The sequence below is a fragment of the Diceros bicornis genome, chromosome 1 (assembly GCF_020826845.1).
Source record: "Diceros bicornis minor isolate mBicDic1 chromosome 1, mDicBic1.mat.cur, whole genome shotgun sequence".
Taxonomy (NCBI): Eukaryota; Metazoa; Chordata; class Mammalia; order Perissodactyla; family Rhinocerotidae; genus Diceros; species Diceros bicornis.
Window position 1 is genome coordinate 67438843 of NC_080740.1, and position 129617 is coordinate 67568459.

The following is a 129617-nucleotide window of genomic DNA, read 5'->3' on the forward strand; positions in this document are numbered from 1 at the left end:
TGACCTACCTATTTCCTCCTGTGGCCCGGAGTTTGATGTGGAGGGCAGTGATTCCCAGCTCCTTGCACCTCTGGGCCACATCCTGGGCAGCCAACATGGCAGCATATGGAGAGGATTCATCTCGGTCAGCCTTCACCTTCATCCCACCAGTCACACGGCAGATGGTTTCCCTGGGACAAAAGCACACGGTCATTTCTCATCCAATAAGGATTCTTCTTTTTTTTTTTTTTGTGAGGAAGATCAGCCCTGAGCTAACATCTATTGCCAATCCTCCTTTTTTTCCCCCCAAAGCCCCAGTAAATAGTTGTATGTCATAATTGCACATCTTTCTAGTTGCTGTATGTGGGACGTGGCTTCAGCATGGCCGGAGAAGCGGTGCGTCGGTGCGCGCCCGGGATCTGAACCCGGGCCGCCAGTAGCAGAGCGCGCGCACTTAACCGCTAAGCCACAGGGCCGGCCCCAATAAGGATTCTGAGTGCTTATCATACCCTAATGAGGCCACAAGGGCACAGAATGTGTCTCCTTCTCTCTCCTAACTCCAGGGCTGGGAAATCACAGTATATGTGGACTAAACAACCAAGCACATTTCCTTATCTGAACGTTGTTTTTAACTCTTTTAAAAGAACCCCTCAAACTGCCACCCAGTTCCAGGGTCACTTCCTCCCCCAGCCCCTTGGTATTCTGCCTCTCCACCCAGGTACTCACTTGCCAGAAAGATCGGTGACATGGACAAAAGTGTCATTGAAGGATGCAAAGATGTGGCAGACGCCAAATACATTTTCTCCTTCAGCCACCTGAGGTCCGAGGCTGATGACCTGTTCTTCCTTCTTTTCCTTTCCCTTGCGAGGTGCCATTTCTGAAAGGAAGGAAAAGAATACCCAACACTAACAACAGACACAGGTTTCCAGAACCCCTCTTCCCTGGCTATTAAAGGAAACCCCAAGTCTTGCTCCCCTGTGTCCCCATCTCCCTCCACCCAGAACTGTGCTACACTCTCATCTCTGCCTCACTAACTCATTTCCCCCTGCACATGGGGGATTTTAATTGGTGGCTAAAAAGTAAAGTACCTTGAGAGGTAATCCTTCTCCTGAACCTACCAAAGCACAGCTCACAGCACCTAGAGGATAGAAGCTGAGGGTTCTAACAGCACACCACAAGCATTCATCAAATTTTTACCCAGTGGACCTCAAAAATATGAGAAACACACTGGCTTAGATCTCTGGAGACCTGCAAGTTCAACTGACAGCTCTGCAGCCCTGGGCAAATCAATTCTCTCCGGGCCTTACAGTCCCCAATACATAAGCTGAGAAATTTTGGAAGATATGTTTAGGGTGACGCAGTAAGTCAATGAGAACCGGGTTAGGGGATTGTCAGTCTACACCTCAAGAAACTTCCAATTCCAGGAGTGCTTCTGGGTTTCCTGGCCCCCAAACACCATCTACAGGTCAGGCTCATAAAAGCCTGAAAAACCACATCCCCAAAATCCAGTATTAGGCCAAGGCCAAAAACCTACACATGTATTGGTGAGAGCTGAAGACCCTTTGAGGGGTGGGGAGCCCACTGCCTGCTGAATTCGGCACCAACTCCTCAGCCTAGAACTCAAGGCTCCCTTACTGACACACCCCTCTAGCTTCATCTCTTACTATTTTTGGTGCTCCACCAGATCCCTCCAAAAGTCAGTTTAAATGCTATCTCCCATCTTCTGGCAACTCATCTCCTGCCACCTTCCACGACTGTTTAAAACCAAATCCTTAAACTTTTACAAGAACTAAGTACTAAAGGCAGTAAAACATGCCTCTCAGAAGGTTAATGGAAGACCTATCCTAGAAATTCAACGTGTGTGTGAAACCAAATAATTCCCATCAGACATAGCCTGTAATTTAAGCGCAATTGTACTGTCACAGAACCTAGAGGAGGGAGGTAGTGACAGGAGGAAAGCAGGTGAGGACCAGAATGTGGAGGGCTGGGAGAGGACTGCTTTCTGCCCAAAGCCTCAGGCCTTCCAACCCTCCTGAGACTTAAGAATCAGAACAATTTCCTAACACCTTCAGAAGACACTAAAACTAAGAAGGGCTCAGAAGAAACCAGGCTGTGCCCTTCCAGATGGAGAAGACAGATGGGAGGACCTCGCCTGCGTCCATAAGACAGTGGCAAAACCAAACCTAAAACCCAAGTGTCCTGACTCCCAGTCCAGCACTCTTTACCCTGGGCCAAGACGCCTCTACTCTATAATTAACCACCACCCCAAACGCGAAAAAGTCCAGGTCTCACGTGTTCCTGGGTCTCCCCCGTGCCTTCTTTATATATTTAGCCAGCGTCTGATCACAGCAAGCACTAAAAGTGTAGCCTCGGGTATACAAAGTTCACTGTTCCTACCCTCAAATGAGATCCAAGGGGTAGGAACAGAGGAGAAGCTTTAAGTTCTGCCTGGAGGAGCCAGAAAGGCTCCAGCAGATCTGAAGTAAGGGAGCATGAGTATCAGTTCCCGCATGGTGTCCACTCAACGAATGCCGATTTGCAGTCTCCCGTGTCACCCCGAGAGAGAGAGGAGAACGGTCGTTCAGTTAACTCGGACGCGCAGTCTCTCCCCCAATTTCTGGCTCCGAGAAGCCTGCCCCGAGCGCCCAGAACTTGTAACGTGCCAGACTCAGCAAGCACCCAACACAGGGCCGTAGCTCCTGCATTCCCCCACGAATCCTCACTACAACCCATGGGATCAGCGACAATTATTCCTATTTCCCAGACGAGGAACTAACTAAACTGGAAAATAGGCACCGGACCTGCAACCGCCCAAGAAGATGCTGGCAGAATAGAGGTGGCCGCCCACATCAGACTAGCATCGTCGCTCCTTCCCAACCACGCCGTGCGGCCGCTTAAACGTAGCGGCCGTCGTACCGCGGGGCCAGGGCCCCCGAGACTAGACCCGCGCTCACCCCCACTTCATAGGCTCCTCCCTGAAGCAAGACCGCCGCCTTCCGAGACAAGGCGCAAACTTGGGCCTGGGTCGGCCGGCGGCGCCCCTCTCGCCCAGCCACTGGCTCGCCTTCTGCCGAAAGACCACATTACCGCGCCCCCGGCCCCGCTAAGGCCCCTTGACGCAAGATGCCACCGGATTATCTTCTCCGAGGCCTCCTACCTGCACGTCTTCTCCAAATTCCGCCACCGGAAAGAGAGAGTAGAAGAGGGCGGGGCGATGGGTCACGTCCGTGTCCCCGGAAGTGTATTTCTGAGGGCACGGGCCGAGGCTGGCTCCCGGAAGATGCCGCCTTTAGCGTTTCCAAGGAGATTAAGACTCGTCTTCCAGAAAGATGGTTTACTTAAACAAGCGCCAAAGGAGGCAAGGGGCCGGGTGGCGCTGCGAGCAGGTCTGCCTCTGAGACTGCACAAAGCAACTCTATCTGGGGGGTGAGGCGGGCCTGTGTTCTAAGATGGCGGCGGCCGCGGCTAGACGGACTTCCGCCATCCTGACCCCGGACCTGGTTAGCCTGAAGGCGGCAGCGCACCTCGTGGCGCGGAGGGGAATAACAACAACAAAACCACAGTAATCACAGACTTTCGCCTACTATGTAGTGGGCAAAATAAGAATACATTATTCGATACTTATTATTATATACCAGCCTGGGCTAAGCGACTTATATGCATTGCTTCATGTAATCCTCACAACATTATCAAATAGATGCTGTTTTGATTTCCCTTTTACAGACAAGGGATGCTGAGATTACACCTTTTTTTTTTAACGTGAGGTATAGTTGACATATAACATTATATTAGTTTCAGGTGTACAGCATTATGATTCAATGTTTTTATATGTTGCGAAATGATCACCACAATAAGTCTAGTTAGCATCCATCACCATACGTAGTTACAAAAAAATTTTTTTTCTTATGGTGAGGACTTTTAATATCTACTGTAGATCTCACATTTGTGACTGATTTGGAATTCTGACTTCAAAGCCTATTATGTTTAATAGCTACTTCCATATATTCCTCTAATAACAACATTGAAGGATTGAGAGAATGTATAGATAGAGATATGAGAAAGGGCCAAGAAGTAGGTCATATATATATGTGTGTGTATATATGTATACGTGTGTGTATACATGTGTATGCATATGTACATATATATAAACCCCATGTAATGGATTATATATATTGCATATATACATATAATTTTTTGGACAAAATAAGCAATTATGTAGAATAGCATGTAGCCCTTTCCGCACTGGTATTGATGCCACTGAAAAACTTCAGCTCAATTTAGGGAAGAACTTTTTTAAAAAAATGTAGTGCCCTCTGTCCACTTTACAAAACTAATTAATTATGAAAACCCCATAAAATAGAAACATGTGGAAACACCTTGGTGTATGGCCTTTCCAGACATCATCTATGCATAAACAGACAGAAGAGGCACTTCCTTTTTTAAGAAAAGAAAATAACCTTCAAATGTTTTTCCTTGATGGTTAAAAAGAATCCATGCTCATTATAAACAATCCACACAATACAGAAAAGTATATAGAAAAATGTGAAAATCATCTCTCAATTCTTCCTCTAGAGATACCACCATTATTAAATTGGAGCATCATTCCAGAAATAACTTTCTGTACCTATATATATACCTATATCTTTATAATATAATAAACAATCTTATGTAAATGGAATTGTATTCTGTATGGAATTTGGTAACTTTGTTTTCACTCAACATTGTGGACATCTTCCCCTAACAACTAAGAGAGATCTACAACATTTTTAAACAAATATTTTAAATATTCTGTTTTTTTTAATTTTTATACAAATACATTTCTTTATTGCAATGGCTTTGCACGCATGTTAAGGCACAGAGCAGTCAGCTGGACTACACTAAAGTAAAATTTAAAGAAATATAAATACCTAGGCAACAAGCACCTTTATAACCAATCTATTTGTAAGTGCTATTTATCCCAGCCCCAGTTTTCCTTTATGTATTAATTTGTTTGTTTATTGCAGTAACATTGGTTTATATTATTCGTTATTTTGAATATTAAATACATCCACAAAAATAAAAAAATTACAGTTACTAAAAGAAAGCCCTCCTCCCCTCCTCTCTGTCCCCAGCAACCCAATCCTCTTCCTTGCAAGCAACCAGGGATACCTGTACTGCATCATTTTTAGGTACTAGATGATATTCTTTTGTAGAGCTGTACTGTTGTTTATTTAACTGGTTCTCTGTCGTTGGACGTTTAGGTTATTTCCACAATTGGCAAATAGAAACAAAACTGTCAAGAAGACCTTGTGCTGTTCTTTCCTCCGGGTAAATTGCCACAAGTCAGAAGGAATATGTGTTTTACATTTTGATATATGTTGCTAAACTGCCCTCCAGAAAGTTCATATCAATTTTTATTTCTGCTAAACTGAGAAACTAAATATATCTCCTTGTTGTATTGTATTTCTTCCATGATTAGTAAAGTCAGACATCTCTTTATGGACTGTTTTGAGCATTGGCATCTCTTCTGTGAATGGTCTCTTTATATTCTTTGAAAGAGAGGGCTTTTTTGTTCTTGAGTAGTGAGTTCCCCAATAGAGGAGGTATGCTAGCAGAGACTGGAGTATTGTGGAGTGAGTTCCTGCTTTGGGTAAGAGTTGCATTAAACAAACAGACCTCTAAACCTCAGGGAGGGAAGGCTTCGTGAAGGGAGCAGGGCTTGATCTTAAGCTGAAGGCAGCCCTCACAATCACCACAGGACAAGTTTTTCCACAGGAAACTCTTATCTTCATCTCAGAAACCATCAACGTCACTGCTTTCAAACTCTGCTTTGATTATTTAATCAACGTGTTTGTTATTTCAACAAATAGTTATTAGTTGTGGGTTCTTGGGCAAAAATTGTAACCTCTCTGGACTCTAGTTTTTTCACCTGTAAAATGAGATAATAACAGCACTTTTTTTTTTATTGATGTTTTAATGGTTTCTAACATTGTGAAATTTTGGGTTGTACATTTTTGTTTGTCCATCACCCCATATATGACTCCCTTCACCCCTTGTGCCCACCCCCCACCCCCACTGCCCGGGTAACCACAGTCCAGTTTTCTCTGTCCATGTGTTGGTTTATATTCCACATATGAGTGAGATCATATAGAATAACAGCACTTTTAAAAATAGATATTGAAACGTATGTCCTTTTTGGACACTTACTGAGTGCCCAGCTCTGAAATATAATAATAATGGCATTTATCTAAGACTTGAAAATAGAGTGGCAATTAGTTATATGAAGGTGAGAAGAATAGTCTGGGCAGGGAGAACAGTATATGCAAAGGTCCTGAGATAGGAAGGCACTTGGAGAGTTCAAGGAATTAAAAACATGGCCAGTATAGCTGGGATGTTGTGTGTGAGGGAAGAGGGATGGAGAATCAGGCTCTTACTTGATGGCAGGAGCCACTTTCTGCAGGCTCTTACCTCCCTGTTCCCTTGTCTATTTTCCCCATGTCACCTCACCCCATGCACTGTCAACACTCAGAGCACAGGGAGTGTGTTTACCATCACCTCTCATCGTTTATTCATTCATTCAATACTTATTGAGAACCTACTGTGTGTCTTGCACTGTTCTAGATACTTGGGATACATTGGTGACCAAGACAGACAATGATCACTACTCTCTTGGGGTTTACATTCTGGCAAGAAGAGCGGACATAATATCTAAGTAGACTGTCGGTTATGTTAGAAGGTGGTCAGTACTATGGAAAGAAGAACAGTCGATTAGGGTACAGGGTGTTGGGAGTCTGAGGAAAGGGGCAGGACAGGTGGCGGAATTGAGTAGAGAGGGCAGGGTAGCCTTTTTTTTTTTTTTCGTGAGGAAGATCAGCCCTGTGCTTACATCTGCCAATCCTCCTCTTTTTTTGCTGAGGAAGATTGGCGCTGGGCTAACGTCCATGCCCATCTTTCTCCACTTTATATGGGACGCCACCACAGCGTGGCTTGCCAAGCGGTGTGTCAGTGCGCGCCTGGGATCCGAACAGGCGAACCCTTGGGCCACCGAAGCGGAGCGCGCGCACTTAACCACTTGCACCGCCGGGCTGGCCCCAGGGGAGGGTAGCCTTGTTGAGGAGAGATTTGAGCAGAGATGTGAGGGAGGAGAGGGAGCAAGCTTTGCCAGTCTCTAAGGGAAGATTATTACAGGCAGAGGGAATAGCATGTGCAAAGGCCCAAAGGCACTTTCTAGGAGCAGCAAGGAGGCCAGTGTGGCTGGAGTGGAGTGAGTGAGGGGAGATGGGTGGGTGACGAGGAGATGTAACCATCAGAGGTAATGGGTGGTGGGGGCAGATCGTTAGCCTTTTAGGTCATTGTAAGGACTTGGGCTTTTACTCTGAGTGGGGCCATTGGAGGGTTTTGAACAGAGGAGTCAGACTGAATCTGACTTATTTTCAAAGGATCACTGAGGATGCTCTGTGGAGAACAGACTGTCGGTGGGGGTGGGGGGAGGGGCTGAAGTAGAAGCAGGGCTCCTGGTTAAGAGGAGAAAGATATTGGTAGCTGAGATCAAGGTGGCATCAGTGGGGGTAGAAAGAAGTGGTCCAAATTTGATTGCATTTTGGAAGTACCTCCAACAAGATTTCCTGATAGATAAGACATGGGGCGTGAGAGAAAGAGAGTTGTCAAAGATGATTCCAGGGCTGGCCCCGTGGCTTAGTGGTTAAGTGCGCCCGCTCCGCTGCTGGCGGCCCGGGTTCGGATCCCTGGCGCGCACCGACGCACCGCTTGTCCGGCCATGCTGAGGCCGCGTCCCACATACAGCAACTAGAAGGATGTGCAGCTATGACATACAACTATCTACTGGGACTTTGGTGGAAAAATAAATAAATAAATAAAATTATAATAAATAAATAAAACCAAAATACATTAAAAAAAAAAAGATGATTCCAGCCTTTGTGGTTGGAGTAACTGGAAGGATGGCGTTGCCATCAGCTGGGATAGGGAAGGCTCAGGGTGGAGGAGGTTTTGGGGGGAAGATCACATGCTCAGTCTTAGGCCTGAGATATTTATTACATGTCCAAGTGGAGATGTCGAGGAGAATTTTGGGATAGATGAGTCTGAAATTGAGGAGAGGATCTGGGCTGGAGGTGTCAATTTGGGAGTCTTCAGCATCTAGATGGTATTTAAAATCATGCGACTGCTTGTGACCACCAAGGGGTGAGTGTAAATAGGGATGAGCTCCAAGGACTGTACATCATTGTGGGGATCAGAGCAGGAGATAGCCAAGGGAAAAGAAGAGGGAGCAGTGAGATGGGAGGAAAACTGAGAGGGGAATCCAGGAAGCCAAGTGAAGAAAGGGAAGCAAAGCGAAGGGAGTGGGCAGCTGTGTCAATATGCTGAGAGGCCAAGTAAGGTGAGGGCTGAGAATGACCACTGATGTAGCAACACAGAGGGCACTGGGGGCCTTGCCAAGAGCAGTTTCAGTGTGTGTGTGGTGGGGGGAGGGAGTGCAAAAGCTTGAATGGAGTAGATTTAAGAGAGGGAGGGAGGTGTGGACAGCTCTTGAGTGTTGCTGTGAAGGTGTGCAAAGGGGCAGAAGAAGAATGAGGAAGTGGGATCAAGAAATTGTTTTTTTCCTCTCTTTTTTAAGATTGCATCAATAACAGATAAGTGTACACTGATGGGAATGGTCTAGCAGAGAGTGAAAAATTGATGATGGAGCTGTGTCCTCGAGTCGGAGAGAGGTGACCGGCTCTAGTGCACAGGTGGAGGAATCAGCTGTAGATAGGGGCATGGATAGTACATCCGGGCACAGGGAGAGGGAAGATGCTGGAGGGCGAGCATACGTGGGAGCAGGAGCTTGAGAATGTTCTCAGCAGGGAAGTGGGAAGCGAGCAGCTGTGAGGTGGTGGGGGCGGGGGGGGACATTGAAGATTGGAGGTGAGGGAAAGTTTGAAACAGTCACCGGGGTCTGGGGGAATCGAGGATGATGCGGGGCAGCATTAAGGGTCCGCTTGAGGTTAGGGGTTGGGTCTTTCCTCCAGCCATGCTCAGCTGCCTGGAGTAGGCAGTGTTGGATTTAACCAGGGTTGTGGTTTTGCTGAGGAGATAACTTGAGAGAGGCCGGGGGAATCAAGGGTGAGGGGGAATCAAGGGTGAGCGCACAGGAACGATTATCAGGACTGAGCATGGCATTGACTCTTGATAACTGGGGAAGTGAGAGCATCAGGGGGCAAGGGACAGCATGAAGGCAGTGGGAACAATGGATTTGAGGTTCCAAAGGGGCAAGGGACGCTGCAGTCGAGGTACCGCTGGTACTTTGAGCTGATAGTCAGGACTGGGGCATGAGATTGAGGTGATGGTTTGGGGAGGAGTTGTAGGTGCTGGTAACCAGCATGGGAGTGAGTGGCTGAGATGGGCTGGGGGCCAAGATCACTACATAGGAGCAGGTCAAGGGACCAGAGACCAGGGTAATGGCAGCGTCTGTGTGAATATTGAAGTGCCCAGGAACTGAAACAGGGACAAACTGATTGAGAGTGATGTCGAGTCCAAGGTAGAGCCTCAAGGATGGGAGGGTGTGACCCAGGGGTTGGAAGGTCTGCCCTGAGGTGGAGTGTGGGTGCCTGGGTGCGGAGACAAGATTCAAAACTGGCGTCTTTTAGGGAGGGGAGAGGGAGAATGGCCTGGAAGGGACGATGAGCAGCGGGGAGGACAACATGCTCACATCCAGTGGTTTCTCCCTCCCTCTCCCCACCTTCTGTCACTTCCATGGGCCATGGATGACAAGGCAGAAGCAGGGGAATACAGCGGCCTCGGGGAGAGCCAGGTTTCCTAGGACAAGATGGGAATATTCAGAGAAAAGACTGAGTTAGAGGAGATTCCGCTGCAGATGTTCTGGAATTCCTGAGGGCAGCAGAAGGCTTTGAGGCGTTGAGGAGGAATCCGAGGGGTACTGAGGAGCAGCCGCCCGGGGCCCTGCGGGGACCAGAGCACCAGAGACAAGGGAGGCCCTGGTGCGGCGTGGGTGGATTAAGCCAGCGTGAGATTAGAGACTGAACCCTGTAGTTGCTCGATGAATAACGGTAGCAACGATAGTCCTTCAGTTGAACACTTACAACGTGGCAGACCCTGTACTACGTGAGTTGCATGTATCTCATTGAATCCTCTCAATGACCCCATGAGGTGGATATTTTTGTTCCCCCCATTTTACAGCTGAGGAAACAAGTCAGCGGTCAACAGCCATAGTGGTGGTGCCGGGATCTGAGCCCAGGTGACCTGACTCCAGAGCCCCAATACTTTTCATCTCGGATCCTGGCGTTCTCTAAATATCTGTCGAGGGGATGAATGAAGAGTAGGGACTTGGCCTTGAGAAAGCAGAACCCAAGCCCTTTCCTGGACCCTCAAGCCCAGAATGGAATGCCTCATACTTCCCATTCTTAACAACAGTTCGTACTTTAATTTGCCCATGGGCTCCATCTTCTCCTCCCCTTGAGGGGAAGTTTTGCAAAAGGAAGCAAGGGCAGGATGGGGAGAAGCAACTGTGGCCCAGAGAGGGTGAGTTAGTTCACCACAGACACACAGCCAGGAGTCAGAGACTAACTGCAGCCCGGTGGGCCCTGGGGCTTGGAAGTGGGGCCCAGCCTGAAGCAGCACCCTGCATCCTTCCTGGAAACCCCCAGCGTTCATCCTCCACAGGCTGTGACCCGCCTGCTTCTGATTTTCACAGGACTTACCTGCAGTCTGAGTGTATGGGCCCTGGACCCTCTTAGCACCTAGCATGCAGAGGGGGCTTTGCAGGGCCTGCTGTCAAGGTCTTTGTCTAACAGGGAATACGGGCAAGGAATATGGAGCATGTGGAGCAGGAACAGGGGTGAGGGGGCCTGTGGGGCAATGGAGGGCAGCTCTAACCTGGTCAGGGGCCTCTGGGGAGGTGCCATTTAAGTAGAGGCCCAGAGTGGGAGTAGGGTCAGCCAGGACAGGGAGAAGAGGATGGGGGAGAATGCCTGGGCTGAGAACACAGCCTGTGGGAAGGTCTTGAGTCAAAGGAAAACTTGGATCATTCAGGCTCTCTCATGGAGAAGTTCTGTGTGGCTGGAGGGGAGGGAATGGTGGGGGTAAGCTCAAAGATTGGCGGGTGGGCCTGTGGGGGTTCAGGGTTGGGACTTTATGCTGGTGGGTGAGAGGCTAAACCTGATGGGCAGCCCCTCGGTTTGCTCCTGAGCCCAGCTCTGCCCAGCGAGGATGGTCGGGGAGGAGTCTCAGGGAGCTGCCCCACCCACCCTGAGTGGAACAGAGGGGCTGGAATGCCTGCTCTCACGTAGGTGTCCACTAGATGGCATTTGATCTCCACGCTGCTGGGGGAAGGACAGGCCTTGGCTGAGGCTGGTACACAGCGGTGCCGGGTGAGGGCTGGTTCGGGAGGGGCTTTGAAGTTTCGGAGCCCAGACGTTGGCTGGGGAGTGTGAGTGTGTGTAAATCTGCGCTTTAGTCAGGACATCCACCTGGGACATGGTTGGGATGTGGCTTTGGTGTCCATTCTCCCTTGGTCTTCATCACAACCTCAGGAGCTCAGATATTATCCTCATTTCCCAGAGTGGGAAGCTGAGGCAGGAGAAGGTCAGGGATGTGCCCAAGGTCACTCAGCTGGTTTGGAGTAGAGTAAGTAGACAGAGATTGCTGCCAGGCCTCTCAGATCCAGACCCAGGCCTCTGTGCACTTTGCCACACCGCAGGACCGACTTGCAAAGGACCTGCTCTGAGTCACCTCAAAGGAAAGAACAGGACCCAGTGGGTTGGTGGTACAGGATGCAGATTCTGGGTCATTTATCATTTATTCAGCACATTTGTTGAGTACCTACTATGTGCCAGCCCCTTTGCTAGGCACTGGTGAGTGATAAAGTGATGGATAGCATGGATATGAGGGCACAATCTAGTGGAGGGGACAGCCAGACGTTATATAAGTAACCCGGCCAACAACTTTATCGATACAGGTTGTGGTAAGTGCCGGGAAGGAAACAGGCAGACCCGAGAAGATGTAACCTGTAAGGGGTGGGCTCACTCTCTTAGAGGGGGCGGGGATGGGACTCAGAGGAAGAAACCTGAAGGATGAGAAGGTGCAGCCACGAGGAGGGCTGGAGAAACAGCGTTTGGGCAGAGGGAACAGCTTGTGCGGAAGCTGCCAAGGCAGAGAGGAGCCTGAGGGACCGCACAGAGGTGGGGGTGGGCGAGGAGAGGGGACAGAGGTGAGGTCATCCAGGAGGCCAGGGGCCCGGTGCGCGCTGGCGAGGAGTGTGTTATATTCTACATCCCAGGGGCGGGCAGTGAAGAGCTTTAAGCAGGAAGCGGCATGTTCTGATTTGTGTATTTCAAAGTCCACTCTGGCTTCGTTTGGAGAATCAGGTGAAGGTGGTCATGCAGGTGAGAGATGGTGGCTCAGAGCACGATGGCAGCTGTGAAGATGGAGGACAATCTCCAGATTTGAGGGGTACTTCGGAAGTAGAATCTGTAGGATTTTCAGATGGACTGGATGCAGGGGTGAGGATGATTCCGGGTTCTAGGATTGAGCAATGGGTGGACGGTGGGGCATGTACCACAGTGGAGAAGCCTGGAACCAAGGTGGAGGAGGTCATGACTTGAGTAGAGGGTGGGGATCAAGCTTAGGCCCTGTTATTTTTGGAGCCACCCGTGTGATATCCTGGTAGAAAGATGGAGCAGGCAGTTGGGGCTCACTGGAAAGGTCAGGGTTGCTGGCATAACTTCAGGAGCCTCTCGATTGTTCTTAATGTCGAGAGAGTGGAGGAGATCACACAGCCCACGGTCCAGGCGGCTCAATAACGGGAGGTGGCGAGGGCTCCCTCACTGCAGGTGTGGGGGGGGGCCTGGCTGATGTCAGTCACGGCTGCCAGAGGGGCAGGCCTCCTTGAGGGAGGTGGGACAAAATGTCCTCTGAGGATGCCGGAGACAGAGACCAGGACTCCGGGTGGCCCTGGGGCTGTGTGGAGGAGCTGCACATGCTGACTTGTCTCTTTGTCTGGTTAGATCCTCCTTCCCAGTGGCACTTCTCTCCCTGCCATCTGGCAGGGCCCAGAGACACAGACCCGGGGTGGAGTTAGGGAGGCCAGCCTCAGGGATGGGGCTGTGATTTCAGCTGGGGGCAGGGCTCCTGGGTTTCAGTGCCACCTGGTGTGAGGTTCTTCTTTCTGGTACCTCCCCCATAACTATCTCTGCTGACAGCCCCACCCCCCCAACTGCAGCTACTCAGCATCTCTCGGAGGAGCACCAGGCCCAGGGAGCAACTAGCTGCCATGTTCCCACGTGGAAAGGCATCGAGTCAGGTGGCACAGCATGGGAGGTGGGGCGGGGGGTGGGGCAGCGGGGGCTGCCAAGTTTAATTAGTGGTTGTGAAGCCCTGGAACCTGCATCTGAGAGGCCCCCCAGACTTTCATCTTCAAAACTTCCCCACCAGCCTGGATGAAAGGGCCAGGGAGGGGCCGGGTATTAATGGTAATTATTAGTTTCACTAATAAAGAGAAGAAACGGGATTATCACCAAGCCCAGCTTGTTCTCCCCTCTTTATCTACCTCTTCTCTCCTTCCTCCAGCTCTGTCTCCTTTTTCTTTGCTCTTTTCCTCCTCCTCTCTCTTTCTCATCCTCTTTTTCTCTGAGCCTTGGCACTTCCGTTTCTCCTTGTCTCGAGGCCTCAGGACCTGCCTGCCCCTCTGGATATTGTCAGCTCTCTGTACTGGGATGTCTGGGGCATCCCAGACATGGATGTACGGGAACCCTCTGCTCATCTGGATTGTAGAGGGAGGGTGGGAGGAGATGTGGGGGGTAGGGTGTGTGTTTTGGGGTGTCTGTGTCCATTCATTCACTTGTTCACTGTTTCACAGATAGTTATTGAACACCTGCCATGTGCCAAGCACTGAGTTGGGCTCTGGGGATTCAGTGCTGAACAGGACAGACACAGGCCCTGCCCTTGGGGGACATTCAGGCGGGAAGAGGGACAATAGACAGTAAACCAACCAGTACACGTGAGTTGTACTAGTGTGCATCACGGCTTGTGATGCGCACTAGGAAGGGATAAATGGCAGATATGATGGAGAGCTAGGTGGGGGGCCACGTTAGGCTGGAGCACAAGGGAGGCCTCCCTGAGGAGGCATTTGGGCTGAGACCTGAATGGTGAGAAGGACCCAGGTATGAGAGAGGATTGGGAAAGGGGTCCATGGCAGGGAGAACAGCCTTTGCAAAAGCCTTGAGGCAGGAAAGAGCTTGGAATGTGCGAGGATGTGAAAGGAGGATAAGGTGGCAGGAGGGGAGAACTAGAGGGGGAAGGGGCGAACTGAGCTGGGGCAGGCAGCGCATGGGCGTGCCACCTGTGCCCTCGCACCGGGCCCCGCATGCTTGAATGCTCTGCTGTCACTGTCTTGAAATTCTTCTTCTTTTTTTTTTTTTTTGTGAGGAGATCAGCCCTGTGCTAACATCCGCCAGTCCTCCTCTTTTTTTGCCAAGGAAGACGGCCCTGGGCTAACATCCGTGCCCATCCTCCTCCACTTTATATGGGACGCCGCCACAGCATGGCTTGCCAAAGCAGTGCGTTGGTGCGCACCCGGGATCCGAACCAGCGAACCCCGGGCCTCCGCAGCGGAGCGCGCGCACCCAACCGCTTGCGCCACTGGGCCGGCCCCTTGAAATTCTTCATTTTTGAACAAGGGGTTCTGCATTTTCATTTTGCACTGGGCCCCGTAAATTATGTAGCTACCCCTGGTTGGGGAGGTCGGCAAAAGAAGTGAATGTCTGTGTGTAGAAGTATGAGGGCCTGTAGAAGTATGAATGTCTGTGTGTAGAAGTATGAGGGCTTGGCGAGTGTCTGGTGAATGAATGAATGAGGGAAGGAAGGAAGGAATCTCTGTGCACACGTGTGAGCTCGTCTGTAAGGCTGTCACGGGGCCACATTGCCCAGACCAGGGGCTGCTGCTATGTGTAGGGCTCACACACAGACGTGGCCCCAACATGCCCCGAGTCCTGCAGCACCTGCCACATTTCCCAGGGCCTGTTGCCTGAGGGGCTCCCGGGAGCCGTGTGCACAGGCCTGAAGCAGCACCAGGAACAGGGGGTGAGGCCAGGCTCATCCCAGGCCTGGCTTTGGGACACAGGGTGACTTCTCCACCCCAGGTAGAGGTGGCCATGTGCCTGTAAGACCTGAAACTGGGGTCAGACAGACTTGCGTTCAAATCTGACTTTGACAGTCTGACTAGTGGATGTGAATAACTGGACTTTGGGCAGGTGGTTTGCTTCTCTGAGCCTCAGTTTCCTCATCTATAAAATGGGGGGTCATTGCTCCTTAGAATTGTTGAGAGGGTTAAATGAGGTAATGAGAGGAAAGCTCTTGGCAGAGTTAGAGCTTGGTAAATATTTGCAATAATAATAGTTATTTTTATCACACAATCTCTGGAGACTTGGGTAAACATTTGCTTCTGCCTCTAAATGTCTGCATAATCATAAACAAGTGACTTAATCTTCCTGGGCCTCAGTTTCCTCTTCTGTTAAAGTGGGGTGATAGCACTCTGACCCGTCCCTAACCAGGGTAGTCGGGACGATCCCACACGCTCAGTGTGGAGCTGCTCTGTAAACTGAGGTGCCCGTGTGGGTTGTTGGCACACTCCCGACTCCCATCTCCCCCACCTGGGGCAGGTTTTCTCCAAATCTACCCACCCAGAGAGAAAAGTGCCGCTGAGTTCTTGGCAGCACATGGAAGGCAGGCTGGATTTCCAGTCCTGAGTTGTTGCCCTTGCACTAAAAAGTCTGCCTGGGCAGGAACCTCAAGTTCAAGGTCCATGGTTGGGTAAGGAAGAGGAAGATCCAGAAGTCGGGGCAGGGAAGGGGGAGGATGAGCTGAGGGAGGGCAGAGGAGCTGGAACCCAGATCCCCGGTGGCCTTGCTTCCTGCTTCCCTCTGGGCAGGAAGCGGCGGAAAGCTGTGAGAATTAGTCTCTGACAAAGGTCCCCTGGCGACAGTCTCGGAGTGGGCAGAGCCCCCACTTCATCTCCCACAAACATCCCCAAAAGCTGATTTGCAGGAGCCTCCAAAACTGGTAGGAAGCCCTGAGAGCACCAGCACTGGCCTGGGAAGGGGAGCCCATCCCCCACAGAAGTCCTGGCCAGAGGAACCTGGAAGGGAGAGCTAAAAGGGCCCTTGGCCATCCTGGGCCATCCTTGAGTGAAGACCATGAGCTCTGGTGGCAGGGTGGCTGGGTGACTGTGGGGCTACCTAGCCTCTTGTGCCTCAGTTTCCTCATCTAGAACACGAGGACAATAGTCACACCTTCTCAGAATGCTGCTGGGAGAATAAATGCTCTAAGGTTCTTAGCAAAGCCTGACACATAGTGAGTGCTTTAGAAAGGTTAATTATTATATTCTTTAAAAAATGAGGCCGCCCAGGGAGTTGTGACATCTGTCAGATCTCCTGATAGACTAGTTCAAAGCCTTCCTCTACATTTTGCTGTATTTTTGGCTGGCAACAATCATTCATTCGTTTATTCAATAAATATTTATTGAGCATATTTATGGCAGCAAAGGATGGCAGATGGGGGGCCCCAGGACTGATTGGTTCCTGGAAGGGCATTTGAGCAAGAACTAACATTTATTCAGCACTAACTATGGGCTTAGTTTATGTACACTCAGAGTCCCGCTCCGCTGGAGAAGGGTATTAGCCGGTTAAGAGAGGAGGGAGCCCAGGTGAAGTCACCGACACAAGAGCACACTGCTACCAAGTAGCAGCACTGGGACGCTGAACCCAGGCCTGCCTCACTCCAAAGTTCATGCTTTTCCAAATCTAGATTCCAGGTCTATATTCCTGCTGCCCACCGCGCGGCACCCCCCCCCCCCCCAATTTGGCAGAGCCAGATCCCTAGAGGCCAAAGGCCAGGCTGTTTTCTGTTGCCCTCTGTAGCAGGATCTTGGTCATTTCCTCCCTGGTTCTCCTGACCATGCGAAACAACCTGGGGGCTTTCCCCGGAGGGGAAACCCAGCTTGGAAGCAGCCCAGCCTGGAAAATGTGTCTGCGGGTGACTCCTGATGTCTGTCTGCTCGGCTGCAGAGCATCTGGCTTCCTGGGAGCAGAGCAAGGTGGGGGCTCCCTGGATGGGTGCTGAACCAATGATTCCCCCGGGGCCTAGACCCAGCCTCCCTCTGGCTCTGTGGCCTGAGTCAGGCCATAGGCCGGCTCTGGGCCTCAGTTTCCCCATCTGTCAAAAGTGGAACAGGAACATAGCTCCAGCACCAGGCCCTCTGCTGGCACTTGTGCTGGAGTTTATGTGCTGAGGGCAAGTCCTCCTTCCCACCTTTCCTCTTGGGCTCTTGTGAGGATAAAATGGGACTGTGGCTACAGGAGACTTGGAAATGGAATACAGAGCTGGATAACAGCAGATGCAGAAGTTGATCATTGTTGACTGAGACCCTCCTCGTCCAGCTCCTGCCTGACACAGACTCCTGCCTGTGCCCAAGCCCCCATTCCCCAGACCCTCTATAGTGCCTGTGGGCCTGGGGCAAGGAGGAGCCTAGAACCAGGAGGTCTCTGGGCCTGGCACGAGCATGCCAAAGCCAAGAAGTCACCCACCTGCATACAACACCTGTGGGGCCTCCCGCAGCCTCCCTGATATCCTGCCGTGCTGGGTTTGCGCCTTGACTTTCCCAGCAGGCAGAGGTGGGAGAGGGAGTTTGGGAGTAGGAAGAGGAGACCCCTGGCTAACCAGGAGCCGTCCTTCTGGCAGAGCACAACACTCGCCTTTTGCCTAGGTTGGGAAACCCCTTTCTGCTCTAGGGCCTCAGTTTCCCCATCTGCACCGTTCAAAGCATACATCACATGACCTCAAAGAGCCCTTTTGGCTCTCCCAGCCCCAGATGGTGGGTCTCTGACTTTTGCCCTCCTCAGGCCTCCAGGCTCCAGCTTTGAGCAAATGGAGACCAGTTCCACCCTCCGGGGATTCCGTCTGGGGTTTTAACCACAATCCTCCCCTCCATATGCTGCAGCCACCCCCAGATGCTCTCCAGAGTGGACAGAAACCAAGGGAGGGCGGCAGGGGCACGCCCTCTCCCCAGGAGGACTCAAAGGCAGGAGTCTTACTTCCAGGCTTGTGCGCTTGGGTGGAGAGATGATGAGCTGGAGGGATGGCAGACGAGGCAGCTCCACATGGAGAGGCCAGTGCCCTAGGCACGTGGGCACGCCCACCCCCCTTCCACGGGCTGCGCCAGATGGTGGGGCAGCTGAGGGGAGGGCTCCTTGCTCCCTCACCTCCCGGGGTCTCTGCAGGGGCCTGGATTTCTTTCCACACAAAAGATGTGGGGAGAAGCCTTAGCCACAGGCAGACTTGAGGCAGACTTGGGGAAACATTTTAATCTGGTGGAATCACAGTTGTAGCTTTACAACCTTGGTATGCTGCAGAATTCTAGAATCTCAGAGGCACAGCATCCTAGAATTTTAGAAAAATGAGTCATAGATGTTACGTTTCTAAACTGTGCTGTCCACCACTGTAGCCACTAGCCACGTGTGGCTACTGAGCACTTGAAATGTGACTTCTGAATTGAGATGTGCTCTAAGTATAAAAACCACAGTGGATTTTGAAGATTTAGTACAAGAGAAAGAATTTAAAACATCTCACCAATAATTTCTTTATATTAATTACATGTCAAAATGATAATATTTTGGGTATACTGGGTTAAATACAATATATTACCAAAAATTAATTTCTTTTTTTTTTTAATTTTATTTATTTATTTATTTTTCCCCCAAAGCCCCAGTAGATAGTTGTATGTCATAGTTACACATCCTTCTAGTTGCTGTATGTGGGACTTGGCCTCAGCATGGCCGGAGAAGCGGTGCGTCGGTGCGTGCCCGGGATCCGAACCCGGGCCGCCAGCAGCCTAGCGCGTGCACTTAACAACTAAGCCACGGGGCCGGCCCACTAAAAATTAATTTCACCTGTTCCTTTTTACTTTTTTAAACGTGGCTACTCGAAAATTTAAAATTGTGTGTGTGGCTTGCATTTTATTTCTAATGGACAGAGCTATTCTAGCTCTAAGCATCATCATATTTTAAAATCTCAGAATCATGAAGTTATGGCCTTTCAGAACCTTAAAGTGACAGAATTTTAGAATCAGATTTTCAGACCTTTACATCGCTGACTTTGAATCTTAGGCGCTGATTCTTAGAGCCTGGAAGGATCTGAGAAGAATCCTGGTCCTTCTCCCACCTAAAGTAGGGATCCTTCTATCGCACCCTGACCAGTGCTGACCAGCCTCTGCCTGCCTCTTCCCTTCACCCAGTGGAGAGCTCACCACTGCCAAGGCTGCTGCGCCTTTTGAATGGTGTGAGTTTCCCCATGTTGGGTGGTGTCTGCTCCCTGCAGCTTCTTCCACCCTCCCCGTTGGTTCCCAGAGCACCTTCCAGGGTCTCCCAGAACAAGTCTGCATCCTCCTCCCCATGAAAGGTGGGGAGCCTGGTCCCGTCTCTCTCCCTCCCAGGCCACTGTCCTACAGGCTGCAGGGCCTGTCTCGACACCCGTTCCTACAGGTGGGCTTCAGGGACCCCCCAGCAGGGACCCTCAGCTCCAGATGGCCCTCTCTGCTTCCCCACCCCTGAGCAGAACTGTTCCTGGGACCCCAGTAATGGAGTGGGTCCCATTCCAGCCTCTCCCAGTTTGTAGATTATCCTGTCTGTCCATCTGGGTAACTGGCCTGCACCTTGTCATCTCTAGGCTCTGTCCTGTTCCCAGTTCCAGGAAGATATGTGATGGGCAACTGCAGGTGCGAGGACATAGGGTGACACAAGAATCAGAAAGTCGATTTAGATTGCCCCAAATCTGGCTGAACAAATGCTTTTTCCAATTTTAAGAGACTCTAAGGAGGAAGAAGGAAGAAGCTTTCTCACCAACAGAGTCAGGAGTTCCAAGGCGTTACCGAGTGGCAATGACTCACTCAGAGGGCCTCAGCAATTCAGAGGAAGAAGACCAGAGGTCAGTCAGGGAAGGCTTCCTGGAGGAGGTGGGACTGGAGCTGGGACTTGAAGGAAAGGGGAGGTTGGAGTCGTGAAGAGGTGGAGGTGAGGGCCTTCTGGGCAGAAGGGATGCTGGGCACACATGGTCCATACCAGGCCTTGAGGGTCCCAGGCTGCCTGGAGTAGAGGGCTCAGAGGGTGGTAGGGCTGTAAGGGTGGGTCAGCTGGCTGAGGGGAGCCTGGGGATTAGCCTCTGGGGTGTGTATGTGTATAATAGAGAGAGGAGGAACCCCATGAGCTATAGGGGAGTGTTGGATAAAATAATAGTAACAATTAGAGCTATGCCAGGCATGGTGCCAAGTGGTTTCCTAATACCTCAGTTAATCTTCTCAACAACCCTGTGAGGTAAGTACTGTTATCCCCATTCTACAAATTAACAGTTGAAGCCACGTTAAGTGACAGTAAGTGAGGGCTGACCTTGGATTCCAGCACAGGACAATCTGGCTCCAGAGCTCTTAAGCACCAGAGGGAGGGCGGGTTAGGGGAGAAGGGTGGGGGGAGGGGTGCATGGTGTGCACAGCGTATGAGTCAATGAGTGGACTGTGCTGGGGTTGGGGGAGGGTGTCCCTGCCATTCCCCACCCCAACCCCACTCCATCTCGGGACAGATCCAGCCCAGACAGCTCGGCGTGAAGAGGGGGCCTTGGAATGATAAGAATGTCCATGCCTGTTGGAGCAGAGAGCCCCAAACAAGAGTCTGGCCACCAGGCCAGTCCCAGAGCCAACTTCCCACCAGGGTCAGCACTGCTCCCTCCTTATGCTGGCACATCTCCAAGGGCCCAGGAATCTAAACTTGACCTGGGAGTCCTTGCCTTGCTGTGCCATCTTCTTCTCAGCTTCTGACACACACGCAGCCAGGCAATGGCGAAGGGTGACAGGCAGGGGCCTCCCCAGGCCGTCCTAGCTCTGCTACATCACTGGTGATGGGGGCAGGCCCCTGCTCCTCCCTGGGCCTCAGTTTCTCCATTTCTGTAGGGAGGCAGTTTGGGTTAGTTCAGGAATCATAAACTAAGATTCCTGAGGGGAATCCAAGGGGGCCCAGGAGGATAATGCAAATGAACAAAGTGGGCTGGGTGTGTGTGTATGGAGTGGTGGGGACCGAGGAGAACTGGAGAGCAACCCCCAGACCACGTGACCTCGACCATCCCTCCCTGCTTCACTTGGTGGGGGCCTTGCCAGACCTCTGTTGTGGGAGCACTCGGACCCTGAGCCTCAGTTTCTTTAACTAGAAAGGGGGAGTTGTACTGCCTACCCCCTATCCTACGGGAGTGGTGAGAATGAACTGGAATAATTGATGGGAATCTTGTGGAGAATCCACCCCCCCCCCCTTTTTGATTAATGTCATCTTTTGATTTGAGTCATGTTAAAGGTATTTAGCTCCAGGTGATCAAGTGAAGAGAACTGAAGAATGAGGAGGTCAGATAGTGGAGGAGTGGGTGAGCAGTGGCCTGGGGGTGAGGGCGAGGCCAGGTCAGTGTCCCTCGGAGTAGCAGCTGAGAGGTTTGGGAGAGAACAGTCCCCCCACCGCCCTTGGCGCCTGCCACCCTGCTCGCCAGGCCTGCACTCGGCCCTGGACCCTGCCCTGTCCTCAGGGGACTTTGAGCCTGCTGCTGCAGGTCATTTAGAGACCACTTGTGTTTGAGTGTTATTCTTCTGTCAGGTTGTAGCTGGTGCATCACAATGAACACAGTAAAAAGGGAAATTAACCAATTTACATTTGTTTGCAGAAGCCATTATCTTCTCTGTGTGAGGATTCTGGAGACCTTTCACCCCCATCCCTGTTCTCTGGGTCAAGTTGAACTCTCCAGGGACTTGGAAGAGTGTGGGCAGGTGGTCTGAAATTGTGTTAGCCACAGCTCAGCTCTTTTGCCAGCTGAGGGGATCTCCCACAGGTTGGCCGAGCCTACATTTTCTCATCTGTAAAGTGGGGGTGAAGAATCTCCACTGTGTCCACCTCTCAGGAATGCTGTGGGGTCCCCAGGAATTGGTTTACAGAATGGGAAAATGCTTTCTAAAAAACAGGAAAAGTGCTGCAGATGAAAGGGACTGTGCTAGCTGAGTCCTTGACCCACTGGCAGCTCCTGGGGGTGAGGGATGGGCTGGGGAAGGCGTGACACACGTCCTTAGGTTCTGCCTTCTGAGACAGGAAGCCTGGCCCCAGAGATGGGACTGCTTTGGAAACCAGCTGCAAGTGCTCTTCAGACAGCAGCAGCATTGAGGAAAGTGAGTGTACAACAGGGAGGGGTGGGAAGGGAACCCCGTGGAAGCAAGGGAAGGGGGCACAGAACCCAGGTGGTCTTGCACAGTTTGGGGACTCATGGCCCCTGGGCACTGGTAGATGGCGTAAATAGTGACAAGAACTTTGTCTTTTAGTTGGATGAATTTGAAGCCTCGTCTGCCACTCCTGTCTGGGTGACCTTGGGGAAGTTGCTTCACATCTCTGAGCTTCATGCTCTCTGGGTTGCTGAGTAACAAACGGAAAGCAGGTGGCATCACCAGAGTAAGTATGTAATTGCTGTTAATTGCTCCTATCCCCCACCTCAGACAGTCTTTGGTTGGCTTCTAGAACGTTTTATATCCATTGTCCATCTGAAGCATGGATAACCTGCCCATTTGACAGATTTTCTCCTTCATTTGTTTAACAGATATCAGGGTCTGCCAGGAAGCAAACATTCCCTGTCCTTGAACTCACTCTGTGTGTGTGTGTGTGTGTGTGTGTGTGTGTGTGTGTGTGTGAGAGAGAGAGAGAGAGAGGGAAAGAGAAAGAGAAAGAGAGAGAGAGGGAGGAGGGGAGAGAGAGAGAGAGGAAGCTGTTACACCATGTGGTCAATGCAGTAATTATGGTGACCGTGTTCTCCAAACCACAAATCAGGTCACGTGGTTTGACAGAGGCTATTTTCTGCCTCCACTAAAGTCCAAACATGAAATCACATGTAGTTACACATTCATTGAATTACCTTTTACTTTTTTAAGGAAGCAAATGACATGAAATTTGGATTGTCCTTGACAAATCCCACTGTCGTCCCAGAAAATCACTAGAGCCATGACTGGGGCCCATACAGATCCCTGAAAGGAGCAGGAAGACTTCCCAGAGGAGGTGCTGCTTAAGTGGGGCCCTGAAGGCTGAGTAGGAGGTCTTTAGGCTGAGAAAGAGAGGGTGGGCTGAATGTCCTGGGGACAGGACCCACCCTTCCTGCACTAACCCACCCTGCGGGAACTGGAGGTGCTGGTTAAGTAGGCAACAGTGTCTGCCTTCAGTTACTTTTCACTTGTGCTTGTCCAAAGACCTCCTGGGAAACAAAATTGTTACAGGCCGGTATCACAACATGGTTACATTGCATTGTGTCTTCTGCTGCATTTATGTCTGCCGCTGCAGTAGACTCTATGTTCCTTGAGGACAGGGGCCACATCTGTCTTGTTCATCTGTCTGTGTCCTTCTACTTGCCCTCCTGCACCAGGATGATGAGGGAGACTATAGGAGAGGTACTAAAAGATGTCAAATGAATGCATTAATGAAGTACATTGATGAGCATTGTGTGGGTAGACAATGCCCTCTGTTTGGTGATGAATCTATTGACTTTCATTTCATCTTTCAGCAAATATGTGCTGGTTGCCTACCCTGTGCCATGTGCTGTGTGGGGCACTGGGGCTCAGTGGTGTCCGAAACAAACACAGTCCTGCCCACACACAGCTTACATTCTAGAGAGAGACAGGCAGCGGACAAGTAACTCCAAGAGGGAGATGTGACATGTAGACCAGGAAGGGTGGCCTAGATTAGGGGCATCAGGAAAGCCTCAGGAGGAAACGAAATTTAACCTGATACCCAAAGGATCAGAATTAATCATTCAGCTAATATAGTGCTTATCATGTGACAGACACCATGCTGAGGGCTTTACATATTTAACTCATTTAATTCTCACAACAGCCCTGTGAAGTAGATACTATGATATCCCCACTTTAGAGATGAGGAAACTGAGCACAGAAAGGTTGAGAAACTGGCCCACACAGCTGATAAGTGGCAGAGCCAGCATTCAAACCTGAGCAGTCTGGCTCGAGTCCACACTCTTAACGAGGAATTAGGTAAAGAGGAAGGTGGAGTACACCATTTAGGGTAAGAGAGGAGGCTGGACAATAAGGCAGGGAATTTATCCTGAGAGCAATGGGAAGCTGTTCATGGTTTTAAGTAAGAAATGGACACGATGAGAGGGGGCAGAGTGGGAGGGAGGGAGAGCGGTTAAGAGGCCATTAATATGGGCCAAGGCAGAGACACGATGGTGGCTTGGACAAGGGTGGTAGTGATGAAGAAGAAGAAATGGGGTTGGGTTAGAGAAAAAAACTGGAGGCAGAACCAGTGGGATTGGCTCACTGATGGGATGTGGGAACAAGGGGCTGGTGTCAGATTTCTGGACTGGACATGTGAATTGGGCACACAGGAGGAGGGGGCGAAGCAGGTTTGGGTAGAAGATAATGAGTTCAGCCTTTGACTTGTGGAGCTGGATAAAGGTGACCTTGGGACAGCCAAGGGAATTGTCAAGTGGGCAGTGGGGAAGCCACCCAGCGCTGAGAAGGGGGTCTGGGCAGGGGGAACAGTCAGCACAAAGAAAGTCCCCAAAGCTCTGGGAGAGGTGGGTGCGTCCTGAGGGAATGGAGGAGCAGGGCATCCCAACAGTCTTTCTCAGAACCTCCCAGGGTGTGGTTAGAAATGCAGGTCCTCAGTTTACCTAGACCCACAGAGGACCACCTCTGGGTGGGGCCTGGGCCTTGCCTCCCTACAGGCTTTCTGGGTGACAGTGAGCTGCAGGGCCTTGGCCCAGCTCAGTTATCAGCAACTTTGAAGACTGAGAAGAGTAGGAAGAGCTGTCAGTGATGGGGACTTACCCCAGCTCACAGGCTGCCCCCCAAATGCTGAGAGCGAGCCTGCTCTGGATCTGTAGCTTCACTGCTAAGACACCACATCTCACTCAGCTCAGGGGGGAGGATGGCGCCATGACCTGACTGGCCTCCCTGCCCCTCCACCTCCCACAGCATGGCTCGTATCACCTCCTTCACCTGCTTACAGCCTTCTCACTCCACCAGGCCCCCAGGATAACGTCCAGTCCACGGAGCCCCTCACACAAGGTCGCCCACAATCTGCCCCTAATCCTCCTCTTCAGTTTTCTTGCTCATTCTTTCCTTCCTGCTTCCTCTACCTTCCCTCTCTCCCACCTCCCCCATGCAACATTCAGCTTTTCCTGAGCACTTTCCATGTGGCCTTTGCACAGGTTGTTCCTTGTTCTGAGAATGTCCATCTCCCCACCCTGATCCCACCCATTCCTTTTGATCCTGCTCAGAGGCTGTGTGTCCCCCCACCCCCCACACCAAAGCTCCTTCATTCTGCTCGCCTCTTCCTATGGACCATACCACTTGCTTTGGGCCTCCCCAGCAAACTCTTTGCTCAGCCAGCTTTTGGACATAGGGAGGGACATACAGATCATCTCCAAATATGCCTGGGTACTTCTTGAGAGTGCAGACCCATGTCTCTCTCAAGCCTGCATCTCCCTTACCAGGAGCACAGTGCCTGGCACAGAGAAGATGCTCACACGGCCTCATGTGGATGGCAACGGTTTTCTAAAGCAGAGATGAGCATGAGTAAGATTCTAGGGGCTTGTTTAACCTGCCCAAGACCCAGACCATCTTTAAGGACTTTAGATTGTTGACCGTAGGAATATAAACTATAACGGAGAATTTGCTGGTGGATGCTGATTTCCCTGGACAAACTGGTAGGGTGGCTGGAGTTGTACTAGGAAGTCACAAGCCTATCTTTGTTTTTTTTTTTTTTTTTTCATGAGGAAGACCAGCCCTGAGCTAACATCTGATGCCAATCCTCCTCTTTTTTGCTGAGGGAGACTGGCCCTGGGCTAACATCCATGCGCATCTTCCTCCACTTTATATGGGACGCCGCCACAGCATGGCTTGACAAGCAGTGCGTCGGTGCGCACCTGGGATCCGAACCGGCAAACCCCGGACCGCTGCAGCGGAGCGTGCGCACTTAACTGCTTGCGCCACAGGGCTGGCCCCCAAGCCTATCTTTGAATACAGCCTGTAGTTGGGGCTTGTGGCTGCCACCATTAGGCTCAGTCCTGTCTGATTACACTCCATACAGAGCTGGCACATGGGCATGGCTGGGAGTCAGTAGTCTGGTCCCATCCCCCAGCTTCTCTCCTTGTTGAGGCCTCGGCCTCTTTCCCCCTCTGAGACATGAGTGGGCTGGCTGAAAACCCTTACCCCTCAGCACAAGGGGAACCGAGATGTCTATCCTCCTCTCATCTGTCAAGCTTGGCTTCTCTACCTCCCTTTGCTCTGCTCTGGTTGCACATATTTTTTGAGCTTTGCTCCTACAGTTAGATAATCAAGAGCCTCTGAAAGTCCTTAGGAAAACACCCATCCCCTGTTATCCAAATCTGCCCCAGTCTCACCCCGGACCCACTGAATCAGGATCTCCAGGGGAGGGGCCTGGTGGTGATCTGTATCACTGCCAAGCTTCTGAAGGCTCACTAATCAAATCCACCCCCCCTCCCACCCCTCAATTCACAGGCTGGCTCATGGATGGCAAAAAGCCCCTGCTTGGAGCAGTCAGATTCGCGTTTAGGTTCCGGCTTCCAGCTAGGTACCAGACTCCCAGAAATCATCTCATCTCTCTGGGCCTTGTTGTCCCCATCTGTTTGATGAGGATGACCACTGTAACTCTGCCTAACTCTCAGGGTGGTTGAGATGGTTGAAATAACACTGGGGGTGGGAAACTGAGGCTCAGTGGGAGAAGAGATTTGCACAAGGTCATCCACCTCTTCATCTGCCTGTTACTTGCCAGGCGCTGGGGATTCAGCTGGGAACAACTTGTTGGGGGAGATGACATTCTAGTAAACAATGAAACCAGTAAATGAACCAGATAATCACGATAAAGGAAATGAAGTGTTTTTCCAGAGTCAGGGCAGAGGTGGTGGTGGGGGGCCGGGAAGGCCTGCCCAGGAGGGTCACTCCAGCTGAGACCTGGTTGTCGGGGAGCCGGCCAAGGATGCCCTGGGGGTTGTCATAAGCCCAGTGGCAGCAGAGCCGGGAGGCCCCCTTGGGCCTCGGAGGCGCGGCGGGCGCAGGTCTTTGTCTCCCTCGTTCTCTCCGCAGCCTCTCCGACCCCCAGCGCTGTTCCCTCTTTGACCCCGAATAACTTGTTGGTTTCCCCCGGGCTTTGTTTCCCCGGGGTCACCGCCTCTGGGACGCCCGGCAGCCGCCCCAGGCCCTCGTGGGTCCCGCATCTGACACCCCCTCCGGCCCCCGCCCCCTACCCGCTCGGAGACAGGGGTCAAAGGCAGCCCGCGTCACGTGGTCGCCGAGCAGCACCGAATCGGCCGGGAGAGCCGAGGGAGAACCCGGGTGGAAGCTGAGAAATCCAGCCCCGATAGCAGCGCCCGGTCCCGCCCCGGCCCCCGCCCCTGGGCGCTCGCCGCCCGGGCCTCCGGAGCCGATCTCCGGCCGGCACCCACGCTCCATCACGGGATCGAACCCCGCTCCCACGGCCGCGATCCGGGGAGGTAGGCGCCGGGGGCGGAGCGGGTGAGGGGAGACGGGCTGGGGCCCCTCGGCGCGCGGCTTCGCCCCTCTGTGCTCCGCGGGCCCGCGGGGGTGAGGCGGCGCTCCCCAACTTCAGGCTCAGGGAGACCCCACCTCCACGCCGCGGAAGGGGGAGCTGCGAGCTGCCCCCGCGCAGTGCCGGGGGCCGGGACTGGGGGCTGGGCACCGGGAGGGGGAGGGAGGAGAGGAGCGGGAGGCGGGGCGGCGGCTGCGGCGTGGAGCGGGGGTGGGAGCGGCGGCAGGCGGCCGCGAAGGGGTTAACCCGGCCCGGGCCGGAGCCCGGCGGCGCTCGCACGGCCCGGGGGACCCAGGCGTCCGGCAGCGGCTCACTGGGAGCGCCTCCTCCCCCGGGTGGCGCCCCAGCCGTGGCAGGTAAGAGGCCGGGAGGGCCGGGGCCGGCCAGTCCCCTGTCGCCGAGCCGGCGGGGCCCGAGCCCGGCGTGCAGGCCGCGCGGGGCCCAAGCGGCCGCCGGCGCAAGTTTGGTGCGGGCGGGCGCCGGGCGGGCGAGTCGAGTCTGCCGGGCCCCGCGCACGGGGGTGGCAGGACAAAGAGGTGGGGGCCGCGCGGGGCCCGGGGGCAGGCCGGGGTGCGGGCGAGCGCAGCGCGGCAGCTGTAGGTCACGGATAATGTCACTCACGAGGAATGCCCCCTCCCCCTCCCCTGCTCCCGAACAGGGGAAACTTTTGTCTGGCGAGGGAGGGGGTTAGAGGCCGGGTCCCCGCTTCGGGAAGGGTAAGGCAGCCGGACCGGTTTTCCCCGGGCCCGTGAGCGGCCTGGTCTCTAACTCCCCTCCTCCCTCCGGTTCTCGGAGTGACGAGCCCGGCTTCGAACGCGGCCCTTTAACTCTCTGGGACGGTTGAGGAGGGGGCGCCGTGAACGCGTGGCTCTGGGACAGGCCGGGAATCTGGTGACTGGCCTCTTGGCTCTTTCCCAGATTCGAGCGCCAGGTCAGCCAGGAGCCATGGCAGGCCCGGGGGATGCAGAACCCCACGCCCAGTGCTATACCCTTCCCCCAAAGCATTCGGAGTGGCCTGGGGCAGTATTGCCCCCTGGTCTGAAGTTCAAACTGACCTGAGTGTCTGTCACTTCCCATTTTGTGACCTTGGTCTGGTTCCTTCTCTTCCCGTAGCCTCAGTTTCCTCACCCGTAAAATTGGCAGAATACAGTGTCTGCCAGAATAAGGATGAAATGAGAACCTGTGGTACCTCAGTAAACGGTGGCATGTTTATATTCAACAAGTATTTATTGCATGTTTATGATGTGTCAGGCACTGGGCTAATTGCTTTACATACATTATCTCATTTAATTCTCCCACACTACTATTAACCACATTTTACAGAGGGGGAAACTGAGGCACAGAATGGTTAAAGGTCACACAGGAGGGAAGTGATGGAGCTGAGTCCCAACTCCAGGGCTCTATAAGGTCCAGGTGTGACTGAGCTCACGGTGTCATTTTCAGTTGGAATTGTGAGGATACCTCTTCCCCTTCCCCTTACCCCCAGCGATGCTCCGTCTGTCTGGTGCTGGTGCGGGGTGAGGTCTGGTGCCCTGGCTCTTGTTATTGTGGGCAGCTGGACCAGAGGGGAAGTCAGTTGGAGCCTGGGCCTGGAGCTCCGTGATGGTCCAAGTTCTGTTGCTGGCTGGGTCCTTGGCAGGAATGCTCTTCCAGTGCGAGTAGTGCAGGGAGGAGCCCGTCTCCCTGGCTCTGGCTGGGGACAGCTGGTGGCTTTGTCAACAGGCCTCTCCCCAGCACCCAGGGGACAGCAGAACCTTTCATCTCCATTCACACAGGTCACTTTCAGATCAGCAGTGGGCAGAGGTAGGGCTGAGAAGTGGAGCACTTGGGGCAATGAGAGGCCTAAGGCCCTGGGATTTATATCCCAGGTGTCCTCTTGTGGGACTCGTTGGCAGAGTTCTCCTGGCTAAACTAATGGGCTGCTCTAGGTGCCCCAACCCTAAAGTCCTTGAGGATAGTAATGGAGGGTAGACTTTGAGCCAGTGTCAGGACTGCAGAATCCTAATGGAAAATACATGTGTCTCTGGGTTTCTGAGTCATATTCTGTAGCCCTCAGTAAATACCCCATGAGTGAATGTGAGGGGTGGCCCAGATAGTGCCCTGTGCTGGCCTAATCTTTTGGTGGGGATACTATCTCATGATTACTGATCAGGCTGTGATTGGGGACCTTGAGTAATATCTTAAAAAATGGAAAACAAATTGCTAGTTAATAAATGACATCTTAAAACAATGGAGTGGGAGTAGATGATGAAAGAAGTTCTTGGGAGAGGAAAGTTTATGCGTTACTGTGCTGACTGCTCCAAGGGCTGTTCCAGCGCTGTGTCTGGGATTTCCAGGGTCATGGGCTTTTCCTGGGCTGTGGGAACAGGGAGCCCTCCTGGGCTGACAGTTCACTGTCAGCTTGTAGGAACAAGAGTGAAAAATTCCACTACTTAACTGGACTTTGAGGGGACTCAGAAAAGTGGGGGACTGAGTGGAGGGGCTGGAAGTCTGAAAGGCGTCCTGAGGGATAGGATGACCCTTGGCATGTGGTCAGACTCTCCTTGTCATTGTGATCAGGGTAGGAGGCGAGGACTCTGAGAGAATCAACAGGTGAAGGCGGGAGCCAGCAAGGAAGAAAAGATGGATAATGAGCCTCTTATCACAAGGGGTATGGAAGGAACAGTTTTATAATCACAGGTTGAGGATGTGGTTGAGAGTATGAAATCGTAAGGTAGTGGTTGGCTGAGGGGCCAACTGAGAAACTTAGAAATGGGCTCTGGTCTCAGCAGCCTGGAACTCTCTCTATCCTGGGCTTTGGACCTGCTTGACCTACCTGTCTTTCGTACTTTGAGGCCAAAGCCAGGCCTGCAAGTCCCTAGAGACAGGGCAAACTTCTGCTGGCTTGGCATTTGGTTTTGGGTATGGCTGGAAATATCTGGACTGTTTGGAAGACTTGGACATTCTTTACTTGAAATGGAACGTTAGGGTAATTTGTTAAATATGTATGGAAAATGTCTGTGGACGGGGGTGATGGGGAAACGAAGTGGGGTGAGGTGCTGCTGGTTTCTGACTGGAGAGGCTGCTGATCTGATGGGGGAGGGAGACGCGGATCGAGTGATGGGGAAGAGGCAGGACGTGATCAGTGATAGATGGGCTTTGGAAGGCCAGTGGAGGGGAAAAGCTCTTCTGGTTGTTATTGTCGGCAGGGCTTCCTGGGGGAGGAAGTGTTTGTGAGGATGCAGGCTGCAGGAAGGGGGGCAGTGCGAGACAAGATCGGGTCCTGGGGAGCCCACAGGATCCTGCTCAGGAGTTTGGATTTTACTCTGTAGCCGGTGGAGAGGACAGAGGGTTGTAAGCAGCTCGTTGAGTCTATGCCTGTTACTGTGCCTTGTGCCAGGCTCCTTACAGACGCCTCATTGAAACCTCACAATATCCCTGCAAAGTAGCTACTGCTGCTGGTAACCCCCACCCCCACCCCCTTTTCAGACCGGGAAATGAAAGCTCAGAGGGGTCGAGTCACTTACAGAGCTGTGTTTGAACCCAGGCCTGAACTGTTTCTGCCCTGTTGTGCTGCTCCTCTCAGGGGTCATTTGGCCAAAAATGGTGGCAAGATTGGCAGGGTTGAGACTAGCTCAGAGATGATGCTGGTCGTGGTCCAGCAGAGAGCTGACCGAAGTCTGACTCTGGCTGTGGGACTGAGAGGGAAGGAGGGGAGGCTGCAGGGCTTGGTAGCTGTCTTGGTGATTGGGGTCATCACAGGTGGTCTAAGGTTTGGGGAAGGACCCTTGAGGAGTGTCATTGCTTTCAAATCCCTGCAGGGCTCTCTACAGGCAGAGGGCATACTCTTGTCCTGTGCCGCTCCTGAGGGCAGAGACAGCACCAAGAGTGACAGGGAAGCTAAAGGGAATAAGCTGCCTGGGGAGGAGGCAAGGTCCCCATCATTGAAGGTGTGCGAAGAGGCCGGAGAGTTGGAGAGGGTGTAGAAGGCGTGTACCAGGGGGTCAGGCCTGGGTGACCTCTTTCAGTTCCCCTTTCATCCGAGAATCTCAGTACTTGGGGTGGCACTTGGCTTACTTCCGCCTGCAGTTTTTCTCATAGCTTTTTGGAGCTGCCTCTTCCCGTGCATGTCGGGAAGTTCCCCATACGTGCCCAGCCTGCAGTGCTCCGCCTAGGAGAGTCTTCCCCGGGGAATTCACTCAGCCCAGCTGGCCTTCGAGGGGCCCCTTGGGATGTCTGGATCAGCTGCGGGAGCCTGGGCTGCTGGGGACTGTGGTTTCAGAGGGCTGGAAGCTTCTGCTTCCATTTCCCAGTCTGTGAAATGGGTTCAGTCTCCCTTTCCTCAAATGTGAGGAAATAAGGCTGAATCATGCCGAATCAGTAGGAGTTGGAGGAAAGGGCTGGTAGGTTTGAAAGTGAGGAGTGGGAGGCGTGGGTTGAGTGGGGGTAGGGGGTAAGGTTGTCCCCTTCCTTCTCCACAGTAGAGGTTAAAGCAGGGTCCCCTGGTCTCGGAGGTCACCAGCAAAGGTGCTTTCTGCTGCCTGTGGGGCTATTACAAAGCTCTGCCCGTCGGCTCCAGCTTGGAGGGTTGGAGCTTGGTGGAAGGGGTGGACGTGGATGTCTTGGACCATGTGGCTTCAGGGCTAGAGCCAGTCTGTCCCAGAGTCACAGAGGGGACTGAAGCTCTTATCTAGGTGGAGGAGAGTTGTGTTAAGTTGCCTCCTGACCCTTTTTATACCTGCTTGTTTTATTTCTTGACACAGATTGGATTTAATTTTAAAAGGTGCATTGTGAACGAGCATTTATTTGTTGGAGGGCAAGGTATGGGAGGTGGCCGCTATGTGCCATCTCCCCTCTCCCATTCCCCCTCAGCCCTCCAGCAGAACCTGCCTCTTTCCCCTCCTTGCGTGTGGCCCATCCCTTCCTGCTTCCCCATCTCTGCTCGTGGCGAGGATGCTGCACCCCAGTCACTTCCCCTCACCCACCCAAAAATCCTCCCCTGCCAGTGCCCAGCTCTGGTGTCACCTCTTCCTAATTCCACAGAGCTGGCATTGCCCGCTCCCTGCTTTCCATGTGCAGAGTCTGTTATCTGGACCTCTCATGGGGCCCTTCACACGCCGGGCTTTGAATTCTGGTTCCTTAAAGACGTGTCTCATTTCCTCTAGGCTCCGTGCTCCGGATGCAGGGCTGTGTGTGGCCTGTTTCTGTACCAGTGGGGTGGGCAGCACTGCAGAATGGAGTCAAAAGTCCTGGGTTCAAATCCCAGCTCTGCCACCGTTAACTGTGGGATCTAGAGCAAATTACCCAAGTCTCTCTGGGTATTGATTTCCTCATCTGCAAAATAAGGATAGTAATAGTCCTATTCGGCTAGGGAGGTTGAGCAGATCAGTGCCTGACCTACAGTAAGAGCCCAGTGAGTAGGAGCTCTTCAAAGATAACAATAATTATTATTATTATTTTTTATACCTGGGAGGTGATCTGGCCTTTTAAAGATGGAGGGAAGAATCCTTGGAGGTTGAATTTCTAAACTTTCTGTCTAATGGTTCAAGAAGGCTTGTTTGGATGAGGAAACCGAGGCCCTGAGAGATAGGGCAATTTGCATGGGGTGTGGGAGCTGCTGGTCCTATCCAGGAAGCCTGACCGAGTTTCCCTTCTTCGTTGCACCTGTTTTGCCTCTTCTCTCCTTTCATCAAGGCTAAGGTGCTCGAGTTCTGTAGGCACAGCCTCCTCCCTGATGGGCATGTTGAGAGGTATCTAAAACTTGCACCAGATAAGTTGGTCTGGTTTACAGGCCCCGTGGCTGCCCTCAAGACCAGGGACCCTTACCCCAGACTGTGTGCGCTGTGAGCTGGAGCCTCGAGAGGCCTCCCACCCAGCCTCCCTGTGCCCTGGGAAGAGGAGTGGATGGTGCCAGGGAGAGGGGACCTAGGAGAGGTCGTGGGGCAGGTGACTAGGACACAGGCAGAGCAGAGGCTGGGAGCTGGGCTCTGGAGCCAAACGGTCTGGATTCACATCCCTGCCGGGCCACTTCCTACTTGTGGGACCTTGGGCAAGCTGTTTAGTTCGTCATCTGTACAAAGGAGATAATTGTCCCCATCTCACAGCATTTAGAAAGATAATGCATGGAAGGTGCTTAACTATGAGCTCAGTCCCTGTTATGGTTATGGTTGTGGTTGATGTTGTTATTACGGACTAAGGAGCTCATTTAATCCTCCCAACAGCGGTAGGAATTAGGCACCGTTATTATCCCCTTTTAGCAGATGTGGCACCTAAGGCTTAGTGAGGAGGACGCTCAGCTTGGAGAGGTTCAGACCCTGGGGATTGCCATGAGGGTCTCCTGGTTGCTGAGGGGCTACTCTGGTCAGACGGAGCAGACTTGGGTCTGGGAGGCACCAGAAACGCAGAAACTCAAATGATCAGAGCTAGCCAAGATGGAAGCGGTTGTGTCTGGAGGTGCGGAGCAGAATCCCGGCCAGCGCTCACGTGGTTGAGATGTGGTGAGGGCTGGCTCCATGAGGCAGGGCTTGGATTCTCATCACCCGCAGGCCGGCCAGGGATTGGCCTGTCGGGGCAGGTCCGGGTGGCAGTCGGTGGAGGTTTGCTGTAGTCATTGCACAGTTGCAGCCACCTCTGGTTCACACAACCTGCCCAGGCAGAGGCCAGGTGAGGAGCAGAGTGTCGTCATCACAGGGCCTTCACTGGTGCTGCTCCGTCTGCCTGGATTCCCTCCCTCCACTCCTCACACTTGGGCAGCCCCTGCTCTGCTTTTACAGGAGTGTGAGCATCACCTATTCATAGCAGCTCTCCCTGATTTCACCTTCAGGTTAAGTCAGTGCTCCTCACGGTTGGGCCCTGGACCAGTAGCATCAGCATTACCTGGGAACTTGCTAGAAATGCAAATTATCTAGTCCCACCCCAGATCAGAAACTGGGGGTGGGATCCAGCAATGTGGTTTAAGAAACCCTCCAGGTGATTTCAATGCATGCTAAAGTTTGAGAAACACTTGGTTAGGTAATAAAAAAAATGGTTGCCTCTCGCCTTGGCCTCTCCTGTTCTCAGCATATTCAGACACTCAGCAAATGTGGGTGATCCAGAGGAAAACCCTGTTTCTCTCTACCCTGTTTACAAGGAGCTGCCATCTTGGAACAGCTTCCCACCCTCAGGAAGCAATCTTGTGACACAGTGATGGGGTTCAACAGAACCCCAACACAATTACAGGAGATAGTGCTGGGGCCACTTGAGGAAGGCAGGATTAGGGGACTTGAAGCATGGGGGGCTTTATGGGTGGCAAGGATGGGGGCCAGGAACCAGCCAGCTGTGTTCTAGGGCTGGGGCCAGGGCTGGGGTTGGGTAGAGAGAGGGGTCCTGCTTCAGAGAAGGGTGTGTGCTGGGGCCGAGGATGTGTGCATGTGTGTGTGATTACAGTGGCTGGATGTGATCCGAGAGGACTAAGGGGCCTTAGCTGTCACCAGTCCAGTGGTTTTAAGCATCTCAATAATTTTAATGATGATGATCATATAGTTGCCGCTCACGTTTATTGAGAGTTTATCAATGCTTGCTGGGCACTTCCGTGTAATCATATCTGGAGTAATCCCCAGAATCATCCTGGAAGGTAGGCACTATTATTGTCCCCATTTTATAGATGAAAATACTGAGGCCATATGCTGTAAGGTGGTAGATCTAGGAATTCTGTAGAATGTTTTTTTTTTTTTCCTGAGGAAGATCAGCCCTGAGCTAACATCCATGCTAATCCTCCTCTTTTTGCTGAGGAAGACTGGCTCTGAGCTAATAACATCTGTTGCCAATTGTTCTCCTTTTTCTCCCCAAAGCCCCAGTAGATAGTTGTATGTCATAGTTGCACATCCTTCTAGTTGCTGTATGTGGGACTCGGCCTCAGCATGGCCGGACAAGCGGTGCATCGGTGCGCGCCCGGGATCCGAATGCAGGCCACCAGTAGTGGAGTGCGCGCACTTAACTGCTAAGCCACAGGGCCGGCCCTGTAGAATTCTATAGGGGTGCTTAGAAGCATGATCTCATGGGGAGAAGGGCAGTGGAGGATTGTCTTGGAGTGTTTGCACAGAAGGCACAACTTAGATTGGTTTTCTAAAGATGCAAAAATATATATTCTATCAAATGAGTGAATCAGGCTTTGAGGGGTTGATGGGACTGTGTTAGGATGGTTAGGACTCAAGCCTCCAAGTTGGGGCCCCCACTGCAGACACTGTCATTCTCCCTGTCTTATGGGCCGTTTGGGGCACAAAGAGACTCAATGCTGAGTTCAAGGTCCCAGAGCTAGGATAAGAGATAAAATCAGAGGGAGAAAAGTGGATCTCCTCTGGTTCTAGCAAGAGGCGATGGGGAAGTCAAGATCAGAGTCCACTGTCTACCCTGCTGTTCTTTTCTGCCTCAGTGCCCCGTAGGTACCTCAGGGCTTTCCTGACGCAGTTTAGGGACCCCTCCATTTCTCAATGGGGAGCTGAGGCCCAGGGAGAGGCAAGGACTTGCCCACACAGGGCCACACATGGTGTCACGATTGGGACCAGAACCCAGAGCTGTCTCTGTTCTGACCTGGGAAGGGTTTGTTTCCCGAAAACTGTCCCTGCCCCCACCCCATCTTTGGCAGGCTGGGTAGCCGTAGCCCTCCAGGTGGCCCAGAGCAATGCTGGGGGCAGAGATAGGTGTGTCCTGGGGAGAAAGCTGCCAAGGAGGGGTGAGGCAGCTTCCAAGAGGAAGAACACCAAGAAGCCCAAACTCCAGACGGAAACCAAATGTATTTTCTTGGTCCTGAGAGGATATTTGGAACAATGGGAGTAGGATGGGGGAAGTTGGTCTATAAAAAGGGCTTCTTGATATCCTTAAAAAAAAAGTAGAGTCTTTAGGTTTGACTTTTGTTTCTCTGAAGGATGTTTATGTAACTTCCTGAAGCAGGATCCCAGAGCCCCATGAAGTTTGTCAGACGCTATTGTTGATAGACTCGGGGCTTTGGAGCTGGACAGGACTGGATCAGGTTGTCTCCCCATTTTACAGTTGGTGAAACTGAGGCTCTGAGAAGTGGGGAGAGGGGCTGTTTGAGGTCGCACAGCGTGGCAGCAGGAGCCTTGGGACTAGAGCCTTGGTTTTCCGGTGCCTTACAAGGGGCCGTCGTCTTGACTTAGCTCTCCTAGGGCACGGCTGGCGTGGACTCTGGGCAGGGGCTGTGGTGGGGTCTCTCTTGTAAACACTCAGAGCTGCTGGGGTCGGGGCAAGGCAGGTCTGGTCTGCAGCGAGGAGGGCACACTGGATGGTGACTGCGTGGTGGGGAGGAGGCTAGAATGGTGCACTTGGTGGTGCCACCCCCATCCAGATGCTGGGGCCCAGCTGTGCACCGTCTGCCCAACAGCTGGGAGTTGTGAGTCACACCCAGTGGGTGCAGGGTGTTTTGTTGTGATTCATTCTGCTCTCCCAGCCCTGAATGGATGACTAGGCCCTGAGCCCTCATTCGTGCCCACGCCTGTGGACTTAAGTGGCTGTGCATTTGGGCTCTGAGTGTACAGATACAAAGGGGCGCAGAGGGCTTAGGGGAGGCCCCTCCCTCCTCCAGCCCCTGTCTCTTGAGTGTCCTGTGATCTCGACCCATCCATTCTCACCAGTTCAGGAGTCCATGAGCTCTTGAAATCATGTGCAACGTTTTGTAGGCGTTTCTGTGCATTCTTTTTCTGCAGAGAGTCTGTAGATTTCATCGGGTTGTCAGAGGACTCGGTGTCCTCCGAAGTGCTGACAGGAGGGCAGGGGGCCGCATGCATGCACTGCAGGCTTGGGAGAAGGTTGCTGAAGAGGCAGTGTGGTTCTAGTAGAAAGTAGCCTGGTGGCAGTGCAGTATCATGGTTCAGAGTGTTGGATTCTAAGCTAGCTCCCCCACTTTGGAGCTGTGTGATCTTGGGTAGTTACTGTGTCTGTGCTTCAGTTCCCCTCTCTGTAAAATGGGAGTAATAAGAATAGTTATCTCATGGTGTTATAGATTTTTAAATAAGATGATGCCTGTAAAGGACTTATCCCAGTGCCTGGTACAAAGTAATCACTTGGCGCGAGTTTGCTATTATTATTAGTTCCAGCTCTGCTACTAAGCTGCTGTGTGGTCCCATTAAGTGCCTTATCTTGGGGTCTTAGTCTCCATCTCCAGCTGTGCACTCTGTGTTGGGCTTTCCAGGAGCTACAGGCCAGGGCCGGAGAGCAGGGGTGTGCATGCGAGGGAGCGGGAACCCTCTGCACCCCGGGACTCCCTAGCCCAGGCCCTCCCTGGTGCCTAATCGTGGCTTTGTCCTGAGGCAGGGTTATGTAACCCGCCAGGCGGGACACAATTCTTTGTCCTCCGTTGTCTCTTTCTCTCCCTTCCCCCATGGAGCTGTTGCATTAGCCGACCTGTTCCTCAAGCTCCAGGAATGAAATCGAACCCCTGCTATTCTGCCATCAATTGATTTAGTCCGGAGGTTTGCTGGGCAGGCGGCCCCTCCTCCCACCACCTGGGGACAGACAGAGCTGATACCTCTGTGCCTGGGGGTGGAGACAGGGACTCGTTTTTGGGGGGAAAGGCAGGCTCTAGGCTGGGGAGCTCTTGACCCATGGCCCCTGTGGTTCCAGCGGGTGTGCCCACGTCCTCCCCATCACTCCCTCGCCAGGAGTGCCCTCCCCATCCTTGCAGCCCAGCGCCAATGCCTCCTCTCCCGGGAAGCCTTCCCCGGGACCTCAGCTGCAGGGAAGTCTCCTCCACTGAGCTCCATATTGTGTTCTCTGTCCCTTTTAAGAAAACAGAGGCCACAAACTGGCAGGCCACATCCGCCCCACGGGCAGATTTTGCTTGGCCCATGCCAAACATTGAGCTAACAGGAGATTTGCCAACAGGAGATTTCACATAAAAATCCCAACTTCTGGCTTTACTTCAAAAATGGGAAGATCAGAAAACCTTGAGCCTACATTCTCCAGTGGCAGCTACTGGAGATGAGGCACGTACGCTCCACTTTGCCCTATCCCGACCCAGCCCCTTTGTACACTTACCACCTTTCTAGGCCCCCAGGCATCTGAGTTTACAACTGTGTCCTGAAGGCACGGCCTGCTTTCTCTCCTGCGTTGTGGTGTGGTACCTCTGCTGTCTGCTGCGTGGGCTCCTTGAGGGTGGTGGAAGCTGGGGGGCTGACTCCTCTCTGCCTCCCTCAAAGCACTGTGCTCAGTCTCAGAGCTGTGTACGCAGCAGGAGCATAATAAGTGCTTCCTTTAAGAATGAAGGCGTGGCAGTGGTGCTCTTCGCCAGCTGTGAAGTTTCCATTTAATAGAGACCTGTGGATTGGCCTGCCCTGTGGCCCTCGAATCCTCCTCCCAGATAAGCTGTGGCTGGTTAGCCGCTGACCCAGGCAGCTTCTTAAGCTGCAGATAAACAGTCACTGAAAGTGTTGTCCCCACGCAGCTATGTAACCAAGGAGAGAAACCCTTCACCTGCAGCTGTCCCTACGTTTCACCCTCCCCCGGGGCTTGGAGGAGTTGGGGGAGAGGGAGGCTGGGATCAGCAGCCCTCAGAGGGCATCAGGTCCAGACTTCTGTGTCCTGTAGGTACAGAGGGACGGGACGGGGCGGGGATCAGTTCAGATGTTTACTGGGCTGGGTTTCTGCTCCTACAGTCCTTTCTCTGCTTTATTCTCCTCTTAGCGTATGTGCTTTATCCATCAGCTCCTTTATCCAGCTGTCTGTCTGTCCAAGGTTTATTTCACTCTTTTAATTGAAATCCTAACCATCCCTCGAGGCCAGCTCCTGGAAGAGGTCTTAGCTGAGAGCTCACAATTGTTCTGTGTACAAGAAAAACCTAGGAAGCTTGTAAAAAAACGCATGCAGATTTCTGTCTCTTATCTTTAATTCCTTCAGTTTAGGGTACAGCCTCCCCCTTCCTAGAAGGTTCAGACATGGGGGTCTATATACATGCTTTGAGGATCCTGTCTTAGCTCAGGGCTGGTAGGGAGGACCCCTGGTGTCACACATGCTGTGTGACATCAACATGCCTCTTTCCCTCTCTGAGCTTCTCTTTTGCCCTCTGCACTAACACGCTGAGCTCTTCCTGGTGGTTGTGGCCGAAAGTGCCTTCAGAGCTGTTCTTAGAGAGGATGACAGAAGGGATCAGTGTCTCACTGATAAGTGAAGGGGTTTCACATTCTTCAGGTAACAGCTCAGGGAGGAGTGCCCTGATGTCAGAGGACATAGCTGGAAGCCCGGGTCAGAGGGGGCAGAGGCTGTGCCCCTGGTGTCATGCCCCACAGGGAGGGCCTGAGGCCAGGGAGGTTGGAGGACTGGCCTGGGCAGCCCAGCAACCTGGCCACAGGCTAAGGCGTGCCCTCTCGTGTGGTCCTGTGGCAGGCAGGCTGAGGTTTCAAGTGCAGGCGTGGACAAGCCATTTACAGATGGGTAAACTGAGGTACAGAGAGGGAGGGACTCTCCCAATGTCACACATGAGTGCGTGGAAAGCTGGACCTGGACCCCAGGTCTTCTGACTCCCAGGCAAGGCCACTCTCCTCTGTCCCCACCTCCCTCTGCAGGGTCAGTGCCAGATCACCCAGCTGGGACAATCATCTGATTGTCTGTGATGACTTCGAGGCTAGGGCCTGGAAAAGTGAAGCCACCATCGTCACAGCCACCCTGGGCGCATGAAACCGGTTGGGTGTGCAAATTACGCCTCAGACATCCCATTTTTTTGTTTTTCCTAAGACTGTCTCTGATGGGCCAGCTGCCTCTGTGCCCGTTTCCGCCTGGCACTGGGCTTCATGCTCTTTATTCTGAGAACAGAGCTTCCTTCTGATGGTCCTCCTGCTGACAACAGGAAAAGGGCAGGCGTGGCACTCGCCTCCCTCCTCCGCCTCCTCTTGCTGGGAGCGTGGGGCGGCCTTTGTGAGATGCCAGACCCTGGCAGCACTGGTGGGCTGAGAGGGAGGGCAGCAGAGCCCAGTCTGTGTTGCTGCTGGCGGCTAGAGCCGCCCCATGGGCCCAACTATCAGACCCAGAAGTTCTCCGTCAGTGGCCAAGAGGGTGGGCAGAGACACTGGACAGGGACAAATATTAAGTCCTGTCCTGGTCCAACAGTCAATGGTCCCGGGACACGATGGGGATTTGGCTGGGAACTGTTCGTGTGACAACCCTCAGGGTTTCAGCTGGCACAGGTAGAGTGTCATTTCAGCTTCCAGGTGATCCTGGTGTCCTAGAGGGTGCAGAAACCAAAAGGTGTTCAGATGAGGGAGGCAGTAGTCTCTCATTCAGCAGGTTTTTGTTAAGCATCTGCTCTGTTCCAGGCACTTTTCTAGGCACTGGGACGCAGTGAATGAAACTGACCAAGTCCCTGTTTTGGACCAGGGGCTGACAGTTGAGTGGTGGGGTAGGATCAACAAACCAACAAATACAGCTATTTGTCAGGTGGGGAGAAGTGCCTGGAGCAAAAATGAAGCTGGATTGGGGGTAGACAGTGTGACTTGAGGGAGGGCTCTGCTCTGTCAGATGATTGGGTGGTTGTGGAAAGTCTCTCTGGTGAGGGGACAGCAGACTCTGAGTGGGGAACCGTGGGGTATCTGGGGAAGAGCATTCCAGGCAGAGGGGGCAGCAGTGCAAGGCTTTGAGGCCGGAGGGTGCGGTTGTGCTGGGGGAGAGCAGGGAGGCTGGCGTGGCTGGGCAGGAAGAAGACGAGCAACCCTGGCAGCTCGAGAGCTGGAGCCAGAGGGGTGTGGAGGGCCTCCTGGCCCACGGAGACGACTTTACTGCTTAGTCTGAGTAGAGGAGAAGCTGCTGAGGGCTGACTTGTTTCGACATACATTTGAGAGGGATCTTGTGGGCTACCACGCGGAGAAGAGCCAGGAGGGTGGATACAGGACTCCCGGCCATGAGGCTGCTGCAGTCACGCAGATGAGGGAGGCCAGCTCAGGGTGGAGAGGGTAGGGGAGGCAACCAGGGGTCGGGTTCTGGATTGGTTTTGCAGGATGAGCTGATGGATTAGATGTGGGATGTGAGAGGAAGAGGGTATTGACGGCAGGATTTCTGGCCTGAGGGACTGGAAGGACAGCGTTGCCATTTACTGAGACTGGGAAGGCTGCAGGACAAACAGGTTTGGGGAGAGAAATGGAGATTTCAGGTTAGACACTACCCTGGGGGCAGGGAGGGGTGGGACACGTGGGTAGAGATTGGTCCTGGGCCTTGCATGTTCCTCTTGTTGAAGGGGTGATTCCTGCAGGAGGTGTGAGGGGTCCCTGTAGGACCCTCCCGAGCCCTGAGAATCTGTTCTGTGAGAACAAATGTTTCTTGGGCCCTTCATGTTCGTTTCCCTCTTTGCAAACCTCTTTCTGCTTTTCCCTTCCTTCTGCACGGAGGAAAAAGGCAGGTTCTGAGGACTCGTTGTCGTGGTGGTTATCCTGGCCTGTCTGCCAGCATGCCTCTTGGGTGTGAGTTCCTCTTGGGGAGGGGCCGGGGGGAGCCCTGGAAGGGGAGACTGGAGGCCTCAGGCTTGCCCTGGCTTTGCTACCAGCAGAGAGTGTTCTCTCTGTGTCTTGGTTTCCCTCCTGTATGGGGAAGTGTTGAGCTGGCCCCAGGGGGGCAGGGAACACTTGAGGAGGCCACATAGCACAGTGGTTCAGAACCCAGCCTCGGAGTCCAGGCGTGGGTGCAAATCCTTGCTCTGCCGCTTGACTGTGAGACTCTGGGTCAGTGACATAACCTCTCTGAGCCTCACTTTTCTCATCTGTGAAAATGGGCCAACCATAGTACCTGCATCACAGGGTTACTGTGAGGGTTAAAGGAAGAAACACACATAAAGCACTTAGCAAAGGCCCTGCACATACCACACCCAGTAAACAGAGGCTGTTAGTAATAGTGACCTGTGTAGTTGGTCAGGTTAAGGGGTTTCGCCTGGTGGGCGGTGGGAGCCATGGGAGATTGTTGAGCAGGAGCATGTGACACCTGTAGTTTGAGGGGGCAGCTGTGAGTGTGGAGACTGGGGCTGAGTCCTCTTGGCAAGCCCCTGAGCCCCTTCGACCTGCCAGAGTGAGAACCGACAGCTGGCTCTGATGGACTGTCCTTTCCTTCTCCACCTGAGGGTCTTCACTGACTTGGCATGGGCAGCCTCTGCCTTGTATAGGCCCCTCGGGGATGGAGTGGTCCTTTTCCCTAAGGTCTCCTATAGGATCCCTTGTTTCTACATCCCTGTGGCTGACCTTAGGGAATGTGAGTGAGGGGCTTTGAGGGGACTTGAGTTGCATGTAGGGCTTTGGACAGGGCTGGCAGGGGCAGGGCAGGCCTGAAGTGGCATTCCACTGGGCACTTGGACCAGTTCCTGGTCCGGATCCAGGCTGGGGGTGCTTGCTCCAGTGGAGCTATGGAGAGGTCGACAGCGGGCAGAATGTGGCCCCCTCAGGACCCACACTTCAGTGGTGCCCAGGCATGCCGGCCGACCCTGTGCTTTTGCAAGCCTGTTTCCCAGCAGTTGAGCCATGCCAGGATGGCCAAGGACATTTCAGAGTCCCTCAGGGCTTGCAGCCAGGCTGTCACCAGGCATTGCTTGTTTTCCCAGGCTCCAAGGGTTTTTAGGGATGGAGGGGGCTCTGGAGATATTCCAGGGCCTTTTTTAACAGATGGGTAAATTGAGATCCAGAGAGAGTAAGGCACTTGACCAAGGTCTCACAAGGCCACCTCCCTCCTATCTGTCACCTCCCTCTGTTCCCATGTCCCTTGCTCAGACTCCTGGCCTCCTGCCCGGACGTTTGTAACAGCCTCCGTCTTGTGGGCCCTCCAAGAGTTTTGTTTGTCCTCCTATTATCATAATCTTGCCGTAACCTGCCAGGCACACGTGCTGTTTGAGTAAATCTGGTCTCCTGTCCCCTCCAGTCCCAGACGGAGCAGCATGGAGGTTCTGGGCTCAGGACCCAGAGCCAGACTGAACTCAGTTTGAATCCTGCTCTGCCCCTTCCTAGCACGGCAACCTGGGGCAAGATACTTCACATTTCTGAGCCTCAATGTCTCTGTCTGTGAAAAGAAAGCAGTAGCAGTACTTAATTTGCGAGGATGTCATGGTGGTTGAATGAGATAACATGTGAAGGGCTGGGTATAATACCTGCACAGGGTGTTGTGTGGTTACTCAAAAATGGTCTGTTGTAAAGGCCCATCAGTGCTGGTTGAAGTGGAAGGCCAAGAGCATGAGGGGTAGACGAAGCCTTGGACTGGGAGGCAGAAGATGTGGGCTCCAAGTTACTCTCAAACACTGCCTCACTGTGGGCTCTTTGGTAAGTCACTCTGCTGGGAACCCCACTCTCCTCATTTGAGAAAGGGGGAAGAAATCCCTGTTATGTTCTCATAAGGGTGTCATATGACACCAAAGCACTGACTGTGAAAAAGCTTTGCATCTGTGTAATGATTTACAAATGGCACGGCAGTGGCTGTGTTGTACAGATAGTGATGAGGACGTTGTAGCCACAGCGGTGGACAACTGGCTTGGCTGGAGGCTGCTCAGCCTGTGAATGCTCAGCACCCACACAAGCTTGCCATCCCTGCCTGCTCCCGGCCTCCCTCAGCCTGCCTTTCACGTTAGCCTCAGCATCGCACACTCGAAGATGTGGGAGGTGCAAAGACCCAATGGCATCTTCCGGGCCCTAGCGGGTTTTGGGTTATCTGGGGCTGATGCCATGGAATGTAGGGATTAATGTCAGACTCTGGTTTGAATCTCAGCTAAGCACTTCCCAGCTGGGAGCGTGAGCAAGTTGCTTAACTTCCATGAGCCTCAGTTTCCACATTTGTAAGACGAGGCCCTGCTGAAGTGGAGCCAAGCGTTTAGCAAAGGGACCAGCACATGGTCTGTAGGTGGTTGTATAAAGTGTTTTCTACCTGGAGCGTGGTGACTGATGGGTTAACTGATAGCGGGGAGTGGGGCTGTTGTGCTTGTTGCTGGGGATGAGCTGTGGAGGTCGGTTATGCTCCCTACAGAATCGCCCAGCACAGAGTTAGGAGAAGTTATCTGGTGCTATTCCATTTTTTTTTTAATAACTTTCTTTATTTCTTTATTTTTTCCCCCAAAGCCCCAGTAGATAGTTGTACGTCATAGCTGCACATCCTTCTAGTTGCTGTATGTGGGACGCGGCCTCAGCATGGCCGGAGAAGCGGTGTGACGGTGCGCGCCCGGGATCCGAACCCGGGCCGCCAGTAGCGGAGCATGCGCACTTAACCACTAAGCCACGGGGCCGGCCCCGGCGCTATTCCATTTTACAGGTGAGCAAAGCAAGGCCCAGAAAGGAGTGAGGGCTTGCCTGAGGTCACTGGCAGGTTAGTGCAGGCTGGGGTCAGGGTGAGGCGCCTGAGGCACCTAGGGGCAAATTCTAAGGAGCGCTCAGGTGCTGCTGTGAGGTGGCGCTCACTCTCAGTGTCCTGCAGGTGCACAGGGACACCTGAGAGTGAGTGCCTCCTTAACCTTTGTGTCTGCTGCCTCACTTGCCTCGCCCTAGCCTCGTCTAGGGCTAGAACTCTGGTTCTTGATCCCGTGAACTGTTCCTGAGCCTTGAGGGTGCAGGGACACCTGCAAGACATGTTCTAGAATCTCACCGAGGCCCCTGGGCCCCTTTAAAAGCAGCCTGTGTTAAGGTCCTCTGGAGCTTTTTTCCGTGTCTCTGCTCTCTGTCTGTGTTCCAGAGAAAGCGAGGCCTACTCCCCCTACCAGCTGCGCCTCCGTGGAAGCGTGTTGAGCCCCTCACACCCGAGGTGTATTGGCAGTGGGCTCCTGTTGTGGTGACAAGCCCCCGCGAGTCTGGAGGGACAAGGCTGCTTTCATGTGGGCCCCAGATGAAGCCTCCCTGGTCTCAGCAGGCTCCGTGTTGTACCCACCAGGCCCCTGGGAGATTAGGGACTTCTGTGGCTCCAAGTGTCTCAAAGCTTTTCCCTTCCTCTTTGTTGCCCCCAGAGCACCTGGTTTCCCTCTGCTCTGGCCACAGGGCTGGGAGCCTTTTCTGCGTCCCCAAGGCTTTCATGTCTTCTGGGCAGCCTGGTCTTGGGGCGTCTTTCTGGGTCAGTCTCCCCATCACCACTGCCAGGCCTGCTGGCTGGGCCTCAGGTGGCCAAGGCTGCTAATCCCTGCGGGGTTCCTAGGATTTACCCAGGGCCAGTGGGATCCTACGCCACCCTCGTGGTGTGGCATGAGAGGCCTTGGACGGTCAGCCTGGTGGTCTCCATCCCTAAGCAACATGTGTACAAACACACCGTCTTTTTTCCCCTGCTGCTGCTGTTGGGGCCTGAAATTCTGATATTGGCAAGTTGCCTTGTGCTCTGCTCGGCATCCTCTAAAAAGGCAGATACCCTTGCAGGTGAATGCTTTTATGTGTTAGCTACTGAAGAGCAAGCCCAGGCTAGCCTGGCCCTTTCCCAGCTGCCTGTGTGACCATGGCCGAGTTGCTTCTCCTCTCCGGGCTTTGTAAGGTCCTTTTCAGCCCTAGCGCCTCAACACTCTGGCACAGTTTCCACACTCTCCACAATGGCAGTCACCTTTCCTTCTCCTCAGGTGGGGCACTGGGGAGGGCCTGGCAGGTGAGCTAGGGTGGGGGCAGGGGCCAACAGCCAGCGTCACAGATGCTTTGACCACCAGCTGGCTCCGATAGGGGACATCAGTCCTTCTTCCTCTTCTTCTCCAGGCAGGTGGGGAAACTGAGGCCTGGAGTGGGGCGGGGCCTTGACTGAGATCACGTAGGAAGTCAGACAGAGTTGCAGCCAGAGCCCGGTTATCCTCGCTGCCGGTGAAGGCTCTTTCCACTCCTGGCTGCCACTGTTCTTGAGAGAGACCAGAGGCCCCATCAGCATGAGGGTCGGGGACATACTTTCTCCTCTTCTGTGAAAGGCACCTCCAGGCGAGGGTCCCTGCCGGCTGTGGGGTCTCTGCGTATGGGGCAGAATCAGGCAGGCCACCCTCTTCCTGAGGTCCAGGAGGTAGGGGCTGGTGGCCTTTGACAGGGACATGATGGGGGAGCTGGAGGCTTCCAGGAAGGTGGTTGGTGGCTCAGAGTGCCCTAGGGCCACCCTCCCAGGGAGGGGACCAGCTGACAGTAATGCCATTTGTCCTGACTCTGGGATTAGGTGCGGCCTTGTGAAGTGAGGAGTGCGGAGCCATTGAGAGGACGCAGCGAAGGGAAGCGGAGCTGAGTGGCTGTTGCCTGGAGCTCTGGTGGGTCGTGTAGTTCTCTCCCCAGCCTCCCTGTACCCTCTGACCATGGCCCTCTCTCCTCCCAGTCCTCCCAGGTCTGTCTGGATGTGTGTGTACACGCAGTGTATGCATGTTCATGCCCACACAGGAGGGGCCCAGGGGTGCAGGGGTTGGGGCAGGCTGGTCCCCCATCCTGGTGCTGGGTTCTGTTTCTGTTTAGGACCAGAAGCAGGTTCCTCAAGTGTCCCAGTCCCTGGGGCCCGAGGGAGATGGCCCAGGGCTGACCCGGCAGATTCCTGGTGGAGGGCGGAGAAGGAGGCCACAGCTGAGGGGTGGGAGGGAAGGGCTCAGTTTCTCCTGTGGCTTCTCCTGACAGCTCTGCAAGTCCACAGATCCACCTGAAACCCACAGGTCTGAGAGTTAAAGATTTACCCCAGGGCCAGGGAGGGAGCTGGAATGGTGAGGTCCCAGGGCACTCAGATGTTATATTCGTGGCTTCAGTCCTGTCTAGACTGTGAGAGCCATGGTTCATCAAAGCCAGAGGGGCCCCTAGAGAGTGTCCATGTTCTTAACTTGGCTTTTGGTGGACCGGTCACAACCACCCTGAATTTGTATGGAATCTGGAGCCTGTCTTGGGAGAGCCCACTGACAGCCTTCATTAGCTTCTCAAAGGGTTCTGTAACCCCAGGAGGTCACAGACTTCTGATTTAGTCCACACCCTTCATTGTGCAATTGAGGAAACAGGCTCTGAGAAGGGAAGGGTCTTGCCCAGAGGCTCGCAGAGAGAGTGGAGGCGCTGGGATGCTGACATGGACTCTAGGCCCACATAGATTTTGGCTTCTGCGTCCACGAGATGGAGGCTCCGCAACGACCCCTGCTTCTTTGAGTCTCTCAAGGGGCGTCTGGCGACCTGGGGTAGGCAAGCAGGAGGGCAGGGGCTGGGGCCGATGGCGTTTCCCAGCTCCCCTGCAGGAATGGCAGACAGGGGAGAAGTTGAGGGCGTGATAAACTTGTTTCTACTGCATTGGGAATAAATGACGAATAAATGAGGTCACGATTGGGAAGTGCTTGGTATAGTACCTGGCACAGATCAGAGCTGTGAAGCACGTGAGTCACCGTTGTCCTTCTTTGGCCTTGTTAGCTGAGAACTCCTGCTTCTGATCCTCACTCCTCCCTCTCTCTCCTCTTCCTTGGCGTGAGGCCTTTGCCTAGGGCATGGAGACAGCCCCCCTTTCTCATGTGGGGTCCCTGCCTGTGTGGATGACAGAGGCTTCTGGCTCAGGGGAAGGTGAGAACCCTCCAGCTGAGGCCTTGTGTCTCTGGGGACCCTTGGTGCCCTTCTCTGCCAGTGAAGGCTTTCCTGTTGCTAGAGAAGGTGGGTCAGCCTCCATTTAGGCAGCTGGGGCTGATCATCTGCAGGAAGCCTCTCTTTTGGTGCCCTCTGGGCCTCAGACCTAATTCAAGAATGATGTGGAATGCTGGGCAGCAGGGCTGTATAGGGGCTACAAGCAGGGGCTGTGAGATGCACTGGCATGGGACCATCCTAGCTCTACCTCTGCCTAGCTATGTGACCTTCAGTCAGTCGCTTACCCTTTCTGAGCCTAGGTTTCCTCGTGTGTAAAGTGCATGTATCAGTGACACTACGTCTTAGGGTGTGAGGATTGGGTGTGATTAAACAGGGAAAACTGTCAGCACAGCCCCAATGTGGGGCTGGTGAGTCACCAGGAGCTCAGTCAATGCTGGCTGCTGTCAGCGAGGGAGGTTATGATATTTGCAAGGAAATATCATTCCATTCCTTTCGAGTGCCTATGATCTGAACCTAAGAGAAACAGTTAGGGATGGATTTGACTATGTTGTAGATGGATTTGGGAGCTGAGTGGAGAGAGAGCCCTATTTTGGAGCTTCATGGGCTAATGAATAGCATGCCCTGTGATGGGCCTGCCCACCTTGGTCTGCGTTAGGAGCTTCAGTGGGACGGGAGGGCAGCTGGTCCTGACCTGTCTTGTTCCCCACTCCACCCCTCCCTGCAGCTGTCTTGTTTGTTTGCTCGGTAAACCCTTTCTTCAGAGCTAGTACAAAGGTAAACTCATCTCGGGTCCTGTCGGAAGAAAATAGATTCTCAACAAGTGGGGTCTGAGTTCCTGAGGTTTTCTGCTGGGCATTCCCTGCTGGGGAACCCAGAACAAATCCTGGGTTGAGAACCTGGGAGTGAACCAGGGCTTCATGCTTTGTTTGCTTGTTGATTGATGGAAGATTTGTGGGTCTGCATCCAAGAAGGATCATTAGAGACTGCTTTTGATGTTAAAACACACATCAAATGGATGAAAACAAAACAGAAAGCACCATTCAAAGGGAGCAGAGAATGGGATGTGCGGGGTGCTGGCATGTGTCTGCTGTCCTAGATGACCGCGGAGGGAGGGCCGTGGTGCTGAAGGGTGAACCCAGCTCCGGAGCTGGGCGCCTCGGTGCTCAGATTCCCAGTCACCCGCTTGTTAGCTCTGTGGGCTGGGGCAAGTCCTGGCCCCTCTGGGCCTTAGTTTCCTCATCTGTAAAAGGAGGGGGATTGTAGGTCATGGTGCTATTGTAAGGGTTAAATAATAGCATGTAGTACAGGCGTATCCTGTCTAATAAATGGAAATTCATATCATAATGCATTTAGGTTGGAGATTTCTCATAGCAGATTCAAAAAGGGGAAGGTAATTGGCAAGGGCACATCACTCTTGGACACCTACCGCGGGCAGGAGACCGCTTCCGCCTTGGAAAGCTTTTGGTGAGGTTGGGGGACCAGTGTTATAACTGCAAGAGTAGCCAACATCTGGCAGTGGAAATCTGGCGTTGTGTTGGGGAGATGCAGAGCAGGAGAGCTCATCCAGGACTTTTGAAATTCACAGCCGGCAGAGTCAACTTGGGGCTGAGGCTGGCCTTGGAGGAGGATAGCAGGGTTTTAATGGTTGAGAAAATGGGCCAAGGTGGGGGTGGTGGGGCAGCCCTGGTTGGCGCAACCCCAGCGGGTCGTTTTCTCTCTCTGGGCCTCAGTGTCCCCATGTGCTCACTGCAGGGTGGACCGCACACTCTGCAACCTAAGGCATTGAGCCAGACTGCCAACAGTCCCTTGGTGGCAGCCCTGGACTCTGGGGTGACTGATGGACAGCAGCTTGGCCCCCAGCCAGGCAGCGCTGCGGGGCTGTGGGGGATGGGGTGTGCAGCAAATTCCAGCAGAGGAAGGGATTTACTTCTGGTCTCAGCCTCCCTGGGTTGTAATTGCGCTGGAGAAATTCCCGCACAGCTGGGAAGCAAATGTGGAGGATTTTCTGTGCTGTGCTGTACATAGTGGGTGGGGCAGGCTGGGGCAGGGTGGCTGGTGGAGCTGGGCGGCTGTGGGGTGTGGCTGGGTCGTGGGTAGTGGCGTGACTGTGCTGGGGGTGTGATGGGCTGGGAGGGGCTGGGTCGGCTGTGGGGAGTGGCCCTGGGATTGCATGTGGGGCTGCCAGTACCTGGGCCTGCAGCCACCCCTCCTCTCCAGGCCCGGGTGCCCACGCACATACTTTTGAGCCGGCTTGCAGGGCTCTTCCCGCACCTCCTCTCAGCAACCACCCCGTACTTGTGCCCAGGGCCGCCTGTGATCACACCATTTGAACATGTCAGCACCTTGTGAGTTTGCCTGTGCGTTTGTGTGCATGTGGGTGTGGGGGATGTCGGGGGCACTGTCAGGAATGACCCAGGCAGGGCTGGGTGAGCGTGCGGGGCTGTGGGGACCTTCCTCCATTCACCCTGCGGCAACATTACACCAGAAACATAAACACTTGGCGCCCAAAGGCCTGTCTTCAGTGCCCGGTGCCATGCTTGGGGCCTGGTAGTGCTCACTAAGCACAGGATGCAGGAACAGGGGACGGGTCTCTGCGGGTTCCTGACTCCCAGTGCGCTCCCAAACCTGACCTCCCTTCCTCTCTTTCTGGATCCAGTGTTAATTTGATATGTCACCTTGGGCCAATCCTTCCTGAGCCTCAGTTTCCAAATCTATTGAATGGGTAATCATTTTATTAGCGTGTATCACTATGTGCCAGGCACTGAGCTGTTTTACACACATCATCTCTCTTAGTCTTAGCAGCAGCCCCGCCAGATAGATAAGTAGTATAAACCCTGCTTTATACTTGGGGAAACTGAGGCTCAGAGAGGTTGAGAGATTTGCCCAAAGGTCACAAGGCTAGTAAATGTTGGAGGCAAGATTCAAGCCCAGGCAGGCTGGCTCCAGTCTAAGCCTTTAAGTGTGATGCCAGCCGCCACTGTCCTGCTGCCTCTCAGGTTGTTGGGGTGAAACAGCATGATGCGTACAGCCCTTCCCAGGAGGCCTGCTGGGCGTAGTAGGCATCAAGTGCGTCTGAGCTGGGTTATTAGGTGCATTTCACCACGAAAGGCACGGGAAGCTCAGTCTCGGCGAGCTCTTGGTCTCACTCCTGGGGCCCACCTGTCAGTCCAGGGCAGAGCTGGACCCCTTCCCCAGTCCTCACCTCTAGATAGCCTTTGTACCTCTGCTTCCTTTCTCTCTGGGTCCTAGAGAGGATTGTGGGGGACCAGAGCATTTTGGAATGGGGGTGGTGGGGTAGGAAGTGACTTTCAACTCCAGAACAGTGGCCACAGTTACCGTGGCATTTCCTGAAAGTGCAGCGTTGCCATGGCGTCTCCATGACGACCAGAGCATCTCATTCATTATCCCCAGCACCTTGGCAGGAAAAGCAGGGCCTAGGGCTGGGAGAGCACAGTGGGAGCCTGGCTGAGGGCTGGTGGCTGAGGCCCCCTCATGCTCTTCCCCATTCCAGCCAAGGTTCCTCTGCAGGCTCTGCAGCCATCTCCCTCTCATGGGGTCTAGGTTCAAATTGCTGACTAGCTGTGTGATTTTGGGCAAGCGACTTAACCTTTCTGAGCCTCATTTTCCTCAACTGTAAATGTGATTAGTGACAGTATTAGTTGTAAGGATTCAATGAGATAAGGTATGTAAAAGTGCTTAACACAGTGCCAGGCTCATGGTAAATGCCCACTGCATGGTAGCAGTAAAAACAGCAATGATCATTACAATGGTACTATTGTTTTTTTCATTGTAGAAACTCCTAAGTTTCATGTCCAAATGAAAGACCAAATTTGAAATCAGGAAGGAAACCTGTTTGAGTCAATATTTAGCAGTTTCCTATGTGACTGTGGCAAGTCACTTCACCTTGGGTCCTCAGTCTCCTTATCTGTAAACTGGGAATAATAACAGCTGCTCGTTCATTCATATCCCGAGTCTCAATAGGGACCTGTGCCTGGGGGAGTGGTGGGAGCTTCCACGATGACTCAGACATGTCCCTGCCATTAGGGCACCCAGGCATGTGGGGAAGAGGAAGAAGGGCAGTTGGGATTTGTGGGGAGCTTCTGTGTGCCAGGCACCAGGCAAGACCTGCCTGTGCAGCAGTCAGTGGGTCTTGGTCCTGCCCTGGGATCTGCAGGCTGCGGGGTGCAGAGCTGTGTGTAGAAACGCCCTGAGTCCCCTATGCATGGACCACACGCTCAGGTGCCCCCAGGGCTGGGCAGGAAGCCAGGTGAGGGAAGGAGGTTGGTTATGGGACTGTGTTAACTGCAGAATACATGGCCAGCCCCTCTGAGGCTGGCGCTGTAAGTGCCTCGTTGATGGTGGCCAGTGGGGATGCATGCCCAGTGTCCCCAGAATGTGCTCTTTTTAAAGAGAAGTTAGAAGTTCCTGACTTTTATGTGAAATCTCCTGATTTTAAAATGTTGATAACTAATCTCAAATTAAAGAAAAATGCTGTGCAAGCCAAGAAACACACATCTGTGTCCTGTTTTGGCCTGAGGGTCCTGGTTTTCAGCCTCCCACTGTGGAGTGGGGATGAGGCAGGAGCCTGAGGAATGGGTGGTGGATGGGATGACTTTCGAGAGGTGATGACATTGGAGCTGGGGTCTTGAAGGATGAGTAAGTGTCCCGAGGGAGGGAGGCATTCCAGGCAGTGGGAACTTTGTTAGCACAGGCCTCGATGCACGACCGAGACTGGTGCCTGGTTGGGCGAGGCTGGAGTTTAGGGAAACTGGTACTGTCGGTGAGGCCCCGGCAGGCCCAGGGCGGCAGGGAGGCATTGAGCCCTCAGCCCCCAGCTGTCCTTGGGGCCTTGGTGGCTCCAGGGAGATTAGAAGCCCCCCAGTTCTCCATCCCTTGAGCCACAGGGGCTCTGGAATGCAGGCGGGCGTGGAGGGCCTTGAATGGCCAGCACCAGGCCTTTGAGGAGGTGCAGTGGGGGCAGTGCTGGAGGCCCCCTGTCAGCACACTGGTGGCCAGCACCTTGTTTACGTAGCGATCGGCTCTCCCCCACCCCACCCCAGGGTTTGTGGCCTTCTCTGGGGACGGGGGCTGGAGGGCCCGCTCTGTTTCTCCCTTCACCCCTTCTCAGTCTTGGGCTCTGCCATGGCCTTCTGCCTAGCCTCCTGGCCGCCCACCCAGCTATGGGAAAGGCCCCTGCCTCTGAAAATGGGGATTAGGGATTCTGAGGCCTGTTGGAGCTTGAGGGAGAGCGCAGAGTTTTACAGTGCTCTGTAGGCTGAGTTGTTACCTACATTGTGAATAGTTATGTAAGCCAACGGGGTGCATGAAGACAGTGGCTGACCCTTACTCAGCCCTGGTGCCTGAATGGAGCACTTTATATGTAGCAACTCATTCAATTTTCACAACTTTGGGAAGTGTATCAAGTTTTCATATTTTACAGATTAGGAAACTGAGGACACCGACAAGTTAAAGAACTTGCCCAAGATTACACAGCTACTGAGTGGGAGGGCTTGGGTTTGGATGAAGCCGCCTGGCTCCAGTCTGCATGGGTAACCATGAGGCTCTATTAACCCAGGGCTTAGGTCTATGGGTGTGCTTGGGGCGCAGGCTCTGGACTCCTTGAAATTGTTACAGCATTTTCCAGCATATGTGCATATTTTTTATGGGAAAATGTCCGAGTCCCGCAGGGATCTATGACCCCCAGATGCCTGAGACTCTGCTGGTTGCATCATTAATATACACGCCATTAATGCAACAGACCGAGGGCCTGTGACCGTAGTGCCCAGACCTGTGGGGGAAGTGGGGTTGGAAGGCTGGAGTGGGCAGGTGCCCCCTGGCCTTGGCAGGGCACCATCAGGGCAGCTCTACCTCCCCACCCACTGTGCTCTTGTCCTGGCCCCCGGCCAAGGGGTGGGGCCCACTATAGCAGGGCAGAGGGCTGCCCTTATCAGTGGGAAATGGGACATGGGTGCACTCTGGGCATAAACAGGGCCTGTCACCCCAGCCCTCCTGTCTCCACCCGGGAAGCCTGCCCCTTCTTGCCTGCTGTCAGCTGGAATTGCAGGGAGCTCTGGAAAGCTCTGCACACTCCCTTGTCTCCAAGCTGTGGTGTGTGCGCCTCCGTCTTTCTACCCCTGGTCATCCGTTACTTGTTCTTCTGGTCAGTTCAGGTACCACTTCCTCCACGAAGCCTTCCTTGGTCTTCCTCTTCCCCCCTCCAGGGGGGTTAAATGCCCCTCAGTTCTCTCAAACATTCTCCCTTCCCAACTGTCACACTGGTCCCTCTGCATTGTAGGAGCATGTTTTCTTGGCTGCCTCGGGTTCCCCCTGGTGCTGGCACATAGTAGGGACTGAATTGTAGAATACCTGAGGTGGAAGAACCCCCAGAGATCGTCTGGCCCAAGCGCCCCTCTAGCAGGTGGAAGCACAGAGAGGGGCAGGGTGTGCTCGGGGTCACACAGCACATCATGGCAGAGCTGGGAGCAGACCTGGTGTCTCAGCGTCTCCTCATTTCACACCCCTGCCTCTTGCTTCTGAGCACATCTTTTAAAAAATTTGTTCTCTTATTTTCACAAAAATAATAAATAATTATTGTAGAAAATTTAGGAAACAAACAAAAAGAGGAAAATAAAAAATGCTCAGAGATAATCCTTATTAACTTTTTTAAAATTTAGTACCAGTTTCTGGCCTATGCATAAAAACTTTTAACAAATATATGACCATGCGTACTGTTTTATAAATGTTTTCCACTTTAATGATATATATGGTAATTATATTTCTATGTCAGTAAATATCCTTCGACATATTGTGAATGGCTGCTTAGGATTCCATCACATGCTTGCATTATAATTGCTAAAGACAATCCCCTATTGTTGGGCATTTGCTATTATAAACAACATCCTTTGCTATTACAAACAGCACTGGGATTCGTATTCTTGTGGGGAGCTCTTTACACACTTCTGCCTCTAGGGAAGTTCCTAGAAGTGCAGCTGCTGGGTCTCTGCTACGCTGCGCCCACGCTGAGCACATTGGAGAGTCTTGAGGCTGGGAGGGATTTTGATCTTCACCCTCAGGTCCGGGTCTGAGGCTTACATTCCCTCCCCGGCTGCGCCAGCCCAGACCTTCACACCTTCCGTCCCTGTCCGGCTGTGGGGAGCTTTCCTGCTAGCTTCCAGCAGCTGCTTCCAGTCCAGTTTAAGAGAGACTGGAGGGCTGGGGTTGGGAGTGCTGTTTGGAGTGAGGAAATTGGGGCCTTTGTGTAGTGGGTGTGGGTGTCTGGTCTCCATTAACTCTCCAGTGAGACCAATATGGCTGGCATGTCCTGGGCGGTGGGTCGGGCTGAGGGGGAGGCGGGCACCCCGAGTTCTGGCTGCCTGGGTGGGCGGAGGCCCAGTGAGGAAGGTGCCTCCCCGCTGGTCCCGTGGCAAGCTCAGGATCCTGCAGGCAGGGGTTTGGTTGCCTGCAGTCCTGGGCTGGTGTGTGTATCTGTGGGCACGTGCCCCGAGGATGAGGGATGCCTGTTGCATCAGGGGCAGATAGTGGCAGCTGCTGTTTCTTGAGTGTTGCCTGTGCCCAGCTCCTTGGACAGGTTTACTCAGTTACCCCTTGGCCCCAACCCTGTGCTGCAGGGGCGGTGGTTTCACTGATGCTCCAGAGGGGCCTTCCAGCACAGCCCAGGCTCTGATGCCTCACAGCCCTGGGCGTGAATCCTGGCTTGGCTGCTCTGCCTGAGCCGCAGGCTTTTCATCTGTGGGATGGGGCTGCTGGGCCCATTCAGGGAGAAATAGAGAGGGAGGCACTGCAGGTAAGTGGAGGAAGATGGCGAGGACGTGGTGTTGGGTCGTGATTTAGAATTCCACCTCTAGCTCCCAGGCCTTGCAAATGTTTATTGTCTCACTTTGTCCTGCCTGCCTCTGGAGTTGTCTTGGTCTAGTCTTAGACTCTGATAATTATAATAAGTAGCAGCTGCCATTGTCGACGCCGTATGCTAGGTGCTGCTCTAAGTGGTTTGTGCACATGATTGGACTTACTCCCCCAGCCTCCTGTGAGGGGGGTACTGTTGTCAGCCCCATTTCACAAATGGGGAAACTGAGGCTCAGAGAGGTTAAAGAGCTTGCCCCAAATAATGCAGCCAGGTTGGGCAGCAGTACTTGAACTTGGGCCCACCTGGGTTAGGTCCAGTGCCCCCACAGTCAGTGGACCCCCAGAACCACAGTCTGACTCCTCACCTTCTTTTCTTTATTTACTTATTTCATTCATTCATTCATTCATTCAGTTTTGGTGAGGAACATTGGCTCTGAGCTAACGTCTGTTGCCAATTTATTTTGTATGTGGGACACTGCCACAGCATGGCTTGATGAGTGGTGTAGGTCCACGCCTGGGATCCGAACCCGTGAACCCTGGGCCGCCAAAGTGGAGCGCACGAACTTAACCTCTACACCACCGGGCTGGCCCTGACTCCTCACCTTCTGACTCTCCTCTTCTCTCCACAGCCTTGGCCCTGGGGGCCCCACCAAGCAAGCGGCATGTGGCACCCCCAGGCCTACCTAGTGTCCTCCAGCCCACTGCCCAGTACCCCCAGGAGGCTCTGACACCCTGGGGCACTTCTCCTGTGCACAGGACCACGTGGGGGTTTGCCATGGTGACATAACGGGGCGCAGAGGAAGGAAGGAGCGCACCCAGCCTGCGGACTGCGCCCCTGGGTGGGAGGAAGGGCCGGGGCCCGATCCTCCACTCCTGGTGCCCACTGAGGGCCTCGCTTGCTAAGTCTCTGTGAATTTGTTGGTCAGTGGACAACTCTGGTGTCTCCTGCCGCGGGGGGCCTCCTGCTGGGTTGGGCAGGGCAGGCCAGGCCTCCGGTGGCCGAGGTATCTGGGACCAGGATGCCCGCCCTGGCGTGCCTCCGCAGGCTGTGTCGGCATGTGTCCCCACAGGCTGTCCTTTTCCTGCTGTTCATCTTCTGCCTGTTCAGTGTTTTTGTTTCGGCCTACTACCTGTATGGCTGGAAGCGGGGCCTGGAGCCCTCGGCGGACGCCCCCGAGCCTGACTGTGGGGACCCCCCGCCTGTGGCCCCCAGCCGCTTGCTGCCGCTCAAGCCCGTGCAGGCGGCAGCCCCTTCCCGGACAGACCCATTGGTGCTGGTGTTCGTGGAGAGCCTCTACTCGCAGCTGGGCCAGGAGGTGGTGGCCATCCTGGAGTCCAGCCGCTTCAAGTACCGCACAGAGATCGCACCGGGCAAGGGGGATATGCCCACGCTCACCGACAAGGGCCGTGGCCGCTTCGCCCTCATCATCTACGAGAACATCCTCAAGTATGTCAACCTGGACGCCTGGAACCGGGAGCTGCTGGACAAGTACTGTGTGGCCTATGGCGTGGGCATCATCGGCTTCTTCAAGGTACGCGGGGAGCAGGGTCCCTGAGCAGTTAAGAGCTCCCGCTGAGCTTGAATTCCACCTCCACACTCGCTCGCTGAGGGCCTGGCTTTTCTCGTCTGTAAAATGGGTGTAATGGTGGCGCCCACCTCCCAGGGTTGTCATGAAGGTTAAACGGGTGAGTGTATGTAAAGCGCTTGGAGCACATAGTGCCTGGTGCCTAGTAGGTGCTTTTTAAGTATCAGCTCCTATTAGGAGCACATGGTAGGGGGATTGCCTGCCATACATGGGACCTTGCACACAGCAGGCACTTGCCTAAAGGAGACCCTGGGGATGGGTGTAAGGCAGGAGAGCAGATGCTCTGCTAGGTCCCTGGGAACTTGTCATGTGGTCCTTCCCAGGGATGGTATGTGTCCCATTTTGCAGATGGCAAACCAAGGCTCAGGAGGGTTAAGTTATGTGTGCGAGGCTATGCAGCCCGTAAGTGGGAGAGCCAGGATTTGAACCTAGAGTTAGACAGTTTGGGCTCTGGATCCTGTGCTCTTTCCTCTTGGCTATGGTGGGGTGTGGAGTTCATGTACCTCTAGAACAAAGCCATTTTACATTGGGAAAAAAGAAGAGAAAGAAATCCCAGTGGGCAGGTGAGACACTCTGGGCTCTGTGAGGCACCCAGAATGACTGCTGCAATCAGAGTCCTTGCTGAAAGTGTCATGGAGAAGCTGTCCTTGGAGCGAGGAGGTGGGGGACGGCTGGATGGAGGATCCAGAGGGTCTGCCAGAGAACTCTGACCTGCAAGATGAAAGCGAACACTGGTTGGGACTCCGGTTGGGTGCAGGGCAGGAGGGCGTTCGGGGGGGCGGCGTTTGTTCCTTCATTCAGCAAATATTTACTGAGAGCTTAGTGTTCCAAGTCCTGTGCTAGGCACTGGGGACACAGTGGTGATCGAAGTGTGCAGAGTCCCTGCTGTCACGGAGCTGACATTTCAGTGCAGTGGGTGGGGTGGGTGACAGACAGTGAACAAATAAACATACCCATGTGGCAGGTGGTGCTAAGTGCAAAAAGAAAGAAAGCAGGGAAAGGGCTTACGGGGTGATGGGTGTGGGTGGTTGAAGCTGTTTTTGATAGAATAGCCGGGGAAGTCGTCCTTGATAAAGTGACTGGAAGGAACTGCATGGCTCTATGTGTGATGGGTCTTCTAGGCAGAGGGGACAGCAAATGCACAGGTCCCGAAGCAGGTTCTTGCTTGGCGTGAATGGGGAGAGGAGTAGGAGGTGGGTCAGAAGTGGCCCATGTCCACTGACGGGTGACCACTCGTCCCCAGGCGTTTGTGGGCATCGCTGTGCATTGGGTCCTGTGCTAGGGCTGGGTGGAGCCTGGTCTGGTTGAGGGTTTCCCATGGCGTGTTATTCCGTGCACTAATGCAGCAAGATGCTTTGCCACTAAAAGAGGTTTTGTGGGCCGAGAAGTTGAAGGCTCTTAGAAGTCCCGCAGTAGAGCAACCTAGTGAGATTTGTTCCCCACAAATCACAAAACCCTTCATTTCACATAGCCCTCTCTGGGAAACGCTGGCCTGCTTTATGGCTTTATAGTGGCATGAAGTCAGACTGTCCTCGTTGTCTATTGATTCTTTTCTCCTGGACTCCGTTCCCTTTCCTGCCGTGAACTCCATGAAGCCTGAGTCAGAGCCCCAGGCCTGAGAACGTCAGAGCGGCTGATGTTTATTGAGTGCCTGTCCAGTGCTGTTCACGTCCTATATGCTTTCTGTGAATTAACTCATTTCAGACTCAGAGACCGTCCTCCAAGGCAGGCGGGTGTCAGCCTCATTTAAGAGAGAAGGAGTTTGAGGCAGAGTGGTGGAGAAACGTGTGCACGCTCACACCTCGAGTAAGAGCAGATCTGAACTTAGTGGATTTGAGCCCAGGCCGTCTGGCTCTAGCGGCCTGCGTCGTTAACCGTTGTTACGTAACCAATGAGTCCAGGAGCCTCAAATACCGTTTGTTTAGTAGAACTTGCATCAGAGGCCACGTCCAGCACACAAATTCCCACTGTCTCTGGGTCATTGGGCACACTGGGTACAACAGAGCTTGGATCCTATTTAGCCCCTATTCCTTGTTCTACACCAGGTGAACACAAGGCCCAGGGAGGGGCAGGAACGTGCTCGGAGTTTCACTGTAGGGTCAGTGGCAATTCCAGGTCTTCGTGCTCTCCCTAACCTGTTGCATAAGACAAGCCCCCTCCTTGGTTTTGAGCAGAGGCCTGAGACTTTCTGCTGGAACGGGCGCCCTCTGGTGGTCAAGCTGCATCTTTCGGCTCTCTCTGCAAGGTCTGCCTCAGTGCTGTGCATTGGGCTTGCCAAACCCAGAGGGCCGTGGACTCCTGGGATCTGGAGACTCTCATTTTTCAGTTCCCGCTGGCGCTGGATTCCCAGGTCAGTGTGAGAGCAGGGACTGAAAAGTCCAGACCGCAGTTCAAATCTTTCTGTCACTTAGAAGCAGAGTGGCCTTGGGCAGGATTCTCAACCCATCTGTAAAGTGGGACCAATCACAGCTCCTGCCTCACTGGAGCGTGCTGAAGATGAAACAAGACAGTGGGTGGGAAGCACCAGCACAGTACCTAGTACGCAATAAATGGCAGCGGTCACGCTTAGTCATCTCTCTACGCCCAGCAAACACAGCTGGCGGTGGCACTTTGTCTTGTGGCTCTGACCAGCGTCTGCCCCTGTAAGGTCCTTGAGGGTGGCAGTGGGTCTTGATTGGTAGCCCTGGTTCCTGGCACCGTCATGCCTCAACCTTGCAACTCCAGGTGCCCAGGTGCCCTGGGGTGGAGGACTGACAGGGGCTACCTGACCTCTGAGCAGGCCGTGCCATGTGTAATTCTCACAGCTGCCCTGTGGAGTAGGCACTTTCTTTTCAGGTAAGGAAGTAGGGCTCAAAAATTTAAGTGGCTGTCTAGAGTGACACAGCAAGTAAGTCAGAGCCAAGATTTGACAACCACACTCATGCCTTCTAACCAACCACAGGCGAACATGTCAGAGCAAACTGACCGATGGGTGGGGGCCCTGAGGCCCGGAGAGGAGACGCCATCCAGCTGGTTACTCTCTAAATCCACTAGGCCTCCCGATTCCCAGATCAGAGCTTCCTTCCTCTGCCTGGATGACCCCACTGGAAGACTCAGTGAATCCTGAGTGAGGCCTCCGGGTGGAGGAGCAGAGGGATTCCCCTCCCGTGGGGGTCAGTCTCTGCCATGCTGAGGCTCACTCTCCATCACCTTCCCCGACTGCTTCCTTTTGTTGCTGACCGGGGTGGACGATCGGCAGCCTGGCTTTCTGCCTTCTTCAGCGTCTCCCAGCTGGGCAGCTGGCCGACTCCAGGGCCTGGCAGTCAGCTCAGGGTCGGGGCTTTGAAATGGGATCCCCCAGGGCCTGTGGTCCAGTGTGGCCTCCCAGGCAGGTGATGGACAGGGCCTGAAATGTCGCTGGCCCCCACCGCCTTTGCCCCCAAGTGGCCCAAGCCGCTCTCACCCTTGGCCAGTACTGGCTTAGGGGTCGTGGGGAGCCTGAGGCTGGGGGAGGTGGCCTCTCAGGATGGGGCTCTGCATTGGGCCTCAACACTCGAGGCTGGCTTGGGACGGGGTGGGGAGTCGGCAGGTGCTCCTGTGTGTGGAGAATGGAATGCGGGCTCCTTAGCACAGTTTATGAGGCCGGGGCCCTGCAGAGCCTTTGTGGGAATGAGGGAGAAGCCCTTCTGCGTGGAGGAGATGGGTCCCAGGCACCTCCTGGGCAGATGCAGCTCCACACAGGCACAGGGCTCCGCCCTCAGCTGAGTGTCCCTGTACAGTGCTCACCTGGCCAGCTCTCCAGGTAGCCCTGGGCACCACCTTGCCTCCCTCTCTGGCCTCATTTGGTGCCCTTTCTCTACTCTTGCTTTGCCCCACCCTACTCATTCTCCACACAGCAGCCACATGGGTCTTGTTAAAATGCAAATTGAAACGTGTCATCCCTCTGTTCAGAACCCTTTGATGGAGTCTTTGATGGCTTCCACGCCACTTCGAGCCTCCAGGGTCCTGCAGGTCTGGCCCCAGCTGACCTCTGTGCCTCATCTCCCTCTTGATCACTCTGCTGGCTTCTTGCTATTCGTTGACTGTGCTGAGCCCTCTCCTACCTCAGGGCCTTTGCACTTGCTGTTCTTGGAACTTGGACCCTGCTTCTCCACTGATTGATGCTTACTCATTCTTTTTTTGTGTGTGTGTGTGAGGAAGATTAGCCCTGAGCTAACATCCATGCCAATCCTTCTCTTTTTGCTGAGGAAGACTGGCTCTGGGCTAACATCTGTGCCTATCTTCCTCTAGTTTATATGGGACGCCGCCACAGCATGGCCTGACAAGTGGTGCCTCGGTGCGCACCCGGGATCCGAACCCTGGCCGCCAGCAGCGGAGCACGCACACTTAACTGCTACACCATGGGGCTGGCCCCTGATGCTTACTCATTCTTTAAGTCTTGGTTCAAAAGTCCGTTTCTCCAGGAAGACTTTCCTGACCTAGCTGACTATGCCCAGTTATCTACTCTTCAGGAACTATGAACCTCCTCTGTGTAGCATGTGCCACGTTGAAGTTTCATGTTTATTTCTGCAGTTTTGATTGCTATCTCTCTTACCCTGCTCAACTTTAAGGTTCATGAGGGCAGAGGCCCTGTCTGTTTTTTCTCACTGTATCCCTGGAACTTAATGCAGTGCCTGGCACAGTGAGTAGTTGTGGAATGAACAGATAAAACCTGTATTGAACAGCTATCATATGCCAGGTGCTGGAGAGCTGTCTGTTCCTCTTTCATTCTTTTAAAAATCCAGTTACTCATCAAATATATGTTTGCTCCCACTGGGTGTCAAGCCTGTGCTGAGCACCGGGGATCCAAAGTGGAAATGGCATAGCCCCTGCCGTCGAGGGGGTGCAGACTGGTGGGACAGAGATCCTGAACAGAAATGCAGCAGCCAGGGTAAAAAGTGCTGCAGCTGAGGCTTTAATGTGGTCCCAGGGAGGCCAGGGCAGAGAAGAGGGTATATGCATTGGGTTTTGAAGGATGAGCAGGAGTTTGCCAGACCATGAAGATGGAATGGAATTGGCATGGAGACAAGGACAAATTGTAACATATCTAAAGGCAGGTGGCTGGGAGGGTGAGGGATGGCATGAAGGAGCTGTGAGCCTAGGGAGGAGGAGGGGGGGCACTGTGGGTACTTTATGCAGATCCCAGGGAGCTGGGCAGCAGCAGACCCTGGGAGGAGAAGGAGGCACAGGAAGCTGGACTCCTGTGAAGGGGTGGCCTCGGGGGTGCTAGGGGCATAAGAGGGGTTGGGAATACTGTGGGGTGGAGTGTCTTTGTTCCTGCATCTCCAGCAGACACCTCTACATTGGCATCCACCTAAGATGTCTCCTGAAGAGACGGTTGTGTGGCACAAGTCAGTCTGGAAACCCTAGACAGGAGAGCCTGGGGGTCAGGTGGGCGGCTCCAGGGCCAGACTGCCTGGCTGCGAATTGTGGCTTCTCCCAACCGCTGTGTGACTGAGGGCAGTACTCGCCTCACAGCCTCAGTTTCCTCACCTGGAAAGTGGGATAACAGAGGAGCCTGCCTCCTGAGGCTGATATGAGGACTGAAGGAGCAACTGTGATGATGCTGCTGGCCCTGTTCTGAGCACTTTGCCAGCGTTAACACTCATCCTCCTCCACCACCCCTTACCATTCTTAGCCACCTTTTACAGCAGACGGAACTGAGGCACAGAGAGGTTACGTAACTTGCTCAAGGACAGGCAGTCTGGTGGCAGAGTCCCTGCTCTCAGCTGCTAGACTTTTCTCTGTGTGATTTTGGGTAAGTTACCTAGCCTCTCTAGGTCTCAGTCTCCTAATCTGTAAAATGAGTGAAGCAACGCCTCCCTCACTGGGTCATTGTAAGGGTACACAGCATCCCTGTATGCAAAGTGCGTGGAACCTGATGCCTGGCTTGGGAAGTGTGTCATAGGTGTTAGCCAGTACATTATTATGACGGGTGGAGCTGGGTTAGCACAGGGCCAGTGATATGGTGAGCCCTCCATGAATGTTAGTGAATGTTATTGCCATTACTGTTATGGGTCCATACCTGAGATTCCATGGTCCTTTGGGGTTCTGGATCTGACGGCTCTGTTCCCCCGCCCCACCCGCAGGCCAATGAGAACAGCCTGCTGAGTGCGCAGCTCAAAGGCTTCCCGCTGTTCCTGCACTCGAACCTGGGCCTGAAGGACTGCAGCATCAACCCCAAGTCCCCGCTGCTCTACGTGACGCGACCCAGCGAGGTGGAGAAGGGCGTGCTGCCCGGCGAGGACTGGACCGTGTTCCAGTCCAACCACTCCACCTACGAGCCGGTGCTGCTGGCCAAGACGCGCTCGTCCGAGTCCATCCCGCACCTGGGTGCAGACGCCGGCCTGCACGCCGCGCTGCACGCCACCGTGGTCCAGGACCTGGGCCTCCACGACGGCATCCAGCGCGTGCTGTTCGGCAACAACCTCAACTTCTGGCTGCACAAGCTCGTCTTTGTGGACGCTGTGGCCTTCCTCACGGGCAAGCGCCTCTCGCTGCCCTTGGACCGCTACATCCTGGTGGACATCGATGACATCTTTGTGGGCAAGGAGGGCACGCGCATGAAGGTGGAGGACGTGAAGGTATGGCTGGGGGTGCCAGGCCAGGTAGGGCGGAGTCTCACCACCTTCAAACCTTGATATTCTCTATCATGAGTTTGCTGTCTGTATCTCCTCTGAGCTGTTGGTCCCCTTCCTTCTGCCAGTTGATTTTATTAATTGTCCAATTAGAAGCCAGTGTCATTTAAAATTATATTGAAGTACAGTCATCCCTAGATATCCGCAGGGGATTGGTTCCAGGACCGCCCCGACCTGTGGATACCAAAATCCATGTATTTGCATATAACCTACGCACATCCTCCCGTGCACTTTATTTATTTATTTTTTCGGTGAGGAAAATTGGCCCTGAGCTAACATCTGTTGTCAGTCTTCCTCTTTTTGCTTGAGGTGGATTGTCACTGAGCTAACATCTCTTCCAATCTTCCTCTATTTTGTATGTGGGATGCTGCCACAGCATGGCTTGAAGAACAGTGTGTATGTCCACACCTGGGATCTGAACCCGCGAACCCCAGGCCGCTGAAACAGAGCGTGTGAACTTGACCACTATGCCACTGGGCCAGCCCCCTCCCGTGTACTTTATTTATTTGTTTCTTTTCCCCCAAAGCCCCAGTAGACAGTTGTATGACGTAGTTGCACATCCTTCTAGTTGCTGTATGTGGGATGCGACCTCAGCGTGGCCGGAGAAGCAGTGTGTCGGTGCGCGCCCGGGATCCGAACCCAGGCTGCCAGTAGCGGAGCGCGTGCACTTAACCGCTAAGCCACGGGGCCGGCCCCTCCCGTGTAATTTAAATCATCTCTAGATTGCTTATAATACCTAGTACAATGTAAATAGTTGTTATACCGTATTGTTTAGGGAATAATGACAAGAGAAAATGTCTGTAGAGGTTCAGTACAGATGCAGCCATCCTAGGCCTTTCGGTCCTCTGTTGGATGAATCTGTAGACGCAGAACCCGTGGATACAGGGGGCCGACTGTATTCAATACAGAGAAAGTTTGCCTCTGGAGTGTGACGCTCAAGAATACGTCTACAGAGGAAGAGACCCAGTCACCAAAACACAGAGATGGAGCTGTGCCTGGTTGTTTGTCTGCCTTTTAATCCAGACATGATTTTTAACTCTCAAAAATGTTTATGTCAGTACCAGAGCTTCTACAAGACTCCTTAAGAGCTAGAGCTTGAATCTTACACAAGGCATATTTTATATGTATAGATAGTGCAATGCATGTGCTTAATTCAAAATGTGTTTACCAAGCTAAACTGTATGTAAAAGCATTTTGCAAACCAGGAAATTCTACACAGATGTATCACTACTAAAGAGAAGCCTGCAAATTAAGACCATTAAGCAATCTTTAAAATACACTTCTCCCCTGCTCACTGTTTTACTCAAAGTTATTTGAAAGGGAACGGCTTCACTAGTGTCAGTGGGGACATCGGTGTTGGTTGCCATAAATAGAGGGCAGCCGTAGCAATAGAGCCAAAGACAAGCCGGGGATTAAAGTCTGGAGATGCTGCCGCCTGCTGACCACCTGTCCTCTCTTATACGAGATTAGCAAGCGTTAGAAACCTATTAGCACCAAACCAAGATTCTTTTTGATGTTAGGAGGAGGATTGAGAAGGAGACTGAGAGGAGTGCTTTGTCCCTGGGGGAGCCAGGCTGGGGTGCTATGCTTTCTGTCCCCTGAAGTCACGGTCGGGATTGGCCCTGGGCCTGAAAGGGAGACCCTGGGGGCTCGTCCTCCTGTCCACTCTACCTCACATCTCCGGAGGAGGGGAGCGGAGCAGATGGTGTCGGGGAGCAGGCACCGTCTGGGGAGTCAAGACCTGGGTTCAAGTCCCCATTTGACCCTGACTGGGTCAAAGTCCCTTCCCCTGTCTGAGCTTCGGCAGGGAAATGACAAGATGGGGTGGATGGGAGGCTTTCAGGCTGTTTCCTGGTGCCCCAGGGGTTTCACAGAGGGGCCTGGATAGCTGGCTGAGGGGACATGTGCCCAGGGGCCAGGCTCTGAGCCTCCCAGCTTTGCTTCCTCGTGGGACAGGGTAGTGTTGCTTTGACCCGCTTTACACGTGTGCTTCCTCCTGAGACTTCACTTCATCAAGGGCTCTCCTGTTGAAACAAAGTTGTTTTTGTTTTTGTTTTTTGCTGAGGAAGATGCACCCTGAGCTAACATCTGTGCCAGCCTTCCACTACTTTGTATGGGGGTCGCCGTCACAGCATGGCCACCAACCAGTGGTGTGGGTCTGTGCCCGGGAACCAAACCCGGGCTGCCAAAGTGGAGTGCACCAAACTTAACCACTAGGCCACGGGGTCGGCCCGAAACAAAGTTTCAAGATGACTCTTGTTGAGCCCTCCAGCTCTAAGGCTTCATGCAATGCCACGACCCACCTCTAGCAAAGTACAGTCATGCACCGTATAACTACATTTCAGTCAGTGATGGCTGGCGTATACGACGGTGGTCCCATAAGATTAGTTCCATACTGCCTAGGTGTGTAGTAAGCCCTACCATCTAGGTTTGTGTAAGTACATGCTATGATGTTTGCACAATGACGAAATCACCTAACAATGCGTTTCTCAGAAAGTGTCCCCATTGTTAAGTGATGCATGACTGTAGATTGCTCTGTTTTCTACTTAGAATGTTCTTCCAGTGGCCCAAACTTGCTCTCTCCTGCTGTAACCTTAGGTCTTTGCTGCCTGTCCAGGATTGACCACACAAGGAAATCAGGCTACCAGGCTCACTGCGTCCCCCGTGAACCGTGGGGTTGCCCTTCTTGGTTCTTATTTTCCCCATTTTTAGAGTGAGAGGGATGACGGTAGTTTGGAGCCATTTCTGTGGAGGAACTAACAGAGACGCCCTCTGCCTTGCACTCAGCTCAGTGCAGGCTGCAGGGGGCTTCGCCAGCCAGGGTCCCGCTCACCCTCAACATCCTTGTGAGTCAGAAAGGGCAGAGGTGTTTTGTTTTTTGAATCCCAAGCCAGGCTACAACTGAGCCTTTCTTTCAGAGACATGAATGTCGCCCCATGAACTCGTGCAGTACTGGCTGTCCAGTGCACTTTATTTTTTTTTATTATTATTATTTTTAATAATTTTATTTATTTATTTTTTTCCTCCCCAAAGCCCCAGTAGATAGTTGTATGTCATAGTTGCACATCTTTCTAGTTGCTGCATGGGGGACACGGCCTCAGCATGGCCAGAGAAGCGGTGCGTCGGTGCGCGCCCGGGATCCGAACCCGGGCCGCCAGCAGTGGAGCACGCGCACTTAACCGCTAAGCCACGGGGCCAGCCCTGTCCAGTGCACTTTAAACAATACCGATGGCAGCTGCTTATTCAGGGCTTGGCGAGTGCCAGGCTCTGTGCTCAGCCCTTTCTGTGTGTTGCCTCAGCTGATCGTCACAGCAGCCCTGTGAGGTGGGGATTGTTGTAGGTCTCATTTTACAGGGGAGGGCGCTGAGGCTCAGAGAGGTGAAGTAGCTTGCCCACAGCCACACAGGTAGAGCTTGCATGTCCATCAGGTAGTGCGTGACTTTGGTCAGATGCCAGCGGTGGCCCCGGTGGGCCAGGACTTCTAATTTGCAAAATGTTCTGATAGCAGGCTCACGGAGGGTGGGGATTTTTTGAGTCCTGACTCCAGGGTACAACGATACATTTGTTTCACAAGTGTCAGCATCCCTTCATTGACTTGCAAAGCACTGGGTGTGCCAGGCACGGACATGTGGCAGTGCTGGGTACACAGTACGTCTTTGGAAAAGTCATGGTCCTTTGACATCAGCCTTGCATTCACCAACGAGGAGAAATCCTCCACGTTTGACGGATGAAGACGTGAGGCTCACAGTGGCAGTGACTGCGGACATAGTAACACCACCATTTTTCATCGCTTACCAAAATATCAGGCCATTTTACATGCAATATCTCGTTTAATCCTCTCAAGAGCTCCGTGAGGGAGATAGTATTATCCTCATTTCACACTTAGGGAGGCTGAGGCCTAGAGAAGTTACAAAGCTTTCCCAAGGACGCACGGCAGAGCTAGGCCTGCTCTTGCCAGAGGCCTGGTAGAAGTGGCAGCCCAGGGCTGGCGTCTACGTGACGTGCTAGAAGTCACACAGGGTCCACACTCAGAAGGGGCCCATGTAAGGCTAATGCTCTGCTACTGCCTTCTTAACATTTTTAATAATTTTCGAGCAGAGGTCCCCCATTTTCACTTTTTGCCGGGCCCCACAAACTGAAGCAGGTCCTGAAGCAGCCAGGACCCTCTGGGCCCTCAGTGGGAGGAGCGGGGAGCTCCGGCTCCCCCTCACCTCTTGCTTCCTCCTCCGCCCATCCTAGGCCCTGTTTGACACGCAGAACGAACTACGCGCACACATCCCGAACTTCACCTTCAACCTGGGCTACTCAGGGAAATTCTTCCACACAGGTAAGTGGGCCTGGCTCTGCTCCCGTTAGCAACCTCAGGGACCCTCAACCTCCAGACCCTCGGGGCACTGTGCCACAGGGGCAGCAGGTGGGCTGACAGGACCACATTGGGGGCAGATTCGACCCCCGCGGCCTCCCCTGAGCCCACAGCCCACGGAGCAGTCACAGCCCCGGGCAGAAGGCATTTGGGGACACCACCATGACAACTCCCACTCATCTCTCCCTGGCCTTAGGCTCTGCTGTCCTGGGGGACAGCTTCTCCTTCCTGTTCCCTCCTCACACCCACCTTTTAAAATTATTTGTACTATTTTTGCTTAAAAAAGTAATTAGTTGAATTTTAAGAACATTACAGAAATCTGTAGCATAGAAAGTGAAAATGCCATGATTGTACCCACCCAGGAGACGCCCACGGTCATGAGTTTATTTTCAGGGTTTGAGGGTTGAGGTTGAGGGCTGTGGGTTGCCCGGTTCAGGCCCTCCCTCCTCTCTTGGGCTCTCTCCAGTTCCGCATAGGCTCTCCTTGGGACTGGGCAAGAGGGGACAACTCCTGACGGTCATCTGCGGTGAGCGGTCCCTCTAGCTGCCTTCTGCTCGGGCCGCAGTGAGGAAGCCTCTCTTGAATTCTAGGCAAAGCCCCATTAGTCTGCAGTTCTGGGGGGAAAGCACGCAACATAGCCTCAGTGCCAAATAAGAGCAATACTGGGTTGTCTCTGCACTTTTTTTATTCTCAACCCTTAGCATATCAGAGGTAGTTGTAGTAATACATGTGTGACTGAGAATTAAATATCCTCTGTGTATACAAAGAGCTTCTACAAATCAATAAGTAAAAAACAAATGACCCAATAGAAAAAGAGGAATAGGATGAAACGGGCATGTCAGAGCTAGAAGAAACCCTTGGGATCATTGCCTCTGAACCCCACGTTGCACAGATGGGGCCTGAGGGTCCAGAGAGGAGAAGGACTTGGCCAAAGTCACCCACTGAATCAAGCCCACACTCTAGACTGGGATCCAGGGTCCTGGACTGGGGCTCTGTCTGCTCCTGGGCTGTAGCTCAGCTAACTGTTCCAAGCTGTTGGGTGGGCCCTGGCCGGGCGCTCCCGTCCAGCCAGCCACCCAGGTTGGAGGGCCTCATGGCGGGGGCCTGGGCTGAGCTCCCTGTGCCGGGGCTGCAGGTACTGATGCCGAGGATGCTGGGGACGACCTGCTGCTGTCATACGTGAAGGAGTTCTGGTGGTTCCCCCACATGTGGAGCCACATGCAGCCCCACCTTTTCCACAACCAGTCCGTGCTGGCTGAGCAGATGGCCCTGAACAAGAAGTTCGCTGTCGTGAGTAAGATGCCCTGCAGCACACAGCCGGGTGGGCCTGGGGCTGGGCTGGGGGGCCGGGCTGCTGGCCTCTTGCTGCTTTCACAGCTCAGTCTGACAGCTTTTGATGAACATCTTCATAGTCCCTGTCTCACTGAAGCCTCACTGAGACCCCAAGAGGCGGGTAGTGATAGCCTCACTTTTAGAGAAGAAACCAAAGCTCAGGGAGGCCACACCAGCTAAACAGAGGTCCAGCCAGACGTAAACCCAGGCCTGTTTGTTTCCTGAGCCCAAGCTCTTATCTTCAGGCTGGAGTGGGAGGCTCCGGAAAGCTGGAGGAGGTGCTCAGCGAGGAGGGACTGAGGCCCGGGTGCTGGCTCAGCCTGCGTCCACACAGTGAGAGGCGCGAGAGGCAGGAGGAGCCTTGTCCTGGCTCCTCACTCCCGGGTGCTGGCTCAGCCTGCGTCCACACAGTGAGAGGCGCGAGAGGCAGGAGGAGCCCCGTCCTGGCTCCTCACTCCCGGGTGCTGGCTCAGCCTGCGTCCACACAGTGAGAGGCGCGAGAGGCAGGAGGAGCCCCGTCCTGGCTCCTCACTCCCGGGTGCTGGCTCAGCCTGCGTCCACACAGTGAGAGGCGCGAGAGGCAGGAGGAGCCCCGTCCTGGCTCCTCACTCCCGGGTGCTGGCTCAGCCTGTGTCCACACAGTGAGAGGCGCGAGAGGCAGGAGGAGCCCCGTCCTGGCTCCTCACTCCCGGGTGCTGGCTCAGCCTGCGTCCACACAGTGAGAGGCGCGAGAGGCAGGAGGAGCCTTGTCCTGGCTCCTCACTCCCGGGTGCTGGCTCAGCCTGCGTCCACACAGTGAGAGGCGCGAGAGGCAGGAGGAGCCTTGTCCTGGCTCCTCACTCCCGGGTGCTGGCTCAGCCTGCGTCCACACAGTGAGAGGCGCGAGAGGCAGGAGGAGCCCCGTCCTGGCTCCTCACTCCCGGGTGCTGGCTCAGCCTGCGTCCACACAGTGAGAGGCGCGAGAGGCAGGAGGAGCCCCGTCCTGGCTCCTCACTCCCGGGTGCTGGCTCAGCCTGTGTCCACACAGTGAGAGGCGCGAGAGGCAGGAGGAGCCCCGTCCTGGCTCCTCACTCCCGGGTGCTGGCTCAGCCTGCGTCCACACAGTGAGAGGCGCGAGAGGCAGGAGGAGCCTTGTCCTGGCTCCTCACTCCCGGGTGCTGGCTCAGCCTGCGTCCACACAGTGAGAGGCGCGAGAGGCAGGAGGAGCCTTGTCCTGGCTCCTCACTCCCGGGTGCTGGCTCAGCCTGCGTCCACACAGTGAGAGGCGCGAGAGGCAGGAGGAGCCCCGTCCTGGCTCCTCACTCCCGGGTGCTGGCTCAGCCTGTGTCCACACAGTGAGAGGCGCGAGAGGCAGGAGGAGCCTTGTCCTGGCTCCTCACTCCCGGGTGCTGGCTCAGCCTGCGTCCACACAGTGAGAGGCGCGAGAGGCAGGAGGAGCCCCGTCCTGGCTCCTCACTCCCGGGTGCTGGCTCAGCCTGTGTCCACACAGTGAGAGGCGCGAGAGGCAGGAGGAGCCCCGTCCTGGCTCCTCACTCCCGGGTGCTGGCAGGCATGACACTGGCCCAAAGGTTAGAGTCCCAGCTCGGTCAGTCCCTCACTCCAAGACCCTGGGCACATCCCTTTCCCTCCCTGGGCCTTAGCTTCCCCATCTGTACCAGAGGGCTTGGACCAACTGCCTTGCTGCTCTGGCCTCTGATTTCTCCCTCCCGTTCTCCAGAGGGGACATTTGGCCGGGGGGGAAGCAACCCCAGGCTCACCCTGCCTTGGCCTTCCTCTCCCCAGGAGCATGGCATTCCCACAGACATGGGGTACGCGGTGGCGCCCCACCACTCGGGCGTGTACCCCGTGCACCTGCAGCTGTACGAGGCCTGGAAGCAGGTGTGGAGCATCCGCGTGACCAGCACAGAGGAGTACCCCCACCTGAAGCCGGCCCGCTACCGCCGCGGCTTCATCCACAACGGCATCATGGTGAGTGGGCCTTGGGGGCTGGGAGGCGGTGTGCACACGTGTCGTGGGACACAGGACTTTGGTGAGCTGGTGAGGAGTTTCGGGCCCGTTTCTGCTGCCCCCTGTGGCATCTGAGGCGCTCTCTCCAGGGGAGGCGGGCTGCTTCTGTGACAGGGCATCAGGGAAGAACATGCTTTAAAGGGGCCTCTGGTGAGGACTTGGGACAGGCCTCTGTGTCGTTCAGTTATGTGCTCATGGGAACGTTTTTCATGAGCTTCTACTTTGTGTCTGTCCCTTTTCTAGGCACAGGGGATACAGAAGTGCACAAAAACAACAAGTCCCTCCTCATAAATGTGTAAAGTGTGTAATAGTCAGACGGTGATAAGTGCTGTGGGGAAAACTCGAGCAGAAGGGAGACAGGGAGTGCCAGGGGAGAGGAGAAGCTGTTTTAAATAAGGTGGTTAGGGAGGGCCTCCCGGGAGTGAGCCGTGCTGCTGCGTGAGGAAGAGCATTCAAGACAGAGAAAACAAGTGCAAAGGCCCTGAGGCCGGCTTGTGCCGGGAGTGTTGGAGGGTCACCTAGGAGGCCAGTAGGGATAGGGGGGAGCGAGTGAGTAGGAGGTGGTAGGAGATAAGGTCAGGGGGCTGACGGACCAGGTTGTGTAGGGCCAGCTAAGGCCGTTGGATGGACTTTAGCTTTTCGTTTGATATGGGAAGATTTTGAATGGAGTGCTGTTATGATCTGACTCATATTTTAAAAGGGTTTCCATGATTCTGGCTGCTCTGTGGAGCAGAGACTGTAGGGGACAAATTGGGAAGCAGGGACACCAGTTAGGAGGCCACTGCAGTCTTCGAGACAAGAGATGGTGGTGGCTTGAACCAAGGTGCAATGCTGGGACGTGATCAGATTCTGGACTTATTTAGAAGTTAGAGCCAGTAGCACCTGCTGATGAGCTGGATGTCTGGTGTGGGAGAGAGAGATGAGTCAAGGATGACTCAAAGGTTTTTGGCCCGAGCCATTGGAAGGATGAACTGTCATCAGCCTGGATGGGGCAGCTGTAGGAAGGCCAGATTCGTACATTTCTTTGTCCATCTGTCCATCCATCCATCCATCCATTCATCTGTCCCTCCACTGACTTCCTCAATACCAGGCATTCATATTAACTCTGGGGATGAAGTGATGACGAGACAGGCGAGTACCCTGCTCTCGTGGAGCCCACAGTTTTGTGAGGGGAGACAGGTACTTGAGTTAAACTAGTGCGTGACCAGGGGTGCTCGCAGGCCAGGTTCTAGTGCTGCGAGAGGAGTTGCAGAGCCTGAGTGGGAGAGCTGCTTTAGAGTGGCCCAGCTGCTCGCTGGGCCAACAGGCCAAGTTCCCAGAAATGTGCTCACCTGCCTGTCTCTGTTACTTTGGGTCTGCTCATTCTGGGTCAGAATAGCAGTGAAGTATGTAAAATAAGAGCCCCTGGGCTCCCTGGGGGATGGCGCAGGCCGCAGAAGGTCTTTGGGGGAGAAGACCCCCAAGGCTGGGGGTCGTGAGGTTATGCAGGAGGAGACACCCTGGCCGTTCTCCTGAGGAAGGGTCCTCCCACCACCATTCATGCTGGAGATGCCATTGCCCCTGTCTCCCCGGCCCCCAGGTCCTCCCACGGCAGACCTGCGGCCTCTTCACACACACCATCTTCTACAACGAGTACCCTGGTGGCTCCAGCGAGCTGGACAAGATCATCAACGGGGGCGAGCTCTTCCTCACCGTGCTCCTCAATCCTGTGAGTGCTCCACAGCCCTCGGCTGGTGGGGAGGAGGGGCTGTCGGACAGCCTGTCTGCAGCCACGGCAGGCCTTGTGGGCTGGGGAGGAGGGGCAGGAGCAGGTGTGGGGGCCGGGAGTGGGGAAACCCACTCTCCAGCCCTGGCTCTGTCCCTGCTCTGCTGCAGGGCCTTGGGTAGAGAAGCTGAACTGTCTCTTTTTTCTTTCATAATCTTGCACTTCAACACAATAGCGTTTGCATTTTTGTCCATGTTCTCTTTCTAGTCTTCGTGTGGGTGTGTGTGTATAAATATGTAAATATTATATATTAATATACATAGTAGGCTATGAATACATTAAACTTTATATATGTCTATTTTACTCTATTCACCTGAGCTTTCTGGGCCTCTCTTTCCTTCTCTGTAAAATGGAAATAATCGTCCACGCGCTAATAATATTAGATAGATGTCAAGCGGTGGTGTTATTCAGCTTTTGGGGGTAACTGAGTACTCCTTATCTTCCATGCACCCCTCACCAAAAAAATACAAAAGAACACTCAAATAACTGTGCAGTAGGTCAGCGTCCCAGGGTTGTAGTTGTTGGAGGTCAGTCAGACCTGGTTACCTGGCTCTGCCTAGCCCAAGGTCACACAGCAAGTTTGTTGACGGCCCCAGTGAACCTTGGACTAGTCATCGAGTAGCCCTGCAAGCTGAAACAAGACCAGAGGGTGAGCAGTGGGGGTGAAGGCAGCTCAGACACTGACTAGCCCCGGCCTCCCACCTCCCCGCCCCTGGAGCAGATCAGCATCTTCATGACGCACCTGTCCAACTACGGGAACGACCGCCTGGGCCTGTACACCTTCAAGCACCTGGTGCGCTTCCTGCACTCCTGGACCAACCTCCGGCTGCAGACGCTGCCTCCTGTGCAGCTGGCCCAGAAGTACTTCCAGATCTTCTCAGAGGAGAAGGACCCGCTCTGGCAGGTGGGTGGGGATGGGGGCCCTGGGCGCCTTGTTCAGGGATGGAATGCCCACCACTCATGGTCACATGCTCCAGGCGTGGGCGCAAGGGCTTAGCCCTCACACCTGCACACACTCTCAAGTAGACACGTGCACACTTGCTCTGCAGCATGGGCACACTCACTTGTTCTCGTGCCCTCGTATGTACACATGTGCTTGTGTGTACACACCTCCCACACAGACCTACATGTCTGCATACTCACACACAGCCTCTGAAAAGCCAGCATTGCAAAACTGTGAGGGAACATGGTGTGGATGAAGTGTAGAGAGTGACTGCCTGGCCTGCTTATGTCTCTTATGCCCCTTCCCACTCCAGCAGGCTCTGAGCCATGGGAAAGGGGACCGTGGGAGAGTTTTGGGAGCCAGTTCTTGGGGAAGTCTGCCCCAAGGGGTTGTCAAAAACTGGAAGCAGAAGTTGGACCTGATAGCAGTCTCACAGTTCAGACCAGGAGTCCACAATCCGTGGCTTGTGGGCCAAATCTGGCCTGCAGTCTGGGTTTGTAAATAAAGTTTTATTGGGACACAGCCACGCTAATTCTTGTATTTACTGTCTGTGGCTGCTTTCAAGCTACAACAGCAAAGTTGAGTAGTTGTGACAGAGACTGGATGGTACCCACAGCCTAAAATATTTACTAAACATTTCAAAAGATTTACTAACCTTTATAGACGAAGTTTGCTGACCTCTGGTTGAGACACAGCTCATCCAGTTCAATTCAGCAAGTGCTCGTGAGCTCCTATTAAGTGCCAAGCACTAGGCCCAGCATTCTGCTACGCTCTGTCGGGCATGAGACTGACCAGAAGCGATCCCTGCCTGCCAGCAGCTCAGTGTCCCACGGTGGGGATGCTGCAGGGGTGCATGTAGTTATGTCTGTCAGTCAGGGCTGTACCACGATCCATGTGCAGTGGGAGTCCAGAGTCCGTTCGCTGGGTTCTGGGGTCCCCTAACATCCCCTCCACTGTTGTTTTAGGACCCCTGTGAGGACAAACGCCACAAAGACATCTGGTCCAAGGAGAAGACATGTGACCGCTTCCCAAAGCTCCTCATCATCGGCCCCCAGAAAACAGGCAGGTCTCTACTCTTGACCAGCCCCCCACTGCCTGCTGGCTCAGCCACAGAGTTCTGGGGACCACCTTGCCCTGGTCACAATCCCCTGTCATCTGACCCTCTTTCCCAGGAAGGGGGAGTAAAGTTGGGGTGACCATGAATTGCCTATCAGTGTGGAAGTGGGAAGGGGGTGGAGGGTGGAATGGGATTCTCCTCTCTGTCCTGAACCGCAGCCTCAGGGAGCTTTCCCTTTGTCCTCCTGGGAGTCTCTGAGTCTAGGCGGAGAAGCCTGGATCAGCTGCTCTGCAAGTCTGAGCAGTGCAAGGCAAAACTGGTTCAGTGCGAAGAGGACTGCGATCAATTAGTCATGTCTGCCAGAGGTGCAGGAGGGAGGAGTGGTGACATGGTTGCTGAGTATTTGCCATGCATGAAGTCTGTAAGGCAAATGGATACTCCCATTTTATAGACAAAAAGCTTGAGGCTCAGGGAAGTTAAGTGACTTCTCCTAACACATTCAGTTAGGAAATGGCAGATCCAGGTTTTGAAACCTGGTCTCTGTAACCCCAAAACTTTTAATCAGCAAACTCTACCGTCTCCTTCTCGCCTGGGACCTCTCGTTGTGGCATATAAAGCATAGACCCACACACAGGAAAGTAATGAACTCTCTAAAGGAGGGAGCAGGTCCTGTGCTGTCAAATAGGGGAGAGGGTATGAGTGACAGAAGGGCACCCAACGAGGAGGCATCAGAGCCACATTTCTTAGCCCTTCAAGAGTTTCACATCAACAGACTGGAGGGTCTGGGGCTCCCTTTTCTCTGAATTCCTCCCAAGTGCCAGAGAGGACAGAGGCCCAGAGCTGGAAGGGACCAGCAGAAACCATCTAGTTCTGGGATTATGAGGAGACAGTAATCAATTGGATGTGGCTGCTGGAGTACAGTGGTGAGAAGGATTCTGCTGCCAAGTCCCTGTTTGGTGATGAAAAATGCTGTGATGGATTAGCGATGTCTACAATGGATGCAGGAGTTGGGGTGGCCACATGCATGCCATGTATTTGCCATCCTGGGTTTAGTATAATTCTTTCACTGTAGAGATAAGGAAACTAAACCCAGAGAAGGGAAGAGACTTTTCCAGGATCTCCCAGTGAGTAATGGAGAGGTAGGACCAGAACCCAGGATTTCAGACTCCATCTTTTTGTTGGGGCTGGGTACTGGTCTCAGCTGTCTTCCGATCCTGCAGGCACCACGGCCCTCTACCTGTTCCTGGGCATGCACCCAGACCTCAGCAGCAACTACCCCAGCTCAGAGACCTTTGAGGAGATCCAGTTTTTTAACGGCCACAACTATCACAAAGGGATCGACTGGTGAGTGGGCCCTTCTGTCCACAGCGGGAGGGGAAGGCCGTTGTGGAGCCTGCCCAGGAGGAGGTCTGCTGTGGCCACAGCAGAAAGCAGCTGGCTCTTGCTCACACACAGCTAAAGTTCCTGTAATCAGGGACAAAATGCAGTGACCCTTGAGCCCTGATTTTGGAGCCTTGTCACAGATGGGACACTTGATGAGGGAGCCCTTTGCCCCTTTGCATTACTGCCTGGGGTAAGAGACTGCTGAAGTCAAAGCTAGCCCCTCCCTTGCTTGCACAGAAACATCTTGAGTCCTAGAGGAGGAGAGGGACTCGCCTGAGGTCCCAAGAGCTGGGGACAGAGCAGGAGCTAACATCCAAGTGTTCTGACCCGAGAGCTGGCCCTTCCCACTGTGTTTGGCTGATCGTGAGCAGGAAGTGTTCTTTTTTTTTTTTTTTCCTGAGGAAGATTAGCCCTGAGCTAACATCTGTGCCGGTCTTCCTCTACTTTATATGTGGGATGTAGCCACACTCATGGCTGATGAGTGGAGTAGGTCCATGCCCGGGCTCTGAACCTGTGAACCCCCAGCCGCCCTAGCAGAGCGCACCAAACTTAACCACTGCACCACGGGGCCAGCCCCAGGAGGTGCTCTTGTGAGCCCTTCAGAGGTGGTCACTGGCTTCAGGGAGTTGCCTGGGAAGGTGGTTAAAATTGCAGCTTCCCACCAGAACCTGTCACCAGAGGTTACCTCGCAGTGTGGGGGCCACATGGACCTGGTTTTACTCTATGATTTTTCAGTTTGTGTCTTTCTGTACTGTTTTTCTTTTCTAGTCTTATACATGTATTACTCTTGGTTATTATTTTTATGTCAGTGGTTTACTTGAGTGGAGAGTTATGGGCATTCTTCTGTTTGGTTTTTGGTATTTTTCTGTGTGTATTCTCTCTCTCTCTCCTTTGTCTGTCTGTCATCTCTCTGTCTCTCTACCTACTTACCTGTCTGTCTGTCTATATCTCTAATATGCCCACAATCTCTTATCTAAAAACCGCTGTAGCCAGATGTATTATTGGAAGTCAACGTTTTTCAGATTTTAGAGAGATAATATGGTGTGACACCATATATTTAGCAAGACTTGCAGCAGGGCCTGGGGCAGCACCCCATTAGCAAATACTTTAATGTCTGTAGCAAAGTATGTGAATATTTATGCTAAATAAGATTAATAAGTCAGGTTTTGTTGCTAAATGGCTTTGCTACAAATTTATGGAAAAAAGCTGTTCTCGGAGCTTTCTCAATTTAGGTTTTACAAACAATGGATCGTGGACATGCAAAAGTTGTTTTATAAAGATAGCAGTTCCTCAGCCCCATTACCACTCTTGATTTTGTAGGTAGGTGTATGGGGGGATGCAGGAATCTCACAAGCCTGCAGGTGGTTCTGATAAATGGGGTCCCGGGATCACCCTGGAGAAACTCTGTCCTACAGGATAGAGTAGGGATCTTACACATTTAACTAGGGTGAGTCTTGTGGGCTTTGGTTCCCACAAACCCCTCAAGTTGTACCTCTCTTTTGCGTGAGTAGGTGTCCCTGAGGGGTCTGGAGTGTTCGTTAGTTTTCTGAGGGGCCCTCAACCTAGAGGTGGTCGCAAAGGACTGATGTGGACGGTTGCTCTGAGATAAGGGAGGTTCATCTGGAGAGCTGTCAGGCTCACCCATATGAGGCTGGGGAGGCGGGTATGGGTATCAGGAGGTGATATCTCCCCTCCTTGTCTCCTGGTCCACAGTGTGCTTAGAAAGTGCCATCCCAGGTCAGGAAGGAAACCCTGCACTCTGGAGGCAGCAGAGGGTGTCCCTCCCTTTCCCTGGGTCAGAGGTAGAACTGCTTGGAGTCCCAGCTCGCCCCCTAGAGGCAGGGAGAGTTAGGGCCCTGTCAGTTTAACTAGGGGAGCATCCTGTTAGGATGGAAAGACACAACCTCCTTCCCATACCCCGCAACCCATATCATACCCATAAATCTTCAGATCCTCCTGACCCTAAAGTCTCCCCAGAAAAGGCATGAGTTTGGAAAAGGGAGACTGCCAAGTGTCCATTCTGTCTAGAATCCCTGCCAGGGAGCCATGTGCCCTGCTTTCTTCCGGAAGCTCTACCCCCAGTGACCTTCACCCTCTCGTGCTGCGTTCCTCAAGCCTCTTCCTCATGAGTCTGGCCTGTGAGCCCCTCTCTCTGGGCCTTCTGCAGGTACATGGAGTTCTTCCCTATCCCCTCCAACACCACCTCTGACTTCTACTTTGAGAAAAGCGCCAACTATTTTGATTCAGAAGTGGCCCCCCGGCGGGCAGCCGCCCTGTTGCCCAAGGCCAAGGTCCTGACCATCCTCATCAACCCAGCAGACCGGGCCTATTCCTGGTACCAGGTGAGCCGGGGCTGGGGCGGGGCCCTCGGTGGGGGTTGGGGCTCTGCCTGCCACTCTGCTACTCACCCATTCATTCAGCAAATGTTTACTGTGCCAGCCCTAAGCTAGCCTCCTGGAATGTGGTGGTGGGTAAGAATAGAGTCTTGCCTCCACAGTGCTTCCAGCCTGGTGGAGGAGACAGGTGGAAATCGATGTTGACTTCCAGTCATCAGTTACCTGCCCACCCTCCTAGCTTTGTCTGGGGTCCTGCCTCTGATTCTGACACCGGCAGGAGGTGGAGGCTCGTTCCACCTTGACAAAGCCTAGATTTGGCCAGTAGTGATCTGGGCTCAGGCTAACTGTGGCCTCCTCGCTGGGCACGGGGTAGGGGTGGGAATTCAGAGAAGGACAAGACACAGACCTGCCACTCTTAGTGGAGGATGGAGATGCCTGATCAGGTAAGGACGTTACCTGGACTGCAGTCTGTCCTAGAGAGGGTATGACTCCTAGTCCCTACCTGGCTACGTAAGGACTAGAACTTTCTTTAATTTTGATGACCTGACTTAATTTCTTCTGAGCAGCATTCCCCTGGGCTTACGGGAAAGCTTAGGTTTGGGCCTTTTGGGGGTTTCCTCCCCTGCCTGCCGGTCTTCCTGGGATTATGCCACAGGGCCAGGGTGGTGGGAGAGACCGGCTTGGTCTACCAGCCGGTCAGGAAGGCAGTCTCAGGCCTGGCCACTTGCAGCAGCTTCCTGCTACCCCTGAGCATGTTCATCTGGGTGCTTCAGATGGCCTCTCCTCTCTGGGGCCTCACTGTGGCCACAGGGCTGGCAGGGAGCTGGCTGCAGAGCCTCTTTGCTCTCTGGTCCCACAGACCCCCCCCCCCACTCCTTACCCTCAGCTGTGTATGGTCCTCAGTGGGAGTGAGGGCGCTGGTGAGGGTTACCCCCTGGTGGGCAGGTCCCTGATCTCTGGACTTTGGGAATTCTGTGGATGCCGATGGCCCATGGCATTATTTTAGGGGGTTCAAGCCTGGCATTTTTCTCTTTCCACTTCTTTCCCAATCCTTCTGTCTTAGTCTGCTCAGACTGCCATAGCAAAATATCATAGATTGGGTGGCTTAAACAACACAAATTTATTTCTCACGGTACTGGAGGCTAGAAGTCCGAGATCACGGTGCCGGCTGATTGGGTTCTGGTGAGAGCTCCCTTCCTGGCTTTTAGACAGCCACCTTCTCACTGTGTCCTCACAGGCAGAGAGCGAGCAAGTGAGCTTTCTGCTGTCTCTTCTTAAAAGGTCACTGATCCCCTCACGAGGGCCCCATCTTCATGACCTCTTCTAAACCTAATTACTTCCCAAAGGCTCCATCTCAAGTAACATCACATTGGGGGTTAGGGCTTCAACATATGAATTTTGGGGAGGACACAAACATTCAGCCCATAACACCTTCTAATTTCTATAAAGGAGAAATTCTCAATTTCTGCAAATGGCTCTTACGTCCTTGCTAACACTGCTAAGCTCTGTTTTAACAAAGAGAGTGCAAGCTTTGGCTTCAGGGCCTGTAGCAGACATTTGTGTCTGGCTGGTGTTTGAGAACATTGCTTTATTTTTATTGTATTTATGAATGATTACCTTCTATATATGACATATATGATAACTGATTTTAGTTTTCCATTTATGGAGTCGATAGTTTTATTTCAAAATAAATTTATGTGAATAAGAAAAACGAGTCAATGTAAAGAAAAGTATGCTGACATTGGCACCTACGGGTGGTTGGTGGATATGGTAGAAATTGCAGAGATGCTGTGCAAATGACCAACATTTGGAAACTCTGATCTAGTCCAATTCCCATCTTGCAAAGATGGGGAAACTAGGGCTCAGAGGGGCCAGTGACTTCCTTAAGGTCAAAAGGCAGTGAGAGCAGAGCCAGGACTAGAGCCCAGGGCTCCTGGTTCCAGCCCAGGATCTCATGGCTGCTGTCCCACAAAAGCCTCTCCCTTTGTGCCCTCCACGTGACGTGCTGACCCTCTCCCCTTGCCCACAGCACCAGCGAGCCCATGATGATCCAGTGGCCCTGAAGTATACCTTCCACGAGGTGATCACGGCTGGGCCCGATGCGTCCTTGAAGCTGCGCGCCCTCCAGAACCGCTGCCTGGTCCCCGGCTGGTACGCCACCCACATCGAGCGCTGGCTCAGCGCCTTTCACGCCAACCAGGTAGCTGCCTATCCTTGACCCTTGGGAGGGCAGTCACAGTGCTGGCTTGTGGCAGTTAGCAGAGAACCTCAAAATCTCTTTCACCAGTCACGGGGCCAGAAACGCCGTCACTAGCGAGTTAGACCTTTGGGTTCTTCAAAAGTTATAGTCTTGTTTATCCCAAGGTTGATGTGTAAGAATTCCCCAAGCCCTTGTCCATCACAACAGGCTCTGTGTCCCTAAGGGGACCCAGAAAGCCCTGAGGTAGGCCCCTAGGGGTGGGCAGATGGGGTGTGGTGATGGAGGGAGAGGTGGGCAGGGCCGGACCACACGAGGCGTTTCAGGGAAACTCTCGGAGGATTTAGGCAGGAGAGTGATGTGTGGGCCGGAAGCTTGGAGAGAGGCAGAGAGGGATGCTGCAGGGATGTGAGGGGCAGGCAGGGTTTGGGTGAGAGCGTCAACTCTAGGAGAGGGTGACTTCGGTCAGGGGAAGCTGGCAGAGGGCAGGGAGGTAGACTGCAGAGGACTGAGGTGTGCGGACACCTACTGTTCAAAGGTGGAGGAGGAAGCAGCATCTACAGAGTGCAGGGTCCCCAGTTTGTAACCGTGGCTGCCGACCGAGAAGACTTGGGGCCTGTTTGCTACTAGAGTGAAAACAAGTTCAGATCATCCTTCTCTCTTTTCTTTTTTTCCAGATTCTGGTCTTGGATGGCAAACTGCTGCGAACAGAACCTGCCAAAGTGATGGACACAGTGCAGAAGTTCCTTGGGGTGACCAACACCATTGACTACCACAAAACCTTGGCGTGAGTATTGCCTTGGCCTTTCAACAGGGGGGTTTCCAGAGCAGGCACCCGGGCCAAAAAGCCAAAGGCTTGAATGATTATGGAAGAGACACAGATTAATTAGTGTCAGCAAGTGTGAGAAAGTATGCATGTCCCTGCTGGCAGTTTAGTAGAAAAGCTAATATTAATATGACTTGAGTCATATTAATACAGGTATCAACTCAAGACAAAAAGAGGTGATGAATCTATTCTACTTAGGTAAGTTCTACCCCTGGGGTGTTCTTTTCAGTCTGGCCTGAACATTTTCAGGGTGTTTTATCTAAATAAGTTAGACCAACAATGAGCATCGCCAATTCCCACAAGGGTTTCTTAGCATTAGATTATCACTTAAATGTAATTTCAAGAAAAGGAAACTACAAATATTGTTGATGGCTAATAATCCCGCTCACTCAGAACCCAGTGCAGGTGCACTGAGAATGCCTCCCAGGATGAGTAAGTGCCAGCCTGTGTTGCGGGGGCTCAGGGCTGGGGAGAGGCCATCTCTCAGTGCTGGGTCACAGACAAGTGACACAGCTGGATGAGGGGGTCTCAAGAGAAGGAGTAATAAAGTCACCTTCCCTGGTTACCTTCTGGGACAGTCTTGCAGCAAAATGTTCCCTTCTCTCTATCCTGGAAGTTGAAGGTGGAGAAGGGAAGTTAGTCCTTCACCTTGAGGCGGGAAGAGCAGCAGCTAAGGGTGTGGGCTGTGGGTTAGGATCCCAGACCCACTGCTTCTTTAGCTGTGCGACCTTGGACAAGTGTCTCAGCTCCTTCAGGCCTCACTTTTCTCATCTGTAAGTTTGAGATAAAGGTAGTAATTCCCATCTCCCGAGGGTCACCTGTATTGAATGAAAGCATGCACGTGGAGCTCTTAGTTCAGTGCCTGGCGTGTACTAATGCCCAGTAAACGGTGGCTGCTATCATCATCATCACCATCATCATCACCATCACCACCATCATCACCATCACCACCACCATCATCATCATCACATCAGCATCATCACCACCATCACCATCATCACCATCATCATCACATCACCGTCATCACCATCACTATCACCACTACCATCATCATCACCACCACCATCATCACATCATCACATCACCATCACCACCACCACCATTATCATCACATCACCATCATCACCATCACCACCACTATCGTCATCATCATCACGTCACCATCATCACCATCACGACCACCACCATCATCATCATCATCATCATCATCATAATCATCATCATCATCACATCACCATCATCACCATCACTATCACCACCACCATCACCATCACCATCATCACATCATCACATCACCATCATCACCACCATCATCACCACATCACCACCACCATCAGCAGCAGCAGCAGCACGTCATCACATCACCATCATCACCATCACTATCACCACCACCATCACCATCATCATCACATCATCGCATCACCATCATCACCATTATCACCATCACCACCACCACCACCACCATCATCACATCACCATCATCACCATCACCACCAACACCATCATCATCATCATCATCACATCATCACATCACCATCACTATCACCACCACCATCATCACCATCATCACCATCATCATCATCACATCACCATCATCACCATCACCACCACCATCATCACATCATCACATCACCATCATCACCATCATCATCATCATCATCATCCATGCCTACTCTGTGACCCATCCAGAACTCCCTATCTCCCTCACCTGTGAAAGTGAATTCTGTTTTCCTTCTGTCCTGATGCCCAGGAATCTCCTAATGGTTCCTGATCTGAGGCTGAATTCTGATGCCAGTATGCCTCCCCTCTATGTGACAGCTTCCGATCTCGTCTCCCAAAAATGCCTTTGAAGGTCCAGCATAAGTTGGAATTCTGAAGGCTATCTTTCTCTGTCATTTCTGAAATTGACCCCAAAAAATGAAACTTTCCAGTGATGGACATGCTTAAGTGCAACTGCAGATATTGCATTTCTTGATAAAAATACAATTTATTAAAAAGCAAAACAACCTCCACTAAATGTTTTCCCCCTATTGGGTTCTTGGGTAAAAAATGTTGCTCACCCTCAAGTTGGAGAATGGTGTGGTTAGTGTAGCCCAGGGGCCGAACTTGGGCCAACAGATGCAAACATCAGCCCCACACCATCTGTGGGTTCCAGAGTGTGGGTAAGGGAGTGGGTTCCATGGTCTCCTAGGCTCTGCCATTCCTGGGGTTTGTGAACATTGCCTTAAGGTGGAAAGGGGGTGGCCTGGGCCAGCTCCCATCCACAGGCTTTCCCCACTCCCACAGGTTTGATCCAAAGAAAGGATTTTGGTGCCAGCTGCTTGAAGGAGGAAAAACCAAGTGTCTGGGCAAAAGCAAGGGCCGGAAATACCCAGAGATGGACTCGGATGTAAGTGGTGGACACGCTGCCCACGGCAGCTGGATAGATGGAGGGGGTCCTTGTACTGGAGGGAGTATTCTCTCCCCTTTACCCCACACTTAGGACGTTAATGGCCTTGGCATTTCTTGGATGGTGTTCTTAAGAGGAGGAAATAGGGGCCAGGATATGGTGGGTTAGAATTGATTTAGTCAAGTGAGGACTTATTACTTTCTACTAAGGGCTGAGTGCTGTGGGGCTTTGAGGGTGAATCAGACGTGTTCTTTGGCTTCAAGGAACTCCTAGTCTGGGAGGGAAATAACACACACACACCAATAAGTAGAATACAAGGCAGAAAGTGCTTTGTGCAGTAAGAGAGGTGCGCACAAGTGCTATGGGAGTGCAGAACAAGGAGATGCCGTGGGAAGCTGGGAGTGGTAAAGAAGGCTTCTCAAAGGTGAGGAGGGGGCTCTGGAGTTGGGCCTGGAGGGATGGGGTAGCACTGGACCATGGCATGGAAGGATAAGGCATTCTTGTAGGAGAGAACAGCCTGTACACAGGATTAGGGGAAAGGTCACACACTGTGACTCTTGTCCTGTTTCCCTTTTCCCATTTGCTCCTGGTTTTGATTGTCTTTCTCTTTTCTCCCTATCACAAGGATTTTGACCTTGTGTGCTATAGTTTGGTGCTCCTACCGTATAGGAGTTTTGGAGGCTACCATTTTGAAGAAGATTTTGAATAAATAATAGGTGTATGGGATGCTGCCAGCAGAATGGGGTTTTAAAGAGGAGGGGTCACTCTTGAGTCAGCATGTCCAGATCTGAGCTTGCCTTCCTGTTACAGTCCCGCGCCTTCCTGAAGGACTATTACCGGGACCACAACATCGAGCTTTCCAAGCTGCTGTACAAGATGGGCCAGACCCTGCCCACCTGGCTGCGGGAGGACCTCCAGAACACCAGGTAGCCGTGGCCGCCACAGCCAGACTGAACGTTTGTGACAGCGGGGACACCCTGCCGCGTGCTGAGCCAGACTGACCTGCAGAGTGCGGAGCTGGGCCCGGGCTGGCCAAGCACTTCTGAGCAATACTCTGCTGAGGCCCAGACAGGGCCAGGAGAAGAGCCCTGGCAGGTCCACAGCACCTCAGCATCCAGTGCTGGGTCTGTGGCCTGTAGGACCCCTCTAGCCACCAGAGGTCCATTCCGTTCACAGCCTTTCATGGGGAGGCCACTTCCTGTTGGTGGAAGGCCACTTCCTGATGGGGGGAGTCCATGAGACTCTCTTTTCTGTTTCTCACTGTGTTCTACCTACCATACCCTCTCCTTCATCCCATCACTCCCTGCCCCAGCAGGGAATCCCCTCAGTATTAGCTGCCGTATCTTCCCTGTCCACCAGACAAAAGGGAGAAGAGCCCAGCTGGGCCTTTTGCCAAACCAAGGAGAGAGACTGGACGTTTCCCTGACTGTTTGGAGCCAGGCCCTTCCAAGAGGTCAGCCGGGTACCCAGAGTCGGTCACTAGGCTGGGTGTGAGAGTGGCCACCTCCAGAGAGCGCTGAACCTCCACACATTCTGTTGAATACCTTCACATCTCACCTTCCCTTTTTGGGGAAAGAATTGCTGGTCCTTACAGTATCCACCCAGCCCTCAAGGCCTTCTTCAGGGCCCTGGGGCACTGCCATGCCATTTGGACCCAGAGACCGAGGCCTCGACCCTACGCCCTTTCTTCACCCTGGGCTATGACATGTGTGGTGTTTCCTGTGGTAAAAGACTGAGGCGATTCAAGAGTCTGCCAGTATACATGTTCCAGTGTACATACGTTGTCCCCATGCCCACCCAGCCTTGGCCCCTGGCAGACACTGGGCAGAGTCGGTGAGACTGCCATCCACGGCTTTGCCCCAGCTACCTGTGGCTGAGGGTTCCTCGAGACCCCCTTAACCTCCCAAATACTAAGAAGCTAAAGTATTTTAATATTTTGGGTTTTTTTTCTTGGTGCCAGAGTTTGTACCCTGGGTGCTGGGGTCACACTGTGTTATATATATATATATAATGTGTATATATATATTATATTTTTTTTGGTTGGGTTTGTTTTTAATTCAGTTGTACAAAATGGTGGCAAGCCCCGGTCCCGAAGGGGTCATATCTCAGTGGGAGATAACGAGATGGGGCTGGGGAGGAGAGGGCGTGTCTTCGTGCGTCAGGGCCTCAAGGAGACAGTATGGAGGTGCCTTTGGAGAGGTCTCTGTTCCCTCTCCCAAGTGCCATGGCTGTCCTGGGGCTGCCCCAGGTGAACACGGGGTGAGATGCACAGGGAACATCTACTCTCTCCAGGAAATCTAGCTTTATGAAGTGAAGTGACCCTGGGGGGATTTTGGCCAAAGGAAGCAGCCGGGCTGGGGTAGGAGACCTGGGGCCGAAGGCTGGCCTGTTCCCCTCCCCCTCACATGGTGCTAGGTTGGGAGCTGCCCTGGGAGCTGGGATGCCCACTGGGACCCACAGAACTGTCTCCAGGCTCCCTGCAGACAGCAGGCTCTCTGGGCTATTTTCTGGTTGGGGTCTGCTCCTACCCCCTTCTTTTAACAATGTGAAGTGACTAAGACTGGGGTGCCTCTCCCCAGCCCCTCCCACTGCCAGTTCAGCTTCGAACTGACATCCCGGAAATCCTTTCTGGAGAGCCTTGTCTTATTCAGAAGACTGTAGCATCTTGGGGCTGGAAGGGTCTTTAAACGGGTATGGAAATAGGTCCAGAAAGGGGAGGGGGCCTCCTTGGGCCATGTCACAGAGCTGGTTGGGAGCAGGACCGAGAACTGAACTTGAGGCTCCGATTCTGAGTCCAGTGCTCTTCTTCCAACGCCACACTGCCTCTGAGCCCATCCTTGGAACCCTACTCTTTGCCAGGTTCCTGTCCCTCCCTCAGTCACACCCTTGCTCATTTCAGGATATGGGAACAAACCACTCATTCCCAGCCAGGGTGCCTTGGAGCCTTCTCAGTTCCAGATCTGCATTTGCATCCCTGTCTTGCTCCTCTCGCCTGGAAAGGTCCTTTCCCAGCCTGTGGGGCCTGTGTCTGTTTTAGCTCTGAACCAGTTCCCTTTTCTCAGTTCTCCGCTGGGATGGAGAAGAGTTGGATGCTCAGCGGGACCAGCTGCGTGTGGTTTCATTGTCTACCAAGAGAAGTGTTCCTGTCATGCTTCTCACCGGGGCCTTTGAGCCTGGGAACCCTGGGTCATGTCTACCCCGCAGGGGCTGAGGAGTGGAGTGTCTGAGGACAGGGTGGCACGACTGCTTGTACGCTCATGAAGACTTGCCCACGCCGTGGAACTCCCAGAGTGGGGCAGCAACTTTCCTAGTGCGAATCCCGGGCCTCACTTCCATTCTGTCAGCAAGGGGCTCAGGCTCTGTGCCCTGTGAGGACGTAGAGCTCCCACATTCTGAAATCAACCCACTGGGCCTGGGTGCCTGCCCCCGTCTCTCCGAGCTCAGAATGCCTGGGGGGCAGGCAGCTCCACTTCTCGCTGCCTCTGGCCTGAGGAAGGAGCGGGCAGGTTTGAGACCCGGTGGGAGCAGAGGAGAGCTTGGGGATTTTTGTCCAGGCCCTTCTGGGAGGCTGGGGACTTGACCTGCCACGTGTCCTGAGTCTGGTCACCGCCACTTCTTCCCTTCCCACTAAGGAATCTTTCTTGAGGACGCACTGCCAGGCCTGCGGGTATTGGGGAGGGGGAGAGAGAGGTCCCTCCAGGGGCTCTCAGCTGCTGAGCACACAGATCCCCTCACGAGGGGAGAGAACCCGAGGTCAGCGGGTGCAGCAGCAGCATCTGCAGTGTTCACTAATGCCCTGTAAGCGTTTGGCTGAAAAGAGGAGGAGAGAAATAGCTTAAATCACGTAGATGACGCCACCCTCCATTCTACCATCCCCTCCACGGGTGTTTGCCCCTGGGTGAGCGCAGGTGTGTGTCACCGCAGCTGCCTTGGTCACTTGGGATTTTAGAGCAGCCCACGGCGTGGGTGTCTTGTGCTTGGAGGACGAGTCTGAAGTTTGAAGATGCCTCTTCTGAGCCCCTAAGGGAGAGCAGCCAGTGCCACTGAGGCCCGGCCGAGGGAGCAGTGGTCTGTTTCCAGACGAGGAGAGCCGCTGGGCTGACCCACAGACACTGGGGGTGCCAGTGTGGAGCTGTCCCCATGGTTTGTTAGTGGAAAGAGCAGATAAAAAAAGTTTTACCAAGTATTTGATTATAAATGCCCACTACCCACCATCTAGATTTAAAATTAACATTTTGCAACATTTGTTTGATTTCTCTTTCTCTTTACATGTATATTTTTTCTGAACTAGTTTAAAAAGTAAGTTGCAAATATCATGAGACTTCACCTCAAAATGAAGGCAATTTACTTCAGCCTGCACCTCCTGAAACTTAGGCGTTCTCCTAAATGTGGGCCCATATCACCCCCAAGACAACAGTGGTTTCGTAACATCTGCTAACTCAATCCGTATTCAGATTTCCCCCAGATGACTTATACCTGGTTTTGGAATCAGGATCTGGTCAAGGTGCACACACTGCTCTTGTAACTGTGTTTTTAAAATTTCTTTGAATGCTGTAAAGTCCTCCCTCTGCTCACTTTGATTTTTCAAGTGACATTATTTCTGAGGCCAGCAGGCCTGCTGTCTTGCAGAAGTCCCACATTCTGGAGTGTCTGGTGGTTTCTTCATGGTGTCGTAGAACAAGTTCTTCTAGCTCCTATATTGTCAAGGGTCATTTAGGCGATACGGATTTTTGCCTTTTGTGCTGACTTGACGACTTCACTCCAGCCTAAGATGTCCCTCTACTGTCACCTGTACCAGGTGCCACACCTGCAGAGGGGCCAGCTGGAGCTCCAGGAGCTCAAGGGAGGGCGAGGGAGGAGCATCCCAGCTGGGCCTGGGAGGAAGGGCCAGGGGCGCTCTGGAAGGAGGAGGCTGCATGCCTGAGGCTGGACCAGGCAGTGTTGGGGCTGTTGGGAATGAGACGTCTGGCTCAGAAGAGCCTGTGCTGCCCCCTTTGATCCTGGTGATGGACCACAGGGCACCAAACAGCACCTCTCTCCTTTTCTCTCCCTCTGTTTTGTGGTTTCCAGGATTTTACCTCCTGGGGGCCCATGGTCTGTGTGCACTGGAGCAGAGCCAGGCAGCTGGGATACACCAGGGAAGGGCCCAGCTGGGAAACTGCCTCCCTCTAGCTATGGTGTGAGGAGAAGAGCGCTGGGCTGGAGGGAGGAGATGTGAAAAGTCATCCCAACTGGGCGCATTTAGTAGCTGTGTGATGGTTTTCCTCCCAGGGCCTCCATTTCCTCGTTAGTAGAATGAGCAGGTGGGGCCACAGCAGGGCTTCTCATTGGTCAAGGAAGGAAGCAGGGCCCAGGCACCCCCCACCCAGCCCTCGAGGCCATGCTGGGTTCCTGGTCTGCCAGCGGTGGGCTGGCTGCTCCCCGGCTTACCCTCGCCAGCTCAGATAGCCGGAAATTTTGTTAGCTCCCAGGAAGGAGGAACAGGCGTGGGCTTGGTGTGAGGTCAAGGTCAAGGCCCTGGGGGAGACTCTGACTGTTTTATCCTAATAAGTTCATCCTTCCCTCTCTCTGGCTCTTGAGGATGGTGAGGGAGGAGAGGGTTTTCTATGACTGTGCTCGCTTTTATTATCAGCAAGAGGGCTCCTTTTGTAATTCGTGCATGAAATTCATGTCATTTCCTGGGGAGAAGAGAGGGCTGACTGCAGAGGGTGGGGGGCATGTTAGGGGAGCAGGCAGAGGTTTCCTTCCCTGTGGGGGTGGGGAGAGGGGTGGAGAGGGGGCGCTACCCAGCTCACCTGATCAGGGCTCTCGAACCAGCCGTTTTGGGTTGTGTTAAAAGCGGGAACCTTCCTCCATTAATGTACGATCTCGAACTAACTGCTAATAAAGTGGGGTTCTGTTTGTACGCGTTGGTCATGTCTGTTTGTCTGGCCTTTTTGCCAGGTCTGCAGGGGTGGGTGGAATTAGAGATGTTTGCATGCACAGCCCCCCCGCCACACACACACACACACACACACACACACACACACACACACACACACGTAAATCAAAGATCATTTCCACAGGGTTGTAAACTGGAGCTTTTCCAGACAGCAGAGGCCTGTCCCAGGGCGGCCAGGTGGGGTGTCTCAGATGACATGGAGCCTTCAGACACACTAGGTCATTGAGAAGTGCTGGGGACTGAGCTCGGCACTGAGAGAAGACTCAGTCTAGAACCAGTCTGCCACAAATGTGTTGTGACTGGGGACAAGTCGCTTTTACTTTCTGATCCTCGGTTTCCCTCGTCTTTTAGGGGTATGGAGGAAGTTGGACTCAGTGGCTGTTCCTGGAGAATTTGCTTAAAATGCAGATCCCCAGGCCACTCTTCCAGGGAGCCATCTCCAGCAGATGTGGGGTAGGGCCCAAGCATCTGCATTTTAACAACCTCTCCAGGACGCTGGGGTACCCCACTTTGGGAAACCCTGGCTCAGATTGATGGTTCCTACGGTTCCAATTAATTCAGAGTCCCACTGTCTGAGGAACTAAAACTTTGGGTAAAACAAATGACTTTCTAGCCCTCCCAGACTGATTGAGGGCCGAGCTTGTGATTTGCCAGGGAGGGGCAGAGCCGGGAGCAGCGAGGCTCTGGCCAGCTCTCTGCAATGCAGGTGTCTGGACCTGCTCCCTTAGAATCCCCTATGAAGCTTTAAGAAAATGCACATTCCCAGGATCCCACTATTCCACTCAATCAGAACCTCTGGGAGTGGGACCCAACAACGTGAGTTTTTACAAACTCCCTGATACACAGGAGGTTTTGGGGACAGCAAGTGTGAGCCAGAGAAGGTCCATAGAAATGTGGACAGCTGCCGAGGGGCATGCTGGGACACAGCGGGGAGCACACAAAATGTCAACCCCAACGGCACAAGGTCTTTGTGGTTTGTCAGCTGGGAGCTCGGTACAGGTCATGTGACATCCCCAAGAGCTGGCTGGATGCTGCATCAGTAGGAACAGTTCCAGAAGGCATGATACGAAGGGATTCCTGTGCCAGGTAAGGGGTCGGGCCACGTCAGAGATTTCTGATTTTAAAACAGCCGAGATTCTTTTTTAAAAGAGAAGCTTAACTGAAAACCAAGTAAAGGCAGGGGTGCTCTGGTTGGACTAGGGGGTGAGGATCTGGACTTTGACCTGCTCAACTCCCCCTCCCAGTCCCCCATCCTATCTCAGAACCCTGAGATTCCTTGAAACATTGTGAAAACCCGGCCTAGCTGCTCTCAAAGGTCCCAAGAGTCCTGCAGTTCTAACAGGTTGAGTGAATAAAGACACCTTAGACCCTCCTCATCCCCCATCGTGGGGAGTCTGCTCAGGGAATCTGGTACCCCAGGAGCACTCCAGGCTCCCAGAGGTGGGCTTTCCCTCAGAGAAGTCCTGGATCGTGTGCACAGAGTGGTGTGTTTCATAATAGCAAAGCACCGGAAACAACCTTGGTGTCCATCCATAGGGGATCAGCTGTATGGCCTCTAGTGTAGCCACATGCTGGAACATGATGATGCAGTTGAAAACAACTAACTCAGTCTTCAAGTTTGGCGAGAGAGTTCCTCAAGATTGACCTATACAGTGACCATTTGTGGAAAGAATGCTACATAGTATGTATTATTTTTCTGGGAGTATAGATGCACAGCTCTCACACCAAACCACTAACAGTAGTTACTTCTGGAGGAGGGGGAGGAGACTGGGAAAGGATTTTCAAAGGGGATTTTAGCTTGGCTGAAACATTTTTTAAAAAACAAGGATGATATATTCGTGTATCATTTGTGGGATGAAAAAAGTCTTTATAAAACATAGCTAGAAATGGAAGAAGCAGAAAGGAGGGCTCCAGACAGCTGCAGTACTGTGGGGATGATGCCACGAAGGCAGCATGGCGTCCTTCACCCAGCCCTTAGGCTGCCATCGGAGTTCAGGCCTGAGGAGGCCCAGGGTGGTGGGGGAAGTTCTTGCCTGGCTGGAGTTATCCTGAGCACTTGTCCAGACCCCGAGCTGAGGATCCTGACTTGCTGTGTGATTCTAGGCAAGTCTCAGCGCCTTTCTGGCCCTCGGAGCGTGGCTCCCACGTACTCACATAGGAAGGGTTAGAGTTAACATTAGCAGTATTGGGACAAACTGACATCGTGTGAGAAGGACACAACCTAACACCTGTGAAATTACTGACAAAAGGACGTCTTGTGAATCTTGCCAAGAGGAAACGGCAGACACGTCCATGTTGAGGGACATTTTGCAAAATAACTGACCTGAACTCTAAAAACGTCGAGGTCATGAAAGATGAAGGAAGGCTGAGACGTGGTTCAGAATTAAAGGATACTAAAGAGACCTGGCAATCAAATCTCGTGTGTGACTCTGGAGGGGTCCTGGACCGGGAAACAACGAGCTGAAAAGGACGCCATAGGGACAACTGGCAAAATGTGAATATGGACGGTGTGGATTGGATAATAGCATTTATCAATGTTCAATTTCCTGCTTTTGATTGTTGTGCTGTTATGTAGGTGTATATCATTGTTCTTAAGAAGTACATGCTGAAATATTTATGGGTAAAAGGGAAGAAATGGAGCTGAATTGTGACTGAACACTTTCTAGTGGGTCAGACTTATCTGGTGCGGTTCAGAACGTGTCCACTAGGGGGTACTACCATTCTAGCCTCTTACCTGCTAGAGTGAGTGTGAACCTCTCCACAAAAGACTGGGCTGGTGGTTAATGGTGGTGGGGTAATAATATTATAAGTAATAATATCAACAAATGAAATATGAATAATAAAAAGTATTTCTCTGTGTCAGGCAGGCCCTCTGCTTATCAAGTACTATCTCTTTTAATCCTCACAACAACCCTCTGAGGTAGACATTATCTTCATTCCCATTATATAGAGGAGAATCTGAGGTTCAGAGAGGTTAAGTAACTCGGCCAGGATCACATAGCTGGGAGTCCTTGGTCTGTGAGGCTCACAGCCTGAAGCCCACGGGGCAGTCCTGCCTCCAGGGCCTGATGCTGGGAACGTGCCCTGGCTTTGGGAGCTGAGAAGTGCCGTGCCCACAGGCCAAGTGGGGAGAACTCGCTGAGCCTGCCCCTGCCCCTCCCCGGGCTGGCGACAGGCAGTCCTGGGGAGTCTCTAAAGGCACTTAAAAGAATGTATATCCACGAATCTAAAACAAAACAACATAGCAGCATACAGTGAGATGTAATTCTCCCTCCAACCCCTGACCCTTGTCCCCCAGCTCACCTCCTCAGAGGAAACCACCACTACTGGTTTCTGTGGATCTTTCCAGAACTTGTTTTATGTATATGAGTAGCTTAGTATATATGCATACTCTGCTGGCTTGCACCCCTCATGCTCTTCTGCGCTTCGCTCTTTCACCAGTACGTCTGGGCTCTGGGTGGAGGGTTATTGGCTGCTTTGCGTGGTGGTGGATGGAGGTTATTCTCTGCCAGAGGTACCTGGGGAGGTTCTACTCTCTCACACTTTTCAGGGAGGGAGGGAGGAGCTGGAGTTTGAATTCTCCAGCTTTTGCCCCATGCTGGGGTGCTCTCCCTTGGGAAGGGATGAGGCTATGTAGCATAATTGTTGAAATATACACAGATAGGAAGACTTGGTTTCAAACAGGCTCATATTGGCTGTGTGACCCTCAGCAAGTACCTCATGGCTTTGAGCCTCAGTCTCCTCATTTGTGAAAAGGCAATGGAAACAGGTGACAGGTGACAGGGCTGTTGTGAGGAGACAGTGCCTGGAAAGCCCTCAGCAGGAGCTTGCTGCACAGTGAGTGCTCAGTAAAGCCTGATCCGATTCTTCGTATCAGACTCAGCAGCTCCCCTGCCTGAGCCTGAACCTGGGGGTGGCACTGCCACCTTTGTCCTGAGTGACGAGGATGGGGCTGAAGGAACAAGAGGCTCACCCAAAGTGGAAACTCATCACATTTGATCGTTCTTTCTGGGACCCTTGAAATGAAGTGGTTAGGTGATCTGGGACACTGAGAATGACCCTCAAAATACACGTACAACCACCAACTTCACAGAAATAAAAAGGATCATCAGAGACTACTGTGAACAACTGCACACCAACAAAGATGAAATGGACAAATTCCTAGAAATACACAAACTACCAAAACTGACTCAAGAAGAAATAGAAAATCTGAATAGACATGTAACAAGTCAGGAGATTGAGTCAGTAATCAAAAAACTCCCAGCAAAGAAAAGCCTAGGATCAGATGGCTTTGCTGGTGAATTCAACCAAACATTTAAAAGAGAACTAACACCAATCCTTCTCAAGCTCTTCCAAAAGAATTGAAGCAGTGAGAACACTTCCTAACTCATTCCAGCATTACCCTGATATTGAAGTTAGACAAAGACTCTACAAGAAAACTACAAACCAATATCTCTTATGAATATAGATGCAAAAATCCTCAACAAAATACTAGTAAATGAAATTCAGCAGCATACTAAAAGGGTTATATGCCATGATCAAGTGGGATTTATTCCGGGAATGCAAGGATGGTTCAACATATGAACATCAAGGTAATACACCACATTAATAGAACAAAGGGAAAAAACCACATGACCATCTCAATTGATGCATAAAAAGCATTTGACAAAATCCAACACCCTTTCAGGAGAAAAACACTCAAACTAGGAATGGAAGGGAACTTTCTCAACATGGTAAAGGCCATATATGAAAAACACAGCTAGTCATCATTCTCAATGATAAAAAGCTGAAAACTTTCCTCCTTGGACCAGGAACAAGACAAAGATGCACACTTTCATCACTTCTATTCAAGATCAGAAACTTCTATTTAACATAGTACTGGAATTTCTAGCCAGAGCAACTAGGCAAGAAAAAGAAATAAAAGACATCTAAATTGGAAAGGAAGGGGTAAAACCATCTCTACTTGCAGAAGACATGCTCCTATATCTAGAACACCCTAAAGATTCCATACACACAGACTCACACACACACCACTAGAGCTAATAAATTCAGCAAAGTTGCAGGATACAAAATCAACACACTCAAATCAATTTTATTTCTACACACTAGCAGTGAATAATCCAAAAAGGGAAATTAAGAAAACAATCCCATTTATAATACCATCAAAAGAAAAAAATATTTAGGAATAAATTCAATCAAGGAGGTAAAAGACTTGTATACTGAAAACTACAAAACTTTGCTTAAAGAAATTAAAAGAAGACCTAAATAAATGGAAAAACATCCCATATTCATTGATTAGAAGACTTAATATTGTTAAGATGACAATACTACCCAAAGCAATATACAGATTCAATTCAATCCCTATCAGAATCCCAACAGGGTTTTATTCTTTTTTCAGAAATGGAAAAAAATCTTAATATTCATATGGAGTTCCAAGGGACCCAGAATAGCCAAAACATTCTTCAAAAAGAACAAAGTTGGAGTACACATACTTCCTAATTTCAAAACTTACTACAAAGCTACAGTAATCAAAAGAGTTTGGAATTGCATTAGGATAGACATATAGACCATGGAATAGAATTGAGAGCCCAGAAACAAACCCTCACATCGATTGTCAATGGATTTTTGACGAGAGTGCTAAAATCATTCACTGGGGAGAGAACTGACTCTTCCACAAATGGTTCTGCAAGATCTGGATGTCACACGCAGAAGTTTGAAGTTGGACCCTTACCTTACACCATATACAAAAATTAACTCAAAATGTATCAAAGACCTAAATATAAGAGCTAAACTCTAAAACTATTAGAAGAAAACATGGGTGCACGTCTTCATGATCTTGGATTTGGTAATGATTTCTTAAATATGGCACCAAAAGTACAAGCAACAAAGGAAAAAAAGATAACTTGGTCTTCATTAAAATTAAAAACTTTTGTGCATCAAAGGACACTATGAAGAGAGTGGAGAGACAATCCACAGAATGGGAGAATATAATTGCAAACCCTATGTCTGATAAAGATTTAATATCCAGAATAGATAAAGAACGCCAACAACTCAATTCAAAAGTAGGCAAAGAACTTGAATAGACATTTCTCTAAAGAAGATATACAAATGGCCAACAAGCACATGAAAAGATGCCCAACATCATTAATCATCAGGAAATGCAAATCAAAACCACTTCACACCTACTAGGATGCCTATAATTTTTTTAAAAAAGAAAAGTTTTGGTGAGGATGTGTAGAAATTGGAACCCCCATACATTGTTGGCGGGACTGTAAAATGGTGCAGCTGCTGTGGAAAACTGTTCTTCAAAAGTTAAATATTATACACAATAACAAAAGCTGGGAACAACGTAAGTGTCATCAACAGATGAATGGATAAACAAAATGTGGTATATATGTACAGGGGAATATTATTCAGTCAAAAAAAAGGGATGAAGTTCTGGTACATGGTACAGCATGAATTAACCTTGAAAACATTTTACTAAGTGAAATAAGCCAGGCACAAAAGGACAGATATTGTATGACTTGACTTATATGAAATACCTAGAATAAGCAAATTCATAGAAACAGAAAGTAGATTAGAGGTTACCAGGAGCTGAGGGGAGAGGGAATAGGGAGTTATTGCTTAATGCGTCCAGGGTTTCTGCTTGCGGTGATGGAAAATGTTGGAAATATAAAGTAGTGATGGTTGCACAACATTGTGAATGTAATTAATGCCACTGAATTTTACACTTAAAAATGGTTAAAATGGCAAATTTTATGTTACGTATATTTTATAGCAATGAAAATATGGGGCCGGCCTGGTGGCGTAGCCGTTAAGTTTGCGCACTCTGCTGCGGCGGCCCTGGGTTTGCAGGTTTGGATCCCTGGTGAGAACCGACACACCACTTGTCAAGCTATGCTGTGGCAGCATCCCATATAAAGGAGAGGAAGATGGGCACGGATGTTAGCCCAGGGCCAATCTTCCTCAGCAAAAGAGGAGGATTGGCGACAGATGTTAGCCCAGGGCTGATCTTCCTCACAAAAAAAAAAAAAAAAAAAACCACGAAAATACACATACACATTAAAGGCAGCTCTCATTTAAAAAAATTGAGATATAATTCACATACCATAAGATAACACTTTAAAGTGTACAATTCAGTGGTTTTTAGTATGTTCACAAAGTTCTGTAACCATCACCACTATCTCATTCCAGAACATTTAATCACCTCAAAAACAAAGCTCATATCCATTAGCAATCATTCCCCATTCTTCCTTCTTCCCAGCCGCTGGAAAACACTAAACTACTTTCTGTTTCTGTGGATTGCTTATTCTGGACATTTCACATAAATGGAATCCTACAACTTGTGGCCTTTCGTGTCTGGTTTCTTTCACTTTACATAATGTTTGCAGGGTTCATCCATGTTATAGCAACTATCAGGACTTCAAACTGTTTTCCACAGTGGCCAAACCATTTTGCATTCCCACCAGCAATGTATGAGGGTTCCAATTTCTTCACATCCTCGCCAAAACTTATTTTCCATTTTTAAAAACTGTATCTATCCTAGTGAGTGTGAAGTGCTATCTTGTTGTGGTTGTTTATTTGCATTTCCCTAATAACTAATGATGTTGAGCATCTTTTCGAGTGTTTGTTGGCCATTCGTATATCTTCTTTTTTTTTTTTTAAAGATTTTATTTATTTATTTTTTCCCCCCAAAGCCCTAGTAGATAGTTGTATGTCATAGCTGCACATCTTTCTAGTTGTTGTATGTGGGACGCAGCCTCAGCATGGCCCAAGAAGCGGTGCATAGGTGCGCGCCCGGATCCGAACCCGGGCCGCCAGCAGCGGAGTGCGCGCACTTAACCGCTAAGCCACGGGGCCGGCCCCGTATATCTTCTTTAGACAAATGTCTATTAAAGACCTTTACCTATTTTTGAATTGGGTTGTTTGTCTTTTTGTTGTTGGGTTGTTAGAATTCTTTCTATATTCTGGATGCTAGACCTTTATCAGATAGGTCATTTAGGTCTTTGATCTATTTTGAGTTAATTTTACACATCGTGTGGAGTTGGGGTCCAATTTCATTGTTTTGCATGTAGATAGCCAGCTGTCCCAGCACCATTTGTTGAGAAGACTGTTCTTTCCCCCACTGAATTGTCATGACACCTTTGTCAAAAGTCAATTGACCATAATTGTAGGTATGTACATATACTCTCAATTCTATTCCATTGATCTGTATGTCTGTTCTCAAGTCAGTTTCACACAGTCTCAATTACTATAACTTTGTAGTAGTTATTGAAATCAGGAATGATTCCTCTAGCTTTGTTCTTCCCTTTCAAGATTGTTTTTGGCTATTTTGGGTTCCTTGCATTTCCATGTGGATTTTAGAATCAGCTTGTCAATTTCTGCAACAAAGGTAGCTGGGATTTTGATTGGGAATGTGTTGAATGTGTTGAATCTGTAGAATATTTTGGGAAATTGCCATCTTAACAATATTAAGTCTTCCAATCCATGAACATGGGATGTATTTCCATTTATTTACATCTTCTTTAATTTGTTCAATGATGCTTTGTAGTTTTCAGTGTGCAAGTCTGGCTCTGCTATTTTTATAGCCACATAGGAAATGTTTAAAGTGTGACAAAGAGGTGGGGGTAGAAGTGGTGATTGGAATGGAGCTGGCTTGGGGAGCTGTGACCTGGGTCAGGGATGGCTTCGCCTCAGCAGTCTCTCTGGGAAAGGAGGGGCAAGGTTGGAATTTGCTACTCTGGCCCACCCCCCACAACCCCAGCCCCATGAGATCCCAGATGGGGGAACTGGGTGAGTCACATGGCCGGGCCTGGAGGAGGGGGCGACTCCACGGGTAGATGGGGGGAGCCTCCGGCCTGGGCTCTTCCCCTGGGACCAGCTGCCTATGACATGGGAGGTGTGATGCCTGTTCGCCTGGCCCCGGGCTACCCAGCACATTGCCTTTTCTCAGTGCTCAGGCAGGGAGAGTCCCTGATGAACCACGTAGCCAGAAAATGGCCCCCACATTTTCCCCCTGATCCAGGGCTCTACGGTGTCTCCACTCCCTGCTTTTGCTCCAGTCTTTCCCTCCACCTGGTCTGTTTGATCCTTTGTCATTCAACCACAAGAGTCCTCTCCACCCTTCAGCAAAACCCTGCACTCCAGAAAGCCTTCCGAGATCCCCACTCCTGCTCCTGCTTTCAGGGGGATGTCCTTCCTCCTCTGAGCAAGAAGACTCAAACCTCCAGCATTGAGCTCAGACAGCTGATGTGGGGGTCTGGACCCCTCTCTAGGTGATGAGCTCCCTAAGGTCCTCTGCCCCAGTCAGGCCACAAGCGTAGGGTGGCACTGGCTGCCTGGCAGTGACTGTGCCCTGTGCTGGGTGATCAGGCATGGGCCAGGATGTGAGAATCCTGAGGGACTCCCCTACCCCACATTCTATCCACAGACACTGGGAACTCTGGGCCAGAGGTTCGCAAACACCCACCTGTGCCAGACACGGACACTTTTGGCCTCAGCATCAACTGGGCGATTTCCAAAATTCAAATACCTGGCCCTGCTGCTCCCGATTCGGATTCAGGAACTCTGGGAAGGGCCCAGGAATCTGTGTTTTACCAAGTTCCCCAGGGGTTTTGTTGTGTAGCCAGGTTTAAAAGCTACTGGAACTGGCAAGTCTTAGTTATTTTAATCCGGTATGCCTTCTTCCTGCCCTCTACTGCACCAGGCTGTGTGTTTCTGGGGTATGAGATGGGCATGGATCCCTGCCCTGGATGACCCCCTCAAAAGCCCCATGAATCCATGCTCCTTCAAGTTTCTCCCTTCCCCTCCATTATGACATTTTTGGAAGCTCATTTCCTCTGCCTGTCAAATTCATAGCCCTTAAATCTCTCTTCCTACAGGAAGTGTTCCTGGCTTGACTCTACATACGCTCTGATCACAGATATCCATAGATAGTCTTTAAACATATAGAAATATAATATGGAAGAGTATGATAAAATAATATATAATATGATACATGGGTTATATATCATTTTATTATAGCATATGTTTATATTATCACATGGTATACATTTGTATGATATTACAAATAGGTATATTATAGGCATTTAGTCCAAAGTGCATAGATTTGTGAGTTAAGCATGATGTGGTAAGCTGAGAAGGCCCGTCTAGTCTCTTGGTTCCTTTCTTCCTTGTTTTACAGACAGGTGAATTGAGGCCCAGGGGCATAGGTAATGGGGCTCAGGTGACTTTGAGGATCCTTGGCCCCCATACCTCCCACTCATGTGGAGGTAAGCTCACCCAGGATCGACCACCCAATTCTCTAACTGCCTGTCTCATGGTAGCTTTGGTTTAAGGAGAAGAGACAGAGGGCAAGTCGTCAGTGGGCGGCCCAGCTCCCCTCCAGCCCCTGGCGTGAATGAGGGCTGGGCCGTCTGCACAGCTGGAGTTGGTTGCTCAGCTGTTTATGGGTCTTTGCCTCTGGTGTTTATAGTTCCGCCTCTGGGTCTGCTTTGCATCCCCACTAATTAGAACAATACTCCAGGAGGCGGCATGGGGTGGGGAGACCACTGGACGGGGAGCAGTGGGCTGGACCTGTGCCCTGGCTCTGCCTTGCCTGGTCCAACAAGGATTTCAGGCCTTTTACAAGGACATAGGAAGGACAGCAAGATGGCGCCAATTAAAAGCCAATTAAAAACAGGCACGCGGGGTGGGGAGAAAGTGGAGGTAAGAAAAAGGCTAAAAACAGTCTGCCATGACTTAGCCACCTAATAGAGGCAAAATCTTGGGCTAAATCTCTCCTTTTCAAAAAATACATTTTTTTTTTAATCACAAAAGTTATGGATGTCCGTCGGGAATTGAGAAAGTACAGACAAAGGAGAAGAAAATGAAAATGTCTGTATCCCACCACTCCGGGATAACCACTGGTTGTGTTTTAGGACTTTTCCTTTCTGTCTGATGTATAAAATCGTTTTTGTAGAAATGGGAATATGCTGACATTTTATTTTGCAAACCTCTTTTTAATCTAATCGTCAACATCTTTACATGTTATTAAATATTTTTCTACTACATCAAACTATGTCATTTCCGTTTTTATTGTGAAACAAGATAATTGTGAGAGAATTGCAATCATCGGTGAAGTGCACAAAATCTAAAGCATAAATGTCCCTCTTTCCCCAGTCCCTGGGGTAACACTTCTAACTCTTTGGAGGGACTCCTTCACACGTTCTCCTATGCACATTACAAACATATGCACATTGCATAGCTGAGTTGTAGCTTATTTAAACGATCCCCTCACATTGGACATTGAGGTTAGGTACACAGCTGTGGCTTGAAGCCCGCAGGCAGCCAGTATGATCAGGGAAACGTCCTGGTACCAAGAGCAATCAGATTCTCCCAGAAAATCTCATCTGTGCATCGTAACAAGTGATGTCCTCAACAACCTGCTGGCAGGAAACGCAGGAATGAGCTCCATCAGGCTGCTGCGTTGTGAAGTTATATTTGTTTTTATTTTTATTTTTTATTTTTTTTGTGTGAGGAAGATCAGCCCTGAGCTAACATCCATGCCAATCCTCCTCTTTTTGCTGAGGAAGATTGGCCCTGGGCGGACATCCATGCCCATCTTCCTCCACTTTATGTGGGATGCCGCCACAGTATGGCCTGACGAGCGGTGCATCCGTGCGCGCCCGGGATCCGAACCCGGGCCGCCAGCAGCGGAGCGCGTGCACTTAACTGCTACGCCACGGGGCCGGCCCCTTGTTTTTATTTTTAAAATTAATACAAGTAATGCACATTTATTGCAGAAAATTTTTTAAATACAAATAAGCAAACCCAAGAAAATTAAAACCATTCGTAACACAGCGGTAAGCACTGCCCACACTTTGGTATGTATAGTCATGAAAGCCAATGTTGATTGAGGGCTTGGTCTGGGCCACTCATTCTGTGCTAAGTGCCTGGTACACAACGTAGGGACATTTTACAGGTGATGCAACTCTGGCTTTTAGGTTTGGTGACTTGTCCACTGTCTCCCGGCTTTGTGGTTGTTAGTGCCGTCAGTCGATTCCGACTCCTAGCGACCCTGTGTACAGCAGAGAGGAACCCTGCCTGGTCCTTTTGCGCCATCCTCTCCCCTTCCAGCGCTGTGTCAGACAGCGCTCCACTGCTGTTCACAGAGTCTTCGTGGCCAGTTTTTCCGGAAGTGGGTGACCAGGTCTTTTTCCTGGTCTGTCTTAGTCTGGAATCTCTGCTGAAACCTGTCCCCCGTGGCGGCTGGGTCTCCTGGCTAGAAGGGGCAAAGTCTGCCTTTGGACCCAGGCCCTCTAGCTTCCGAGTCTGCGCTCTTACACGCCACCTCCCACTTCCTGACACATCTGCCTGGAGGTTTCCTCTTCCACCATCATGTTTTATAATCTGCTTTTTTCTCTTAGAGATAAATTGTGACCATCTCCTGGTGTGATTAAATATTCTTCTTGGGACTCAGTTTTGTGAATGTACCACACTTATTTAACTGTTGAATGTGTGGGTTACTTTAGATTTTTAGTATCCTAAAGTCGCACTGAACATTTTTGCAGATTAACGCTTGAGCACAACCGTAGTTATTTCCACTGGGCTTCTTTCTCTAATGACCCTCACTGACCCATCACACCAAAGGGCAAGGGGGTCAGGGTGACGGGGGGGGCACCCAATGAGATGTGGGCACCCAGCTCTGGCTGAGCCGGCTCAACTTGAGGGAGACATCCTAGTCTCTGTAGAAGACAGCAAGGACGGCTTGTTCTTGAAACCGTCTTCCAGAAATGGTCTCTAGTGGAGCTCAGAGAATCACCGAAAGGCTAGGAGCTAGAAAAGACCCCCTCAGCAAATGAACGCATGTAGCCATGTGAGTGCAGCCCCCTTGGCTCCACAGATGGTTGAGTCAGAAGAGGAACAAGAGAAAACCAGTCTGAAAAGGTGGCGTCCTGTCTCCAACAGAGGCGAGAGGAAGCATCTTCGTCTCCACAGAGATAGACTCTGAGTTTGGGGCCAGTCCCAGAGAAAGGGCCATGAGGCCCAAGGGCTCTGCTCCCAGAAGCACTCGGGGTGGGGGGTGGGGTGTTCTAGAGCCCAGTGGGGCAGATCGGGTGGCCTGGTGCACGGGGTGCTTGGCTGATGAGTCTTGGAGGACTAGTAGGCTCGGGTGGAAAAGAAGAGGGTTCCGGGCAGGTGAAATGAGCAAAGCCCGGAGGTGAGGGACAGAAGGCCAAGTGCTGCTGAAAACCCAAAGGCCTTAGCCTGGAGAGTGGATGCTGGGGTGGGGGTGAGGGAGGAGGGATGATGAAGCCGGAGACTTTTGCCGGGTCCTTGGGGCCTTGTCCAAGGGAGAAGGAGTCTGCATTTTATCCCGACAGTGAAGGACTGCCATACAGGTTCGGTACAAAGAGAAATAACGAGGTTTGTGGCCCCCCTGACACCGCCTCCCTCCCTCTCCTCTGTTCTCCAACGCCCAGGAGCCTCTTCTCTGTGCCGGGCTGTGCTGGGTGCTGGGAGGGAGGCGGGGAGAAGGCCCCGGGGCCTCAGGCCATGGGGACTGGGCCTTTGGAAGCTCGGTGGGTGGGAAAGGAGGCCAAGCAGGGATGCCGCGGACCACTGCCCCCCACTAGCCCCCTCCACTGGAGACCCTCAGAGAAGGAGCTCTTGACTCCCTTGGGCAGGCCGCCCGGTGCCGGGCCACCCACGCGGCAGGTGGTGGAGGCAGGTGCCTGGGCTCTGGAGCTGCGGGTGTGGCTGCACAGCCCGCTCCGCCTCTCCCTGGCTGTGTGGCTGCAGCCTGCTTGCTCACCCTTTCTGAGTCGTGGTTTTGTTATATGTAAAATAAAACGTTAACAGGAGGAGGAGGAAGATTAACTGAAATGATGCCTGTAACACACACAGTACCAGTAAGTGCTCGATAAGCGTTAGTTATTACTGTCCTGTCTACCCTGAAGCTCCCCTGCTGCAACAGAGGTGAGGTGGCAGGCCAGCCGCTCCCAGTCTACCCACTTCATGGAGCTGAGGTCTGCTTCTGAAGCCCCCGTTGTGATGCCTCTTGGAAGGTGGAGGGGGCTGATGGAACCACAGGGTTGGTTGCAGCCTTCCCTCCTTCACAGATGAAACCACAATGGAGGCCAGCCCCTTGCTCCAAGCTGGGGTCCTCTCCCTTCCCATTAAATCGAATTTGTGAGCCCCTGGTCCTGGCATCCTATGTGCCAGGCACTTATTACATGCTGAGCATCGTCTCTCTGACCCCTCACAGCCCCTGGAAGGGCCTCTATTCTCCCCTTTCCATGGAGGGTGGAGCCAAGGCCCAGAGAGGTTTTATGAGTCACCGAGACTGAGACCGTCGGTGGCAGGGTCAGGACCCCACCCTTCTCTGTTTGACCACAGGTCCTGGCACTGTTGTGCTGTCCCGTCCCCCTAGCCCATCCCCCACCCAAGGTCCCCTCGCACTCCTCCCCTCCCGAGGTGTCCACCTGGCCCGTCCTGTGCATCCTGTGCGAGGTGAGCCCTGCGGCGCTCTCACAAGGCGCCATTCATCCAGGCGGGCTGCTGATTGAAACCATGTGTGGTGCGGCCGGCCAAGGTGGCGGCAGCTCCGGAAGCCAAGCCTGGCCCAGGGCCTGTGGGCCTGGGAGGATTGGGGGAGGAGGTCCAGCTGACCCACAGGCCTGCCAGGCTGGGAGAGATCCAAGGCAGGACTGACTGCCCCCACCACACGCACAGACTAAGGGGCCACTGAGCTGGGACCCTGACTCCTGTGCCCAGGCTGCGGATGTGGGAGGCAGAGAGGCCCCCTCCAGGTGAGGGTGGGGACCTGGGCCTGGAACACCTCAGGGCCCTTCCCAAGGCTGTCCTTGGCAGGGTGCTGCTACTGAGGAAGTTGTGCGTGTGTGTGCGCATGCACCAGTGTGTGTGTGCGTGTGTGTGCCTGTCTGTGTGTGTGCATATGTGTGTGCATGTGTGTGTCTGCATGTGTGTGCATATGTGTGTGCATGTGTCTGCATGAGTGTGCGCGCCTGTGTCTGCATGTGTGTGTGCGTGCGTGTGTGCATCTGTGTGCCTGTGTGTGTGTGTGCTGATCTATGCAGCACACCTTAAGCCCCTGGACTCATGATCGCATCAGGGTTTCCAAAGGGCGTTTGGTGCAGTGGTTAAGACCATGGGCTCTGGAGGCTCAGAGACCTGGGATTGAGTTCTACCTCTGCTGTTTCCCGGCTGTGTGACCAGAGGCAAGCTGCCCAGCCTCTCTGAGCCCCTCTCCTCCTTCACCAAATAAGGGCTGAGGCCTGGTCAAAGGGCCTGAGCAAGGATGGAAAGGAAATACCACAGTGGCTGGGGTGGAGTTTTGGGTGCTCATGGCTGGCCCTGCTCGCTCCATTCCTAGCCCCCAGTCCCAGGGTCCCTGAAGTCATTTTGGCCCTGACTCCTGACCTCTGACTCGTGGCCTGTCTGGGAGTTGGGAGGGTGCTAAGTGTGGGTGTCTGGGTTTCCTCTGCACTCCGAAAGTACCAGTTAGTGGGGGTGAGCAGGGGAGCGTTGGTGTGAGGTGTGGCTGAATTAGCCACCCCCTCCCTGGCCAAGAACAGAGTGGGGCATTGTTCACAGGGCCACTTCCCTGGCACTGAGGCCCCCACAGGAAGGGGTGGGCGGGCCAGGCCACGACCAGCACCGACCGCAGTCTTGGCTGAGCCAGGACCCTTCAGGGGCCTGGTGTCTCAGAAGGTGCCCTGGTTGCCCAAGGAATGCACGTTCTACTGGGCAACTCAGGCCTTGTCCTGAGGCTGGTGAGGGAGACACTTTGAGGGCATTTGGTCCTGGCTAGCATCGCCCACAGGATACCTTGGGGACATCCCCAAGGGTGGGACTAGTCCCTGGAGGTAGGGGTCCCTGGACTCCACCCTGGGCTCCAAGGCCAGGCCCTCCAGTGTCAAACTTGGAAGAGCCGTGTCCCTCCTGACACAGGACAACACTGAGGCCAGCAGGAAGGGATGCCTGTGTCACACAGAGCATTCAGGTGCAGAAGCTCAGCGTTTTCCTTTGGGGTGGGCAGCTGAGGGAAGCGGGACTGAGCAGATGGCTGTTGTGCGGAGGGGAAACTGAACTGATGTGGAACAGCCTTTCTCTTCCTGGCTGAGTGACTCAAGCGCCCGCTTGCCCTCTCTGAGCCTCCACCTGCTTCTAAAGCAGAGACGAGAATCCACCTCAGAGGGCTGTCTGAGGGCTGAGAAGGGTTAGGTAGTGACGCAGAGCCTGAGAGTGGTAAAGAGCACGCACTGGAGGCAGCCTGAGTTCAAACCCCAGCTCCCCCTCTCTCAGCTGCATGACCTTGGGCAGGTCACTTTCTTCCAGAAAAGAAAAGGTAAAAAAAATCTTCCTCATGGGATTGTCAGAGAACCAAATGAGCTGATCTATAGTCAGGGGCTTGGAATCCCATTGGGCCTGTGCTGTGATGGTCAGTTTTATGTGCCAACCTGGCTAGGCTTCAGTCCCCAGTCATTCAGTCGAGCACTAATCTAGGTGTTGCTGGGAAGGTGTCTTGTAGATGTGACTGAAGTCCATGATCAGTTGACTTGGAGTAAAGGAGATTGTGGTAGATCATCTGGGTGGCTCTGGCTGAGTCAATTGAAAGGCTAGAACAGCAGAGCTGAGGTTTCCCTGAAGAAGATACTCCCCCTGTGCCGGCAAGATCCCGCCTGCCCTTCCTGACAGCCTGCCCTACTGTATTAGAGCAACAGAACCAACAGAATGCGTGTACACCGGGTGAGCTGGCAAGCTGGAGACCTAGGAGACCTGATGGTGTAGTTCTAGTTTGAGTCCAAAAGCCTGAGAACCAGGAGAGCTGATGTTTCAGTTTGAGTCCAAAGGCAGGAAAAAGCCAATGTCTCAGTTGGCAGTCAGGCAGTCAGGCAGAAAATTTCCCCTTACTCCAGGGAGGGACAGCCTTTTTGTTCTATTAGGCCTTCACCTGGTTGGATGAGGCCCACCCACATTAGGGAGGGCAATCTGCTTTATTCAGTCTGCTGATTCAATGTTAATCTCATCCAAAAACATCCTCATAGAAATACCCAGAATAATGTTTGACCAAATATCTGGGCACCCCGTGGTCCAGTGAAGTTGACGTGTAAAATTAACCTCACCTGTGGATTTCAGACTTGCCTAGCCAGGCCCTACAGTTGTGTAAGCCAATTTTTTGCAATAAATCTCTTAATATGTATCCCCTACTGGTTCTGTTTCTTTGGCTGAACCCTGGCTGATACACACAGTAAGCTAAAATAAGAATAATATCATTATTATCATCATCTCCTCTGAGAAGTCCCCAGCAGTGGGCCTGCACATAGCAGGCCCTCGGCAAATGCCATGGAGCCCTGTCTATAAGGGAGCAGAAGTCATGTCAGTTTCTTCTGTGACTCTAAAAGGGTCCAAGTAACAAGGACAAGTGCTTTCCCAAGCCCCCCAGCACAGGCAGCCTCACGGCCCCACACCATGACCAGGCTGGCATCGATGGATGCCAAACATGCGGAGAGGATCCACTCACATAGTTCCATTGCACGCCAGGCCCTCTACTGAACACCTCACATATAACTAATTTAATCCTCAGAACAGCTCTCTGAAGTGGCTACTGTAATTATCTCCATTTTACAGAAAGGGAAACTAAGTCACAGGGAAGCTCATTGTGTGCCCAAGATCCTATAGCCGGGAAGTGAAGGAGCAGGGGCCCATCTGAATTAGACTCTTCACCCTGCTGCCTTCCTGACACTTCTGGATCTGCCACTTCTGAAACTGAAGGAGGTTTTGGAGTGACAATGGTAGGTTCCTTTTATGTTTCCCCCTTTACAAGATGGTGGTGTGGGTCTCCTTGAGCTCTGATCTCACTTAAATTCCAGCTCCAACCTTTCAGTGTCTGATTCATCTTTGTATCCTGAGTCTTTGGCATGCAGTAGGTTTTCAATAAATATTAATTGTGACATCTTTTTTCTGGGCCCCAGTTGTCTCAGTTACACAGTGGAGAGCCTAATATATTCCTTCAGCTTTTAGGTGTCCAATTGATTTCCTTCTTTCTCATTTTACTCTTGCACCTACTTTATATATATATTCTTCTCTCCTGATACCCCCTTCCCTCACCCCCTGTTTAGGGTGGAAGGAGAGGAAAAGAAGCCTAAGAAGGGAAGGGGAGAGATGTAGGACGTAAAGAAGAGAAGGGCCAAAACAGAGGTGTCTTCTCTTGTCTCTTCCTCAACATCGTGCTGGGGATTCTAGTCAGGACAATTAGGCAAGAGAAAGAAATAAAAGGCATCCAGATTGCAAAGAAAGAAGTAAAACTAATCTCTATTTGCAGGTGATGTGATCTTGTATATAGAAAATCTCAAGGAATCTACTAAAAAACTATTAGAACTAATCGATGAGTTCAGCAAGTTTGCAGGATACAAGATCAATATACAAAAATCAAATATATTTCTATACATTTGCTATAAACAATCCAAAAATGAAATTAAGAAAACAATTCCATTCGTGATAGCATCCAAAAGAATAAAATACATACCAAAAAAATTAACAAAAGAAATGCAAAACTTATCTCAGAAAACTACAAAACATTGTTGAAATAAATTAAAGAAGATCTAAATAAAAGGAAAAAGATCAGATATTCATAGATTGGAAGACTCCATCAGCATTAAGACGGCAATACTCCCCAAACCGATCTACTGATTCAATGTAGTCGCTGTCAAAATCCCAGCTGACTTCTTTGTACAAATTGACAAGCTGACTCTGAAGTTCATGTGGAATTTCAAGGGATCTGGAATAGCCCAAAAAACTCTGAAAAAGAAGAATAAAGTAGGAGGAGTCACATTTCCCAATTTCAAAACTAAACTACAGAGCAATGATAATCAAGACAGTGCAGTACCAGCACAAGTCTAGACATGGAGATCAATGGAACAGAACTGAACTGAGAGTCCAGAAAGAAATCCATACATCTGTGCTCAACTGATTTCCACAAGGATGCCAAGACCATTCCATGAGGAAAGAATAGTATTTTCAACAAGAAGAGAAGAGCAAGGAAAGAGCTTGGGTTTGGGGATCAGGTAGACTCTGCCATCGTCTTGCTGTGGGACTGAGCACGTGACTTAAGCTCTCTGAGCCTGAGTTTTCTCATCTGTTAATGTGAGGATAATGAGAGCTTGCTCATCTCACAGGGATGGACACACGAGATCCCCGATGTGATGAGCTTAGCTTAGATATGGCCCCTTGAGTGGACTCACGGACAGGCTGGAGGAGCAGGATGGGACATGATATTGAGGGTTGGGGGCTGGCGCTCCTCCCAGGTGCCCCCTGGGAAACCCCTTCCCCAGGAAAAGGCAAGGCTGCTGGGGTTTGAATCTGCAGACTAGGCTTGGCGAAGCTCTGTGGGTTGGTAATAAATGGACAGGAAGGGAGATTCCATTACGCAGGAATGTCTGGGGAGGGGGTGGGGCTGGAGCCAGCTCCCCTCGCAGCACCAGCGGCCCTGCAGCCCTGATTGATGTGCCTTGCACCACCGCAGCGTCGGGGCCTGGCGGAAGGAGGCCCCTCCACCGCTCACCCTCCTGGAACGGGGCCAGCAGCCAGATGTTCCTGGTCTTTGGGGAGCTGGGATGGGGGTAGGGAAGGCCAGCAGTGGGCCAGAGGGCAGCTGCCCAGATGTCGAGCCTCTACCTCCTTCTCCTTGGCAGCTGGGCTCAGGTGGCGTTGGTCCTGCTGTTGACCTTCAGTCAGTGGCCATGTCTTCCTGGGCCTTGACTCTGTTCAGAATAGGGGATGGTGGTCCTCACCCAGCCTGTCCTGCTGAGAGGGGCACATAGCCGCCCAGGAAAGGGCTTAAAGCTCCAAAGAGGAAAAGGTCCCAGCTGCCCAGGGCTCTTGTGTTATTCTGACTGGAGCCACAGGGAGAGGTGTGACTGCGGCCTGAGCCCTCCATGGGGTGGGGATCCAGGGGAGGCCTCTGGGTTTGTGATTTGGGGAGTGGGTCTGAAGGCAGATCCTGGGCGAGAAGGTGGTGTCCCACCAGCAGGTGCTAAGATTGTAGCAAAGAGATGCACAGCATCATCTCTTGGCTTTCTAGTGATTTTTAGTATTAAACACATAATAATTAGAAGAGAACAGGAAAATGTATGTATATATACAAAGAATAACAAAAAAAGAGAACTAGACATCACCTCAAGATTCACCACATAGAATGATTAACTGCTAACATGTTCCTGTAAATTCTTCCATTATTTATATCGTGAGTCTATGTATATGAATATTTGTGTGCATATTTTTCAAAAAGGTGGGCTCATAGCATCTGTATAGCTTTGTAACCCGCCTTCCTCCGCCAACAGCACATCGTGAACACTGCCCTGTGTTCGGAAATGTGGATCCACATCAACCTTGTTGGGGTCTTTCCATTGCGCACTGCCCCGTGTTGCTGGCTTTTGGGGGATTTTCAAAATTTCCTAATATGGACAATGCAGCACTGAATCTCTTTGTACCGACACCTTTGTACACATGTGGACTATTTCCTTAGGATAAATTCCAAGAAGTAAAATCAGTTGGTTGAAGAGTATGTCGTATGGGGACTCTAGGGGACACATGATCAGACTGACTTCCTGAAAGCCTGGACAGATTTAACTTGCACACGTGGGCCCTCATTCCCTCAACTCGGCTCACGTGCTCTGCCCTGGAGCCTGCCCTCTGTGTGCACCGAGCCCTGGCCCCACCTTTGGAGGAAGGTGGTTGGTGGTGCCTGCAGTGGCCGCTGGGGTCTGCCTGCAGGCCCAGAAACAAATCCTTCCCCACTATTCTCTAGAGGACACCAGCAATGGGGAAGTCCTGGGCTGGAACTGAGGAGACCTTGGGAGAATCTTGTCTGGTCCTCACTTCGCCCATCTGCAAACTGGGGGAGCCCGTATCCCAGTTGTTTCCCACGGTCTGTGAGTGACAGCTCCTCCTCTATAATCCTGCCCAGCTGGCAGAGACTTCTGTGACCTGTGTGGGGACTGTGGTGGGTCGAGGGCAGGACGTCATTTCCTGAGCACTTCCCCCAGATGCAGGTCTGTGCAGTGAAGGCCTCTCACCATGGGACAGACACGGAAGGCCTGGCTGGGGTGAGCAGCACAGCCTTGGAGCCTCAGAGGACCCGCCTCCCTGGGTCCTTGGGAGAGGGATGTGTGACAACGCAGCATGAGCTGTGGCTCTCAGAGAAGCGTTGGAGGAGGGGGATGGACTTGGAGGTGACCTCGCAAGTGTTTCTGGAACCCAAGAATTCTGTGAGCTGCGTGGAACCGGCACTTTTTGTGACATTTGCAGGCACATACTCTCATTCAACTTTGCATGAAAACCCACACATCGCCTACTTCCAAGAGCAGTCTCTTCCCTTCACACACGTGCATACACACATGCAAACTGAGGCCTAGCCTTTCATTGCCTTGCACACACTTGATCACGCTCAGATGCCCAATAATAATAATAGAATAATAGTAATTTTCATAACACATATATTGAGCATTTACTATGAGCCAGGCACTTCCGAGGCATTGCTCAGTCCTCCCAGTAGCAGGCACTGTCATTAGCTCCATCGCACAGATGAGGTGAAGTCACTTGCCTAAGGTCGAAGAGATGGCGAGCAGGGGAGCCCCGCCCTTGGCACACACTTGGGCACACCCTAGTCCACTCCCGCTCTCTGCGTGCTGTCTCCCTGCCCGGGCTGCCGGTGGCGGAGTGCTCGCCACATAAATCCCTCCACACCTCACCCAGCCCTTGGTACACAGTGGAACAGACCAGGCTTGTCCAGGCTCGGGCAGCTGGAGACGTAATAAATCCAGGCTGTAAACCACCTTCTTGGCTTCCTGTGTAGACCCAACGTTGTCCCCAGACCTGTGCTTCTGAACTGGAAGGGGGCACCCCCTCCATGTCGCTGAGCCCTTTAACTTTCCATCCCCCCGCCCCTCCGCCCTCCTCCTCCTCCTTTGCCCTCTCCAGCCAACCTTCAGGACCCACTTACTGTGTGCCTGGCACTGAGGTCATGCTGGGCTGTAGTGGGGACGGTAGCCCAGGTTCCCATCCTTGAGGGACTAACAGCTCAGCCAGCGATATGAGGCCCAGAGGACAGGCTTGCTCAAGGTCACACAAGGAGTGGGTGGCAGAGCCAGGCCTCAGAGCCAAGACTCCCTATGCCCAGGCCAGGGCTTTTCTTTGGGGAGACGAGCACAGGCCCCCCAGGAGCACTAACGGTTGTGCCGCATTCCGTATACAGGGCTCAGACGTGGGAAACTGCGTGAGTTCAGAGCAGCACTCACACTAATTTAGCTCACATGTATTGGGCGCTTGTGCGTGCCGGGCACTTTATATGCCTTCTCTTGTTGACTCCTCTTGATAACCCAATAAGGTGGATACTATTATTACCATCTTTCCCCCCATTTTACAGATAAGGAAACCAAGGGTCACAGTAGTCAGGACCCAACCCCAGGTCTGTTTCTCCAAAACCCACGCTCTCTCACCAGGCTGCACTGCCCTGGACCAGGAAGGGACTGGGGCACCCACAGGTGATGGCTTTGACAAGCTGGGATTTGAGCGGGATTTTAAAAGGGTGGGCGAGAAGGACAGGAGGAGAGAGGGGAGCACTCTAGGAAGTGGACAGGGCTTGAGCCAAGCTGCGGAGGCTGGAGTGTACCTGATAACCCCAGCACCAACGAGGGGCAGACCAATCCGAGGGGAGGCTCGCGGCTACGGGAGCAGTGCACGCTCTTGGCATCCCTCAGATTCTTTCTTGAAGGAGGGGCCACAGGTGAGCCTGGCCCTGGTATCCCGGTCTGGGGTGCTCCTGTGAACTCTGCCAGAGTTGGCCCCAGAGGAGCCATAGGAGGCCCTGCACCGGGCAAAGGTCTCCCTGGCGTCACTAACCAGGCCCTGTGGAAGGAGGAGCTGAGAGGCCCCTAGTGGCTGTGCCACCCCCAAGAGGGACACTGCCGGGGCAGGTGCAGGTAGCAGGCTCTGAAGGTCCTTGGGACGCATCAGCATCAAGCTCCCTGGCGTATGGGGTGACTGCAGGCAGTATGCCAGGCCAGCAGAGGTGAGTGCCAGGCAGGGGCTGGAAAACGGGGAAGGGAGAAGGGAAGCCCACCCCACCGGTTGTCTCTGTCTAGGGTAGGGCAGCTGAGACCAGTGCTGTGAGGTGCTCAGTCAAATCCCCGAATCACAGAAGGTGGAATCAATTACACTGTAGGAGAACCCGTGAATGATTAAGTCAGGACTCTCCCAAACCACAACCCCTGGGTTCACTTTCCACCCTGATTTCCTGTCTCCTAGTTAACCGCCTCCTCCTTCTTCTGGTCTCAGCTCCAGTGACCCCTCCTCAGGGAAGCCCGCCTTGATACCTGCCCTCCAGCCCCCACCACCCACTGAAAGTACAGCCAAACTCCTCCAGAATAGCACATATAGAAGCAAGGCTTTTCCTAGCATAATTTGTAATTATACTCTCATTTGTGGGATTATTGGATTGATACTGTGCCCTTTGTAGCTGCAAGCTCTGAGAGGGCAGGAAATGGGTCTATCATGTTCACCAGAGTATCCGCAGGCCCTGGCGTATAGTAAAGACCCAACAGATATTTGTTGAATAAATGGGTAGGTGGACAGGTAGATGTCTGTATATGGATGTATGGAGGTATGGATGGATGGATGGATGGGTGGATGGGTGGATGGGTGGATGGGTGAATGGATGGATGGATGGATGGAGGGGTGGATGGATGGGCAGAAGGATGAATGTGGGGGGGATGGGAGGATGGTAGAATGGAAAGAGGTGTGGATGAATGCGTGCTGGCTGGGTAGGTAGATGAATGGGTGGGTGGATGGACAAATGCATGAGTGAAAGGATAGATGGGTGGAACTTTGGAATGTTAGACTGTAAGAATATTAGTAATCACGAAACTCTAGATTACTAAAGTCAGATACTTTAAAAAAATTGGTTATATTTTTAGAATAAAACAGCTCAGCATCATAATTAGAAGGGGCAATTACAGAGCTCCCCCTTATAAGAGATGAGCAGACAGACTCAGAAAGGTGAAATAAATTTGTCCAAGATCACACAGCAAATTAGGTGACCCCAAATCTCTAGTTTCTAACCATTGTGCAGAACAGCCTCTAGGAAAGGGGTCAAAGTCTCTTGTTCCAGTCCTGTCTCTTCTGTGGCTACTGTGTGACTTGGGACAAGTCAATGAGTCTTCATTTTCTCTTTAAAAGAAGAAGATGCAAAATCTAGGGTTTCCCTTGCATTCGTGGGGAGGCCAGCATCACTGGGCTTTGTCAAGGCTGGTGCAGAGACCCTCCCCACAACTTTCTCAAAGCTCAATGGAGCTGTCAGGGTGGACGCCAGGCCCCTGGGGTGGGGAGCAGGTGAGCCCCCAGTGAGAGGACCAGCCTCTGTCTCTCTCTTGAGCCAGCCGGGCCATCAGCCATATCTCAGTGCATGATTGTCCACTCTCAGTGGGGCTGCAGGTTGTGGAGGGCCCCTCAGTGACTTTGTGGCTCCACGCTCCCTTCCTGGAGCTTCCTAACCTACGACTGCAACCCCAGCCCCTGGAAGCTGGGGAGAAGTGTATTTACCGGGGTGTGGGGGGGCACTCCCCTAGAGTCAGCCTTGGGCTGCCTATCCCAGCTCTGAGGAAAAGGGCTCCACGTGTTGGCAAGGAAGAGGCCTTTGCGGCAGCCCCGGAAGAGTGTAGGTCTTAAATGTGCTCAGAGGCCCCAGACTCAGGACTGTGGGAATCAGAGATGGGATCTCATTCTGTGTGTGTGTGTGAGAGAGACAGAGAGAGAGACAGGAGACAGCCCCACAACCCCTGGCAGAGGTGTGGGGCCGGGCAGGCAGGGGGCAGAGGAGAGAAGAGGAGGTTGGGCAGCAGTCACAGGGGCTCCTGGGGCCACAAAGTCAGGCTGAGGCCTTTGGACTTTATGCTCTAGAGTAAGGAACCATTTTTTTTAAAGGCTTGCACTTTTATTTTTGATGTGAAAATAATTCATATTGCATGCTCACTGTAAAAAAAAAAAAAAAAGAAGCAAATAGTACAACTGAATGCACAGTAAGAAATAAATAATAAATTTCCCTTCGGCCTCCCCCAAGTTCCCTCCCTGGAAGGCACCCCTATTGCCAGGTCTTTTATATCCCTGAAGAGATTTTCTAGGCTCTATTTATTCAGTGTATCCAGGCCTCCTTTTTATACAATGGAAGCATATCCTACACACCATTCTGTCACGATGTATGCTTTGCAGATCATTTCTTAGCACGGATTTTACTGCCACGTGCCATCCTGCTGTGTGGACACTCTGCACTTCATTACGCAGTCCCTACTGACGGACAGGGACATTTTTTCTAGCCTTTTGCTTCCACGCACAATCCTGCAGTGAGTATATCCTTGTGCACCCACCTTTGAGCACATGGGCTGGTACCTGTCAGATAAATTCCTAGAAGTGGTATTGCTGGGTCAGAGGGTATGTGCATGCAACATTCAGCAGACGTCACCAGACTGCCGCCTTGGAAGGTTTTGAGCGGGGGAATGACGGGCCTCGAAGTCGGGTCATTTGCTCCTGATGCATTTGGCAGAGGTGGAAAGAGCAAGGTATTTGATTATGAGCCAGTCTTGAGGTCTGAGACAGGCTAAAGGATCTTCAAATGAGGGTTCACTTGGAGCCGCTGCGAGCTCCCAGCTCTGGTGCTCTCTGTAGAGCCTGGGAAAAGGAGCCCCAGTGGACATGTTCCTTTGCTGTGGGGAGAGGCCCCAGCCCCAAGGCCATGCATGGATGCGCATTCCCCCGCCCCCCGTGGGGGTGGGGGCTGCAAACAGCCTAGCGAGGGAGGACAGGCTGCCGGCAGCTGTGAGGGGCGCGAGTTCAGCCAAAGCCGGCGCAGAGGGCTGCCAAGAGTTTCTTCTTTTCATTTTTCCAAGTCTTATGCTTTGGGCTGGGGCACAGTGTCATCCTCATGTTTCCTATTACTTTACAAGGCTCCCATCAAAGCGCCAGCCGCGCAGGCCCTTTGATGTCTGGGCCGAGTCTGCCTCCGCCTTGGGGTGAAGCATCTTTGCTGAGGATCAAGAGAGGAGTCAAACTGAGATGGTCCCCAGGCCTTCCCACCCGATGGGCTCCCCTGGCTCCACTCTGGCTGGGACTGCAGGCTCCTGGAGGGGGCGGAGGGACCGTCACAGCCTGGCCAAGACTGTGTGATAGAGCTCATAAGGGGACCCAGAGGCCCAGAGAGGGCAAGGGGCTACCCCGGGCCACACAGCAAATTAGTGAAGTGGCCTCTCTCTCAGGCAGTGAGCAGAAGTGAGGGAGACAGTGGAGAGGATTTCTGCTGGGATCGTAATGGAGTCTGGCAGCCTTTGATGGTTGATCTCTTGGTTTCCCCACCTGGCTTCCTAGAGCCTTTCTAGTGTCAACATCGGCAGCTAAGGTGGGTGGTTCTGTGTGGGTGTCGGCAGTGACCCTGCCTGAGTTCAAATCCTGGGCTCTGTCCCTTTTAGCTGTGTGACCTTGGTCAGATTACTTAACATCTCTGAGCCTCAGTTTTCTCCTCTGTAAAATAGGATAATGATCCCACCTCAGAGGGTTCTTGTGAGGGTGACATGAGAAGATTCACGAAAGTATTTAGCACAGTGCCTGACATAGAAACTCAAAAAGAATAGCTCTTATCACTGTTGTTGTTGCTGATACAAGGAGTGGGGAAGGGGTTTCTGAGGGGCTAGTGTGGAGTAGACTTGCTAATACAGGGCCCATCCCGTCCAGTCGTGTCCTAAGGAGGGGCCAGGGCTGTCACTGCAATCAGGGAACTAGATCTTTCCTTGCTCCTCTCCCACCTCCCCACCTCTGGTTCCAAGGCTCCTTCTGAGCCTCAGCGGGAGAGTGTGGGGGTCTGGCGAGGGGGAGAGGGTGCCAGGTATGGGGTGGGCGCACTGCTGGGGTCTGGACCGGGAGGTCCGGGTTGGGGGCAGGGGTGTCTGGGAGGACGTGGCCCTGCAGCCCTGACTCCAGAGGCCGCCGGAGTGGGGAAGAGGGGGTGGTTTCCTGGCAAAGCCGAGAAGGTTTGAATTTGACTTGGAAACACACTGAGAAGTCCCTGGCGTCTGCCTCCTCAGAAATAGCCTCTCTGAAGCCGAGCCCAGGCAGGGGAGGCTGTTTTGTATAAAGGGGCTCAGGGGACCTCAGTGGTGGAGGACCGGCCGAAATGTCTCCCCCAGAATTGCAACACATGCAGCCGAGCCTCCTGCTTCCCGAGGGCCTGCCCTGGGGGCTGGAGAATTCCAGCCGCCCCGCCCATGCTGGACTCCAGGACTAAGACAGGGGAGGGAAGGTCCTTGCCCTGGGAGCTCACAGGTGGACCACCTTCTCAGGTAGCCCCAAGACTTATCCTTTGGGCTGCACCTGCCTGGTTTTTTGTCATGTCTGTGTTTAGCCTGTGATTTTACTTATATAACATTTTTCTTTAAATTGACTCCTTTTTAAAACTCAAATACATTTCTTCTTCTTCTTTTTTTTTTTTCTGCTGAGGAAGATTAACCCTGAGCTAACATCTGTGCCAATCTTCCTCTATTTCGTATGTGGGTTGCCGCCACAGCACGGCTGCTGACGAGTGGTGTAGGTCCGCACCTGGGAACTGAACCCAGGCCGCCAAAGCAGAGAACACCAAACTTAACCACTAGGCCACAGGGCCAGCCCCTAGAATACATCTTTAAAAAGGAACTTTATATTGCTACTGTAAATGGAAGACTTGTATCACTTACCATGAAGAGTAACCATATAAATAAAATACAATAAAAATAAAACAATGTTGTTACATTCTAGCTATTGCCTGAGACTTGCTCTCTCTTTGATTTAAAAAAAAAAAGAGAGAGAGATTAGTAACTATGAGAGAAAGACAGGCTAGCACCCAACTAAGACCTTCTCCTTGATTAGAGCTGCCAGATAAAATACAATATGCCCAGTTAAATTTAAGTTTCAGAAAAACAATGAATAATATTTTAGTATAAGTATGTCCTAAATATTGCATAGGCTATACTTACATTGAAAAAAAATTACTTGTTGTTTATCTGACATTCAAATTTAACTGGGCATCCTGTATTTTTATTTGCTAAATGTGGGAACTCTCTCCTTGATGAATGAAAGACAGTTTTTAAGGAATATCTTTCTCACTGCTGAGAGATAGGTATTTCCATGCAGTGTCCCTATGCCACCAAAAATAATCTTGAGAAAGGCTGTCTCATTCAAGGTGAAATTAGAGCAATAAAACACACTAGCATGGGAATTTGGAGCTGGGAAGATAACTGAGGCTGGGGAAACTCTGGAAGGCTCCCTGGAGGAGGAGGCATGGGGGCTGGACCCTGTGGGCCAGCAAGTGCAGAGCAGCAATTTTGGAGTTCTGAGCACCCTTCCTCCCATTGACCCCAGGGCTTGAGGGACAAAGGACGCTCCTCAGGGATAAAGACTAGACTCTGCTCTTCAGGACAGAGGGGCTTGTGTTTCAGTACCTACGGTTTGTGAGCATGAGTGACTGTGTGCCTTTGCCCAAATCATACCTTCTCAGGACAGAAAAGGGCTATTGAGGGCATCGCCTCTCACAGCTCCCCCATCCCCTGCCCACCCCATGTGGGAATCTGAAACTTGCTTGCACTTCTCCAGTGATGGGGGGCTCACTACCTCCCAAGGTACCTCTTTCCATTGTTGGGCAGCGCTGACTGTTAGAAAGCCCTTCCTGAGACTGAACAGAAATCTGTCTTCCTGAGATGTCTCCATAGAGTCACTTTGGCCCCCTGAGCAAAGGGCTCCCCTCTGCCCCAGGATAGTCCTTCAGGGATTTGTCAGCCATCATGATAGCCCACTGGAGTCGGAATAGACCCATTTCTTTGAACTATACCTCTTATGGCTTGATTTCTGGCTTCCTTATTTGCAGGGAAACAGGCTTAGGGCCTGAGACTGGGGACACGGCCTGGGTGGCCCTGACCTGTGTCCTATCTTCAGGCAGGGAGCAGGGAAGAGGTTGCCTGTGGGGCGTGCTGGGAGCTGAGGGGGGGACAGAACCAGGATGGGGAGGACGGCTCCTTTCTTGCAGCTACTCAGCCTGCAAGAGTTGCAGGAAGAGCCCTGGGCTCTGTTCCCTGCTCAGCTCCTAACTTGCTGTGTGGCTTCAGGCAAGTCCCCTCTCCTTTCTGGACCTTAGCTCTGCTTTATGCACTGTGAGCGACTTGGCCTGTCCTTCTAGGTGAAAACGTTTGTGCCTATTCTGACTGATTGGTGCTGTGCTGGCTGGAGCTCTGTGATGAGCAGGATTCTGAGGCAGTGTCTGAGTTCCATGGGAAAACAGGCAGCGTGTGGGCAGTGGGGCAGCAGTCCGGAAGCTGCAGATGTGCCAATCGTGGCCTTGCAGGGGCTGGCCGCTCTGGCAGTGCCTGGCTCTGGAATGACAAAGCAGGACTAAACGAGGTGATCTGCGATGTTAGATAGGGGGTTGGGGCTGTCCCTGCTGGGAGAGGGGAGGTACCCTGCATGGTTATGCTGGCCCTGGCCCTGTCTTTCTCCAGCCTGCAGACTATCACCCATGTGGTAGCCCACGCCCTGCTACCCAGACGGCGAGAGGACAGAGGTGCTCTGTGGAATCCTGTGAGCGGGCCAAGACTCACGGCTTGAGGGTGGTGTGGAAGGCGCAGGGGCGGCTGGCTGGGCGGGGCTGGGGGGAGTGCAGATGGGACTTCTCTGCCAAGGGAAGGTCTTTAGGAAACAAAAACACGGTCAGAGTTGGGGCTTGGCTGCTACACAAAGGAGCTTTCTCCCCATCCCTGCCCTGCGGGGCCAGGAGGCTGGCAGAGGGGGAAGCCAGCCTCTGGCCCCACACTCTGAGTACCTCGGAGGGCTCGTACTGCATCTCCAAGCTGGGCAGAATCTCTAAAAATCAGCAAGTCCTCCCCCGCCCTACGGACAGGCCTTCCTGACAGATGGCATCTCTTCTTTGGAAGATGGTAAAAGAAGGGGGTTGTGCCACCTCCCGGCTCTCTCCTTTTACCCCTGGTTCTGCCGCTCTCTCACCGTGGAACCTGGGCCAAGTCCCTTCCCGTCTCTCTAGGCCTCAGTTTCCACAACCATCTGAAGAAGGACTTGGATAGATGGTCTCTAAGAGACCCCCAGGTCTCACATCTGTGGACTCCAAGTTCTCTGCAATAATAACAATAAGCCCTTACAGTTTGCAGAGCACTTTTCTATTTCCCACCTAGTTTCTCTCTTAACAACCTGGTGGTTGGTGAGGTACCACATCGCTCCAATTTTTTTCAGATGACAAAATTGAGGCTCAGAGAGGGAAAAAGGCTTCCAAGCTCACACAGCAAGGTAGTGGCTGAGCTGGCCTCCCACATCCAGACCTCGCTCCACAGCACCAGCAGGCTGCACACTCCCAGTGTGTGGGGGGCGAGGGGCAGGGGTCGGAGGACGCACGATCGCGTCACTTGCCTGCTTTCCATATGGATTTCTATGTAGGAAATATTTTGAGGAAATAATATTTGTGTCTGAAAAAAAATTGAAAGCCTTGTGCTCTCCCAGGACTGCTCAGGTGGGAGCTGAGTAGGGCTGCCTTCTCAGCTGCACAAGCTCTGGGTTGGGTAGCTTTACCTGGGGTTTAGGCAAGAGCTTCATGTGTCTAATGGAAACGAAGAAGATTTGCACATTTTTGATCAGAGACACTTAGCATGTGATGGCATTTGGGTGGAGGTTGGAAATTTTCACAACACATGGAACCACAAAGTACGAAGATGTTGGTATCACAAAGTGTTAATGCTGGAAAGATCTTTAAAAACCATCTGGCCCACACATCTCTCCCTGCCCTTCACTGAGGGGAAACTGAGGTCCAGAGAGGGGCAGGGATTTGGCCCAGGTCACATAGCATCAGAGACAAGACTAGCACTGGGATCTCCTGACTTCCCAGACAGTTTTGGCACAGGCTACTTTCTGAGGGGGGCAACAGTGTAGAGAGCCTGGGGAGGGGGAAGAAATGGATGGGGCTGGGGGCCTGGGGACAGTCAGACAAGAGGTATGTGGGGCCCAGCTGCCTGCTGATAAGAGACCCACAATGCCATTCCAAAGGGATATTTTATCAAGATGTAATTTTTCCCGCTGCAGACACTATTTTCTTTCTCGTGCAGACTGTGCTGGCCTTCGCGATAAGTCGCCTAGACATGTTCACACTAAGGCAGCCAAAACATGAGGCAGGAGGAAAAAAATTCCCGTCTTAATCTCCCCCCACCCTCGCCCACTCCCCCCTCATTTCCTCTCATTCTCTCCAAGTTCTCATGCCCCCCCACCAGGGCTGGCTGGCCTCTTCCTGCCTTCCAGTAAGTCAGCCCAAAGGAGCCAGGAAGGTATGTGGCCCAGGGGAGGTCAAAGGAGAGAAGCGTGGAGGGGCCTCCCCTGGGAAAAGGGGCCCGGGCCACAGGCTCTCCCACAACGTGTAAGAGTGGGTGGCAGGGTGGAGGGCATGCTGTTTACCGGCTTCCCCTGGAGTATCCCCCAGCCCCCACAATCCCTGGAAACAGAAAGCAGAGCTCTCTCTGGTTTGGGCGTTTAAGCTGGAGGTGATTAGAGCTTTCCCTACCCATGGATTTCCACTCCCTCGCCCCTACCCCTGACCTCCTATCCAAGGCCTGACGGGGATTTGGGGGGAAGGAGCTATCTGCCTACTTCCATCTAAAACCCCCAGACTTAAGAGATCTGGGCAGACAGGAGATCTGGGATCCACCCGTCATTGTTGGGCGTGTCTCTTCTGCTCTCTAGGCTCTCTTGACCTCCGTTTACCCATATGCCCACTAAGGAGGGTTGGACTCAGATGTCCTGGCTCTGAAATCCTACCTCTAGCTTTTTCAGAAGACGATGTTCTATCCTAGGCCTCCTGGATGCTTGGCAAGTTGGCTGCATGGCCCCCATGTCTCCGTACCCCGCCCCTGCTCTGCTCAGGAAGTCCACCCCGCCCTCCACATCTGGATGGAATTTACCCCCCAAAGCAACTCAATTACCGGTGATCTGATCAGGACAGCTCATGTGTCAGAGGGGGCCCTATTGAAGGTTGCTCTGCCAGAAATGAGGGCTCCTAGGCCTGTGGTCCACCTCTCTCACAGCCCGGGGTACCTTCCTGAGGTCCCTGGGGAGATGGGGCCTGGTGAGCGGTGTCCTGCTGAGCAGTGGGTAGGGACCCAGAGTGGCTGACACCTTCCGCTCTGTCTCAGGTCCCTCGCTCATTCAAGACCTGAATCAGTGCACAGAGGCTGGAGGGCGAAGGAAGATGGTGTATGAATTTTACATCTGTGTGCCCAGCCCATAGGTGAGGGTGGTGGCCCTCATGACTTCTCCTTACACTCTTATCCCTAGCAGGGGAGCCAGGACGTAAAGGCTGGTGCTTACTTGTAAGGCTGTGATAGTGAGGCTTGGGGAACCAAGTGCTGTATCTTAGTATGCCCTCCTTGGGAAATCAAGATAATCCTCACTGTCTTCCTACGGCTTCTGCTAAGTTGGTGATTTGCGGGCAGTGGGCTTAGTGGGTTCCTGTTTCTTCATCTGCATTTAACACCTCTTATTCTGAGCCCATGGCTCAAGAACAGTTTTCCTGGACACTGAGCCTCCCCACCCCTCACCATCTACATACACAGGAGGGTGACTGAGCCCAGGAGTTCTGGGCTGTAGTGCACTGTGCCCATCAATATAGTGACCTCCTGGGAGTGAGGGACCATCAGGTTTCCTAAGGAGGGGTGAACCAGCCTAGACTGGTAACACAGAGAGTCATAACCCTCATGCCCACCAGTAGCGGGGTCACGCCTGTGAGTGCCCACTGCCCTCCAGGTGACACAACACAGTCATGGGCTCTGTGTGAGCTGGGCAGGGCTTACACACACATACCACCTCCTTCCCTCGGAGAATCTCACCAGGACCACTCTAGTGTTGAATTCCGCAAATACTCACTAATGCCAATTGAGAGCAAAACACCGTGCGCAGCTCTGCTGTGGGGAGAAGGAAGAGTCTGAGGCCGAATCTCACTCCTCCAGGGGCTCACACTGTCACTGGGGATAGAAGACACTGACCTAAAAGCCAATTCAGAGCGTGGGCTGGAGCTGGACAAGCCACACGTGAACACCGGCTCTGCCACATCAGGCTGGGGCTCAGGCAGACAGTTTAGCCCCCTACCAGCCTAGTATGGTTGTCAGGAATGAGCAGGAGATGCGTGTGAAACACTAGCACAGTGCCTGGCACAGAGTAAGTGCTCCACTTTATCTTATTATTATCTTAGGAAATAATTAGCATTGAGACAATAACCTCTCACTTACCTGGAAACTTTCCTACCTTGCAGAACTCAGCCAAGAACTCATATGAAGGCCCTCTTCCCAAAAGACCCTTAAGCTGTCACTCACTAATAGAGACTAGCAAGTCTATGCACCAAAGCTCCTGGACCTTCCTCATGAGGAAGCTGATGATAGAAGTGGAGCGATGGGCGGGTGGTGGTGGCACTGGCTCAGCTCACTTGGGGGCAGGAAGCCCTCCCGGAGGCTTGAGGATGCCAGGTCAACATGGGTAGAGGGTCTGGGCTGGGAAGGAGGGGGGAGTTGCAGGTGGGGATCAGGTTCCCAGGGATCTTGAATGCCCCTCTAACTCATTGGCTGCCCTGGGGCAATGGGGAGCTCTGTGGGGTCACTGTGGGGGGTGACGAGCTGCAAAGGCGTTTTCAGGAAGCTGACTCTGGGGGCTGATGCAGGTTACAGCGAGGGGCACTGGCTGGCAAGGAGGCCAGTCAGGGCCTGTTGGAACCCAGACAGGATTTAATGCCAGGATCCCTCCACAGCATGAAATTCCAGACGAGGAAATCACCAGGTACAGGTGAAACCCCCCTCACACCTTTCATATCACATGATCTTCGTAATTCAGTGAAACGGCTATCTCCACTTCACAGAGGAGAAGAACTGTCCTTCCAGAAGGATGTACGGCTGTTGGCGGCAGGGCGAGGCTGAGAACCTGGGTCTCCAGCTCCTGTGTCTATGCCTGTTTTTCATGGAGGGTTTAGGGTGCTCTGCCTGCCCACTATGACTAAACGCAGAGATGCTCAACGGTAACATGGCACTGGGCAGTCCTGGGGCCCGGGCGGGGCCAAGCGATGAGTGAGCACCCAGAGGGTTACAGGCACTGACTCCGGAGTGAGGAAATCCTGGTTGGAGGTGCAGCCCCATTACTTAGCCCCACTGTGGCCTGGACAAACATCTGAACCTCTCTGAGCTTCAGTTTCCCCCAAACGGGGAGAAGATGTCTGCCAAGAGGGAGGCTCTTTCTCTTCTGTGAGCTCTGGGAGGACTTGTCTCACAGTCACTATAACTGTCCCTGTGCCTGGCATGGGGCTTAGTGCATGGGAGAAACTCAGTCAATAGCCTCATGACAAGTTGTTCACATTTATTGTGGGCACTGACTGTGTGTCAAGCACTGTGTTAATTATTCAACTAAATGGATGGTTAGACAGCTGGTGAGAGGAGACTGAACTCTTAAAGGAGTGGAGTGGGATGCTGAGGCCACCTTCAGGGGGTGAATAAACATCAGTGGGGGAAACTACAGACCAGTAGGAAGGGGCCCTGACTGCAGGGAGCTGGGGAACAGCTCACCAGCCAAGTATACCAGCAAGCAAAGGGTCTGAAGACTTGGGTTCAATTTTCTGCTCTGCCTTCATCTTGCTGTGTGACTTTGGCCAAGGCCTGGCCCTCTCTGGGCCTCTGTTTTTCCTCCTGGAGGACAGATGGAGGGCACAAGGGTCTGGGAGCCGAGCTATCAGGGAGGGAGGCTCCTGCACCTGAGGCCTCCAGGCCTGTTGGGATCTGCCGGCCTGAAGGGGATTTCCTGGGGCCGGCCCAGTTCCCAGCCCTGCTGACGTCTCCTCTGGATGGGTGCCCAGAGATGGGGGTGCTGCCGAGAGCAGCACTCTAGTGGGAGAAGCAGGCAGGCAGTCTCCCAGCCCGCACCTCAGCCCTCCCTCTGGGGCCTGAGGTCTCCCCACCCCCAAGCCCGAGGTGGGGAAGTGGGGGATCCCTCCCGTTCAAAGAAGAAGGCACTGCCCCTTGACTCAAGATCCTGATTTGCTATGTGACCTCAGGCAAGTCCCTGCCCCTTTCTGGGCCTTGGTCCACTGAAATGAGGAAGGCAAAGATTTCCGAGCTCTTTAGGAACTCTGACACCCTGGGACCCTGCTGGGGTGGGGGGTCCTGGGAAAGAGAACTGGGATGGGGGGCTGGTTTCCAGGGGCTCGCTTTTCCCGCCATAGAGCAGGCGGTGGAGCGGGTGGAGGGAGGGCGGTGGGAGAAAAGGAGCCCCAAGGCCTCCAGGTGGCTGTGAAAGGGGGCGAGGCGAGCCTGAGGTTTTGGAAACATATTTATCTTTAAGTGTCCGGTGTCACGGGGGGCTTTTTCTTTGGGTTTTGAAACGCTCCAGAAGTCAGCGCTCTGCGTGTGCGTGTTTGCTGAGCAGGATACGGGCTGTATTTATTCATCCTCGAGCCCGAGCCCTTAAAAATATAGACGGCTAATGTCTTCAGTATGTATGAAATATCCCATATGCTCGGAAACAAAAGGGGCTCTGTTATTAAAGTTTCATTTCCACACGCCCCCTCCCCTCCCTCCCGCCCGCCCCCCTGACACCCTGCCCTCCTCCCATCCCGCTCAGCCTGCTCCCAGACGAGCGAGAGTGAGGAGGCAGGCGGGCAGCCAGGCCAGAGGCCGGGGCACAGCCAGTCCCGGTGCTGATGGGTGCGGATTCCGGCTCCAGGTGAGGGGGAGATCTCAGAAGAGGAGGGCAGGGTCTTCCAGGGAAGAGGGGCCTCTGGGGTTCCTGGGATGGCCAGTGGAGGAGTGGGGGCCAAGGTGGCCCTTCTTGCGGGCGCCTGTGGGGCCGGGGCCCTGGCAGGGCCCGGCTGTCTGGGACGGAAATGCCCGCTCTGCTGCTAACTCAAACCACATGTGTTTCCCAGGCAGCGGGACAGAGACGCCGCCAGGCCTGGGGCTGGGGACTAGGGGAGAAAGATGCAGGCTGGCCCTGCTGCGTGCCCCCTAGGTGGTTGGGGGTAGGAAGAGTTGTGGTGGTTTGCATCTGTACAGTGAAAGCGTGTCAAAGTGTGAATAAATGTCTGAGTTCTCTGTGTGTGTGTGCATGTTGCATGGATGAGTGGTGTGCGTGTGTGTAAGCGTGTCTGCAGGTCACTGGGGTATCCCTGCTCACACGGCCGAGCTGGCCTCCCCCTTGGCCTCCTGTGGCCCAAGTCCTGGGCAGACTCCTACCTGTCACCCAGAGCCTGGGAGCCTGCTGGTGGCCTCCTGCGAGGGTCGTCTGGGGTGAGGAGACACCCTGCTGCGTTGGTGGCAGTCCTTCGTTGCTGGGACTCCCCTGTGGCCACTATCCTCCTTCCTTCTCCTTTTCCTCCAGCCCACTTCAGGCTTCTTGCACCTATATAACCTCTACCCATTTCCCAGAGAGAAAAGCTGAGGCGTCGAGCAAGGGGCTGATAACAATCTCTTATCCCACGTGTTTGCATCTTTTTCAGAGAGCTTGGCATCTTCACTGTAGCCCTGGAAGCCCGAGCAAGGAGACAGCTTGCCCACGGCTTCAGGGAGAGAGTATGGGGGCCGTCCAAACCCGAGGGGTCAAGGATTCCTGGGGGAAAAGGCTGTACTCAGATTCTGTGGCAAATTGGGACACCCCTGGTGGCCTGGGTGACCTGAGTCCTGGGTCTTCTCTCCCTAACGAGCAAGCTTGCTGGGAGCTGGGCTCTGGGTTCTGGTGGTGGCCCTGCCTCTGCCTTGCTGTGCATGTTGGATGGGTCTCTTCCCATGTCTGGGCCTCAGTTTCCCCATCCCTACAATGGCAATGTTGGGCCAAGATAGTATTTCCCCCAGTGTGGTGTGTACCACTCTGGCAGCTCGTGAGCTGGTGCCACGTGGACTGCCAGTTTTCATTTGAACAAGGATTGTGTGTTATTTTCACCTACATTAGGGAAAAAATATAGAAAAGCACATCAAACCAGGGAGTGGAGTTAAATAAAAATATAAACAACCTGAATGAATAAAGACTGGGGACCGCCAGAAGATCTCTGGGGTCCTGTCCATTTGGGCAACAGGCTTTCTTTATGCCTCTACCATTTTAAATGCTCATAAGAGTGTTGGTTCTGGCTCTCTAGGACCCAAAGATGTGATCTGCTGTGTAGGCCATCATTTGGCCCTCACAAATTAGCTGCCTTGTAATCGTGTGATTACAGTGAAAAGCCTCGTTGTCCCCTTGGAGTGTGTGTGTTTGTGTGTGTGCACACTGTGTGTGCTGTGTGAGCTGTGTGCACTGTGTGAGAAGGGACCGGGGATGGGATGGGCAGAGCTGGGAAAAAGATCAGCCCATCCCAGGTTGGGGCTGGGTGCCCAAGGTCAAAGGCAGGGAGTACGGGAAAGAGATTGTTCCCTGACTGACATTTTCAAGTGCTTTGTCGGGCCTCAGCCTTGCTTTGAATCGCCGGGATGGGTGGGTAGGCGGGGGTCCGCCCTGGCTTCAGCCTTTCCTGCCATTCAGTCCCTGCTCCCTGGTCACTTGGCTGCATTTTATGTGCCAACCCAGGACTGGGCCAGGAGAGGTGCACTGGGAGGGTGCAGGGGATGTGGGGAGCCCCTCGGCAGGGTCTCCTGTCACTTCTTCAGACTGGGCTGGTTGGAGCTGGTATCACGGAGATTGTGCTCCCTCATGCTTCCCCCTTACTGAAAGGCTTGCTATTGCTGTCATTGTTACTGATGATTATGATTGCTCATCTGTGGATCTTCACTGGTGATTTGTCTCATCACCCACTCTCTAGGCAAGCTCGACCCTGCCCTGCTGCAGGAAGCGCATCTTCCCAGACTGTCCTTGTCTCGTCCTGCAATACATCAAGGATGTGGATGTGTCCTTGGGTGGGGATGAAGTTGCAGCCCCTTCTTGGGGAAGGCAGCAGGTGCAGAGGAAGGAGCCCAAGGCAAGCTCCTTGTCCTCTCGGGGCCTTGGTGTCCCCACCTGTCCCAGGAGACATTGTCCTCAGTGAGGCTGAAGTAATTCCCGAGCTCTGCCCTAGGATGGAGCAACATCCGTCTACTTCTGGAGGGTTCTTGTTCCTCTAGAAGAGTGCCTTCGGGGGGGAGGGAGGAGACGAACCCTGTGAGTTTTGGGGTTGGGCTCCCTGGAGCAGAGATGGGCCACCTGGTGTCATCCACACTCCTTGGGCCCAGGTTCCCTTGGGCCAGCTGTTTCAAACCCTGGCGACGCAGCTGGCCAGGGTCAGGGGCGCAGTGCCTGCTTGCAGAACTTATCACGTTCTAACTGGCCTTCAGCGGCCTTGTGGGTACTGGGGAACTCCTAGCAGCTCCACCCAAGGCCAAGGGCAAACAGAATTGCTTTATGATGCACTGGGCAGCTTTCTGGCATCATTAGAGACAACTGCCTGACCAGGGAGTGGGAGGCGGCACTGCTGAGTGGGGACGATGTGGGCTTAAAGAGCAACCTCTTCCTAAAGAAATAATTCTCATCTGGAAAATGAAACTGTCCGTATGACCGTGGTCCACTTAAATATGTCACCTTTGGTGGGCTAAGCCATGGGTTCAGATGGAGGCAGGTGATGCTAGTTAAACTTAGCTTACCCACCCACAGTGAGGCCCTGGGGCTCCACTGTCATACATTTCACCTGGATTTCTTTTTCCCGGGTTTGCTAGAGGTGGAGTGTGGAGTGGTGACAACGCAGTTTACCTCTAGAGTGACACCCAGGTCCACTGGTGACGACACTGACTTCAGGCCAGGGGAAGCTGAAGTTTGTTGCTGGGTTAGGAAAAAAGAAAAAGAAGAAAAGAGATCAGGTCGACCTG

General features: G+C 52.6%; 2 protein-coding genes across 9 annotated transcripts in view; one reads left to right on the forward strand and one right to left on the reverse strand.

Moving 5' to 3' along the window:
* Positions 1-3217, reverse strand: part of RPS14 (ribosomal protein S14) — a 6022-nt gene extending 2805 nt beyond the window's left edge. The window contains exons 1-3 of the mRNA XM_058544123.1: positions 3137-3217; positions 706-856; positions 9-170 (exon numbers count right to left, since the gene is read on the reverse strand). Of these exons, the coding sequence (XP_058400106.1) occupies positions 9-170; positions 706-854 (311 nt within the window). The 5' untranslated portion in view covers positions 855-856; positions 3137-3217. The remainder of the gene's footprint in view (positions 1-8; positions 171-705; positions 857-3136) is intronic.
* Positions 3218-27446: 24229 nt separating this feature from the next.
* NDST1 (N-deacetylase and N-sulfotransferase 1) lies at positions 27447-90666 on the forward strand. 8 transcript variants are annotated; one of them, XM_058544135.1, is made up of 18 exons: positions 27447-27552; positions 43736-43858; positions 44648-44837; positions 46686-46773; positions 56551-57453; positions 63615-64109; positions 68403-68490; positions 69662-69816; positions 71641-71826; positions 73445-73573; positions 74352-74534; positions 75539-75635; positions 76851-76974; positions 79181-79355; positions 81379-81549; positions 82224-82333; positions 84659-84761; positions 85572-90666. In XM_058544135.1, exons 5-18 carry the CDS (start codon positions 56941-56943, stop codon positions 85689-85691), a joined length of 2649 nt encoding a protein of 882 aa, XP_058400118.1. In that variant the 5' UTR covers positions 27447-27552; positions 43736-43858; positions 44648-44837; positions 46686-46773; positions 56551-56940; the 3' UTR covers positions 85692-90666. The 8 variants fall into 8 exon arrangements, with proteins under 8 accessions (XP_058400118.1, XP_058400139.1, XP_058400159.1 ...); XM_058544145.1 differs by lacking the exon at positions 27447-27552 and adding an exon at positions 27940-27964; XM_058544156.1 differs by lacking the exon at positions 43736-43858.
* Positions 90667-129617: the final 38951 nt, after the last annotated feature.

Coding starts and splice junctions, on each gene's coding strand:
- NDST1 (XM_058544135.1), top strand. CDS start 56,941: ATGCCCGCCCTGGCGTGCCTCCGCAGGCTGTGTCGGCATGTGTCCCCA. Junction 68,491..69,661: donor AGGGAAATTCTTCCACACAG/GTAAGTGGGCCT, acceptor CCGGGGCTGCAG/GTACTGATGCCGAGGATGCT. Junction 69,817..71,640: donor TGAACAAGAAGTTCGCTGTC/GTGAGTAAGATG, acceptor TCCTCTCCCCAG/GAGCATGGCATTCCCACAGA.